The 144,179-nt window shown below is 46.4% G+C and overlaps 2 protein-coding genes across 6 annotated transcripts; one reads left to right on the forward strand and one right to left on the reverse strand.

The window, feature by feature from the left end:
• Positions 1–19,500: 19,500 nt before the first annotated feature.
• C7H3orf18 (chromosome 7 C3orf18 homolog) lies at positions 19,501–40,579 on the reverse strand. 5 transcript variants are annotated; one of them, XR_012159882.1, is made up of 6 exons: positions 40,090–40,579; positions 35,220–35,627; positions 31,854–31,879; positions 29,874–30,003; positions 23,632–23,908; positions 19,501–20,501 (listed from the first exon to the last, which is right to left on the reverse strand). XR_012159882.1 is itself a non-coding variant. In XM_073352476.1 (6 exons), exons 3-6 carry the CDS (start codon positions 35,451–35,453, stop codon positions 23,828–23,830), a joined length of 471 nt encoding a protein of 156 aa, XP_073208577.1. In that variant the 5' UTR covers positions 35,454–35,627; positions 36,651–36,771; positions 40,090–40,579; the 3' UTR covers positions 20,543–23,827. The 5 variants fall into 5 exon arrangements, 3 of the variants coding, with proteins under 3 accessions (XP_073208577.1, XP_073208576.1, XP_073208578.1); XR_012159881.1 differs by having other exon boundaries at positions 23,571–23,908; XM_073352476.1 differs by lacking the exon at positions 19,501–20,501 and adding an exon at positions 36,651–36,771 and having other exon boundaries at positions 20,543–23,908.
• A 2,852-nt stretch (positions 40,580–43,431) lies between these two features.
• On the forward strand, positions 43,432–90,178 carry HEMK1 (HemK methyltransferase 1, mitochondrial release factors N(5)-glutamine). The gene is given in 12 exon segments (XM_073352478.1): positions 43,432–43,506; positions 44,977–45,288; positions 45,291–45,487; positions 46,028–46,119; positions 47,182–47,275; positions 67,084–67,245; positions 74,202–74,266; positions 83,053–83,102; positions 84,598–84,703; positions 86,395–86,490; positions 89,165–89,278; positions 89,619–90,178. Coding segments are annotated over 11 exon segments (1,092 nt in total). The 5' UTR covers positions 43,432–43,506; positions 44,977–45,239; the 3' UTR covers positions 89,686–90,178.
• The last annotated feature ends 54,001 nt before the right edge of the window (positions 90,179–144,179 follow it).

Raw genomic sequence — 144,179 nt, forward strand, 5'->3', positions numbered from 1 at the left:
AAACTATAAGGGCAATCCAGGGAGGTAAAATATAGTTTCCCAAGATGGAATTTGTGGTTTACACCGCTGCTCTTGAAAAAAGTGCCATGGGATGTTTAATGACCACAATTGGCCAGGACCTCAATTTTACATCTTATCCTGCAGCGCAGCTTTCCCTGGTGCCATAGAGGGCCACTGGCTTAGTATTGACAGAAATCCTTACTAAGCCACCACTACTACTTCCTGCATCTCCTGTTTTTTCCTTGGAGGTCATCTTTCCACATACTGACCTGGCCCAACTCTTCCTTAGCTTATGAAAATGGATTAAATTACAGCGCAAGTGGGTAAAGCACAATGCCTTTTGGTGTTTAATGAACACCTGTAAAATGCTAATAGGACTCCAGGAGCTGGGGTCAGCCTGATGTTTGGACCTAAGCCCCTGACACAGTGGTATCTCGGAGCCCTCTTTCCATGAAGCATCCTTAGTAGTTAGAGTACCATGGTGCACAGAAGAACCAGCAAGGGAGGAAACTAGAGCACAGGTGCAAGTCAACCAATTCATAAGAGAATGTTACGGGGTGACTTGATCACTTCATAAGTACCTACATGGGGAACAAATATTTGATAATGGGCTCTATAATCTAGCAGGCAAAGGTAGAACATAATCCAATGGTGGAAACTGAAGCTAGAAATAAGGTGTAAATATTTAAGTGAGGGTAATTGGAACAATGTGCCAAATGTCATGGTGGATTCTCCATCACTGGCAATTTTTAAATCAAGATTGGATGCCTTTAAAAAAAAAGAAAAAGGATATGTTCTAGTTAAAAAAGGGATTATTTGGGGGAAGCTCTGTGGCCTGTGTTGTTCAGAAGGTCAAAGTAGATTGGGATGGGCAAACTACGGGCTGCATCCAACCTGTCAGACCTTTTAATGCAGCTTTCGAGCTCCCGCCAGGGAGCCGGGTCAGGGGCTGGCACCGCTCTGCATGTGCCGTGGCTCCATGCGGCCCCCGGAAGCAGCGGCATGTCCCCACTCTGGCTCCTATGCGTACAGGCAGCCAGGGGGCTCCGCACACTGCCCCCACCACAAGCACAGGCTCTGCAGCTCCCATTGGCCGGGAACCATGGCAATGGGAGCTGCGGGGGCAGTGCCCACAGACCAGGCAGTGTGCAGAGCTGCCTAACTGCGCCTCCACATAGGAGCCAGAGTGGGGACATACCGCTGCTTCCGGTAAGCGCTGCCCGGAGCCTGCACCTCTGACCCCCTCCCGTGCCCCAACCCCAACCCCCTGTCCCAGCCCTGATCCCCCTCTCACCCTCCAAACCCCTCAATCCCAGCCTGGAGCCCCCTCCGGCACCCCAAACCCCTCATCCCCAGCCCCACCACAGAGTCCGCACCCCCAGCCAGAGCCCTCACCCCCCGCCCCAGACCCCAACCCCCTTCCCCCATCCTGGAGCCCCCTCCTGCACTCCGAACCCCTCAGCCCCGGCCCAGAGCCCCCGGGCCCCACCCTGGAACCCACACCCCTGGCCCAGAGCCCATACCCCCTCCCACACCCCAACCCCCTGCCTCATCCTGGAGCCCCCTCCATTATTCTGAGCCCCTCTGCTCCACCCCCAACCCCCTCCTGGACCCCAAAGCCTTCATCCCTGGCCCTATCCCATAGCCTGCACCCCCAGCCAGAGCCCTCACCCCCTCCTGCATCCCAACCCCTAATTTCATGAGCATTCATGGCTCACCATACAATGTCCATACCCAGATGTGGCCCTGAGGCCAAAAAGTTTGCCCACCCCTGGGCAATGGTCCCTTCTGGTCTTGGAATCTATGCATACTGATAGTGAAATCTGATCAGTGGCTTGTGTCCTATTGTGATGCCATCCTTTACTATCCTCAGTGTGATATAAAAGCATCAAGGAGGAATAGACCAATGGGTTTATCTTGATAGTTTCAGGATCTATGGTAAATTGATATGAGTATCAAACTTTCTGTAAATCCAGCACACTGGTGCACATACGGTCCTCTTTATTTTCCATCTGCAAATGGGTTAAATGGGCTAGAAATGAGACGAGAGCAGAGCTGAATGGCTACCCTCTAGTTTCATAGACTGCAATCGATTTCTATTTCTGATATTCCACAGGCAGGCTGTGGGATTTCCTGGTTTGCTGTCTTGTGCGCCTGCATCATAGGTGAGAGTGTTCCCCACTAAACCGACATTGCACAGGCTGCGGGGCTGCCTCCCTCACAAATAGCATAATAACTGAATGCCTTCAACAACCATTTCCACACTCTCAGACATCACATACGCATATACCACAGGAACACATCCTGACACCACACACAATACACATTGAGTGCATGCATACATACAGCCAGCATGGGCACAGGCTGAGAAGATGGGCCTGTCCTCACTCCTGCACAGCTAATTGTTTAAAAGGCACTAATTAAAGATTTTTTTGTTCGGATCTAATTCGTTTGGTTGTATTTTATCTTCTCTGACATGATTTCTGTGTTGTTTGTTGGTGATTTGTTTGTTTTTTCTTTACAGCCTCAGCTACTGATCCAGGAGAAAGAAACTCAGGAAGGATATTCCCAAGAGAGCAGTGACCTGAATTCTAATTCACCGCCTGCCACAGGAGGTTTGGGATTAGATACACAGAATTACACACGGTTAAAATATACAGCCATCCTTGCAGTAAACCATGTATATATCCCAGCATCTATAACACCATATGCTAGGACTCTGCTGGATCTTAGAAACTAAGCAGTGTTGTGTGTGTCAGTACTTGAATGCAAGACCTCCAAGGAACACTGCATCAGTATGTCTTCTGCAGTTTCCACAGTATGCATCCGATGAAGTGAGCTGTAGCTCACGAAAGCTTATGATCAAATAAACTGGTTAGTCTCTAAGGTGCCACAAGTCCTCCTTTTCTTTTTGCATCAGTTTGCAAAGCCAGTATGTGACACTTCCCCCTGTATCAGTACTGAATAGTCCAGCATGCTGTTACAGGCAGAGAGAGGAAGCACTGTACTTCTGGTTTTCCAAGAGGTTATGAGACTGAGGTTCTGGCCACTTTGGATGTATTTAAGATCAACCAGAAATTATGGGCTTGATGCATGAATCACTGGATGAAATTCTCTGGGCTGTGTTATGCAAGAAGTCAGACTAGATGAGGTACCTTCTGGCCTTAAAAATAGGAGTGAAGGCTCTTCTGCTCTTTTCAGGAGAGTGTGGAAGTTGTTATTGTCATGGATAAATTCCATTCTGGATAACTTCATGCTGCCTCCAGTATGCTGTTCCTCTCCCCTTCCAGTTGTAAACTCTCGGTTAGTATTGTGTGCTGTTAAACGGTGGCTGGGATTTTACCAGAGATGCTAACATTTCAGTGGTCGATGAAATGACAGCAGCATATAGTGTCAGGTTTCAGAGTAGCAGCCATGTTAGTCGATATCCGCAAAAAGAAAAGGAGGACTTGTGGCACCTTAGAGACTAACAAATTGATTTGAGTATTAGCTTCATATTCTCTGTGTATATAAAATCTCCCCGCTGTATTTTCCACTGCATGCATCCAATGAAGTAAGCTGTAGCTCACAAAAGCTTATGCTCTGATCAATATGTTAGTCTCTAAGGTGCCAAAAGTACTCCTTTTCTTTTAGCATATAGTGTGTATATCCGATTGTAAAGTGCTTTGAGATTCTCCAGGATGAATGGTGCTGGGTAAAAGTAATACCATTGTCATAAATTTAGAGATGGGCCACAGCTAAAACCTTGGTTCTGAATACACCAGACCCTTGGAAAAGTTTGAATCCAGATTTGACCTTTGCAGCTTGAGCCCATTTCTCTCACAAAGACTTGTGCAGAATGAAGTTTTACCATCAGTGAATTTTGCAGGAAGCTGGTCCTTTAATGCTTTCCCTTGAGTGGGTAGGGAAAGGGAACCAGCAAGAGGTAGAAGTTGTCATTAACACTGACATGCGGTCAGCACAGCTGCACCCTCATCCCTTTACCGTTGGTGGCGTTTAACCTGGCGTGCAAAGCAAGCTAACTGACGTCGGGGAGCCAAACCCAATCTTGATTTCTTAGAAAGTCCCTGGAGATGCCACAGGATGAATGCCAAGTTTGTTAACCTCAGTTGTTTGATTCGGTTTCCTCTTTGACTCCTGCTCCCATATCACTTCCTGCCACTGAGTTGCATGATGACATCAGCACAGCCCCAGGCTTATAAGGGATGACCTCACTTCCTGCCCAATTCTCTGTCTTATTTCTGCTTTTCATAGAGCTCTTAGCATCACCCAAAACCGCACCCTTTCAGTTTGAGCAGGACTGAGGGCACTGGCATGTGGAATACATTTCCCTCCTGTTACACCGACAGGCAAGCACAGATGTGTTAGGATAAGCAGATGCTGCAGTGAGTGTGAGATGGCAGTGTAGCATGTGGTACTGTAACACAGCCAGCTAGTTACTTCAGTACTTTCTGCTACACAGATGGGGATGCTTTCTTCTAGTGTGTGTGGTTCACTTCCTGGAGGTGCAGAGATTTGTAGCACTGGAGACAGGAAAGCTGCTGTGTCCTGGAGTGAAGTGTGGAAGGTAATACAAAAGCATGCATAGTATGAAATCTAATTCTCCTCCTCTCTAGAGTCATTCATAGCAATTTTAATTCAAACAATAGCCTGAAAATGAATCTGGGATGCAGTCTTGTATGCGGAGCCTTTAAGCTGCCTTGCTGGAGACTTTCTAGATTTCAGATTCATTCAGGAATGTGATGCAGCTGTAGCTGCTTCCAAACCACGAGTTTCTGAATGTGAGCCAGGTCCATGCATCTGCAACTAACTTAAAAACTGGGTGCTATGCTGCGGACAGGATTTGCACTCTCCACACAGAGTGTGACATCTCTAGGGCAGCTAATCACTGAGATGTCTATTGTCTTTATTGAGCTTTTGCAGGACAGGACTGAGATGCTGTGATAGGAACAAGGAGTCCTTGTGGCACCTTAGAGACTAACAAATTTATTTGAGCATAAGCTTTCATGGGCTAAAACCCACTTCATCAGATGCATGGAGTGGAAAATACAGGAGCAGGTATAAATACATGAAAAGATGTGAGTTGCCTTACCAAGTGTGAGGTCAGTCTAACAAGACAATTCAATTGACAGCAGGATACCAAAGGAGGAAAAATAACTTTTGAAGTGTTGATGAGAGTGGCCCATTTCAAACAGTTGGCAAGAAGGTGTGAGTAACAGTAGGGGAAAATTAGCATTGGGGAAATTAGGTTTAGGTTTTGTAGTGACCCAACGACTCCCAGTCTTTATTCAGGCCTAATCTGATGGTGTCCAGTTTGCAAATTAATTCCAGTTCTGCAGTTTCACTTTGGAGTCTGTTTTTGAAGGTTTTTTTGTTGAAGAATTGCCACTTTTAGGTCTGTTATTGAGTGACCAGGGAGGTTGAAGTGTTCTCCTACTGGTTTTTGAATGTTATGATTCCTGATTTCTGATTTGTGTCCATTTATTCTTTTGCGAAGAGACTGTCCGGTTTGGCCAATGTACATGGCAGAGGGGCATTGCTGGCACATGATGGCATATATCACGTTGGTAGATGTGCAGGTGAACGAGCCCCTGATGGCATGGCTAATGTGATTAGGTCCTGTGAAGGTGTCACTTGAATAGATATGTGGACAGAATTGGCACCGGGGTACGTTGCAGGGTTTGGTTCCTGGGCTGGTGTTTTTGTTGTGTGGTTGCTGGTGAGTATTTGCTTCAGGTTGGGGGGCTATCTGTAATTGAGAACTGGCCTGTCTCCCAAGGTCTGTGAGAATGAGGGATCGTCCTTCAGGATAGGTTGTAGATCCTTGATGATGTGCTGGAGGGGTTTTAGTTGGGGGCTGAAGGTGACAGCTAGTGGCATTCTGTTATTTTCTTTGTTGGGCCTGTCCTGTAGTAGGTGACTTCTGGGTACTCTTCTGGCTCTGTCAATCTGTTTCTTCACTTCAGCAGGTGGGTATTGTAGTTTTAAGAATCCTTGATAGAGATCCTGTAGGTGTTTGTCTCTGTCTGAGGGATTGGAGCAAATGCGGTTGTGTCTTTAGAGCTTAGCTGTAGCCAGTGGATCGTGTGATGTGGTTTGGATGAAAGCTGGAGGCATGTAGGTAAGTATAGCGGTCAGTAGGTTTCCAGTAAAGGGTGGTGTTTGTGTGACCATCGCTGATTTTAACTGTAGTGTCCAGGAAGTGGATCTCTTGTGGGGACTGGGAGTGGATGGGTTATTACATAATTTTTAGTTTATTTCCCCATACTAATTTTTCCCCCTACTGTTACTCACACCTTCTTGTCAGCTGTTTGAAATGGGCCATCCTGATTACCACTATAAAAGTGATTTTTCCTCCTGCTGATAATAGCCCACTGTAATTGATTTGTCTCGATAGAGTTGGTAAGGCAACCCCCATCTTTTCATGTTCTCTGTATATATATCTTCCTACTGTATTTTTCACTCCATGCATCTGATGAAGTGGGTTTTAGCCCAGGAAAGCTTATGCCCAAATAAATTTGTTAGTCTCTAAGGTGCCACAAGTACTCCTCGTTCTTTTTGCTGATACAGACTAACATCGCTACCACTCTGAAACCTGTGATAGGAACGTGTCAGGAAGCTTGCACCTTCTAGGAACTGCCCTATGCACAGCTCTACTGGGGCTGATGGTCCCTTGTGTCGTGATCACTATATTAATACACAAATAAAAAAAACAAACCTGGAAATATCCAACTGGACATGGTCTGGCCTGACTCCTTGCTGGTCTCTCCTTAATGAGAGCTTGGAGGAGGAAGAGGGAAGTGGAGGGGAAGAATCAGAGAGGAGGGGCTCCTGCAAAAGTGCTGTGGGCGAGGCAATGACAAAGAGTTGAGAGAACTGTTCCAGAAAGAGTGATTTGTTTCCTGGGCCCTGTGCAGCCTGAACCCCTTCTTTCTGAGATATTCCCAGGGTGCTGATTCTAGGGTTTCCTAACAGCTCAGAGATTTTGCTTTGCGTAGATTTCATTACTTTTCAGTTGCCTATATCCTGTGATGACACCAACTGCAGCTCAACCATTGAAGTTTCTCTAGTTGCCCAGGCTGGGTGTTCCTGCCACCCCTCATGACAGAGTGCTGCATGATTAATGAGCCTGACATCACCTACTTCCCCAAAACCACAGAGGAAGCCTTGACTTGTTTTGTTTTATTATTTCAAAAATAAATCATCCTTTCTAGTGAAACATAGGGGAGCAAGAGAAGCCCCCAACTCTGCAATCAGTGCTGCCAGGACCCAGCCAGAAGCAGGAGGGAAATTTGTATTTTGTTTCCTCCCTGCCCTTCTCCCACCCTTCGCCTCCTCCCTTCAGTCGGGTTGGTGGTGTGAGAGTTCAGCCCACTGGCAAACCGCGGAGCCACTCCTTTCCCGGGACCAAGTCTAACAGCCATCCCAGCTTTCCCTGAAACAGAGAGCCAGGTACAGGTCGGGGGAGCTCCCTGATCATCTGCTCTGACCTCCTGCATAACGCCAGCCAGAAAACTTCCCCCAGGGACTCCTGCATCCAGCCCATAACCTCTGACCTTTCTGAGCACACACTCATGTAACCACTGCAAGGTTCAGATATTTATTTGGACTCTGGGCCTGATTAGCTACCCACTGCAGTCGCTGAGTGTGTTGCCATTGACGTCACTGAGTCAGGGATCAAGTCCTTTATGAGTTCCCTTCAACCCACCTCCTCGCAATCCTCCATTTACTTTCTGACTCCTCCTTTCCTTCCTCCCCTGCTCCTCAGCAACCTCAAACAGCTGTGCGACTCCCACTCCATGCTCTCCCTACACCCTCCCAGTCCTTCCAATCTCTCCTGCTGTCGCTCCAGTGAAAATCTGGTACAGGCCACTGAAACCACCCCTGAGCATTGCTGCCCAGGTGCACCTAACTACTGTAGTTCAGGTCTTTGTACCTTGGGGATTTGGAAGGAGCCCCTCAAGGCTGCATGATGCTCAGGGACCACCCCTATTGCACATGGTGCTGGGAATTCTTTAACCCAATGCTGTTGCTGTAACAGGGAGGTGTGTGGGACTCCAGAGCTCTAACCCCATCTTTCTCATGCTATCTCCCTTTAGGCGCTCCTGGAAAAGATTCTCATAGGACGGGCAGGACTACAGGCCTCAGGAGATCTCTGAGCACTGCCCCGGCTGCACCACAGTAGCACCCTGCCTGCTGATGTTGTACTGAAGCCACAAGGATTAGGAAAATCAACCAACCCAACCAACCAACCTTAATTTCACGCTTAAAATACCCTCCACCCCATAACTTTGGCAAAGCCAGAGCCCCTGCTGCCCTCCTGCTCACCCAGACAGCAATCTCAGGCATGACAGCCAGAAAGCTGTATTGAAAAAACGGCAGCCTCCTTGTGAAGGGGATTCCCCCACCTGGTTTGTATTAGACCTTTGCAAGGAATTAGGGTTACATTAATCTCTTAAAAAGACTTTACAACTTGTAACTTGTGCTGTCAGGAATAGCCATAGTCCCACAGGGAAGGGAAGCTGACTTAATATATGCAAACACAGTGCATGTGACCTAGTCACACTGGCACTCTTTGAGCTCACCTAGTAACACCATCAGGGGGAATGGGGCATAAGCTTCTATTTTCAGGAGAGCATTGAGAAAGCCTTTGGGGACCAGCTCCTGGATTGGTTGCTGCTCATTTCCTCGGGCAGTGAAGAATCCTTTCTCCCACTCTCCCCAAATAGAAAAAACAATGGGAATTGCCAAACTGCCATGGGCCAGTGCTTCATCTAGTCAGTTACCCTTGCTTCAGTCTAGAGACCTTGGAGGAAAACGTAAGACTTGAAAAAGCTGGACTGCTGGGCGGGGGGAGGGGTAGGTCTTCCTCCCCTGTTGATAATCTTGCTCCCTGAAACATTTGGGTTGATGAACCTTATTTTTTATCCTAGCTAGTGTCAGTCCAGGGGTTATTTGGGGGGCCATATCCCCACAACCAGTCCACACCCAGGAACAACTCTCAGTGAAGTCAATGAGAATATTTCATGAGTAAGCACTAGATAAACACAGAGTAAAGACCCCTGGATTCTTAACAGGTGTGTCTGCAAAAAAAAAGGGTTGCTTCTTTACTGAGCCTCATGACTGGTATTACCAACTCCAAAACCACCTTGGAAATTCAGTCACCCCCTGGTGTGTCTGCATGTTTAGAAACTAAACATATGGCATCCTCTGATCTTTATACTATCCAATTTCAGGAGTGCCTTGGGATATAGCGATAGCCAATAAGTTTCGGGTTATTGCAAGTGGCTGTTGGCCTCATGCTTCTGTGCCAGATTTGATCTATCCAAATCTTGGGGTCCAGGGTGTTTTTAATATCCAGTCCCACGCAGTGGAAATCCACTGGTATTTTCTATCCCTTGGAATGAATTCCTGCCTCATAAAATCGGCGGAGTAGATATTTCAATTATATGGGACAAGATATAAAAGTGGACAGCTTTTACACTCGTTAAAATATTTAGTAGGACATAATTGGCTATATATGTAGGGAAGCAACAGCAGAAACCTGTGAAATGGCTGGATTTATTGAGCTCAAACGTTGACCTTTTACCAAAGATCTGTTCCTTTAGCAGGTAATTATTTCACATAGAAAAATCCCTGTAGCTTTTTAGGAGGAATGGTTAACTCTGGAGATGGGTAATAGAATGTGGGGCATTTCACCTCTAGGCTCTGAGATCAAATCCAATCCAACATAATAGTAACAAAGGATTTTAGACCCCTAACTTCCATTTATTTTAATGGAAGTTTGGCATCTAAGGCCCAGTTCCAAAGGGATTAAGACCTTGATCCTGTAGTTGACTCCACGCAGGGGGACTTCTTGCACTAATAGTTGTTTCTGTCTAATGGCTGCTCTATGGTAGTCTACTTGAAATGAGTTAGAATGACTCAGCTGAGTTCCTAGTGGAACACCACATCACAATAACCATTTCCGCTCTTCTGACAGTCTTATCAGAGCAGGCAAGGCTGAAGTGGTGCAGATACTGAATGACTTTATCAATGTGGTGGTCACTCCCAAGTCAAGAATGAGGCAGGTGGGTGAGGGTTGGGGGAAGATTGCACTGCTACTTATGCTATCCCTGTTCTATAGATAAGTAGAGGAATTTAGGTCCCAGGGCTGACAATGTAATGGCTTTCCTAAGCAATAAATCTCCTCCCAGATATACAGAGAGAAAATTTTAGCCTTGCAAAATTTCCATGAAAATTTATCAGCACAGGCACAAAAACTGCCCTGGACTATGCTGCTGATGCAAACTGATGAGGAAGGAAGGAATAATATTTCCCTCACCTATAGTTTTCTTGTAAGTATTCTTGCTGAATAGTCCATCTTCCCCAGATGGACAAAATATTATTTGTGGTTTCCACCATCCTTCTCCATGAGTGCAATGATGGTGCTTTGGAAGGGAAAAGGTGAGCATGTTTCCTGCTGCATTTTCCTTAATTTTTTTTAGATACCTCCACTGCTTACCACTTTTAACTATTCCCAAACCTGGCTGCAGCGGCATAATGGGCGAGATTCATATTTTTTGGTACATTCCATTAGAGGATCCATTTTATGCTCTTCTGAGTTCAGCTACTGGAGCTGGGCTTCGTATCAGGTGGATACAATCATCCAGTTGTGGCTCATCTCACAACTCAAAGGCTGTGCTGGATGGACACAGAAATCCATTTCAAGTTCTTGACTCCAGGTGAATTGACAGACTGTAGGAGTTCTCTGTCTGCCAGACTCTAAATGCTGATTTAGCTAATATTTTTCATCTGTGAGTGTGACAGGCAAAAATGCCAGACTGGGATTTTCTCTTCACCTGAAATGGATTTGGAGTAAGCATTTGTACAATATGTGGTCTGGTTAATTACTGTATCGTGACTGACGTTCAGGCATTTCTCAGTATATTATCTAGATCTTTCTCAGTTGGGAAACGACAGGGAAAGGAGACTGGCTTTTGTTTTAACACAAATGACTGAAAAATCTGGTTAGTTTCAGGTAGGGAGGGCAGTTCCCCTTTGGCCACATCAGTGTCCTCTGTCTTGTAAAACGGGTCAGTCTTTGCTACCTCTTGCTGTCTCACTCAGCAACCACAACAGAAAAAGTTGCCATAAAAGCATGGCTATATTGGGAACAACAAGCAGAATTCTATATTGTTGGGAGATAATCTGTGTCTGCTCCTTTTAAGAGTCTGGTGCTGTGAAAAACTTACCTGTACTTTTTGTTTCAATCTTCCTGTAGAGACTGGGGGTGAAAACCTGGCCCAGCTGAAGTTAATGGCAAAATTGCTGTTGCCTTTAATGGGGCCAGGATTTCACCCTATAGCTTTATTAGTTCTTAGGAAAAAAAAATAGAATGCTTTTTATTCCCCATGTTTGACTTTTCAGTCTGTGCAAAACAATGGGCCAGAACCAAAACCCTGCATCTAAACAAATGAATTTGTAACCTTTGCAATGCAATCAGATCAAATATATCAAGTCCTGCAATCAAATCAAAATAATTACAAGACAGACAGATTCAAAATCTCAGTAGCCAGATTCTGATTTTGCAGAATAAAAATTGCGGTGGTTTGGATCTACATCCCATTTTATATGTGCTCTAAAGTTTGGTAGGATCAGCTAAATGGTTCTGGTTTTGGCCCATGGATAATGATAATGTTAATTTGGGATTAGCTTTTAATTTTGTTAATAAAGATGTAAGTCAGACAGCACCTCTGGGTTCAATTTTCTTGTTCTTTGTGCTTTCTCTTTGAGCGATGAACCCAGTGAGAGTGCATGGCATTTGCAAACCACAGGACATCTGAGCTTTTCTTCCTTCACCTTAAACAAAGATTATAAAATAATAATTGGTCTGTATGACACAAACCCTTGTGTCTACACAAAAATGATAGATAATGAACTCCAGGGAATGCAGCAGAAGAATGAACAGATGTTAGAGAGCTTATTCCTTCACTCTCCCACTTCCCTGGTCCTTCTCACATGAACAGAGAGCAACAATACCCGAAGTCCGAAGGAGCAAACAATTCGATGTTTATTGGGGTGAACTTCCAGCAAGCTTAAATACAAGTTCCTTTTCCTTATTTCCGAATCCCAACTTACTTCCTGTTTGCCCCTAATTTATATAGTAATATTCTTAGCTATACCTTAACCAATCATTCTACTAAAATTTAACTAACCAATCCTAACATATTGTAACATGATTATGTAACCAATTATATCCCACCACCTTAATTAGTTTACACCCGCAAAATTAATTATACAGCAGACAGGAACAATCACAGAACCAGACAGAGATTATACAGACAAACAATAGCAAAGTGGGAACTATAATGGCAAGACAATACAGAAGTGAGGATTTCACATCCCAGTATTGATAAGTGAGTTCTTGCCAGACAGGATGCTATCAAACTAAGTTTTCTTTTACATTTTCTAGGCACTTCCCTTTCTCTGGAGCTGATAGGCACTATCAGGACAGGATTGTATTCCTAACAGCCCAATAGCACCTTCTTTCCATGTGACTACTTTGGAATGTGAGGATGTGACCGGTCGCTTCCCAGCTTATGGCTGCCTCTGTCGCTTAGCCAAAGGCCTTAGCCTAAGAACAGGGGCCCAGACTGTCACAGTAAGAGAAGGACCTTACATTGGCAGACAGTGATTTTGATTCTCTTTTATACCTCTAACTAGCCAAGTGATAAGAATATACCTAAATTCTTAAAGTACAGGCCTTTACAGACAGGCCTGAATATCTGTATCCTAACAACAGACAAGTCACATAAGCCAAATTTTCAAACTTGAGTGCCTAAAGTTAGACACCTAAATCCTTATTTACCAGCATCTTCTGATAAAAAGACAGTAAATTTAAAGGTGCATAAACTGGAATTGGTTTAATCAGAGTAACAATTAATTCTGCTTCCCCCTGAACAAACGCATACTTCCCACAATTTATTCCATAATGCACACATCCCACAATAAAATTAATTCTGTAGTTCTTTGTACAACTAATTCTGCTCTCACACACACACAGGCTCACCAGTTAATTCCACAGCCTGCTGATCAGTCCTTCACCCCCACACAACTCCCCAGCACAGCATGTGTCCTCAGTCAGTCCTACCTCTCCATCAATTCTGACCCCATATGCTATCCCTCATCCTAATCAATCCTGTTCCCAAACACACCTCTTTACAGGATCTGTGGTTGAGGGAGTGGCAGCAGCCCTGGAGGGCTTTTCACCATACTCCTGGAAAGAGGTGGTTTTGTGGGGCTGTAACTGAAGCCCTGGGAGAGGAGGGCTACTTCTTCCCCCTCTGCCAGGGCAGGCTGTTTGTTCTCAAGGCTGGATCATTCCAGGAAAGCTCCAGCCCTGTGTTGGCAAGAGCAATGCCTGTTTCTCATGCTAATGGACAAGCTGGTCCCTAAGCATGTGCAGCAGCTCTGATCGGCTGTCATTCCCCAAAAGGCAGGGAAATAGGGCAGAGAACTAACTGTATGGGGATTTCCCCCTTAGATTCAGAGTTTTCCCTGTACACCCTGAAGCCCCACTTGGTTTTATGCCTACTATGAACATCTTCCCTCCCTGCATAGGGCTGCCCTACATTTCTGCACAGGTCAGGGGGATCTAAAGCTAGAGTGGGAGGTAGAGCAGAAAGGGAACCAGTAACTCTGCAGCATGCTCCCCCCAAGCCCTGATTCACAGCTCAGAGAGAGCTACACCTCTGCAGTGTTTGGGCTGCCTGGGTCAGGAAGGGCTGCAAATATGGTGGAAGAATGCAGGGAGCCACTGCAAAATGCAGCCTTCACAGACTGCAAAGTCAGAAGGGACCACTGTGATCATCTAGTCCAAGGGTGGGCAAACTTTTTGGCCTGAGGGCCACATCGGGGACTAGAAATTGTATGGTGGGCCATGAATGCTCACAAAGTTGGGGTGCAGGAGGTGGTGTGGGCTCTGGGGTGGGGCTGGGAATGAGGAGTTTGGGGTGTAGGAGGGTGCTCTGGGCTGGGACCAAGGGGTTTGGAGGGCAAGAGGGGGATCAGGGCTGGGGCAGGGGGTGCAAGTTCTGGCTGGGGGGTGCAGGATCTGGGGTGGGGCTGGGGATGAGAGGTTTGGGGTGCAGGAGAGTGCTCCAGGCTGGGATTGAGTGGTTTGGAGAGCGGGAGGGGGATCAGGGCTGGGTTGGGGCATGGGGAGAGGTTCAGGGCATGCAGGCTCCAAGCAGCACTTACCTCAAGCGGCTCCCAGAAGCAGTGGCATATTCCTTCTCCGGCTCCTACGCAGAGGCACGGCCAAGCGGCTCTCCACGCTGCCCCATCCACAAGCACCTCCCCTGCAGCTCCCATTGGAGTGCATAGGAGCCAGAGCAGGGCCATGCCGCAGCTTCTGGGAGCTGTGTGGTGTGGCCCCAACCCTGCACCCTGGCCAGAGGGGGGTCAAGCCACTGGTCCAGCCCCCGACACTGCACCCCTGCCAGGGCAGGGTCAAGCTGCATGGTCTGACCCCCAACCCAGCCGGAGCAGGGCCGAGCCACGTGGTGCGGCTCGCAGGCTGGCTTAAAAATGGCCCGTGGGCCATAGTTTGCCCACCCCGATCCAGTCTGACCTGCTGTATAACACAGACTGGAGAATTTATTCAAAATAATCCCTAGAGCAGAGCTCTTAAAAAAACAGCCAGTCTTGATTTTAAAATTGCCAGTGATGGCAAATCCACATCAACCCTTGGCAAATTGCTCTAAAGGTTAATTACTCTCAATGTTAAAAAGAAAAGGAGGACTTCTGGCACCTTAGAGACTAACAAATTGATTTGAGCATAAGCTTTCATGAGCTACAGCTCACTTCATCGGATGCATGCTTAAATCAATTTGTTGGTCTCTAAGGTGCCACAAGTCCTCCTTTTATTTTTGCACATACAGACTAACACAGCTGAAACCTGTCATCGGTCAACGTTCAGTCATTGAATCATGTTATGCCTTTCTCTGCTAGACTGACGAGCCCATTATCAAGTAATTGATAGGTAACTAAATTGAGTTCCTTGAGTCTATCATTATAAAGCATATTTTCTAATCCTTTAACAGAGATGCCAAGGGTTGGCTGTCCTTAAGAGTGAGATTTACAGCCCCAAAGAGTGTGATTCAATGACAAAAAGCGAGACTTTCCAGATGGAGTGTTAGGTCATTGCTCAGGAGCGGTGCTAGGAGAGGGTTGTGGGGGGCTATAGCCACCCCAAAATTTGCCTTATCCCCCCTGTAGCAGCTGCCACTCTCCAGCCACCCAGCTCTGAAGGCGGAGTGTAGAGAGTGGCGGCTCTTGGCTGGGCACCTAGCTCCAGCAGCAACACAGAAGTAAGCCTTCTTACAGAGGGCAGAGGGCTGGGGGGCCCAAGAGCAGCCCCATCCCATGTTCCCACCCACTGGAACATGCCGCTCAGGCCAGGTGGAGGGTCCGGGATTCCCAACAGCAGCCTGTACTGACCCGCTTCAGCCCAGGCTCCTGGGCCTCACCCTCCATGGTTGCTGCTCCCTGAGGCCTCTGTCAGCCTTGGAGCTGGGTTCCTGCCTAAGCAGCTCTTACCAGCTATGACCAGCCAGTGCCCCGCTCTGTCCAGCTCAGCTCTGGCTTCCAGCCCCTGGCCTGGCCAGGCCAGGGCCACAGATGAGGACAGTGCCAATGGAGGGATGGGGCCTCATGCCTAGGGAAGGTGCAGCCCTCCCAGTTTTCTGTCTGGTCACCTCAGCCAGTTAATAACCCCTAGTTTAGGCACACAGTCAGTGGACAAAACGAGAAATATTCAAAAATAAACTGTTTTTATATAAACTTAATAAAAAAGAAAAAACTGCTTTATCAATACAACAATATGTTTATTTTGCATATCACTTTGTCCTAGTAATCATCCATTTGAAAAACACTTTATAAGTACAAATACTATTTGGTTTGGGTAACATTGCTCATGTTACATTTACAACAAACTAAAATGATCAGATTCCAAAATAAATAAATGCAAAATAAATTCATTAAAATTAAATAATTAAAATAAACCACAAGCAAACAATACATTTAATAAATATAAAAATACATAAAATAATCAAATTAAATTTAATTAATTTGAAGTTAACAAACCATAGATAAAGGATTCAGATTCCACATTTCTTTTAATATTTAATTTGGTTTCACGTTTTATTTGTGTGCTTTGTTATATCGCCATGAGACCCCCTTTGCTGTTTTTATAACTTCTTTTGGTGGCTTAAACTTGTACCATGGCTGAGGATTTGCCAGCTTCGCTTGGATAATAGAGACCAGTGGCCCTTCTAGTCCAAGGTTTGGTTTGAATGGTGTCTTATTCTTTCGAACAAGACTGAACGCTCTCTCTTCTCCTGCATTTGAGTGGGATAAAACTAAGACAAGCCTGGCAACTGTGAACAGTAATGGGAACTTGAGAAGACCTAATTTAAAAAAAGAAGTCTTGCCTGCTACTGGGACAATGAAGGGCCATGGATTTGTCCAGTATGGTTTAAATTTTGAACTGGATTTTGCAGAACCTGTAATCTTTCAATCAAGTCCTGCTCATTTTTTGGGCAAACTCATTTTTTTGAGCATCAAGTATTCACACACACAACCATACCTCACTGCCGGATAGCCTCGTCTCTTGGGCCTATAGTCTTCATGGTTACCACAGTACACAAGCTTTGAAAGTGGTTGCCAAGCTCCAAGCCCTATGCCTGAGGCCCCAGGTGTATTGTTGTCTCTTTCAGCCCTTGAGTAAAAGTATTTTAAATCTTTGTATATTTACTCAAAATGAGTGAGATAAGTTTAGGAATATGTGTGAGAGTGAGATAGCATGCTAACAAGTGAGTCTCACATCCAGTGAGTGAGACTTGTCATGTCTGCCTTTAATCATTCTTCTGGCTCTTCTCTGAACCCTCTCCAAGTTACCAACATCCTTCTTGAATTGTGGGCACCAGAACTGGACACAGTATTCCAGCAGCGGTTGCACCAGTACCAAATCACCTCTCTACTCCTACTTGAGATTCACCTTGTAAAAGGGTTGAATTAGGCCAGGGGGTCCAATCAACCAATTAAGCAGCAAGCAGGGAAGAGATTTAGGCTAATTGGGAGCAGGCTCAGCTGGACAGGAATAGGAGGGGCCTGTATAAAGCCCAGGAGCTGGGGGCTGCTGGGAAGTAGGTGGCAGTCACTCTTTAGAAGGAGTGTTTAGGTTTGTAGAGGATAGGTCATGGCTACTTTCTGTAGAGGTGTGTTGGGAGGCTTGTGAACCCAGAGCAAGAGAAGCGGCTTAGGGGAAAAGTAGCAAAGAATAGGAGTGTAGATCTTGGCTGCTGCTTAAAGGGCCCCTGAGCTGGAATCTAGAGAAAAGAGTGGGCATAGGTTCTCCTACCAGCCTCCTGGAATGTGGCACCAACCAGGTAGAGAACAGTGGACTACCTGGTTATGACATTCTATACCTTGGGGGAGCATGTTATAACCCCCATATTCCTCATTTTCATATAATTGTGATCATATGTAAAAAGTATGCCTTGTAAGGTATCATGGGGAAGGTTATGATCTGCTGAAAGTAATTTCTCTATCCATATATGTAGTTATGAGAATTGTGTAGTACGGTTGTCACTAAAACATGCTGTAAGTTGGGGGACTCAGCCAGATGTTAGCTACCCAGAGGCAACAGCAAGGAAAGTAACCAATGCCTGGGTGGGGTGTCAAACAATCCATCAACAGCCATTGTCCAGTCTAGGAACTACAATGCAATGACTCACCTGCATGAGGCCACACCAGGGAAATTGTTCAACCTTGCTTGACTTGAGGGGTGGGAAAAGCCAAGAGGGAAGAAAGGACATGGTAAAAGGTAGAGACATTTGCCCTGTGCGCGTGCGCTCTCTCTCACCGACATCTACAGACACCACACCAAGCGACTGAAGCACTGATCAAAGGGGAGAGCCTGGCTGAAGAGCAACCAGCCAGCCTGTGGTGAGAAGCATCTAAGTTTGTATGGGCACTGAAAGTGTTAAGATCAGCTTAGAATGTGTTTTGCTTTTATTTCATTTAACCAAATCTGACTTGTTATGCTTTGACTTATAATCACTTAATCTATCATTATAGTTAATAAATTTGTTTGTTTACTCTACCTGAAGCAGTGTGTTTGGTTTGAAGTGTGTCAGAGGCTCCCCTTGGGATAACAAGCCTGATATATATCAATTTCTTTGTTAAATTGACGAACTTATATAAGCTTGCAGCGCCCAGCGGGCATATCTGGACGCTGCAAGAGGGAGGTTCCTAGGTTCGTGTCTGGGACCGGAGATATTGGCTAGTGTCCCCCCACGCAAGGAGAAACATGTGGTGACCTGGCCACAGGGCCAAGTCATGAAGAGGGAGCCCCCTGGGGGGCAGATAGTGAGAGAACAGTGGGAGAGACACCATGGGAGAAGGGCACAATGCCTGGCCAGAGCTAATCCCCAGGATGGCCAGGAGGAGGTGCCACCAGTGGTGAGTGGACCCTGTGACACACCTGTTTATGCATCCAAGGATTGCATTAGTCCTTTTAGTCACAGCATTGCACTGGGAGTCCATGTTTAGCTGATTCTCCACCACAACCCCCAAATTTTTTTGAGTCACTGCATGCTGGGATAGAGTCCACTATCCTGAAAGGATGGCCATTTATTGTACCTAGAACAGGGGTTCTCAAACTGCATTGCACTGTGACCCCCTTCTGACAACAAAAATTACTACTCATCCCCAGGAGTGGAGGCTGAAGACTGAGCCTGCCCAAGCCCTGCTGCCCTGGCTGTGGGGGACAAAATAAAGTCTGAGCCCTGCTGCCCCAGGCAGGGAGGCTAAGGCCAAAGTCAAAGCCCAAGGGCTTCAGCCCCAGGCAGAGGCCCTGTAACCTGAGCTTAGGCTTAGGCCCTGGGCAGTGGGGCTCAGGCTTCAGCCCCGGCAAGTCTAATGCTAGCCCTGGTGACCCCATTAAAACAAGGTCCCGACCCACAGTTTGAGAACCACTGTCCTAGATGTATACATTTATATTCAGCCATATTAAACCACGTATTTGCTTGCGCTATGCTTACCAAGAGATTCAGCTGGCTCTGTATCAGTGACCTGTCCTCTTCATTATTTAATCACTCCCCCCAACTTTTGTGTTTCTGCAAACATTATCAGTTAATTTATATTTTCTTCCAGGTCATAATGTGTTAAGTAAAAACGTTAAATAGCGTAGTGCCAAGAACCAATCCTTGCAGGACCCTATTTGAAACACACCCACTCAATGATAATTCCAATTTACATTTTGAGACCTCTCAGTTAACCAGCTTCTAATCTATTTAATGTGTACCATTATATTTTATATCATTTTCATTTTATTGAAACGTCATGCTGTACCAAGCCAAATGGCTTACAGAGGTCTATTACATCAATGCTATTACCTTTATGAACCAAACTTGTAATCTTGTCAAAAAATAAAAAGTTTTAAACAGGCTCTACTTTCCGTAAACTCATGTTTATTGGCATTAATTATATTTCCTTCCTTTATTTCTTAGTTAATTGAGTCCTCTAGCAGCCACTCCATTATCTTGCCTGAGATTGATAGGTCTATAATTACCCAGGTCACCCTGTTTACCCTTTTTAAATATTAGCAAAACATTTGCTTTCTTCCAGTCTTCTGGAACTTCCCCAGTGTTTGAAGTCTAATTGAAAATCAACATTAGCAGTCCAACAAGCTCCTCAGTGTTCTTTAAAACTCTTGAATGAAAGTTAGCTGGACTTGCTCATTTCAAAAAAATTTAACTTTAGTAACTGCTGTTTAATATCCCCATGAGATAGAATAGAAAGAATGTCATCATCAGATGACATGACAATGTTTTTTCCCCAAATACAGAACAGAAATATTTATTAAACACTTCTGCCTTGTCTGTTGTTGTTAAGTCTATCATTTCCATCTAGTAACAGACCAATATATTAAGAAACCTCCTTGTTGTCCTTAACTTTGCTGGCTGTAGAGTTTGCTTGTGTCCTTTTGCCTCCCTTATCAATTTTCTACAATTCCTATTGTCTCTGCAATCCTGGTAGATAGTCTAGTGTATAACAGCAAGGGACTCTCAGGGCCTCTTCAAGTAGTATTCATCCCCACTTTTTTTGCAATCTCAGAAGGATTATTATTGGTATGAGTGGGGATGTCCATGAGAATGTGGCTTGTCCAGAAACTGGGCTGCCAGAGCACAAGTTCCAACCACAGAAGCCCTGGCTTCTATACTCCTTGATCATGCATCCTTGTGATCTGCAATGTGGGTTGTCTCACCCCAGTTTGCTCTCCCCAGAGAGGAGCGTTCAGCAGAAACTCTGCAAGCCCGATTTTGTCGATCTCAACCTGTTGATATTTTTTCTCATGGAGGGGGAGTGTTTCTGCTCAAGTATTCAGTGTCTAGTACTGTGTTTGGAACATGCTGATTCAGCATGCATTGGGTATATGTGCTCAGCAATTTTTCCTGAAAAATGAAAAGAAAAAAAGACTAAAAATCATGCCAGATTTCATGTAAATACTTTAATTACATCTGAATGCTTAAAACTTGAGTTAAATTACACCTTAACACATCTACTAAATTATATGTATATGTCCAGTACCCTGTAAGGAGGTGCTATTACACTAAAAGAATGCTAAAGCCCAGCCAATAGTGGAAATATTCTTTTAGTCTTGTTATCTGTATTACATTGATTCAACGGCCCCCAGCACAGGACAGAGCCCCCTTATATAAGAGAACTGTTTGAATCTGAGTGGAATTCTGTCCATTTATTATATAATATAGGTCTTACCCCTAATACATGACAAGGTATGGGTTTCGTTCTGGATACACAGCAAGTGCATCACTCAGCAACTGCCTGAGAAATGCAAGGAAGGGGTTCACAGCGCTTTGCAAAGCATATTGTTGCTTTTAGGAAATACTTCCTGTTACCGTTTTGTGTATTGAATCAAAGAATTACAAAAATTCACGTCAGTGATAAGGAGTCTTGAAAAATGTTCCCCTAAAAAGAAAAAAGCCAATGTTGTTTAGTTTTCAAATAGTTCAGAAGCCCTAAGGCCTGCCAAGCCCCAGTGGGCCTTACAGCAACAGCTGAAATCTACAAGGGAGAAATCTGACAACTCAGTTGCTGGCAGCCATTTCTGAGCCAATAGAAAGAGATGATGGTTCTCCCAAAGCAGAGTAAAGTGTGTGATGTGTTTGGTTCAGATTCTCATCTGGGGTAAAATCAGTGTAGCTGCATTGAAGCCTCCAGGGCTCAGAACCTCAAAGGTATTAGCACCTAACTCCCATTAAATTAGGCACCTAAATACGTTTATGGATCTGGGCCATTGACAATGTCCACCAAACCCAGCGGAGATAGGCTGTATTACACCAGCTGAGGATCAAGCTTATTTCCATACACCTCACCCTGTTGTAAGCAATCCTTTTGGAGTGGGAACACTAATGGCAGCCTGTAGCTAAGGTGCTGGGATGCCTTTTCGTAGATTCCAGTTTTCTTCTGGCTATGAGCTGAGGGCCATTTTCCCAAAGGCAGCTACAGACTCCAGGATCAAACAGGTTCCAAGAATCCTCAAGCTTTTAACAGGGAGGGGAAGTTTAAAAAAAATAAACCTCCCAAAAGGCTCAGTCCTGCAAAGTCTTATGCAGGTGAGTAGTCAGTGAATACTCTGCTGGGTAAGGACAAGTTGCATGAGAAGGGGTTGCAGGATCGGGCCCATAAGCAGGAAAGGTATGTGCACGTATGAAAGGGGGAAATTTGTCAGAAAATGATTTGAGGGCGGGTACGCTGACCAGCAAGTCCTGACTTGTGCAGTTCGATGAATACCCAAACTACTGGACACTCTGACAGCCAGTCACCTGCCTCTTTGCATAATGCCCACTTTCTAAATATAGGTATGCATTCAGATTTTGGCTGCCAATTTAAAGAGAGCTCTTTACTTTGAGAGTCATGGAGTTGGCTCTCTCTGCACTGGAACACCTGGGCAGAAGGCAGTTCTGTTTGACAAATGCATGTGCTGAAGGAAAATCAATAGATAATCAGTGCATCAACTGTGATGGACACATGCATGTGCTGCATACATCAGGTCTCAAACTTATTGGTGGGACAGCTGGATCTCTTGACTATATCTATATAGATCCATAGGTACAGACCCATCACCTGGTCTTACAATTGTCTTATGATCTGGCTCTGCTGGGGGACATGGGTGAAGGGAAACTTACAGACAGCCTGTTTTTACACTTTCCTACTATCATTGCTTAGGTCCTGCTACTTGCTTTTGATGTTCTCCCTGCAGTGCCTGGCCATATTGCGCTTCCTCTTGGTGACTGCCAGAAAGCTCTGCTTATTACAGTGCCAGCTCCCTACTGCAGTGTGCTACGTTGGCCAGATGCAGTGGGGGCCTGGCAGGCACCATTACACCACTCTTGCCCAGGAGCTTCCTCTTCAGCACTCGCCCTATCAGTTAATGGCACAGCTGAGAGAGAAGTGCACCAGTCATAAAGGTGAACCAAAAGGATTTGTTTTTACCTACCAAGACCCAAGTTCAAGATTTTGCATTTCTTCTGCATTGCTGGCTGATGTGACTGAGACATAAAGCAGAGCGTTTTCTTATACGCTGTACACTGCTTTAGATGGGGTCATCTATTTCAGCAAGAGAAGCAAAGAACCCTGAATCCAGGTTCTGGCAGGTAAATAAGTAAGGATCACACTTTTGACTATTATGTACTGAAATTTATTTGTCCTATATTTTCTCACTCTCTCTCTCTCACACACACAGACTTCCTCAAAGTGTTGTTCTTCCCTTAGAAAACTTTGCTCTGTAAGAACCATCTTCCTTGGCCAAAGCACAGGAGTGGATGGGACTACATCCAATCCCATTTATTTATTATTAATATATTAATTCTACCACTGTGGTATCCGGTCACCAATCACTGCCACTCCTAGCTAAGCCAGAGGGAGCTCTACAGAGGGAGATGAGAGGTCCCAGCTTCTATGAGCTGAATGGCTTGTCCTTACATTCTTATTACATCACTGATCTGGGACATTCAACCATTTCCTCTCTTTAGATTTATGTAATCAATTTATTTTTCCAAAGCTCTTTGGTTCACCTTTAAAACTAGTGAAACTCCAGTGCTACCAAAACCCAATGGAAGACCACAAGGAATCTTTGAGTGCTACCCCGTGAGTGTGTTTATGAACAATCCAGGCAGCACAAGAGGCAAGACAGATGAGCTTGCCTTTGGGATAATATCATGTGCACTGCCGAGGAGACAGACACAGCTGCACTGCCTTCCAGCTCAAGGGGGCTTAAGTTGCCTCCAGGCACCCGCTAAAGCTCCGTGGAAACCATTAGATTACACTGCAGGACTCCAACCATGAGATGTTATGGTATAAAACCACTGGGAAAGCCCTTCAAAACAAGTGCTCCCACCCCTGCCACGATCCCATGACTTGGTAGGGTCCTGTGTTCTGACCGATTTAGCTTCAAGACAGTTTATCTTCATCCCTGCACAGCTTGGTAAAACGGCACTAACCAGGATCGCTCCTGAAATCTGAGCATGGCAGCTCAGGGCCCTTTGGTAGCGACGCACGCACCAAAAGTTGCTGCAGCCAGCCACCACCAAGCATTTGCTGCCTGAAGTGTGTAAATGCCCAGAACTGCTCCTCAGTCACAGCACAAACTGATGGGGTGGTCGGTAAGCTCGGTATCCTCATCCATGCTTGTGGTATGTAACTGGTTGGCTCCGTCCTCCCCGATCTCAGCGTGATCCAAAGCAGGGGCAGGTGTCGTTCACGCATTGATAGCGTTAGCGACGTCTGTGAACACAAGGCGGCTGGGTCTCTGGACGGTTCCCTGGCTCATCAGGAGGATCTGCAAAAATGAAGCAATGAGAGATGAGACAAGGCAAGGATCTGCAGAGATATTTGCAAACCCACATGTCTCTTCATAAACTTACACACTGTGTCTTACCTACATTCACAGGCCTGCGCAGCACATTTCATTAGGATGTGCACCCAGGGAATTTTTTTAAAAGGCAAACATTTATTGAATTACTCAGTCATAAAGGACATTATTTTTATTCATCAAACAAACTAAAACTAAAACTTACCTTAATTTTTTTAAATTAACAACTAAACTTTACTTAAAATATGAGGCACAAAATACCAAAGTTTTGCTGTAGTGATAACCAGGCGTATACAAAGATAGTAAATTTTCATGATCTTTATCTTTAACCAGATAATGAGCTAACCCAAACCGACCAAAACAGATTAAGGTTTCTTCATCTTCCTGTCCTAGAGAGTGAGACTTCGCTCACCAGGTGTTATGGACTTAAATTCCTCAATCACATCGTTGTAATTAACTGACAAAACCAATTCTTGTTCAATGTACAAAATCATGAGTGAGTCGAGGCGCTGTTGGGACACTGTACTTCTTAGATTGTTTTTTACATGTGCTAGTTTCGAAAAGGCTCTTTCACATGAACAGCTTGTCTGCTCCTTTTCTTAACTTAACAATGAACCAATCCATATTTTAAAATTAAAAGGGGGTGTCATACGATTGAATTAAAACGTAAAGCCACAGGCTTGTTAGGCTATTTCAGCAGAGTACATGTGACAAAGCTTACAAACACTGTAGACACTGCGCTGGGCATGCCTGACGCAGCCGTTTATATAGGTCAGGGGTCTGCAACCTTTTAGAAGTGGTGTGCCGAGTCTCCATTTATTCACTTTAAGGTTTTGCGTGCCAATAATACATTTTAGCGTTTTTTAGAAGGTCTCTCTCTATAAGTCTATATATTACCTAACTAAACTATTGTTGTATGTAAACAACATTTTCAAAATGTTTAAGAAGCTTAATTTAAAATTAAATTAAAATGCTGATCTTACGCCGCTGGCCCGCTCAGCCCATTGCCGGCCTGGGGTTCCGTTCACCTAGGCCGGCAGCCAGAACCCCAGACTGGCAGTGGGCTGAGCGGGGCTGGTGGCCGGGACCCCAGACTGGCAGTGAGCTGAGCGGCTCAGCCCACTGCCGCTTAGCCCCCTGTCGGTCTGGGGTTCCGTCTGCTGGCTCCTGCCAGCCAGGGTCCCGGCTGCCAGTCCCACTCAGCCCACTGCCGGTCTGGAGTCCCAGCCCCGTCTGCATAGAGTAGGTACCTACCTTCTCCCTGGTTCTAGCCCATTCTCTTCCTCTCTCTGCACTGAGATGAGGGTGGGAGTGTGCTGAGAATAGGGCTGGGGGTGAAGGAGCAGGCTGGGGGTTGGGGTGCAGGGTCTGGCCAGGAGCTAGAATGAGGGATGGGGCTCAGGGTTGTGGCAGGAGGTTTGGGTGTGGAGCGCTTACCTGGGCAGCTCCCACTTGGTACGAGGGGTGCAGGTGGGAATGTGTGTGTGTGTGTGTGCAGGAGCTCCCGTTTAGTGCTCAGGGTGGGAGTGGGGGTGCAAGAGTCAGGGCATGGGGAGGCCTGGGTATGTGTGGGGGGTGCAGGAGTCAGGGCAGGGGGGGCTAGGGGTGTGTGAGGGGGTGCAGGGGTCAGGGCAGAGGGCTGGGGGTGTGGGCGGGGGTCATAGGGGTGCTCCCAGCCCCCTGCCGTGAGCGGTTCACAGCAGCGGGCTGGAGGGGATATCCCCTGACTCCACCCCCTTCCCCAAGGTCCCCGGAGCAGAGAGCGAACTGTGGCTCTGCTTTTCCCTCTCCCCCTCCCTGCCAAGGGCCATCAGCTGATCTGCGGTAGGGAGGGAGAGGGGGAAGGGCAGGAACCCAGCATGCTGGGGGAAGAGGCGGGGGAGGGGGAAGCTTGCCTGCCGTGCAAGGAGAGGGCGGGGGGGCGGAAAAGAGCGGGCCGGGGCGGGCCGGATTTTTGGTGGCACGCTGCTGTCTGCCCGTGTCCGGCAGACGGCAGCCTGCCATTAAAAACTGGCTCGTCTACCATAGGTTGCCGACCCCTGATCGAGATCAAAGAATTTTCTAGACTAGTGGTCGGAGGGGAGGGGAGGGCCAATGGTAGTGCGGCGCCGCAGCCGTGGGGACGCACGCTGGAGCGACTGTGGGCTTTCCATGCCGAGCGCATCATGCGGTTACATTAAAAGGCAAAGCCCCGTCTTCTTCTTTTTTTGTGTGGAGACATTAGGGCAGGAGCGGGCAAACTTTTTGGCCCGAGGGCCACATCGAGGTTCAAAAATTGTATGAAGGGCCAGGTAGGGAAGGCTGTGCCTCCCCAAACAGCCTGGCCCCTATCCACGCCCCCGCCTCCTGACAGACCCCCGGAACTCCCACACTCCAACCCCCCGTTCCCCGTCCCCTGACCGCCGGAGCCTCTGCCCCAGCCAGCCCCTGACTGTCCCCAGGACTCCCGGCCCCCTTACCGTGCCGCTTAGCTCCACCTCTCCCCGGCGCCTCAGCGTGCCGCGTCCGGGAGCGGCCCTGGACAGCGCTGCAGCGGCGGGACCTGCGCTCGCAGCCCCGCCCCTCACCACACGGCTCCGAGCGGCGGGAGCTCAGGCCCCGCTGCAGCCGCGCTGTCCAGGGCCGCTCCCGGACGCGGCGCGCTGAGGTGCCGGGGGAAGATGGGGAGCCTCCCTGGCCGGGAGCTCGGGGTGGGCCGGGCAGGACGAGCTTACCCAGCCCTGCATTAGGGTGTGCCTGGGTACACCCTGTACGCACGCCTATGCCTACATTCATCACCAGGATTAGTCTGATTAGAAAACACTGGGCTTAACAAATATGTGACCCAAATATATATTAGGCCAGATATTGAAGTCAATGGAGACAAGCCAATTTACACCATCAGACAATGGGGATCATTAGATGTAGTTTATCCAGGCTGCATGGATAAACAACATGTAACACTTTCTTTCTCCCTGCATCATTTGGATGGCTTATCTCTTTATCAATATTTGTATGTACAAGGCAGTCACTTCCAAACTGTTGCAGCCCTATGGCTCTTGCACCTTGGAACCTATGAAACCTGCCACATGCTATACAGTGGCTCCATTTTGGATGTTCTCTCTTACTCTTTCGAACCTTTACAATTGCCATTTATCATCAGAGGCAGCTGTGAGGCAGCAGGCCCCAGGCAGATCTGAGGAGTCCAGCAGCACAGTCCTGTCCTAATCAGTTGCCTTTGGCATTGCTACTGTGCCATTGTTTCCCTCCCTCACCCACTTCATTATCTGAATGAGCTCTTCCTTATGCATCCTATATTTCTTCCTAGTCGCATTTTAGTCAGAATCCCTACTTTATATATTATTCCTCTACTTTTCAAAAATCAACATGTTAAACACACAACCCTCTGCCACCAACAATCCCTCCAAAACATACACACAAGCAGTGATACAAGGGGTAAGTGATCCCAGAAGAACCGGTCACCTAAAATGCAGTAACCCAACTCCCTGCTCTATCCTGTCTAGTAGAGTTGGGTTTGAAGAAACAGCCCACATTTTGGGGCAGGCAACTGGAATCTAAATCCAGATTTGGGTCCAAATTTGGCCACTGGCCTTTATTCTGACAATGGAACTATCAAAACCCCTTATCCAAAAGCCCTGTGAATTTCAGGGCAGTCAGCCTGCAGATCAAAGTTTTGTAGTTTGTGCCCATGTCAAGCGCAGCAGTGTGTATTCTCAGGGACGCTTTGTTAGTTCTCAAAAAGAAAAGGAGTACTCGTGGCACCTTAGAGACTAACCAGTTTATTTGAGCATAAGCTTTCGTGAGCTACAGCTCACCTCATCGGATGCATACTGTTAGTTCTGGAAGCAGAATTTTAAGATGGTGACTCTGTGAAGGAGAAGATACAGAAGCAAAAGCTGCCATTGTTTACTTGCTACCTCAGGTGTCTCTACCTGCCCACATGACAGTTTGCTACTACATTTTTACATGTGTGCTTAGGCAATAGGGGAGGTTCCTTTGGGGAAAAAGGCTTTACAGTTACAACTTCTACGTATTTTTCCTCTCCCACACTCACCTCCATTAATCTGCTGCCAATTAGTTAAGTATATAAAGTGAAGTATGTGTGTGAAAACAAGAGCACTTTCCACCCCTAAGGAAAAGCTCCATAGGAAATGGAAAGGAATATGTGGGCTGGTTGGTACAGCTGAAAAGAAATCTAAAGAAGGGGAGCTGTTTACAGAGGGGCTGCACCCTCACATCACTTGCTCCAAGACATACCTGTTCCAGCTATCCCTGATGCCTCTGCATTTCATAAGAACTTTTTCCCCCAACAATGAAAACAAAGAAGATTGTGAAACTGGCTGAGAGTGGTAAGCAGCTCCTTTCCCTGCTCCTCCCACAACCTGGTGCCCTGGGCAAATTGGCACAGAGCTAACATGTTGGCTGAGATACTGCAAAGACTATACCAATAGCAATTGAAAACCACTAGTGGAGACCCTCTTCTCAAATCACTCTAGTGTAGCAAATCGGCAGCATTGTGGGACTTTGCAGTTGTCATTATGGTGCATGCCGTGGCCATTCAGAGGTCTGCAGCAGCTGTCAAACCTAGAGCCTGGGCGCTTCTGCTGCAAAAGCCCGTCCCACTTGAGCTAAAGCAGAAACTCGCCTCCCGGTCTTTCTTCTAAAGCCTTGTATGCAGTAGCACTCAAGTAACCTGCTTAGCCAAGTCTATGCATACTTCACCATCACTCCTCTACTTGGAAATGCAATGTGTGCTAACTGCAATGATTGGAAACTCACAGGAGGCTGCACCCCTACCCTCCACAGCAAGGCCCTTGCTGAGACACACTTCTCCACAGCTGCCTTATGGGCCAGCCAGAGGGTTAGATTCCTTCATGCAGATGAGAAATTGGTTACTCCCTTTGATGGGGCTTAACCCCCACCAGCTGCAAAGCAAGAGACAGAACTGCAACTAGGCATGCTCTGCACCTGGAGGGGAGACTTACTAATTGCCTCCTGACCAGAGGAGGCAGAGCTGGTCTGTGGAGCTCAGTTTGGGAGAGATTGCTGAGGTGGCAGATACTGGTGGAGAGGTGCTCTGGGACAGGGTTTAATAGGCAGGAAACAATGGTGAAAGAACTCTAGGCTAGAGGGGCAGGTTAGGTTCCTACAAGGGAACCTCTGAGGCAGAGGAAAATAAGGGAACTACACTGAAGCCTGAGGGGGCAGAAGCACTATTAGTGTGAAGATTGATTTGGACTTTTATTTAGATGGTTAGTTTGTGCTCCTGCGGAGGGGGTTTAGACTCTATCTAGTTTGGCTAGATGACCAACCTGCAGAACCACAGAGAGGGAGTCAGGGGAAGATGTGGCCTGAGATGCAGCCCCAGGGACAGCCCAGAAGGAGGAATGCTAGAGACCAGGACCCCATGCAATGCTATCACTAGAGAGGAAGGGGTGCTCATGAGGTGAAGATGCCCTTCTCCATGGCCTGTGCAAGGGCTGCACACTTGGCCATGCATGTGCTGGGCTCTGTTTGTCAGCTCCCACTACCAGCACGTACCGGCTCCAACTCCATTTGATGCTCTGCTAGGCCCTTGCAGCATGTTGAGAGATTAGCTATAGGAAACCTATCCCCTAATTGCTGAAACCCTCCCTTCCCCTTCTTCTAGTTTGCCAAATTTTGCATTTTCCCTCCCACCATCTCTCTGTAATGACAACCCTGTGACCTTCCCCTTTCCCTGTTCCCTTCCAAGCTGCTCTGGCCTTCTACCCCAGCCTGTACCACATGGTTAATGAAGACCCCAGAGGCTCTGTGTGGCTTATGCCACACACGGCGTTCATTACAAGACTAACTCCAATGCATTTGCCAGGCTCAGTAATAACAGGCCTGCACATCTCTGAGTGGGTTGGGTAGAAAGAAGCGTGATGTGACTGTGGAAGGCAACTACTACCTTGCTCTGGGTGGCCTGGGAAGATGCAGCATCTCTCCCATGCTCCAGCAGCTCTTGTTCCAGCTCGTCCTGTTCTTCTGTGGGGTCAAAATTGTACATGGGCATGAGCTGGTGCCGCAGCTTCTCTAACCTGCCAAAGGAAAGAAGAGCAAAGTGCAGCATCGAAACCTGTGGCTGAGGAAAGAGGGAGAGTGAAATAGACTGGTTAGTCTTCCCTCCCCACTCTGTTGCTGGGCAGCTGCTGAAACTTGTGTATGGATCTGTGTGTAGGGGTATATTTTATATTTTAGGGTGCTTCTTGCTGTTAAGAGAGGATTTGGCTGTAACTCACTAAGTGTCATGTCCCCGTCCAGGGGCAAGAATAAGATCCAACTGCTGCTACCAGCTAACCAGGTTGTTTTGTTAGACAAAGTGGAAGAGGCCGGTACTGAATGTGCACGGTTCAGTTACTCCCAGTAACCTGTGGCTGCACAGCAGGGGCTCATGTGGGGATTTAAACTGACCTAGAATCTCAGGATAAGCTTTATGTGGCAGGGGGAAGCACGTACCACGCTGGCTCAGTGTGCTGTACACACACGCACCCCCGCCTCCCAACCACAGTGGCTAGTCCACATGTTGGATAAAAACCTCCTACTGCTGGCAGAATTACATCTTCAGCTCAAGTGGTAGAGGCCTGTGTCTGGTTCTGAGTTCAGTCTCTGCCAACAACCTGGGAAGGAGGAAGGCGGGATTGGTACGTAAAATCTAAAAGGAGCTCTTGAGGGAGCTCATGGACACACAAACACTTTGTAGTTCTGTGTGGCTTACCTGCTCTCACACTAACAATGTAGCCTGACCCCACAAAGAGTCTCCCTTCATGCTGGCCTAGACAAAGCAGTGATGAGAGGGACTGCTGACCCCATCACACAGGCATACTTGTGTGTAGCTGTCAAAGCCCCGGCATATGCTGTGGGTGTCACTTTGTGGGGAGGCAGGGATTCCTGAACTGTTCACCACCACAAATATCCCTTTTGGCCCAGGCTCAGATGATGTTCTCCACATGACCCTTGCCTGCTTCTGGCTGGGTTCTGCCCACTAAACCATCAGTATGTTTACAGGCTAAATGTTTCAGCACTGCCATTAGCTGCTTCTGTTTCTCTCAAGTCCCTGCTTTGGGAACCAGCTTGTAAGTTTTCTGGCTAGTAGCAATGTATCCTGCAGGCTGTGTGTAGCCTAGCATTGCCCACTGCAGTCACTAAGTGAGGCACCGTCCATGGCACAGAAATTCACCAGTGTCTGTGTCCATTTGGAAATAGCAGGAGAACCAAGGAGAGATGTCTTTCCCTGCTTGCCATCCTTCTCCTGATTTTCAGCAGCAAGCTTAATGGGTGGGTGAGGGGGAGACCACTAAATCTTGAGCTAGGAAACTTAGTGTCTTGCAAAACTGGATCCAGGGGAAATGTGGAGTCCATCATTCCGCCAAGTAGCACTGCCATAAACAGAGGAAAGCAGGGGGAAAGGTAGGCCCACAGCCCTTGCCAAGCTAAGCCGAAGCTTTGGAGAACTGGGGTCTGGCACATGTAGCCTTGCCAGGCAAACTTCATTACATAAGGCAGCTGGAGCAGAGGAGCCCTGCCTGTAAGCGTAGCATTTGAGATTGGCTGAAATGTGACAGACTCCACCGCTGATAGGACATGCCTGTTATATGGATAACCGCTTCTTTGTACAAACACAGAACCTTCCCCCTCTCTTTATCCCTCCCTATGTGAGATAAGTTAGGTGTTGTGTAGGAAACCTACCACACATTCAGAGGACTTTTGGCTTCCCAAATGGCAAGGAGCTGGCTTTGAAAAGGAAATCTACAACCGGGGGGGGAGAAAGGGAGGGAACTCTGCATTGCCATCTGACTCCCTTCCCCTGGCCTCTCTGTCTGCTAGAGATTACCTGGTCTTTGCCTTAGCTTTGATGCATTAAGATTCCCCAAAAGCAGACTGCACTTACCTCTTCCTCTTCCTGATATAGAGAACCTAGAGGAGAAAGAGAAACATCATTAAAACAGTTCCAGTGAGGAGAGGAGCAGGAGATTGTGCCTATCTTTAAAAAGGGGAACAAGGAGGACCTGGGGAATTACAGACCAGTCCTGGAAAAATACTGGATCAAATTACTAAACAATCAATTTGTAAGCACATAGAGGATAATAGGGTTACAAGGAATAGCCAACATGGATTTGTCAAGAACAAACTACACCAAGCCAAACTAATTTCCTTCTTTTAACAGGGTTACTGGCCAAGCAGATGGGTGAAATAGTAGATGTGGTATATTTCAATTTAGTAAGGCTTTTGACACACTCCCAGGTGATAGTCTCATAAGCAGACTAGGGAATTTGGGTCTAGATGAAATTACTCTCAGGTGGGTTTATAACAGGTTGAAAGACTATACTCAGAGGAGTTATGGTTTGCTATCAAGCTGGGAAGGAGTACCTCGAGGGGCCTGCAGGGGTCTGTCCTGGGGCTGGTACTAAGCAGTATTTTCATTAATGACTTGGATAATGGAGTAGAGAGTGTGCTTATACAATCTGCAGGTGATACCAAGCTGAGAGGGGTTGCAAGCACTTTAGAGGACAGAATTAGAATTCAAAACAACCTTAACAAATTAGAGGATTGGTCTGAATTGAACAAGATGAACTTCCGTAAAGACAAGTGCAAAGTACTTCACTTAGGAAGAAAAAAATCAAATTCACAGCTACAAAATGGAGAATAACTGGCTAGGTGTTAACACTGCTGAAAAGGATCTGGGGGCTATAGTGGATCACAAATGGAATGAGTCAGCAATGAGAAGTAGTTGCAAAAAAGCTATCATCCTGTGGTGTATTAACAGGAGTGTTGTATGTAAAACATGGGAGGTAACTGTCTCACTCTATTAAGCATTGGTGAGGCCTCCGCTGGAGTATTGGGTCCAGTTCTGGGTGCCACACTTTAAGAAAAGATGTGGACAAACTGGAGAGAGTCCAGCCGAGAGCAACAAAAATAATGAAAGGTTTAGAAAACCTGACCAATGAGGAAAAGTTAAAAAAAACTACAAAAAACTGGGCATGTTTAGTCATGAGAAAAGAAAACTGGGGAGGACCTGATAAGTCTTCAAATATGTTAAGGATTGTTATAAAGAGGACGGTGATCAACTATTCTCCATGTTAACTGAAGGTGCGACAAGAAGTAATGGGCTTAATCTGCAGCAAGAGAGATTGGTTAGATATTAGGAAAAACTTTCTAACTATAACAGGTGTTAAGTTCTGGAATAGGTTTCCGAGGGAGGTTGTGGAATCCCCATCACTAGAGGTTTTAAAGAGAAGGTTGGAACAACACCTGACAGGGATGGTCTAGGTCAGGGGTTCTCAACCAGGGGTACATGTACCCATGGGGGAACGCAGAGGTCTTCTGGGGGTACGTCAACTCACCTAGATATCTGCCTAGTTTTACAAAAGCCTACGTAAAAAGCACCAGTGAAATCAGTAGAAGCAAAAAGTTCATACAGTGACTTGTTTATACTGTTCTATATACTATACACTGAAATTAATTGTAATATTTATATTCCAATTGATTTATTTTATAATTATATGGTAAAAATGAGAAAGTAGCAATTTTTCAGCAGTAAGGTGCTGTGACAATTTTGTATTTTTATATCTGATTTTGTAAGCAAGTAGTTTTTGAGGTGAAATTAGGGATACAAAAAACAAATCAGACTCCTGAAAGGGAAGGGGTACAGTAGTCTGGAAAGGTCGAGAGCCACTGGTCTAGGTTGACTTGCTTTTGTCTTTGAAAACTTTATTGAAAGTCTGCAAGAAAATTCTGCAGCAGCAAGTTCCACAAATTAACTTGTTGCAGTTTGTAAGGGAAACTGACCCTAGGAACTGATTTTTGTTGTTAACACCCATCTTCTTCTGAAAGGTAAACTAGCTTATTCTACTAGAGAAGGACCCCAGCCCTTTGCGCTGCCTTCTTTATGAGCAACACGCATTTAGGACTAAGTGAGAAGAAAGGTTTAGAAAGCCACTACCTATAGTGGAGATGGAAGGGCTGGCTCTGTGGAGCAGCTCGGGGAATTTGTTCAATATCCCACGGGAAGAGTGTGACGGACTCCACACCACACATCATTAGACATGCCAGTTGTTATTTGGATAACAGATTCTTTGTACAATCACAGAACCTTCCTTTTTTCTTTAACTCTCCGTATGAGAGATGGGTTAGGTGTTATGTAGGAAACCTACCACACATTCAGAAGTCTTTTTACTTCCAAATTGCCAAGGGATCTACTCAGGAGCTGGCTTTGAAAGGAAACATGACAATGGGGGAAGAAGGGGAGGGGAGATCATTCCCCTCTTAATATTTCACTGCTTAACAGTGCATCACCTCATGTAATCTGAAGTGCTGACCTACTTCTGCTGTGTCCGTATCACAGGAAGCTAGACAGCCCCCGCCCCCGCCCAACTCCACCTCAGTCAAGGGAGACAGAACTTTCTGCAGGGGCAGAGACTGTGGAATGAACTTCCCCAGGAACTAAGAGCCATCACAAACCTCACTATCTGCTCCAAGTGCAAGGCACATTTCTCTGACCTTGTCTCTTCTAACACACTTTTAGTAATAGGTATATTTTTATTAAAAAAAGACACCCTACCAGACCAAGACTTTCCACTGCACATGCATGTTCCTCTGGGGGGAGGATGAGAGCATAAACAACAGATGGATAGTCATATGGCTTAATGCACTACTGGAAGGTGATTAGATGCCACAGTGATAAGCACGGTATAAAAACCTACATAGGACAGAGTAGAGTAGCTCACGAAAGCTCATGCTCAAATAAATTGGTTAGTCTCTAAGGTGCCACAAGTCCTCCTTTTCTTTTCGCGAATACAGACTAACACGGCTGTTACTCTGTAACCCAGATTTACAACTCAGAGCAGAATCTGCCCCATTTTCTTTTAAATAAACTCAAAGTTATTTTAAAAAATGCTCATACCACATATGGGAACTGGTTCCTGGCATCCTCAAAACTACTGGGCACCCTGCCTGGACTGAAGTCCTGGGAGATCCCAGAAGCACTGATCATTGTGCTGCGATTTGGGTTCCTACTGGGAGCCTACACATACCTCCCAGACTTGGCTCTTTCTGAGCACTGGATAAAGACAGTTAAAAGTTGTGGATCTCCAACACTTTCGGTGCCCAAAACTTTTGTATGGTTCTCCGGTGTGGTGGCTCTTTCTTGGTTCAATCAAGTTACTGGGACTAAAACTCATGTTGATAAATCACACCCACCCTCCCTACTTTAGAAAGAAAAGTATTTAGAATGCTGGATGGAGTGGGTCTCTCTTACCATTGCTACAGCCAACCCAATCATAGTAATGATTCCAAATGAGAGAAGCATTGTGCTCAGGCTGGGCCCACTGCTGACCACATCTGGGATTTTGGTGCTGTTAAAGCTGGTGGTTTCAGGGCTTACGGTAGCAGTTTCTGGTAGAGCCCTGTCCATGGTTGACCCTGGGTCTGGCACAGAGGTGGCAGTGGTGCTGCGGTACAAATCGTGTACAGAGGGCATGATATAACTCATCCTGGACAAGAGCCCCACGTCCTCCCTTACTGAACTGTCTCTACCCACTCGGGACGCTTCGATTTCTGCTACAAAGTCATAGGGTCTCTCCTTATGTCAAGGGCGCTCCTGTGAGCACTGTTGTGCAACATCGTCCTTGTTGGCCCTTCTTTGAGGGAATCCTGTTGCTTCTCCCTGTGTTTGAGAGAGACAAGCAGAAGCTTTATGAGTCACAGATGCACAAGGTGACAGTCCTAAAGATACATGATCAACATTTTCTGAAATGGCAACTGATTCTGAGTATGAGATAGATTAGATATAATTGTGGGGGATAGGGGAGGCTTAGAGAGTATTTTTGGGTGCTCAACCTGAGATGGAAAGTGGCTGACTTTTCAGAGATGCTGAGTGCCTCCAACTCCAGTTGAAGTTAGTGGGATCTGTGGGTGATCAGCACCTCTAAAAATTGGTTAGTCTCTAAGGTGCCACAAGTCCTCCTTTTCTTTTTGCGAATACAGACTAACACGGCTGTTACTCTGAAACCTATCTAAAAATCAGACTACTGATTTACATGCCTAATTTCAGACACACCCAGATTTGCATAGGTGCTGACTTTTGTTTTTGCTGGTGGGTACTTTTGAGGAGGTGTATGTGACTGCCAGTTTTGGGGGGGAGGCTATTTTCAGCATATTCATATACTTATTTCATATTCTAGTTATTGAATGCATCTATATTGGTATCTTTACTATTTTAATAACGATTAAATGGCTATGAACTACATAATTACATTTTCATAAATTAAAGTATATTAAAATAATTGCAATCACCTACAAGCTGTCTTCACTAACCTCCAGGAGTGAAAATAGGGCACTACCCTCCAGTACACAGTACCAGCAAGAGATTTTTAGCGGGTACAGGATACCAGAAAGACTTGGAACTAGCTCCCCCCTCTGCTTAAAGGAGCAGAACGTGGCTAGGGAGGGCATTCAATCTTTAAATGGCATTAACAGCACAATACATATGCTAACAAACTTAAGCAAAGGCTTTGTTTAAGTTTGTTGGTTGGTCAGGAGTCCTCAAGAGGGGAGGGGTGGGAGGGACGGAAGGTGTTTAAACAGTGTTTTTTATTTTGTTTTCCCCATTGGTCTGAATTATCCATGACATCCATATTACATCACATAAAGTCCAAATCATTAGAGGAATTCCTCTGCTTGCACTGACCAGAGGATGTGTGGATTCTGATGTCAGCCCAATTCTGCAGCCTTACAGGAATCAGGTGTTGTCCCCAGTGTACACAGAATTCTTCTTTGCAGCCAAACTAGTCTAACATGCATTTTGTTAACTAGAAGTGGAACAGCAAAACAATGAAAACAAATGCCTCATTTTTCAGCTTTGTGGGTGAGAGAACTATAAGTGAAGATTATAATGGCAGACACTGACCGCCTTAAACCAGCTACCTCAGGAATCTGCCAAGAATTTTGCTGAAAATATGTTCCTCATCTTAGCAACAGAGCTAAGACTTATCACACATCTGCCCACCTTTATTTGAATGAAATTCCTTCTGATCTGACAGCTCAGGCATTGTCAGCTTCATCCAGAACAATTTACAAACTTGGAATTTAATCCTGTAACCCTTAATCATTTGATCAATCCCACTGAACACAATGGGACTATTTGCATGACTATTGACCACTTTTGTGGAATGGTAAGAGTTTTAGGAGTCTGCTCCTATAAAGGAAGTTGAATCCCCGATTGAAATGCCATATTTGGGTACAATACCATAAAGCAGTTTAGTATACAGTTCTACTTAAAATTTATCTTTTAATAAGTCATACATATGCTGAAAGAGCTCCTCACCCAACTCCCATATTCCATACAAACAGACTGAAATACTACATATTTGGGGGGAAAGTGAGTAGTTAAGCATGTTGATGATTGTATATACAAAGTGGAGTGTCAGAGGGGATGGGGAGAGCGTGGGGGTCCCGGACTGAGGGCAGGGAGGAGTCACATGGAGGGTCACGTGGGGAGGTCACATGCCCCCCTGTGTCTCTCCCATGAGTGTAGTACCAGCAAGAAATTATTTCTACTTGCACCATTGCTAACCTCCCAGTTTAAAGACATTATGTCTCACTGTAGCTTTCAAGATGAAACTGCCAGCAATCTTATTTGCATCTAGTTCCCTGGTATTGCCTTGATGCACATTAAGGCCAGCTACATTATTCAGTTGACTATCCCATTGATGACTGGAGATGATTTTTAAATCTTCTCAAGCTGGAGAATGAGTTCAGGGTAATCCAGGCATAGTGAAAAAGATTCTTATAAATTTGTAGTACTCTGGAAACATAGTGCTTCTAGAGTACTGCAAATGACTCCAAGCTCTCTTTCTTGATGGGTAACAGCTAATTTAGACACCATCATTTTGTGTGTAGTTGGGATTATATTTTGCCATGTGCATTACTTTGCATTTAACATTGAATTTCATCTGCCATTTTGTTGCCAAATCACCCAGTTTTGAGAGATCCCTTCCTAACTCTTAAGTCCAAAGCAGACTGCAATCTTGAGTAATTTTGTATCACATTCCACACTCAAGATTTGGCTCCTGGGTGCTGAGCACCCACTATTTTTTTCAATGGGTGCTTCAGCCCCAGAGCACCCACAGAGTCAGCGCCTATGCAGGTTTGACAATTTTAGTTTTAATATCTCTATGCTTAGTTCCCCATCTGTATGGCAGGGCACTGATATTTACCGAAAGGCTTTGGATGTCTGGATAAAAAGGACAAGGAATTATTAGGATGTACATTATTACTATGGCTGGACCTATCACCCAAGAGAAGTATATTCAATATCAACCACCATCTCTAACAAGTGGTATTTGGTCATTGCAGCCTCATGGGATGTGGGTTTTCAGAGTGAGACCTTGAGGTTTCCTCCTTTCCTCCAGGTTTCCACCCTGTAGGTGGATGGCCCCTCAGCCTCCTATGTAGTCCTCTGTGGCACAGCCTGACTCCCACAGGCCCCTTGCCGCTCTGGTTATCATCTTTCCGCAGAGAGAGAGAGAGAGAGGCCATCCATTGAGCAGACTTCCATCCTACCCCTCCTCCTACTCCTCTATTCCAGGACTGCCATGTTGTCTGCTCTTTCATCCACTACTCTCAGGAATGTTCATTGCATCTTGTTGAGAAAATTCACCTTGACATCTTTCCCCATTATGTGTGGGGCAGGAGAGGGACTGCCCTGGGGTTACTATTTGCTCACTATCTGTCCTTAGGTACAGTATAACAGGATCTCACTTAGAAGGTGGTGGCTGGCTCCACAGCGTCTCCCAGACCAATCAATTATCCAACTTTTGTGAGCCTTTGCAGAGTGGGGTTTGGGCAGATGCCATCCCTAGTCCATTTCAAGGACTAGAGGAGACAACTGAATTCTGCAGAGTTGCCTGTCACAGCAAGGTGCTGGGGTCTGAGCAGAGAGGGTTTCAGGGATTTAGCTTCATGGACAGTCACTTCCCCCAGCACTGGGAAGTGTCCCTTCAGACTTTTCCAATGAGCCAAGCCTTCCCAGCCTGAACCATTTTGGGGCCTTGAGAGATTCTCTTGAGCAGAGGCTGGGACATGTCTCTCCTGGAGGAGAGACTGTTACTCAACATTGCATTTCTATCAGGATTATCCATGACTGCTGAATTTCAAACCTGTCCCTGAAGACAAGTCTGCCTGCTGTATGAGAGCGTGTCACAAGGGCAATGGGACCAGCCCTGCCTATGTCATAATTAGCTACCTCCCAGCTGAAGAAGAGAGGATTAACTGGGGTCAAATGACAATCTTATGAATACAAGGGCTACTAAGGGCAGATAATGCAGTTTAGAGGAGGAACCATAGGGAAAAGGTTGGGTGCCCATGGAAGGGCCTGAAGTAGGGGCTAGAAGAAGCAAGGGAGCCAGGGCTTCATTGCAGAGAGATTTAAAAAGAGCCCAGAAGGGACTGGGAACTGAGCCCAGAGGACAGACTGGAGAGGAGTCCAAGAGGAGCAGAAGAACTTTTTGTTTGTATAGACTCTTGTTACCCAGGTTAAGTTTTGGCTAGTGACTTGGATGGAGGGCTAAGCCACATCACTAACTCCACCCTATGTGGGGAAGGCTGAGGGGACCTTCAGAGGAGGAAATTGAGGCATGGAACATCTGCAGAGCTCTCCTTTCACTCTTGGTTTCATTCAGTCTTGGGTGGGATATGACATACTAGAATAAGGGGAATGGGTGGGGGAAATTCATTGCCTGCCTGTATTAACCCCAATGTCCTGGCCAAATTCCAGCTCCATCACTTCTATTCTCCCTATATAAAATAGCCTGAACCCCCTGCATTTCCAATTAAAGTTACTCTTCACCCCCTCTTCTAAAAATATCTTTTTACAGTACTGCTGTTACAGGATGCCCCCAAATTCCACCCCAGAAGTAGCTGCATGTCCTTGCTGGGTGATGCATATTCACACAGCAATATGCTTTCATTGTTTAGGGCCAGGCTGATGCTACTGCTTCTCACATCAGCTTTCAGTCCCAGTGGCCTGCTCTGGATTCATCCCCTTCCCACTTACTTTCAGTGTAACAAGCTGGTGCATGCTCCCTCCTCCCTAACCGCCTGAACAAAACCGTGACATCAGCACTTACTTAATTCCTCCCAGATGAGGAATCGAGTCCCCTTCTGGTTCCAGTCGTCCGTCTCAGACTGGAAGAGTAGCCCAGGCCAAGCCTCCCGAGCCGGCAGGCAGGGGGAGTACCCACAGCCCACACAGAAACAGTAGCCGCTGGCCTTGTCCCCGGAGAGCTGCTGTCTGTCTGTCTAACCTCGTCGTCTCATACCACAACTGGGACAAGAGCAGAAGTGCAAAACGTTGGGTGATGTGTGTGTGAGTGCGTGCACGCTAGGGGATAGGAACAAATTGCCCTCTCATACAGAAAGCTGCTTCCAATGGACAGCAGAGAGCGACCTGAGCAGACGGATAATTCTTGGTTTGGTGGAGACAGGGCTGACGAGCCGCCTTGGGCAGTGGAACTCAGATTGCTTGTACCGGAGATAGAGGACCCGCGGCTGCTGTTAGTGCGCTGCTTGCCATTGTATTTTCCAAGATGCCAGGAGCTGCCCACCCCTCCTCCCCTTTCTCTGATCTCCTGCTTTGATCTCCTTTTTGCCGGGGATTGGCAGGGCGAGGACGGGGTTCTGGCTCAGGGTTGGCCAGCCTGTTTGTCACTCATGAGCTTTTGCTGCTGCAGAGAGATTGAGGTTAAACAGTGGGAAACTGGGATTTGTAGCACCATGCACTCTCAGCCTGGAAGGATGCCACATGCCATTGCCCCCACAGAATTGGCGGGGGCTGGGAGATTTTAGCTCCTGTATAACCTTTAGGATTGTGTTTCGCTTTGCAGTGCTGCCATCGGGCTTGGTTATACGGAATTCCAGCCTTGCCCAAGTCTTCCCAGGGGAAATCCACCAAGAGGGCATTTGTCCCCACCCATAACCACTGTGCCTTTTACCCAGTGCAATTGCCTCCGGTCCCTGTCAGTGATGGTCATGACACTTGGTACTTTGCTCTCTTGTCTTGCCAGGGTGCTGGAACAATTTTTATAGTGGGGGTGTTGAAATCAGAAACCACATATTTTGTTATTACTCCATCAAGCGAGGGGGTGCTAGCCCTAGTTCCAGCACCCCTGCGTCTTCCATCTTGTTTCTGAGGATCTCAAAGCGGGCGCTCTCTCTCTCTCTCTATATATATATATATTAACTGAAGTATAACTTTAACTGGCCCCTCCAATCCAATCTTGTAGTTTCAGCCTCTGTCTGTGGGAAAAAGAAAAGGAGTACTTGTGGCACCTTAGAGACTAACAAATTTATTTGAGCATAAAGCTTTCCTGAGCTACAGCTCACTCACGAAAGCTTATGCTCAAATAAATTTGTTAGTCTCTAAGGTGCCACAAGTACTCCTTTTCTTTTCTTTTCTTTCTTTTTTTTTTCTTTCTTTTTGCTAATACAGACTAACACGGCTGCTACTCTGAAACCTTTCTGTGGGAAGGAATTTGGAAGATAGAGGCAGTGGAAATCAAGCTCCTTTACACTGGGGTCAGTCAGGATCAGCTTTATGACATTTCACCAGCAGAAAATCAACCTGCTCTAAGTGGAAGCAGCATCGGCATCAGATGCACACTGCTCACCTGTCTATTTAGAAAACATCCCCGGACATCGGCAATACCAGGAGGGAGAAGCTGGAGTGTCTTTGAAAAGCGAAGTCAGGAAAGTAACTGAAATACTTCTCAGTAAATACAATCCAGTCATACAGTCCCTCAGTAAATACAATCCATCCTAAATTCTCAATTACTGAGGGACAATCTAAACTTATTACTATATTTGCTTTCCACAAGCTAACCTTTAGTATAACCTTTTATGAGTGATGTACCTGAATATCTGGATGCTAATATCTAAACTTTTTTGTTAAATTTATTAACCTGAATTTGGGATGTTGCAGATTGTGTACTATATATATTTTATGACCTTTAAACCTAACTTTGTACTTTTGAAACAATTCAAGCATTACACCCAGATGTATAGTCACTCTTTCCTTAACCTGTGTATTTGATAATTTTAACATTAGCTTTAATAAAACAATTTAAATATTTTATTGGATTAACTTCTGCTGGTGAGAGAGAGAAACTTTCCAAGTTCCTGAGAGGAGACCCTTGTGTTAGTGGCTGAAACCAGTCCCCTGAATTATTGTTTACACTGTGGCTGCCCCTAGAGGTTTCATGGGCGGCTGAGGATTGGAATTGTGCACAGGTGTAACAACCAAAAATCAGTCCTTGCCCCCAAAGGTCTTCCAGTCTAAGTAGAACAGATTCTGGTGCATTAGATCCCATGTCTGGATCATGAGGCATTGGGTCCAGTCTTCAAAGGTGACTGCCTGAGTCTTCCAACGAAGGGCACTGTTGATTGCATAATGAGGTTTAATGAAACTGGGGAATATCTGGTCTGAACTCCTGAAAATTACCCCAGCCGGGACGTGGCAGTCACTACAGTGCAAGTGGCACTGTTCGGGGACGCTCCCTTGTCACCCACCTCTGCACTGGGACCTTTTTTCCAGGGCGCAAGGGTGGGGAAGCAGCCCCCTCCCCGGTTTCCTCCCAGCTGCGTGGCAGGGCTGTTGGAGCGGCTGCTGCTGCCCTGAGCTCTCCCTCTTCTCCCCGGAGTGCTGCTGGCGGGGGAACAGTGCAGCGGAGGGAACCCGTGCACGGAGGCCGCGGTTGCACGCTGGATTGCGCTGCCTGCAGCCCCACCAGGAAGTGCTCCGAGTGCTCGTCGATAGAACGTGCTGCTGCTGCTGCGCGCGCTGCAGGCTCCGGCTTTTCCCGGGGAGTCCCTGACTCAAACCCGCCGGCGGGCTCGGGGCCGGACAGGGGAAAAGGCAGCAGGGGCTGCCAGGAGGTCTGGGTCGCTGGTATGTTGTAAATAACCCGGTGGATTTGCTGTCCCAGCACCTAGGCTCCGAAACAGGAGGGAAACCCCAAATAACTCCCCTCCTCCCTCTGGCTGGTTGTTTCTGGGGTTGGTTTTTATTTTATTTTTTTGCGTTTCCCTCAGCACAGCAGGATAAAATCCGCGGAGTCCGTCTGGCTCTTTTTGCTTCTAGTCAGTTCCCCTCCGGTCTGTTGCCGCGCTGGGAATGCAAATGCTGCAGGGAGGGGGGATGTGGCAGTGTGTGTCGTTAAAAGCCACTGTTCCCACTAGTCTAGTTTAAAAACAAACCAAGGCGCGAACATTTCCCCTAGTAAAATTAGTAAAACTTCCGGCGAACGGGGAGGTTACAAAACCCAATATTTTGGACAGAGGTGGGTTGACTCGGTCCCTTTAATTCTCACCTGATTGGCTCTCTCCCGTGTTCTTCCTCATAGGAAAACCTTTGCCGTTCTGTTCCAGACCATATTGCAGCTGGGAAAGGTTATTTTGCTTTTCACAATGGCTCTCTATGCACTGGGGACAGGCATCTCGCAGGGTTGTTAAGCAGCACCCCATCAGCCTCCCAAAAAGAAAATGTGGGGGTAAGGAGAAGCCATAGCAACTGCAGGGAGCAGGGACTGAAAAGGGAGAGCATCCCCTCACAGAGCAAAACTGGGGAAAGTTTTGGCTTGTGTTTTCCATTAAATCACAGCTCCAAAGTGCGGTGTTGAACAACTGTTTTATAGAGTTCTGGCTCCCTTTCTCTTTTCCCTCCTGGACTTCCTGTTTATTTCTCTTCGTTCCATGTATGGATGCAGCTGTTCTTCTCTCCCCAAGATGCCCAGGGCTTCCCTCTAGCAGATTTTCCTGTCCTGACCTGGGCTTTCTCCACATTAGCGTGTTTCTCTCCCCCTCATTCCTACCCTTCATGAGCCAATCTACCTTCCATCCCCTCTTCCCAACCTGTCTGTCCTCTCTCCTTTCCCATGCCCAACCTCTTTGCATGGAGACTGGAGCCCAGCTCCCGCTCACTATCCAATGCAGCTGATGAGAGTGTTTTGGAGGGTGACTGGCAGTGAATTTGCAAGGCTCTCACTCTTTCACTCCAAGAGTGGGTGAATGTCATGAGCTCACATTAAGATGGAGAATTTGGGACAGACTGGAAATAGAATGAGGGTGGCAGGATACAGAGATGGTGAATTGGGGAGAATAGAACCAAGGCAGCAGGACACACCATCCAATGCAGCCACCTCAGGTGCATTGTGGGACAAAAGGTCCCAGGCCAAGAAGTGGTGGCTGTTTAGCCATAGCTGTGTACTGGCTTCTCCCAGACCAAATGTGGTGACTGGCCCATCCTTAGAGGGACAGGCCTGCAAAGCTGAGCAGCGTTGCTATGATATGGACTCCAGAGGCAGCACTCTCTAGGTGAGAGACTAATACGCCCCCAGTTAGATTTCATGAGTCATTGTGTTTGTGGAATTATTTTACACTTTGCAAGCAGGTTTTGGTACTGAGGAGAGGTGCCGAAGCCTGGAGTCTGTTTATCCACAGCACAAGCAACAGCATGCCATGGTCTCTACAGGCTGCTCCAGCAACGTACTTCAACCCTGCAAGGACCACCTATAGGAGTGACAGGGGAGTCTGGATTCTGCATCTATTCGCTGCCTTTTCTGTAATGCCAGCAAGAGGATGGGGAGCACATCGAGCCAGTTATGGCAGTGGTTTGGTGTGTGGACAGGGCAGGGGGCTGAGACTATGGACTCATTTCACATAGGAGTCACCCTTTGCACTGTAACTCTCAGTTGCTACTGTCCAAGGCGAAACGGAGCTGGTGACAGGCGAAAAGCCCCGTTCCCCATTCCCAGTGTCCTGCCTCTACTAGTTCCCTGCTGTTTAATCTCAACCCTTTAAACATAGATGCGTTTTGTGATAGCATGAATGATTGTTTGTGTTTTCCTGTGGGCAGTGAGTGCCTTTCTGGCTGGGAGTGAGGAAAGCACCCTGCTCTCTGGTGGATGGATTCCCTTTGACTCACTAGCCCATAAGCTACATGTGCTCTCTCTCTCTCTCAGCAGAGGAATGATGCCCTGAGCTGGTGCCTTGATGTGAGGAGATGCCCACAGGATGCCTTTCACAACGCCTGTGGGCATGAGAAGACTCCCGCAGTGGCCGAGTGTCTGGTGGGCGTTTAGCAGCCGTGATGTGGGAGTGTCAGGTGGTGAGGAGACCATGTCCCCGGCCTGCTGAGCCTTGAGATTGACTAGGTCTGGTGAAGGTGGCCTGGGAAGGAAGGACACACGTGGCATCTTGGAAACTAGAAGTGGCGTCTGACGAGATGAGGCTCCTCACCAGCCCATTGCGCCGGATGCTGTTGGGCCTCCTGAATATGAAGGAGAGGGAGGGAGTCCTGCCAAATGCTGTGTCCTAAACCCTCACCGCCTGCTTCGGAAGCAGAATTTCAGTGCTAAAATGACAGCCACTGAGCTGGTCAGCTACTGGCGAGGTGTGTTTGAGGCAAACGGGATCCCTGAAGCACAGGAATCCAGCGAATATATCGTTTCCTACGTCCTGGGAGCAAAGACAGTTAAGTGGTGCAGAAAGGATTATGGTTGTGTAGTCACAGCACTCGTGATTCATCAGCGGACTTGGTGATCTTGACTAGATTGTTGAATTTCTCTGGGCCTCTGTTTCCGTAGCTATGAAATTGGGAGACTGACACTTCCCTGTCTCATACGGGGATTGGGGTGAGGCTGAATTCATTAATGTTTGTAAAGCATTTTGCCCTCCTCTAATGATTTCTATACAGGGGTCTGCCAGAGTTAGCACTGGTTATAGCATGGGAAACAGGCACCCAGATTGTGCCCGGACCTATGGCTATGTGGCCTTGAATTTGGCCCACTCTCCTGAACCCCAGAACTTAGCAGGTAAATGCAGAGGAACTGTTTGAGTAAGTCACTTCTAAGTCTCTGTGTAGATTCTGCTATTGATTTGGGATCTCAAAAAGTCTGGGGTGTTATTTATTGGTGAATGTTCCAATACCCTTTAAAGGTGCTGTTCAGGGACAGGAGAAGGAGGTGAGCAAGCTGCACAGTTGGGCAGGTATTAAAGCTATTTCCTCTTCAGTTTCACAGCTTGGGTGCTGGCAGCCTCTCCACCCCGCTCACATTGGAGCAGCAGCAGCAGATCCAGAAGCTGAGTACGAAGCGGCTACAAAGGTAGGAACGTCCCCTTTTAAAACCATCCCACCATCTTTTCCTTCCAGTGGGAAGGAAGTAGCATGGAGGAAACAAACAGAGCGAGGAGGGTTGTGTTCACATTCAATGGGCTAGAGCAGACGCTAGTGCTGTGTTGTCGCTGAATGACCAGGGAGTGGCGGTAATAGGAGTCTGCCATTGGAGCAAGGAGGCTGCATCGGGTGGAACTTTACAAAAGAGGCCAGGGCCAGCTGGATGTTAGCTCTGAGTCCATTAGAGAAACTATGAGTAGTGCCTCGTGCTTCCACTCCCCTGTCAGTTTCCACTGGCTACGGTCCTCTTCTTGGCTCCCTGACCTCAACTGTTGTGCAGTGTTGCTGTGCAGTGTTAAATAGCTGTCACGTTCCACCCCAGAGATGGCAGATCCAGCCTCTGGGGAATTTTCCTGATGCTGGGGTCTCTCTGGCTGTTGTAGAGTTGGCAAAACCCAGTATTCCCCTCCCTTCCCCCCAGGATCTCTCAGTACAGGGGTGAATTTGGCCAATGTCTGCAAGTCACCTGGAATTGGAGATGGTGTGGCAGTCTGTGAGGAGAGGAAATGCTTAGGGACTTGGATTATTGAGAAAACTGAGACCTCCAGAAGGCATCTGGAGTGAGCCTAGAGGAGATATGGAAAAAAACCTAACTCTTTGGATACTGCAGACATACATCCTCCCAATTATCCATGTGACTGGTGGTTGTGGAACATGCTTGTGTCCTGCAGTGAGGGTTAGCAATGCGATGCATGACAGAGGAGTCTGTTGGGGATTCTAGAAGAGGCATCATGTGTCAGTAGTGGATGCTGGGCTTCATGTATTATCCCCTCACTGCCCATGTGTTCATGGGTCATCTTGTTAGACCCCTTCAGTTCCACATCCAAGGATCTTTAACAGTGCTAGGCATTGCCCTCCATCCCCTGAAGTGAAGTTGCTGGCAATGACAGTGCCCATGGCTTGGAGGTTGATAAGAAGGTGATTGAGGGCTTGTCTGTAACAGGGGAGTCTAGTCCTAATGTGATGTGTAACCCACCCCCTCCTGTTGCAGGATGCCTGTGCAGTACGTCCTTGGTGAGTGGGATTTCTGGGAACTGACCCTCAAGATGAGACCCCCAGTCTTCATTCCTCGGCCTGAGACAGAGGTAAGACCTTGGAAAGGAGGTGTTTAAGCTGCTCTTCCATACACTGCGTTGCTACAGATGTGCCCTGTACTTTATGAGAGTCTATAGGTGATGAGCTGCCCAGACTGACCATCTCACTCTTCCTTCGGGGTCGGGTGCAGGAGGAGGCAAAAAAGGAGATATGAGACTATTGTAGGTGAACTTTGCTTCCTGGCCCATGCTGTTGGGGGAGAGGTTGTGTTTCTCCCAGTTCCACACTAAGGCAGGTTTTGTTAGCGATTCTATTTCACCTAGGCCAGTCACAAGGAAACCCCAAGTGGAAGTAGTTGGAGCGTTTTCCTTTTTTTCTGCTATGTAATGGCTTTCTCCATACCCTAAGGACATTGTTAATGGAGCCTAATGGCTTGGTACTTTGATACCAGAATAAGAAGCCTGCAGCTATTCAGAGTTTATGTTAACAAAATCAGCCTGTGGTTGGAGGTAGCAATCACTCTTCTTGAAATCTCAGGATATTGGTAGTGGGTATTTGTGTCTTTGTTGGTTCAGATTGAGCCTGAGTTAGTAGGGGATGGAAGCTGGTCCCTTTGGGTAGCTTCTGCAGGACAGGCACTGAAGAAGCAGGACTCAGATCACTGACTCATTCCCTAGGCCACCAAACCGGTCATTTCTGGCATGGGCTGGATTTGAACCAGTGTCCTAGACATGGTGGGGTCCATATCTCATCAGCGACCCCTTGAGTCACCATGTTTTCCTCATCTGCCCGGACTGATGAGAAAGTAAGGAGACTGGATGGCTAAGAGGATTGGCCATGGAGCTTTTCACCTCTAGCTCTCTGGCTCAGATCTGCTCCCTGCTGGTTAGTAACTAAGTACTTTTACCATTTGACTACAGCTTGGTGGCCATTATGAACTAAATTGCTGCGTCACTGCTTAGTTCCTCCTAGGCAGGTGCCCACGTCACAAAAATGACCGATACAATTAGCCCCCTTGCTGGCAGTCTTAGAGGTGCCAAAGGCAGTGAGTCATGGAGACTGAAATACCTCACCCATATAGGACTGATCTGCTACCTCAGGGGTGAGCCATGTTGAGGGGGGGAGAGAGACTGTGTGGAAAGCACCTAGATATACTGTACTTGATCTGTAGATAAAGAGAAGACCTCCAGTCCCAGGGTTTTTCATCCTGCTTCTTTCATTAACCAAAAATAAAATATTTGGGAAAAAAACATTTCTGTTATTTGGTTAGGCAAGAGAATTGGGGCCCAATCCAGCTCTTCCTGAAGTCAATGGCAAAGCTCCCATTGATTTTAATGGGAGGACGAGCAGGCCCTCGGTGAAGAATCCCATTACCCTCGCTTGTACAGTGACCGTATGAATGTTCAGCGCTGGAGTCCCATTCAGGACTGTGACATCAGCGCAACCTCATTAGTTTCCTACTAATAGAGCCCTGGAAATCTGTGGCTATCTGCATCCATGAACCATATTTGCAGATTGTGGATTGGATGCAGATACAAATTTTTTATCCATGCAGAGTTCTACCTACTAGGCAAAACTGCACCAAGATTGCTTTCTCTAAATGTAGTGCTCGCATCCAAGAGTGGAGACTGCCCGAGTTGTGTCTGATGCCTTGCTTTTATCTTGCTGGTTATGGTTATTCAGTTTGGAGCAGGGGCCCTGAATTATTGTTTTCTTAGTTAGAAAGCTGCCCCTCAACAGCTACATCCAAAATCAACCGCCAAAAAGGACAGTTTCTAGCAGCTGTGTTGCGTAGGTAGTCCTGTTCTTCTCAACTTCAGAGAGCATTTCCAGCCTCTGACCCTCTTCTAATTCAGCGCTGCAATGTTGGCACAAATGCCAGAGGGAGCTTGTATGTTCTGAAAGTCAAAACATCTGCTGATGAGGCTTCCTTAGGTGCTGTGCTCCAATTCTTTCCATGCAGCACCAGCCCCGCCAGTCCTTAAAGGCCTATTGCATACAGAGCAGGCCATGATTGCCAATGCAAGAGAGTATTGCTGGTTTTGCCCATGTGCTTGCATTGTTTGGTAAATACATCTCCACTGGCCCAAATTACAATACAGTGTGCTGGAACATGCTGCATTTAAAGGTGTTCAGCGCAGGCAGGAACCCAGAGTGAAAAGCTAACTGAAGCCATGTCTACAAGGGAAAGTCTTATCAGTTAGACCACTATAACCCACTGTGTGGACACTCCTATTCCAGTATAAGAGTGGCTTTTTTTTTGTATAGCTTGAATCCCTTCACAAGTGACATAAATTAAACCTAAAGGAGGTCTCTGTAAACTGGAATAAGACTGCCCACATAGGAGTTGATCCTGGTATAACTACAGTGGTTCACACCTTAGGTCGGGATGGGCAAATTTTTTGGCCCGAAGGCCACATCAGGGTTGCAAAACTGTATGGAGGGCCGGGTAGGGAAGGCTGTGCCTCCCCAAACAGCCTGGTCCCCGCCACCTCCCCTGCTCCTTGCCCCCGACCACTTCCCCTCCCCCCGCGGAACCTCCCACCCCTAACCCCCCCCCGGAACCCCACCCCCTATCCAACCCCCCCTGCTCCCTGTCCTCTGACTGCCTCGACCCCTATGCACACCCCCGCCCCCTGACAGGCCTCCTCCCCTCCCCCCCGGGACTCCCACACCTATCCAATCTCCCCGTCCCCTAACCGTCCCACCCCAGAACCTCTGCCCCATCCAACCACCCCCTGACTGCCCCCCCGGGAACCCCTGCCCCTTATCCAGTGCCCTCGCTCCCCACCCCCTTACCATGCCGCTCAGAGTGGCAGGACAGGCAGCCGCACTGCCCGGCCAGAGCCAGCCACACTCCCCGCACAGTGGCGTGGCTGCGGGGAAGGGGCGACAGCAGGGGAGGGGCCAGGGGCTAGCCTCCCTGGTCAGGAGCTCAAGGGCCTGGCAGGACGGTCCCGTGGGCTGGATGTGGTCCACGGGCCATAGTTTGCCCACCTTAGGTTATAACAAAAAATCTTTTCCATACAGACAAGGGCATAGATATCCTAGCCACAGTGCCTTTTTAACCAACAAAATGCAGCCACATTCCTTCATTCCACCCGATGGATCCCAGCTGAAATCTCCTCAGGGTCACCCCTGTTCTGCACATGGGTGCCAAACCCTTTGTTGGCACAATCCTAGAGATTCAAAAGGCTTTAAATTTCCCCTTTGTTGAGGTTCCTGGGAGTGTTTCTTATGTCAGCGAATTCCTTTGCAGAGAGACGTGGCATGTCTTGCCACCCACTAATTTACATCTAATTTGCCAAGCCTAACTGGAAGGAGGAAGCAATCAGGCAGGCACTTGTGAGAGGCCAGAGGCTGGCAGGCAGGTGGTCTGTGCTGCTGCTGAGTTTGGGAGGACAGAGGAGTTGTCCTATGTATCATTTCATCTGGAAATATAAGAGGAAATAGCAAAGGATCTGATGAGTGAGGGTGATAGGGAGGAGTAGTGGGAGGGTGCTGATGAGTAGGGTTTAGAGGGGAACCTACCCTGTGGCAGAGTAAGTATCTGTCATACTCAGAAAGCGCAGCAGCATATACCCCAGGCTGCTGTTGCTTCTCTTTTAGCTGTTGCTGTTTTTTGGCTTTCTGTTGTCTCATCATCATTTCTATAATGTCATATGCTGGTCAGCAGTGGCATGGCAAGAGATGGTGAGGTATGCTGAGCTTCACTCTTGCTGCTGTGTAAGTCTGTGTGTTGCTCAGGTCTGATTCTGTTGATCCTACATTAAATAATGGGAGCACCTGCTGCTGGCTCAGATGAAGCTGCTGTATTTTGAGCCAGCCACTTCTGGTATCTGATGCAGAGAGATACGGCTGAAGATCTGTGTGTTCTTTGTCTGGCCTTAATCCCATCCTACACTGTCACCATTCCCAGCCGTGCCCTCTAGTTTAATGTCAAGCTAACAAAAACATTGGGAACTCAGTTGTTTGTTGTCTCGAGAAGGTGTGTGGGCAAGACCATTTATGTCACAATCACAACAAACATGTGGCCCAATTGACAGGCCATTGACACTACGTGGGAGCACTCCTGGGCCAGCTTTGGGGGAGGATAGTTGGATAGGAAGTGGGTAGGGACAGGTCCAGATATTGAGCACCATCCAGCTGGGTGATGCTTTGTGCATGTACTCTTTCCAAGCACCACATACTGTGTATAATCTGTTGCACAAGCTGAGTGGATGTTCAGCTCCTTTCACTCTGCTGCTTCAGACATTGAACTCTGTGTGGTGTGTTTCAGGGGTGAATGTTGCTTTGCATATGTTGCCAATGTAACTTTTCAGGAATTCCATTTTATTTTAAAAATGCAACAGGAAAATCTCTGATTTATTTTTTGAGCAAATAATGTAGTCAGTACATTTGAGCTGTCTTCCTGCTTGTGATTTGTCTGCAAGCAGCTTGCAATGTTCTCATAGCGATTGGTGGTTAGAAATCATTCACCAGATAACGTCTGAATAATTCTTGGTCTGTAGATCATGCACAGGCAGCTCACTGCCAGTAATTCTTATCCCATATTTGAACTGGTTCATTCTGTTTGCACGCAAGTCATCTGGCATGTTTCTGTTCCCTGATTGGCTGAGTGTAACTCTTACTATTGAGACTCTGATGCAGATATATTTACAAGTACAAAATGTGCTTCCTGTTGCTACTTGGTGAAACTTGGCTGCTTCCACAAATGTTCCTGCCTGTAAACATGGACACAAGCTTGGAGAAGGGGCTGTCTTTATTACACATTTGTAGAGCACTTAGTACAATGGGGTCCTGGTTCTTGATTGGGGCCCCAAGGTGCTACATTAATACAAAAAAGAATAAGGAAACAGACGTGTAAGGGGTGTGAAACCAGCAGAATAATATTTGATTGTATGAGCAAATATATAAATGAAAAATAAACACCTTTTTCTGGTTTTCTTTTTCACCTGTTTGAAATTCATCACTTTCTACTCTATTCAAGTTCTTACGCTGCACCCATCTCCATGGTGTGTAAACTCTCAACCCACATTTTTTTGCATTCATTTCAGCTTATATGGTTTCACACCCTTTCTTGTATTTTACATTAGCATTTGGATTCCTTTGAAACCCATCATGGTAAAGCTGAAATTCCATGTGAAACCGGAGTTCTTTTAAGCTCTAATAATTGGCTTTGAGTCCATGAGTGCTCGTTCAGTTCAGATCCTTGCCAGATTTCTTTAAGAAACTGATACTAAACTCTGTCTCAGAAAATTTCTGCCTATTCAAGGGCTGCCTAAGATTTCTGAGAATCAAAGTGAAAGGCTCAAGACACCAAAAACCTTTTGTAAGCAAGGTGGTTGGCTTTATTTCTGTGTTTACATCCCAGATTTACCTATATCAGCAGTTTGCATGAGTGGAGATTTTCTTGCCAAAGGTTGGCTTTTCTCTACTTTTGATGTACTGTTATATATCTTATTTTTTGGATTGAAGTGGTGCCTAGTAGTCTCCAGCATGGACCAGGACCCCATTGTCCTAGGTGCTGTAGAAACACAAAACGACCGTCCCTAGCCCAAAGAATTTACAGTCTAGATAGAGTATAATTTCACAATGGGTCCTTGGTCTTTTGGGGAAACACCTTCCACAAATTCCCAGGCTAGATTGTGTGCTGTTCTTCTGCATAATGTACAGGTGTTTTAGCCTCTTATGCAATAGAGAAAAACAAAATAATGTGAAGGATGCCTCAAGCCAGAGGCAAACCATATATTATCTTACCTGTGTAAGCACAGGCTAAATTAAGCCTCCTCATAATTTCATGTATATGAGTTTTTAATTTGATCCTATTATTTACCTCCTAGATTATTTTGGTAATACACGTCTCACCTCTAGAGGGCACTCCAGGCTCAGATTCACTCTCTAGGTTCATTTGACGTCCAGGAATTATTTTCCTGTAGCTCATGATTAACAGGGTTTCCCGTGTCTGTTTTCCTCCTTGACTGGTGAGGCTGTATTTTTAGGCAAATTAAGGCTTGCTTTGCTTTGGAGATGGCTTTCCTGCCAGAGAGGGATAGTTGCTTCCATCCAGAACCTTCTGAAACTCCTTCCTGTGGACTTGCTGAATGGAGAGCCACAGGAAGGGACAACTTCCAGTTATCCTTAGGAGGCTTTGCCCCCTAAGCCACAGAATGGTTAATTAGCACTACTTCTGACCCTCCTCTTAGGCCTTGTCAGGGCCCACCGCCCCACTTGAGCCTTAGAGGATTCATCATGACAACCTTTGACACCTCCACAGCCCTGTGGCTGGCTGGGATATCAGCACCATTTCAGAGCTGTAGGAGGCTTTTTAACCCCAGACAAGCCTGTCTTAGATTAGTTGTGGGGGCTAGATCATAGAAATAGATCACTGACCTGTAAAGAGGAAAGGATGGAGTCAGGACTAAGAGGCACATTCAGCATGAGAGATGTGTGCGTGTGTGTGTATGAATCGTAAACCCCATATTCTATGATGCACGTTTCCGATACTCCGTGTGCAAAGACAGGAAGAGGGATGGCTAGCTGGTTATCATTGCTGTGGGGCAGAGTTAAGGTTTTTTTGGGGAACGTGCATCCTTAGTTGTGCATTTCTTAGGTTTCTGACTCCTTTTTTTGTTGGCAAGAGCAGGGGTATTGTGTTTTATTTATAACTCTGATGTTCTTGAATGGGAGTATGCACTAAAACCACTGCTGTCTACTTGCCCCCTTCAGCTAGGGGTGTGATTCCTAGATTGCAGAGAGAGACTCACGTTAGCTCAAAAGAGTAGTGTAGCCACAGAAGCCTGGGGAATGGTATCCTGATCCAGCTGCCCTGATTTACGTACCCACAGGGTTCAGGCGGGTTTGTACTCATGGTAACTAGCCTGTGCCACTGCTCACCGCTGCCCATGTTACTGTGACTACAGCCATCGAGCTAGTGTAAGTATGGCTCTGCAAGCTGGGGATCATACCCCTACCTTCAAGTGTAGGCTTTGCCTGAGTGACATTTTGTTTGTGTTGAAATATGTTCTACAAGCATGTGATCAAAATTGGACTCATTGAGGGCTTTCATGGATTATAACTGAACTTTTAGTTAACCTTAATTATGAACTTTGTAATTTCTTCAGAGCCGTACAAAAGGGAGAAGAACGAGAAAGATCTGGACTCGTTAATCTGTGTATTTTAAATAGACAGATTGCAAAGTGGGGGATTTCTCCACTGTTTTATGTGTAAGCGGCATTATGTTCATCTGCTTGAGAAGCCAGTATTGATGCTGGATGGATCGAAGCCTCTGTTTTTATTCCTCAGACTCCTTGTTAATGCCACAAATTGCATCACTTTTCAGCAAGTGCAGAAGACATGTAGTCTAGTGGTTAGAGCCATGGATTGGGAGTCAGGAGACTTGAATTCTCTTCCCAGTTTTACCAGTGAGCTGCTGTGTGACCCATGGCAAATCACTTCCCGCCTTTGTGCCTCTGACTTCCCTGTGTATGAGGTGGAGATGCCAATGCTTGCCCACCTTTGGAAAGGGCTTTGGGATCCTTTGATAAAAGGAGCTATGCTAGGGCAGCTGGAGAGTGCCAAAAGAGACTCAGAAATGTCAATTTTTAATTAAAAATCCCCAACCTTCCTTTGCAAACACAATTTGCTCCCCTCGGTGCTGGGCAGAGAGGAGGCAGCTTTCCTTTAGGGACACACATGGACCTAGACATGCTTGGAGTGGATTGACTTAATGCATGCTCTGGGTATCGCCCCTCCACCATACTAGTTGTTCCCTGTATCTCTCAGCCCTCATACCACACATGGACTCTTACTTTCCTGCCTTCCAAGCCTCTGCTCCTTTGGAATCCTATTCTGTTTGAGATTGCGATCTCAGGTCCATGTTTTTCAGGTCCTTAGCTAAGAGGCAGTGTGATTTAGCAGTTAAAGTACAGGGTGGGAAGTCAGGACTAGAGCTGTGTGAAACTACCGCAGAAAAGTAATTGGGAAGAGTTATTTGAATAAAGCCTGTAGATTAGCTTGCACAGAATCCACAACCCATTTCCTTTGTCCCTCACCAACATTAGCCTAAATGGGGTTTTAAGAACACAGAATCCTGCCAGACAGGATGAGCTGAGTGGTTCATGTTGTCTGGGATCCTGTCTTTGATAGTGGCACCCGCAGCTTCAGAGGAAGCTGGCATTTTGCAAATGTTCAGGGGCAGCTATGAGGGGATGAAGATTAACGCTGGAGGCATCCATGTAGCTGCCTCCTGGTCCGTATAGGATCAAAGGCCCCCCTCAGTGGCCTTGTGTCCGAAAGCACTAGCGTGGCTGCCTCAGCACCCCATTGGCATGGAGTTGTCTAGGGTCTGTGTGGGAGGCTTGTGAGGTGTGTCCCTTTCCCCACACTGCCAGCCAGGGGATGAACTGGGATTGCTGTGAGCTGTGCTGCCATCTGAATATGGAGCTGGCCTGGAGGCCTTGTGTTTAAAAGGGGTCAGGGGGGAATTTCCATGGCTTCCATATGCTCACGTTTCCTGCTTGGCCTCCGTGTGCCCTGTTGCAGATCGATTGGGAGCCAATGGACAAACAGACAGGAAGGGGGCGATCAGATTAGGCTCTGCAGGGAGTCCTGGATTCTGGAAAGTGCAGTTTCTGGGGGAAAAAAAACACATGTAAAAACATTCCCAGGAAGCGAGAGTGTGTGTCTCTGGGTATTTGGACAGGGGTGTACACCCAACCTTCTGTATCGCTCACTGTCTCTCCCTGCTTCCCAACTCTAACCTGAGAGATTCATAGGCAGAACACCACCCTGAATGTTGACCCTCAAACCTCATTGTCCTTGCTGCCTCAGGACACTTGAGCCAGGAATGGCATGACTCAAAGGGATGCTCCCAGGGAGTGCTGAGAAGCATCAGAGTCAGCCTGTAGGAAGCGTTTGGGGTGCTAAGAGGGTTAACATGCTATCTCCCTGCCCCTGCAGCTGTTAATTTTGTGTTTTGTGAAAGAAAAACATGGGGTTACTCTCCAGTTTTTCTGACAGTACTGATTATTAATATTTATTATCTATGCTATCATAGCCTCTAGGAGCCCCAGTTATAGACCAGGAACCGATTGTGCTAGGCGCTGTACAGACATAGAACAAAAAGGCAGTCCCTGTTCCAATGAGCTTCCAACCTATAATACTCTATCATCCCATTGCTGGGCCCACACACTGCTCTGCCACTGCACCTCAGCCCTGGCCTACAGCCCACCCTGTGGTACCTGTCCTACCCTCCAGTATGCACAGTATTGAACTGCAGCACCCCGTCCTAAGACTGTTAAGCACAGAGGCTGCCAGCAGCACCAAACTGTGTAGGGTTTCTGTGGTACTGTTATACAGCCACTGGAGGATGACTAGATATCAGCAGGTTCTTTTGGCTTGTACCCATAAGAGATTGCATGAGCCCCCCACCAAACTCTAAGCTGAATCGCTTGCTATACCTCTGCTGACAGCTTTCGCACTGCAGTCTCCTAATGCAAATGGGACGTAGGATGACATCAGCAAAGCAGTGCTTGACCAAAGTTCGCACTGTGTTCCATCCTGAGCTGCAGAGAAGTGGTTGGGGTGAAGAGGTTAATTACACAGGGGCTTTTCAGCATTTAACTAGTTTCTTAAGGAAGATGTTTTTCAAATGATTTGTTCTTGTAATGAGCCTGGACACAGTGAATAGTTTGTGATGAATAACTTATTCCATGAAATTGACTTTTTTAAATTTAATTCACAAATTTCCTGTGAATGGCTTGCAAAATTCTATTAATCTGTCAGATAATTTTCCTGAACAATCATGGCCCTCGAAACATTAGCGAACAGTTCATTGTGATCTTCCGTACATGTGAAACATTGGTTCATTTTGATTGGAAACATGCATCACACCCTGCGGTTTTTGTTCCCAGAGTGGATGACCATTAACTCTTAGGGCTTGACTCACTCTGGGTGTTACACTGGCACAGCTACAGCCGTTTAGCATCATAGTGTAGGTGCTTCCTACAGCAACGGAAGGCTTTCTTCCATCAGTGTAAGTAATCTACCTCCCTGAGTGGCTGAAACTAGGTTGACAGATTTCAGAGTAACAGCCGTGTTAGTCTGTATTCGCAAAAAGAAAAGGAGTACTTGTGGCACCTTAGAGACTAACCAATTTATCTGAGCATGAGCTTTCGTGAGCTACAGCTCACTTCATCGGATGCATACCGTGGAAACTGCAGCAGACTTTATATATACACAGAGAATATGAAACAATACCTCCTCCCACCCCACTGTCCTGCTGGTAATAGCTTATCTAAAGTGATCATCAAGTTGGGCCATTTCCAGCACAAATCCAGGTTTTCTCACCCTCCACCCCCACACACAAATTCACTCTCCTGCTGGTGATAGCCCATCCAAAGTGACAACTCTCTACACAATGTGCATGATAATCTAGTTGGGCCATTTCCGGATTTGTGCATGAAATGGCCCAACTTGATTATCATGCACATTGTGTAGAGAGTTGTCACTTTGGATGGGCTATCACCAGCAGGAGAGTGAATTTGTGTGGGGGGTGGAGGGTGAGAAAACCTGGATTTGTGCTGGAAATGGCCCAACTTGATGATCACTTTAGATAAGCTATTACCAGCAGGACAGTGGGGTGGGAGGAGGTATTGTTTCATATTCTCTGTGTATATATAAAGTCTGCTGCAGTTTCCACGGTATGCATCCGATGAAGTGAGCTGTAGCTCACGAAAGCTCATGCTCAAATAAATTGGTTAGTCTCTAAGGTGCCACAAGTACTCCGTTTCTTTTAGGTTGACAGAAGCATTCTTCCATTGACCTACCAGCCTGTACTCTGGTGGTGGTGGTGGGGGGGGGTTAGGTCAGCAGAGCTACAACGCTCGGGTGTGAATTTTTCATGCCCCTGAGCGATGTAGCTAGGTTGCTCAACATTTTAAGTGTAGTTCAGGCCTAGGAATCAAGTTTCCGAGGTGGATGCTTGTACTTTGAATCTTAGATTTGTTGTTTACTTGAATATTTTTGCTGTTGGAAAGTGAATAGAGGAAGGACATTCGGTGAATGGGATGGGGGACTGGGACAATGGAGATCTGGGTTCAGCCACAGATTTCCTGTCCTTTGGTTTCCTCTCTGTAACATGGGGGTAGAGTTTCTTACAGGAGGGTGGTGAGAATAAACCCATTAATGACTGCAAGGAGGTTAGATATCCCGGGGCATATGTAAGCGTCTCTCTAGAAGACAGTGGAAAGGGGTGTGAACCTGGCCAGTTCAGATTCAGCATTTTGATTCTCGCTAATAGTAACAAACAGGGTAAGGTATTTTTATAGGTATTTGCTCGGCTCTAGTCATGAGACTCTCAAGTGTATTTCCACCTCCCCATCTTTGCATTGCAAGCTGCCTGGCCATATACTATCTGCCGGATGGAGCTGCATAGGTGGAGAGCTTGTGGTTTGGGTTCTGGCGAGCGGTGCCCTGACTTTCTCTTTGTGCAGCTGCAGTTCCAAGAAACACAGTGAACGAGAGACCCGGCCACAGGGAGGGAGGAGCTAATACCGAGAACCTGTGAGAATGTGTCTGCTGGAGGGGTGGGGTTAGGGTTCATGGGGAACTGGGAGTGTTTGCAAATGTACACATTTATTTCACAATTAGCTCGGGAAGTGGAAAAAATAAATCATAGCATGAAGTTAGCTGGATTCAGACAGTGAAGTCAAACAAGTCACTTTGGAAAAGCGGCTGAGGACTCGGTGGGTTGCTTTGTTAAGGCAAGCGAAAGTTTGAGAACCTCGGAATGATGGGAATCAAGCAACAGTGGATACACTTTTTTTTTTTTTTTTTTGCTTGGTAAAGGAGATTGTTTGGAAAGCTCTTCCCCCTCTCCCCCCCACCAACTCCAAGGATGCCCTGCTCCATTCCTTTTCCAGTCTCTTCTTAAATTCCCTCCCTGTGTCAAAGATAAACAGGGGCTGGAAATCACTGCCTCCAGAGGCTGCGAACAGCACCCCATTTGTCTGCCAAAGAGGGTCACTAAAGCAATGTACTCATGGAGCTCACGGCCTCTGAAGTTTCATAGATTCATAGATATTTAGGTCAGAAGGGACCATTATGATCATCTAGTCTGACCTCCTGCACAACGCAAGCCACAGAATTTTACTCACCACTCCTCCTACATGAACTGTAAGGCAGTGCTACTCAAAGTGGTGGTCCGCGGACCGGTGCCAGTCCGTGAGCTATCGGCTACCAGTCTGCGCACACATTGGAAAAAAAATTGCTGGTCCCCCACATCAGATAGCTTGAGAAGCACTGCTGTAAAGTAAGGACTTGTCTGCAGCACAGGAAAATTGACCAGCATAGCTATTTCTGCTATAGCTATGCCAGTCAATTTCCCCTTGTAGACAAGACCTAGGTAATGTGGGATGTATAAGCTGAAGAGTGTTATACTTGTGAGCAGTTCTCCCAGCCTGGTTCAATGGGGGTGCCAAACTTGGATCCCCACACATAGCAACCCTTTACCCTCTTCCTACATCCCCAGCCCAACATCCTATAGATGATTACACAGTGTATGGATCACAGGTATTATGTATGGATCACCATGGATGGAGCTATTATATTTGTGGATTTATCCCCACACTGCCCCTGTGAGATGAGGAATTATCATTGTCCCCACTGTACAGGTGGGAGCCTGAGGAACAAAGAAAGAACATGACTTTCTCATTCTGTGGCAGAGCTAGGAATTAACCCGTGGTCTCCTGAGTCTCAGCCTGGAGCCCTGCTGCAGCACCATCCATCCTTCGCGGGCTAACCAAAGGCAATAGAGCAAAGCTGTGCTGGACAATAGACAGCACGAAGGTGGGCCATGCCCCTGCTTGCTGGACTTAGAGTGCAGCAGATGGGCACTCCTTATGTGGGTAAGGATAGGAGCGCTGCAGATGTGGGGCAATAATCTCTGCCCCTGCCCCCCTGGGTGGGACTGGAGGAAACTGGCCGCCTCGTCTGGGGAGGGAAATTCCAAGCTTTCGTCTGGTAGTGAAACTTCCACATTAAATGCATCACTGGTCAAGTCGATCATCTCTACTCTATCCCCTTGTCACTCTTTCCCTCCTGGGGTCAGTATTCTGTCCTTGCTTCACTCCATCTGCTACACTCTAGGGTCACCATCCTCTTCTCTCCCTCCTTTCTGCAGCCTTTCCTTCTGCTGTGGATCACCTTTAGGTATCCAGCCTCTGGGAGAAATGTACAATCTCTCCTTGAAGGCTGTTAATGGCTTTGTGGGTCATGCCAAAGGGTGCCTGGGTCCCATTTCCACTGGCAAAAGGAGAGGAGGATCTCACAGTCCGTCCCCTCTCCCCCTGTTCCCTCTCCCCCTAAAGACTACTGCATGCCAGAGCAAAGGTGCTGGTAGGGGTTATTCTTGGGATTAGATGGGGAATTTTCTTTTAAACATCCTTTCCTCACACACACTCAGTTGCATAGAAAGGAGTATAAATCCAGCAGCTCTGCCACTATCTGTGGCAATGACTCAGGTCAGCAGGATTTTGAGCGTGTGAGCTGCATGCACACTGGCTCTGACATTTATTGTAAGCAATAATTTGCATTTTAATAGCCCCGTAATTGAGCATTTCTCCATCAAGTGGATAACACACCTCTCCAGTGCCCAGTGATAAATATCTAACTGGGTCGAATTTCTAAGGTGAATTGTTAATGTGTGTCTTAGGTTTTTAATATGCAGCAGTAAAAGGAAAACAAAAAAATAGTTTGGCGGTAACCAAGCACTGTGTTGACATGATCTGCACCATCTGATTCTGACCTTTCTGTTCTTCACTTTTCCCAGCTGCCTGAGAGGGAGACACTCAGCACAAGTTTTCAGAGCTATGCCAAAAGGGAAAAAATGAACTTGGGTCTCCCATGCCCCAGGTTAGGCCACTTCTCTGTTTTGCCACAGCCGCCTTCTTGTGTGACCTCAGACAAGTCACTCAGGCCTGGCCTACACTTAAATTTAGATCAGCCAAGCGGTGTTGCTCATTTGCTTAGTTACACTGGCCTAGCCCCCAGAATAGAAACATTCTTCCATTGATCTACCTACTACCGCTTAGGACGGTGGATTACCTACATTGATGGAAAAACCATATCCATCAATATAGGAAGTATCTATGCTATGGCGCTACCGGAGTATAGCTACAACTGTGCTACTCTATCGCCCATAGTGTAGACATGGCCTCAGTCTCTCTCTGCCTCAGTTTGCTATCTTTACAATGGGGATAATAGCACTTCTCTACCTCACGGGGTGTTGTGTGGATAAATACTTTAAATAGGGATAGGTGCTCACCATACTGTAGTTAATGGGGACATACAAACATCTAAGCTAAATAGGATGACTAGATATTCAATTTTTGTAGATTTTTAAGAGCAGTATGATTATTTGGTCTAACGTACTGCATGTAGTTCCTGCAGTAGGGGGAATTACTATTCCTTTTTATGTAATTGGCACTACTGAGCCCAACAAATTGTGTCTGAACTAGAGCATATATTTTAGAAGGGCATCCAATGTAATTAGTTTAAAGACAGCAAGTGATGGAGAATTCACCATATCCTTTGATGATCTGTTCCAAAGGTTAATTACTTTGACTATTAAAATGTTTCCTGTGATTTCCAATTAGAATTTTCATAATTTCATCTTCCAGCCCTTGGATCTTGTTATGCCTTTGTCTGCTAGATTAGTGGATTGAGATGACTGAAAGGACATCTACATTCTATAGCAGTAATTAGCTCAGTAAATACTCTCAATATGAGACTATATACTATATATTGTATAATTAATATGTAAAGCCATTTTAGAAACCTCTATTTCTAATCTATATTTCTTATAGCATGCTCATCACCAAAGTATTTGAGCACTTTCCAGTATTTCCTTAAGCAACCTAAAACCTTTCACATGTTTGTTTTCTCAGCCTCTCCCAAGGGGGAGCAGCATGTGCAGTGGAGAGGGGTTTCTGATAGTGTTTAGGAGGGAAGGGGTTAGTATACATATGGCTGTATATTTATGTTAGGGAATATAAGGTCAAAGAAATGTAGCTTGTACTTGGAGTGCAAGGTGGTGAGGTTTGTGCTCAGTTTCTCTATGTCAAGTGCTGGCGTCTCTAATACTTCCATTTTAATGCTACTTCCCAGCCGGAAGCTCCAGTCTGATGATGTAGAGTAGGATCTGGGGAATGAAATTTCCATCTGAATATAAGCCTATTTGCCAAGGGTTTGTCTGTTTAGGGAAATTGACTGGCACAGCTGTAGAGGAATATCCTGCTATAGCTATCCCGGTATAACTCCCATTTGTGGACACTCTATTCTGGAATTCTAGAATAAAGTCACTTTTATTCTGGAATTGTGTCCTCGGTGGGGTGTTATATTGACACAACTTTAGAGGAACAATTAGGCTACACTGCAATGCAACTGCCATCACTGGCCTCTGTCAGCTGACACGGACTCGCAGGGCTCAGGCTGTGGGGCTTTAAAATTGCAGTGTAGATATTCAGACTCGGACTGGAGTCCAAGCTCTGGACCCTCCCCACTCGTGGGGTCCTAAAGCTCGGGCTTCAGCCCGAGCCAAAACATCTCTGTTGCAATTGTACAGCCCTGTAGCCTGAGCCTAGTGAGCCTGAGTCAGCTGACATGCGTCAGCCACACATGTTTAATTGTCATGTAGGCATACCCTTATTCTGCTATAGCAATGCTGATCAATTTCCCTGTGTAGACAAACCCTTAGTCTCCTGGCTGTGTATTCACATGAGAGCTGATTTCTCCCAGGTGAGCATATTTCCCAAATTAAATACCAGGGCGCTTGCCCTGGGATGGGGTCTGTGAAGGAGAATACTGCGCCTTTGAGGGATGGTCTGGAGCCTACAGCTAGGGCAGCCTGGAGGTAATCCAGGAGGCTTTTCCCCACCTAAGGGCTGGGCTATGTAAACAGGAAGAGGAAGCAGAGCAAGAGAGAGGAGCAGAAGCCATACAGGCTTCAGGAGGGCAGTGGGGTTGTTTCTGCTCAGGCTCTAGGAAATTGACCTAACTAGAGTCTTTGATTGTGAACATTAAGTTTGGGAGCATAAGCAGGGCTCTGAGGTGAGGGCTTTATGACTTGTTTATTGTAATTGTTCCTGCCTTGAAGCCTTATATAAAGATAACTTGCTTTTTTGTTAGTGTGTTGGCCTCTCCTTTTCCCAGCTCCCACCCCATCTTGGGCTGTTCAAGTGAATCTATTGACATCCCAATCAGGAGGAGTCAAGGTGGGGCACATCTGCAGCACCGGGCTGCGCCACAAGGGAGCCTGTAGGGACAGCCCATACTTTTACTTATGGTGCTTGGATATGGACTTGAAAATGCCCTGCCATCAAGGAGGGATGAGAATGCAGAGAGGTGCCTGTGCTCGCCCTGGTTGTGAGACGTCCAACCTCCCAGGCTGGGGGACAGAAAACAGTGATGACCCCAGACCTTCTGGTCCCTGGCATGGTGTGGGGGGAGGTGGTAGGTTCAGCAAGGGTAGCGATTGGACAGGCTGGCCCATCCTAAAAGCTGAAAGGGGAGGAGACATGCGGTCCTGCCAGTCAGGTGCACTGGCTGTTGCCAAGATGGGCATGTAGGTTGGGTCTGCCCCTGTGAAACCAGAGACTATCTAGATTGCTGACCAAGACAGGGCACTGAGGCACCTGGGCCAGTCTGGACTATTAAGGATATTGGGACCCAGACATCTGCAGAAACTGAACAAAGGACTGAGGGGACACAGTGTGGGGTAAGGAAGAGTGATAACCTGGGGGTAACTTGTAAATAAGTGTGGGGGAAAAGGGGCCTGTTAGAAGATGCTGCCCTCTAAGAACTTTGGACCAGGGGGCTCTCACCGAAGAAAAGATACTGAAGTTGTGGGCAAGCCTGGGGGGCAAGCTTCAGGGACAGAGGTCAGCCATGGGTTTCAGATTATTTCCAACTTGCCGAGGATGCTTTGACTTATTTGTCATCCTCACAGCATGAGGGTGGTAGGATCTTGAGTAACCTGATATAGGAGCCTGAAAAAGACACAGTTAGTTACTCCAAAGGACAGCGGGGTTCCCAGACTGGGAGAACCAGGGCAAAGACTTAGAGGCAGTCAAAGGTCCCGGGAAGTGGGTGTCATTAGGGTTCAGATGGTGATATTGAAACAGTCCTAGGTGATATTGCAGTCCTAGATGCTGGGTTCTTATTGAAACTGGCCGAACAAATCTAGCTACTAGAAGACAGGCAAAAAGAGCTGGTTGCAGAGACGGAGAGAAGCCACTTGGTTGTGGCTGTGAATCAACACACTGGAAAACAAGTATGTCATTCTTCAGAGAAAAATCTGGGTTTGCCTCCATGAAGCCCTGCAGTTAAAGAAGCAGTACCAGCATCTGCATGCGCAGATGAATGCTGAGATGATCCAAATGCAGGAGAAACTAGCAGCTCATAAATATGGCAAATGCCAGGCACTGTACAACATAGATGGTCTGATAGTGGGAACTGCTAGTATCTGGGATCAAGGAGCGCTGGACCTAGAGAAGAAGTGGTGCCGATGGAGAAGCAGAGAAACAATGAGATAGTGAACAGCCGGCTCAAGGAAATAAGTCTTCAGGTCAGCCAAGTCCAGACGGATTTGTAGGCCAAGTTGGAAGAGATACATTCCTCCAGGGACAGTGTCTTGGCTCAATCCATAAAACTGGACCAGGAATATGCCCGCCTGAGGGCAAAAGAAGAAAACAGTGAGCAACAGCATTTGTTGTTGGAGAGAGACCTGGAAGAGCTTCATGAGGAAATACTCTGGCAATACGAGATCATTGAGGCATAGGATAAGAAGGAACTACTGCTCTGTACTCACTCCCTGTGATTGTCTCCTCTTTGTCACACTGGAGTGTTCCTGTAAGCATAGCCCTTTCGTAAGTGATCAGAGACGGCCAGCATGCAAGGGCACTCTTGCTGACCAAGCTTTCTGGGTACTAACCCCTTCCGAGGACACGAGGAAGGGTGCTGCTTCACGTCTGCAGCCAGCCTCCCCAAAACCAGCTGATTCTGCTCCAAGAGAGGGGTCTTGTCTGCACAACACATGCTTTGCTGGAATAGGTATATTGGCAGAGTCCGCTAATGAAGGTGCACCTTATGCCGACAGAAGTTTTTCTGGCAGCATATTTACACCACCTCCCTGAATGACGTTAGCTAGGTTGACAGGAGCCAAGATATCAGCCAAGTTGCATCTACACTGGGGGGTTTTCCTGTTGGCTGGGGGGCAGTTTTTTCACACTGCTGACCAATGTAGTTATGCCACTTCGTAGTGTAAACCTGGCCAGAGGCATGCTAGACCCCCATACACTGCGTCCTGAGTACACCTGCATGTGATCTTACCCTGTTGCAGGAGGAATCCACAGACAAGGAGCTCCCTTTAAAAATGGGACAGTCAAACTGCCTTTCCCACAGTCAGGTCCAGGTCAGGGGAACATTGAAACAAGCCAGGCTGCTCATCAGCTACAAGCTCCAGTTCTCGCTTGGGACACAGTGTATGTGGATTTTTTCTTTAATGGGTTGAAGAGCAGCTCATGCATTGTACAAAAATGTTTGTGGAGGTTTCTTAGGAAGGCAACTGACCTCTCCCAGGTATTTCACCTGCTCGTCTTCCTTTATTGCTAGGGATAGCTTGCTGCATGGAAATAGGATCTTTGTTTCTTAAGGGCTCGTCTGCCACAGCTACTTATTTCTTCACCTGTTTGCAACATCTTAGCTGTTTCCACACCAGCTTGCTGTGATGCAACAAACTGGTCTGTGGTGTGGAATAACCAGCAAAGGCAGATGAACCAAGCAGTTTTGCTTGAGGCCTCCTGTGCTCTCTAATCCACTTTAGGCCTGATTTCCAGAGCAGGGTGTGGGAAAATGCTGGGATGTCCATGCAAATAGGGTTCACTCTGCAGGCAGCTCAGTGCTGGCTCCTGAGAAAAATCTAGCATTTTACATAAAGGACTTTGACCTTCCCACCAGTCACTCATTGTTACTTTATGGTGTGACAGGGTCTGGCCAGATGGTCGAGCAACCAATAAGTGCAAGACCCACCAAGGTAGAGGAGGAACTTTGTCACACTGGATTGACATAAAATGCTGCTAGTTAGAATGGGAGGCCTGTAATTTACCCTGGAGCATCTTTCTGCTCATATACCTGTTGGCAAAATCCATACAGTTCTTTGTTGTGGGTTTTTATATGTGATTCACAATAAAGATCCTAGTGCTGACTTGTCAAAATAAAATAAAAATCCATGCTAACAACCAGCCATTCCTGAGTGTGACCCTGCAATAACAAACCAGCATTTGTAGTTGTGCAATGCAAGCCAAAACAGGAAGCCTACTTGATTGGGCCATTTACTGTATTTCTTGTCGATTTGCTGGTTGGCTTAGTGCTTTAGGGGTTGGTCTTAAGGGATTTCAAACCATGAGTAAAGTTTCGGACAAGGCTAGGCTAAGACTGGTGAGTAGTGAGGCTTTCAGAGATAAAAGTTAATGATTGTGGCAAAAGAAATGGGGGACAGGCAATGTGTGTGTGTTCCTGTTGCTTATTCTTTTCAAATGTCCTAAAAGATATCAAAGGATCTGTAGGGCACCTGCAGATTTGGTTACAGTCAAAGCACTATGTGGAGCTGAAGTTGTTTCTGGGATCTCAGTCCTGCTGCTGGCATGTGTTGCTTTTTTTAAAATACAAAGATGCATTTGATTTGTTTGCAAAGGTGAGAAATGGGGCTCTATCACCCTCCTTTTCCCCAGCTCTTGGGTGTTAGTTTGAGTCATCATCAGACTCCCACAGAAACAGCTCACTTTTCCTTTTCTGCTAGGATCTTGTCTCCTTGGTGTTGGAAGAAGAAATCCAGAGGAACGGGAGCCCTGCAGTTAATGTGGGTCACCAGTGCCCCACTGTTGTCTCTCACCCAGTGATCCTGGAAATCGGCTGTGGCTCAGGGGCCATTGCACTGAGTTTACTGAGCAAACTGCCCACGGTGGGTGAGCTTTTCATCCTTTGTATTATGGTAGCACTGAGTCCCATTGCACCAGGTGTTGTACTGACAAGTAGCAAAAAGATGGTCCCTGCCCCCAAAGAGCTGACAGTCTAGGTATAAGACAAGAGACAACAGGTGGATACAGACAGACAAAAGAGCACAAAGAAAGAATAAGGCATTTATGAGCAATGCGATGAGCAGTAGTCACAGTTCACCAGCTACCTGATCACTGCCAAGAGCCCATTTTGGTGCCTGTCCCTTCCCCAGTAACATAATTCCTCACCGGTCAAGGAGAAAACAAAGTCACGGAAAGGACTGGGATCTATAAGTGACTAAAGCCCCCTTCAGTCTCAGGTTATCAATCACTTGGGATATATCCCACCCCAACCCAGACCACAGTGGATAATCCCTGCTCAGTGCTCCAGGAGGGAAAGAATGACCCCACCCACATGCTGTGGAGAGAAAAAGGCCTTCCCTTGCTCCAGATCTGGTCATCAGTTCATCCCTCAGACTCATCCAGGCTGATTATCATCCTTGAAGAAGAATCAGTGGTATGCCGTTTATGTATGCAAGGCACACTTTGCATGCTGACCAACAGTGTGTTGTCCAACTGGTGGCCCGTGGGCCGCATCCGGTCCGCAGAATAACTCCATCCAGCTCTCATGATGGAGGACACCATTTGGTAGAACAAAATCGTGTCCTCCTGTAACGGTGCAAGACTCACCCCTGTGGTGCCTCCTGCTGGTCTCTCAGGGAATTAGCTCTTCCAGCCTTCAGAGTGCCCTCTGCAGGCCGGTGTCCCTCTTGCTGCTGGCCCCTGTGTCCCTCCTGGACCCCGGTGTCCCTTTTACCCAGGGTGCTGCCCGCTGGCAGTACCCCCACAGTCCCTGGGTCTCCCTTCCCCGGGGATCCCTCACTCACTATCCCCACCTCGCCTCAGTCTTTGGCTACTGCCAGTGACCACTGAGCCCCTGCACACTGGGGCGGACTGCAGTGTATAAACCAATCATCACAGGCAAGGGGGTTTTGGACCTGCTGCCTCTGCCTACCTTTGGGCTGCCCCCTGCAATCCCAGTACCTACCCTAGGCCGTCTGCCAAGCCTACAGCCAGGGGCTTTTCTAGTCCGGAGTCTCCCAGCTCCTCTGGCCTTCCCCAGCCCTGCTTCACCTCAGATACCCTGGTACACTCCCCAGCAGCCAGGCCGATCTCCCTCCACAGCTAGAGGAGACTCTGTCTGCTCTTGGCCCACTGCCCTCTTATAAGGGACAGCTGAGCCCTGATTGGGGCATGGCCACAGGTGAGCCTGCTTCCCCAATCAGCCTGGGAACTGCTTGCTCCTAGCCACAGCCCTCTCCTGATTGTTTTAAGCCCTTCAAGGCCGGAGCGGGTGACCACCCCACTACACCTCCAAACAGCATCACCTTGGCCCATATGGTACATGCGAGGTCACGTGGCATGGATGACACTATTTTGGATGCCTAAGGTGTGCCAGTGAGTTGTTGCATGCCTTAATAAAACTGTCCTGGCACGCCACTGAGAAGAAGCATCGAGGGTTAGTTTGTAAGGTCTATGGAAGGTCATTCCTGTAGCTCAAGTCCCTTTGCCCGGTGACCTGTTGGGCTGATGTTTAGTTTTCACTAGGCCAAATTATAAATTGCTCTGGTTTCCCTACTCAAGCACCACGCTGCTCTCCTTGCCTTTCAGACATAAATGACTGTGTCAGTCTGTCCTTGTATGTTACGTCAGCCCTTCCCCAAATGGCCAACATACATGAGCCTTGAGTGAATACACCAGCTTAGATCTGTGCAGGCTTACGCACCACACAACCATACTAATGTCTATGACATGTACATCAAGACAGAATTTGGCCCTAAAGTGCTGCATTAAGATAAAGAACTAGCAACTTGTCATGTATGGTTATATCAAGGATAGAGCTCTCCGCAGAACAGTCTGTGTACCCCAGGTCACCTGTCCCAGCATACAGTGTATCTCCTTTTAAATCTGGAGTGGATTCCTTAGGGCATGGATTCTTTCTGCATCAGACATGAGGAACCTATGAAGCTCTTTCCTCTCTACTCCTCACTCTCTGTTCTGCTGGGCTGCTCTGTCCCAGTTTACCAGTTGATACTGTCAAGCTGTCTGGAGTGGCTCACAAACATGGGTGCCAGCCTCAAGGCAGCCTTACAAATTGGAGCACAAATCCCAAACTGGTTACATGTTGTATAATTAGATTTTGCCAACAGAATATCAACTGTGAACTCCTAAAGCACTAGAACAGCCTTATTCTGGAGTCACAGACTGTCCCCTTGGGCACTTTTGCCTCCCAGACAAGTCTGCCGTTGTGACAGATGGTCTCTTACACCAAAAATCATAATAATATTCAGGTTACTTCTTGTCCCAGACACTTACCCCAGGTTAATTGTACCTTAGAACTCTCCCCAAAGACAGTGCTTGTAGCCAGTCCTGTGATAAACTAACTAAAGATTTATTAACTAGGAAAAATAAATGAGTTATTTACAAGATTAAAGCAGGTAAACACACACTTGAGTTACAGTCTTAGGTTTCGAAAGGCAATAGAAGCTGCTGTAATTTGCAAGCTCTAGATGTCCTTTAGGGCTAACCCAAACTAAACAGCTGGGGATCCCTTGCTTATGCTTAGAAGTCTTGCCTCCTCACTGAAGTTCAAACAGCATAGGGACACAGAGCCTTCTGATCAGAGATTTTTATTCCCTTTCCCAGATTTCAAACTGTTATGGGATGAGGGTTTGTGCATGTCCCCTCTTCCTGGGTGTCGGGGAGAGCAATCAGGAAAGTCTTTTTGTCTGCGGACGTTCCACAGTGGTTCATCTGGTGTCTATAGGCCTTCTTTTGTTGGGTAGGAGATCTCACCTCTTGTGGTAAACTGGTATCTCACACTTGGTAATGCTTCTCTCCTGACAGTGGGGGTTTCCAGTTTCATAGCAAACACTTAACTATTACCATCTCCCAATAATAGCTATTATAAGTGAGATTAATGCAGGCAGCAAGTCATAAGCATTTTATTAAGTCCAAACACTCAATACATTTATAAAAACTTAACATCTGTTTTAACAATGCTAACACACAGGTGAGCCAGATTGGTTTCCAGTTATGCATTTGTCAATATTCAGTGTGGCCTAGGGGCCTTGGCATGAGCTGGCACCTGGCCTGCCAGAATCACAGATATATTTAGGACTAGGTCGTTAGCTGATGCAAATCGGTGTAGCTCCTCTGACTCCATCTGATTCACACCAGCAGAAGGTCTGGCCCTAAGACTTTTTATTAAGGTAAAATGCTGGCAATGGTAATGAAAATATTCAGTCATGCTGAAGGCCTAGCTACAAGCGCAGGGCCGGCCCACAACGTTTTGGCACCTGAGGCGGTGAGCTCAAATGACGCCCCCATGCCCCCTCGCTTGGGCCAAAACTTTGAAAGGTCTCAATTCTGCCTTCTTCCTGTTCTACTCCTCTCATGGTACTGCTCTGCTACCTACCCCAATAAAGGAGCACTAATAACTTTAAATGCCTTGTTCAAAAATGTTAAGGAACACTTAACTTTCAAACCCCTGAACAGCAAATGTAACTTTTCTTGTCTGCATAGTAAACACTGGCATTGAATAATCAAAGTGGTGCTTTCCGTGCCTTCTTGGTTGCAAAGTTTTGAACTGCTTCCTGAAGGTCCACAGTCTGGGCCAGCTCATGCTCTACTGAGATGGTTGCAAGGTTGACCAGCCTCTCCTGTGTCATTGTGGAGCGTAGATGTGTTTTTATTAACTTCAGCTTGGAGAAGTTGCGTTCTCCACTGGCAACTGTTACAGGAAGTGTTAGAAGTATGCGCAGAGCAACAAAAGCATTTGGAAAGAGGGTGGTAATCTTATTTGTGCACATATATTCCAGAACAGCCTTTGGAGTTGATCCTGCTGAAATGTATCTTGAAAGGACTTTCAGTTCATCACTTAAATCACTCGCGTCAATATTGTGCATGTCATCATGTGTCAACACTGTCTCTAGTGCCCTGCATTGCTTGTGTAGGTTTTCTTCAGGTATAGTGAGGAGTTATGGAATAAGCATACAGCATCCCAAATATACTGCTTTGTTCCTTGAGCTGCATGAAACGTTCTTCAACTGACTGTATTGCACAATCTAGCAGCTGGTTAAAGAATTCAACTTTGAATTGTTGTTTGGGGTCTCTTATGGGATTATTTCGTGCCTTGTAATCAAAATGTCGTCTTCTTCGGTGACTCGTGTATTCTTGAATGGATGGGAAAATAGCTTCAGTGTCAAGTTCCTCTGCCAACTTCTGTGCACTCTTCAGAACGTTTTGAAATCCCTTATCTGACTGGTAAGACTGTAGGTATGACTTTGCTTTGTCCAGTTGTTCATCGCTCCAGATATATCAAGGTCAATACCTTGGAGTCTCTTGCTTACAACATTTATTTCAAACAGTAAGTCATGCCACAACACTAAGCCACTCAGGAATTTGACGTTATGTATGTTTCTGGTGATTCCGTTTCCCTCTGCCACTGTTCTCCCACAAACAGTTCCTGTCATAGCATTTTCCTCCATAATGTCAACTATGGCATCAGCTATCTTCCCTATTTGGTGTTTGATAGGCTTTATTGCCTCCACTCGACTTTCCCATCGTGTGGCACTCAGTGGTTACAGTGTCAGAGAGGATGTTCCCAGATGTTGCTTCAAAATTTGCAATTGATGAGTTGATGCAGAGAAAAATACATAGATGTTTTGAATTACATTAAAAAATTCAGCAGCCGCGCTAGAAGCTGATGCTGCATCACTGACCACCAAGTTCAATGAATGAGAACTGCATGGGACAAAAAAAGCTCGAGGGTTTAACTCTCTGATCCGTGTCTGCACTCCTCTGTTCTTTCCTCTCATGTTGGCACCACTATCGTAGCCCTGACCTCTCATGTCAGCTATCGCAATTCCCGTGTCTTCCAGCTTTTTAAGAAGCACATTTGTCATACCAGCCCCTTTAGTATCATCAATGTCAATAAATTCTAGAAAATACTCTCTGACAGTCACCATTGCAGGGACTAGGTTCTGTTGTTGTTACAAAACGCACCATTAAAGTCATTCGTTCCATATGGCTGATGTCAGGTGTGCAGTCCAGAATAACAGCGTATTATCTTGCTGACTTCAGATCTGCTACAATCTTCTGTTCGACTTTTGTTGCCAGTAACTGTATGATCTCATTTTGAATTGTTTTTCCATGGTAATGGTGTGTGTACATTTCTTGGGTGGTGACTCTTCTTAGATGCTCCTGGAATACAGCATCAAACTCAGCCATCAGCTCCACAATTTTAAGGAAGTTTCCCTAGTTTGGCACATACAGCTGATCTGAAGTGCCAGGCCGTGCTAGGTTTTGAGTTGCAAGCATTCTCACAAGGGCAATGAGCCTTTTCAGAACATGTTGCCAGAAAAGAGACTCTGATGCAATCTTCTCTTGATGCTGATCATCTGTGGTGGCCTTTAACCTTAGTCTCATCTCAAGCTCTTTCCACCTATGGAATGCTCTCTGGTGATTTGCTGCCTTCTTGTGGCATGCCAGATTTCTATCCAGATTTTTCCAGTCCTTTGTTCCTGTCAAACCCAATGTGGCTGGAACGTTAGACTGGAAGAGTTTGCAACAAAAACAGTATGCAACATTCTGGGTTTTTGAATACATAAGCCATGGCCTCTCCACTTTGTCACCATTGGGGATTCCACGCCAGTAATGTGTTGGATGGAAACTTCTATTTTCATTGTCTTTGGAGAACATGAAGTTTTTCACTTGCTGTGGCCCATGCAGTACAAGGAAGTCCCTCACGCTACTGCTCAAGTGGGTCCACAGTCCTGGATCATCTAGACTTAAGGAACTAAACTCAGCAGCAGCTGTTGCTTGCACCTCCACCACAGTCTTCTCTGATCTACACTTTTCTTCAGGAATGTGCATGGTTACATCCATTTGAGATGAAGATATGGATGCTGCAGTAAGCTGCCAGGTCACCTGCACTCTGACTAACTGGAAGATCAGGCATCTCCTCACCACTCACATCCTCACTGGGGCCAGAAGGCTCACCGTGAACATTTGTGTCTATGTATCTCAGGAGAGCTCCTTCCTGCTTCGATAGAAAAGCTTCCTTTGCTTTCTTTCTTTTTCTGAATGCTGCCCCAGAGGGGCGTTTTCTTCTTTCACTGATGACTGCTGTTCTGTGCCGGCTATATTGGCTCTCAACACTCAATTGAAGGGGACAAATAAGCAGGCTGGTAGCCAGGCCTGAGTGAGGGAGGATATCAGCGTCTTAAGGGCTCCTACTACTTCAGTTGACTGCCTGTTCTCCTCCAGTGGGTTCAGGGAAGTAGCAGAAACAGGAAGCTCCCTGAGAAGCTGGTGTTAATCAGTCCAGGCTCCTGTGGGTGCTAGAGAGGTACATAAGAGGCTCCTCCTCTTCTCTCTCCCTGCCGCTCCTGCTGCTTTCTGTTATTCCCTCTCACCTTTTCTCCTGCCTGCCTGTTATGTTTCTTGTGCCCTCCTTCCTCCAGCACAGCACTCCACCATCTCTGTGCATCTAGAGCAGAGAGAATACATATGCACCAGCAGCAGACACAATATTCTACACTCTGGGTCCTAGTGGCCCCCACCCCCACCCCCACACAGTCTGCCACCTGAGGCGGCTGCCTCAGTTCGCCTCATGGTAAGGTCAGCCCTGTGTGACTACACAACCCCAAAGTATCCTGCTTCCGTGGAAGTCCTAAGATGGATTCTTCAGGGGCTATATCTGATTTTGGTGTTAGAAAGACAGAGAGACCTTTTCCAAGACATTATATTGGCATCATCTGTCTCATTTGCCCCTTTTGCCACAGTCTGTATGTCCAGTCATCAGCTAACAGCAGTAATGTTGGTGATATAATGTGTATTTTGTTTCCTTCTGTGCCAGAGCCGGGTGATAGCTGTGGATAAAGAGGAAGCTGCTGTGAATCTCACCAGAGAGAATGCTCAGAGGTATGAACATATGCATTGCTCATTTTTTCTCTCTGTGAGTGCCCATTGCTTCCTAGGATCCCTCACACTGATCCCCTGAGACAAGTGAATAGCCACCAAAGTCCTGGCTTATGATTCTCAAATATGCCCAGTGTCTCAGCCACAGGCTGGATATCATGTTCATCACCATCAGGTGCCAGGGTGCGTTAAACGCTTTGAACCTCTGGAAAATCCAGAGAAAATTAGAAATTTTTGGAACAAATTTTCCCTGAATTTTTATTTTGGTTAAAAAAACCCTTTTTCTGACCTGTGAATCCCCTTTGCCAGACCACCAGCTGGGAAGGAAATGGCATAATAGCGATGTTTTGTACTTACGTTGCACCTTTCTTGCAAGGAGACCAAAGTACTTTGGGTCAGTAGACTTGTCCCTGTTTTGTTAATGGGAAAACTGAGACGGTATCAAGTGGAGTGCCCCAAGGGTCGGTCCTGGGGCCGGTTTTATTCAATATCTTCATAAATGATCTGGAGGATGGTGTGGATTGCACTTTCAGCAAATTTGCGGATGATACTAAACTGGGAGGAGTGGTAGATACGCTGGAGGGGAGGGATAGGATACAGAAGGACCTAGACCAATTGGAAGATTGGGCCAAAAGGAATCTGATGAGGTTCAATAAGGATAAGTGCAGGGTCCTGCACTTAGGACGGAAGAACCCAATGCACAGCTACAGACTAGGGACCGAATGGCTAGGCAGCAGTTCTGCGGAAAAGGACCTAGGGGTGACAGTGGACGAGAAGCTGGATATGAGTCAGCAGTGTGCCCTTGTTGCCAAGAAGGCCAATGGCATTTTGGGATGTATAAGTAGGGGCATAGCGAGCAGATCGAGGGACGTGATCGTTCCCCTCTATTCGACATTGGTGAGGCCTCATCTGGAGTACTGTGTCCAGTTTTGGGCCCCACACTTCAAGAAGGATGTGGATAAATTGGAGAGAGTCCAGCGAAGGGCAACCAAAATGATTAGGGGACTGGAACACATGAGTTATGAGGAGAGGCTGAGGGAGCTGGGATTGTTTAGCCTGCAGAAGAGAAGAATGAGGGGGGATTTGATAGCTGCTTTCAACTACCTGAAAGGGGGTTCCAAAGAGGATGGCTCTAGACTGTTCTCAATGGTAGCAGATGACAGAACGAGGAGTAATGGTCTCAAGTTGCAGTGGGGGAGGTTTAGATTGGATATTAGGAAAAACTTTTTCACTAAGAGGGTGGTGAAACACTGGAATGCGTTACCTAGGGAGGTGGTAGAATCTCCTTCCTTAGAGGTTTTTAAGGTCAGGCTTGACAAAGCCCTGGCTGGGATGATTTAACTGGGAATTGGTCCTGCTTTGAGCAGGGGGTTGGACTAGATGACCTTCTGGGGTCCCTTCCAACCCTGATATTCTATGATTCTATGATTATATGACCTAGTGAGACCAGACTCTGGTCCATGCCACAGGCTATTACCAGTGCCTTGAGAGTGACCCTTTTAGTGTTCTGGGCCCCAAGGACCCACACAATTCCACAGGGCAGGGCTGCAGCCTCTGAGACACCGAAACTGGGTCTTCGGGCACCAGAGAACCCTTTCTCCTTCTGTGGCTCCCTGCAGCAAGTCTAGCCAAGCAGGACTCCTGCAGGAGGCGTGTACTGTAACCATTCAGGGCTGTCTGTGAGGATTTGCAGTGACACCAGGCAGCCTTTTCTAAAACAGCACAGGGTTTATTAGTTGACTGGAACACAGCAACGGCTAGTCCTGAGGTGAGTGTAGAGAATCTCGGGTTAAGACATGGTCCATACTGGCCAAGCCAGTCAGCCAGCCAAGCTGCCATGGACTCCATTTCAGGCTCTCTGTCAGTCCTTAGAGAGAGCTGCAGAGTCCCTCCAAGAACCCAAACTTATCCCCTTCCTGCTGACCCATGCTGAGTTCATATGTTCCCGGGACAATGTCAGTCGTTCGGTTCGGTGCAGCTTCCTTTGTCTTTCTGGAGGCTTCATTGATATGGGTCACTTACAGCCAGTCCTCTAACAATCCATTCATTCCACCCCAGACAATGAAGTGACACAGCACCTCATGTCCCCCGCTCTGCCCCAAAAGCCACATTCTAACCCTTTTTGCAACCATTGGGTAGCAATGTAAAGTACATGGGGAAACTGAGGCACACAAAGGCATAATAAAAACATTACAGAAAATTGGCACTTGGTCACATTATGTCAGAAAGTGAGTCATTGACAAAGCCAATAGCAGAATCCAGAATGCCTGGCTCCTTCTGCCTCACTACACCATATTGACTCCTGTCAGGGTTCCTTCCCCACTCTGAACTCTAGGGTACAGATGTGGGGACCCGCATGAAAGATCCCTTAAGCTTATTCTTACCAGCTTAGGTTAAAAACTTCCCCAGGGTACAAACTTTGCCTTGTCCTTGAACAGTATGCTGCCACCACCAAGCGTTTTAAACAAAGAACAGGGAAAGAGACCACTTGGAGACGTCTTTCCCACAAAATATCCCCCCAAGCCCTACACACCCTCTTTCCTGGGGAGGCTTGAGAATAATATCCTAACCAATTTGTTACAAAATCATCAAAGACCCAAACCCCTGGATCTTGGAACAATGGAAAAATCAGTCAGGTTCTTAAAAGAAGGATTTTATTTAAAAAAAAAAAAAAAGAAAGAAAGGTAAAAATAATCTCTGTAAAATCAGGATGGAAAATACTTTACAGGGTATTCAGATTCAAAACACAGAGGATCCCCCTCTGGGCAAAACCTTAAAATTACAGAAAACAGGAATAAACTTCCCTCTTAACACAGAGAAAATTCACATAAAACAAAAGATAAACTAATCCGCCTTGCCTGGCTTACCTATACTGATTGCAATATTGGAGACTTGGACTAGGATGGGTTGGAGAAGATGGATTTCTGTCTGGCCTCTCTAAGTCCCAAGAGAGAACAACCACGTAAACAAAGAGCACAAACAAAAAAGCCTTCCACCCCCTACCCCGTGCCACCTCCCCAAAGATTTGAAAATATCTTGTCCCTTTATTGGTCCTTTGGGTCAGGTGCTAGCCAGGTTAGTTGAGCTTCTTAACCCTTTACAGGTAACAGGATGTTGCCTCTGGCCAGGAGGGATTTTATAGCACTGAATACAGAAAGGTGGTTACCCTTCCCTTTATATTTATGACAACTCCCTTTTCAGGCCTTGCTTCTTTTCTTACGTCTAGATTTTATCTTGCTCCTCAGGCAGTACCTAGACTTCTGGGTGTGCTGGTGTGGTGTCCCACAGGATCTTTCTTCCTTTCTGGGCTGTCGCTATCACTGACTTGTAACCAAATGAACTACAATCCACAGCAGCCACCTGTGCTGTGGCTCAGTTTTAAGGGCTTCAGAATCAGCTCTACTCTGCAGCTGTCTAATGCCACAATGCACTCTGCCATAACTGTCACTTGACAGTGAAATCATGGCCAGGACAGTGCTGGTGTCAGAATTACACCATCTCATTTACCCGTCAGCTCCCTGTGCCAACTCTGCTCTCTGTTACACCAGTGGAAATCCAGCATGGCTCCATGTGAGTTAATACGAGTTGTAACTGACACCAGAATCTGGCTTCCTTCCGTGTCTCTGCATCCTGGGACCTATCTTGTGCTGCTCCTGCAGGAAGAGGAGGACAGGTGGCTTGATCATACTCGTCCATCCCCAGGATTCTGGGCTGCTCTAGGGGCTGAAATGGCCACTGGTGTAGATTAGAGCAGCCTCAAAGGTGCTCTAATTTACAGCAGCTTCCTGAGAATTCCCAGAGGCCTGTTCTACAGTCTGGAGCAGTCCCAAATCTTCGTAGTGGTGTGCACTGTGGCGATTCCCCTTTCTATCCTCTATGTGCTCCCTGTCCCACCCACCCGTCCTGCCCCTACACACTGTTTGCGCAAAGACTTACAAAGCGGGGGGAGGGGTGCAACATAGGGCTGCTTAAGTGGCCCTGTGCAATGGGGAATTCTGCCCCAGCTCCTTGCAATACAGTTTGGCCCTTACATGCTGATAGAGTTAGTATAGAGCACAGGACTGAGTCTGTCCTGCTACATCCATCACACTGTTTCTTCCCCACTGCCAATGTGTGCTGGTCTTACAGCACCCTCTGTGCTTGCTCCCTTAGGGAGCACAAGGTGGGGTCTAGGAATGGAACAGGACTCTTTCTCGCCCCGTGGAGCATGAGGCCCCCTATGTGTCCCAAATACACTAGTGCATTGGATAGAAAAGTTGGTGAGGAAAATCCTGGATGCTGTACTCCCTTGACTGGGTTTTAGTCTGCTACGTGAGTTATTCTGCATGGAGGGAGAGTGTGTACTGGGAGGAGCTGGATGGTTTTTGAAAAGCTGCTTCTAATTCAGTGTATAAATACAGTGTAGGGAAATGGGAAGCGTTTTTGGAATCCTCACAGAATGCTCTCAGTAACATGCTGACCTGGATGTCACCTCTTGCCTGGGTCTCATTCCTCCAGCAAACCCTGAGAAATCCTGTGGCTTTGCAAAGAAGTGATCATCTGGTGTTCAGAAGAGAAAGGTGATTTTGTGATTAAGGCAGACAGCCAGGGGGCATCAGGACTGCTGGGTTCTATTCCTTACTGCCACTGTCTCAGGCCACGTCTACACTATAGGAGCGCTTTTCCAGGGATAGCCGTACCAGTATACTATACCCACAAAGCGCTTCTAGTGTGGACGCAGCTTAACCTGGCAAAGCTGTGCTTTTGCTGGTATAGCTTATTTTCCAGCACCACCATCCAACCCCCCAAACAAAATAAGCTAGACTGGTAAAATCAGTTTTTCTGGTATAACTGCATCTACACTTGCTCTTTTGCTAGCCCAGCTCTGTCAGTCAGGGATCCCATCTCACCCCCCTGACAGACAGAGCTAAGCTGGCAGAAATCTGTAGGGTAGACCTGGCCTCACTGTGCAACCTGGAGCTTGTCACTTCATTGCACTGTGCCTCAGTGGCCCCATTTGTGAAATGGGATTACTGCCAACGTAGCAGGTTAATTTAATCATAGCTTTCCCATGCCTGGACCCACTGTGCTCCACCCCAGCAGCACCAAGGGGATTTACAGTGGTTATGAGGGCTACAGGTAAGAGTTCCCCTAGTTAAGAGGAATCCTCATCTGGCCCCTGCCCCCTAGGATGTGGGACATTATGGAGCAGATTTGGAGTGGGTATGGCAGGACTGTGACAGGGTGGGACTAGAGCATAATGCCCTTCACATCCCCTGGCAGCCCCAAGGCTTGCCCCTCTGACTTGCAGCAGCTAAGGGGGTGGTCTGGCCTCTGGCAGCCTTGAGGATCAGAGGGTTCAGAAATATGTCGGAAAGTCACCTGGGCCTCTCAGGGCCATGTGCTTACTGTCTTGTTCTTCACCAGCAAGAGAGAAGTGCCCACATCTCCTGAGTCCCTAGGGAATCTAAGTAGTGCAGAGAGTTCAGTGAGGTACAGTTCAAGCTGAGAGGCACCGCTACGGCTGTGTGTTCTCTTAGAGATGCCAGGGGTGGAGGGAGAGCCCATGTAAGGATATTGTACCTGAGAAGCCCTAAAGCCTCTTTCTGTAGCATTGCACCGTAATGGACCTAATCCTAAATAAGTCCCACCCTTTTAGTATGTGTTCTGCCTGGTGAATCAGCTGCATTGTGATGCTTTCGTTTTCACTCCCTGCCTCACATGAGCACATGATATTATCATGTCACCATGACACTGCATGTTAGATGCAAACACCTAAATGTCACTGTGGCGTTAGAGCCAAATACATTCACATTTCACAACTCTTGCAAGGGCCAGGTTTTCAAAGCAGGGTAGAAGAGGCATGTAGAAAAACGTGCGCGTGCCCCTCGCACTCACAGAACCCCATTTTTGCATGTCTGAAGCCAGCAATTGAGGGTTGTTGGGGGTTTTTTGTTTGTTTTTTGCAGGTGTGGTGGGTTCGCACGTAGGAGATTTTGCAGGCATAATTAATGTACAGATGAGGTGGGGTGGCGAGTGCACTAGGTGAATATGTATGTGTATGCATTGTGACAGGGTCGGGCCAGATGGCTATAGGAGAGTGATAGAAAGCAGCTGTATTAGCCCCAGATTAAGCAGGTCCCTTTTCCCTGGGTGAGGTAACAGGGGCGGTTCCAGAACAATCAAGAGGCTGCTAGAATCCATTAAGACAGGCAAGCTAATCAGGTCACCTGGTTTAAAAAGGACCTCACTTCAGTCAGTGAGGGGCATGCAAGGAACAGAGAGTGAGAGGGAGTGCTGCTGGAGGACTGAGGAGTACAAACACTATCTGGCATCAGGAGGAAGGTCCTGTGGTGAGGATAAAGAAGGTGTTGGGAGGAGGCCATGGGGAAGTAGCCCAGGGAGTTGTAGCTGTCACACAGGTGTTACACGAAACACTGTAGACAGCTGCAATCCACACAGCCCTGGGCTGGCACCCGGAGTAGAGGGCGGGCCTGGGTTCCCCCTGTCCCCCTAACTCCCTATTGGATACAGGAGGAGTTGATCTGGACTGTGGGTCCCACCAGAGGGGAAGGTCCCTGGCCTGTCCCCTGACCCACTAGGTGGATCAGCAGAGACTACGGGGATTGTTCTCCTTCCTTTTCCCCATGCTGGCCAGTGATGAGGTTAGCTGAGTGAATGACAGGTTTGAGCCACTAGCAAAAGTGGCCAAACTGAGGGCTGCCATGAATCTCTGAAGCAAGCAAATCCGCCAATAAGTGCAGGACCCACCAAGGCAGAGGAGGAACTTTGTCACAGCATGCAAAAGGAGAGGATGAGGGTATAAAGGTGTCACGGATCCACAGGATTGGTGCTACAACCTCAGCTTTGCAACAGTCTCTAGGAGGAACCCCTTCAATGTGCCAGACTCCCAAGGGGTCTCACCCTTTCTCCAGAATAGGCCATGCAGCCTCACCACCTCCTGGACTGAACCTCTGGGGCTTCAATGCTCCTGCTTCACACCATGAGCTCTGTTCGGAGAGGTTTCAGAGTAACAGCCGTGTTAGTCTCTATTCGCAAAAAGAAAAGGAGTACTTGTGGCACCTTAGAGACTAACCAATTTATTTGAGCATAAGCTTTCGTGAGCTACAGCTCACTTCATCGGATGCATACTGTGGAAAATACAGAAGATGTTTTTATACACACAAACCATAAAAAAATGGGTGTTTATTACTACAAAAGGTTTTCTCTCCCCCCACCCCACTGTTCAGAGAGTCCAACTGAAGTAGACTCCTGGTAGAGACATAAATATTTTGGGGATTAACGCACGTCGCCAAGTATTTACAGCACCACTCAGGCAGCGTTATCAGAACAGTAGAGTTTATTAGTCAGCTGGAACACAGCACAGGAAGTCCTTATTTTAGCATAGAGAATTGAAGGTTAACATATAGTCTAGTCTGGTTAGCCAAAGCCCGGCCAAGCTGGAGTGAAAGTGAACCCCATGTTCAGGCTCTGTCTGCCTCAAGCTGTCTGACCTCCTTGGTCAGTTCCCAGGTGAGAGCGCTGACTCCTTCCAGAGCCAACTCTTATCCCCCACCTCACACCTTCCCAGTCCTTTGTTCTCAAGCTGGGGTCCCTCCTTAGCTTCCCTGCTGAGAAGTGGGGAAATGCATCTACCTCTGTGTCATTTTAACTGGAGTCAGCCTTGGCCAGTCCTTTGTAATGACCCATTCAGGCTCAGACAGCTAGGCAGCACACACACTTGTGTCTCCAAACCAACAGTCCTTTCCCCCGCCACTGTGTAAAAGTACAACATATAGGGGAAACTGAGGCATGCATAGGGGTCACACAAATATTACAAAAAAATCCCACTTTATCACAAAAGGATATGCACAGGGGTTTGAAAGGAAATTTTGAGGTGCACAGTGGGCTTGCGCACAGAGGTCTTTCTGGGTGCACAGGTTGTGCCTTGCTTTGAATACTTGCACCTAATTGCTTTGCAAGCAAAGAACAGACCCATGACTTCCCTCAGATTTTGTGCTAGGTAATAGTGCTGCAGATTGTGGCTGGGGTTTGCATGGGTAGGTGTGATATCCTGTGTTTAATTATGTGTAAGGCTATGATTTTTTCATGGAGGTTGCAGAAGTCACAGAATCCGTGACTTCCAGTGACCTCCATGAATTCAACCCTGTCGGTCGGGAGCTTTCGGGTCCCCCCTTTGTAGCAGGGGGACCCCACAGCTCCTCATGGCTACAGGTGCCAGGGGCCCTCCGGAGTTCCCAGCTGCCGTGGGGACACAGCGGGCATTGCGGGGCCCCCCTCCCGCAGCTCCCAGCAAACACGAGCAGTGGGGGCCCCTCAGAGCTCCCGGCTGGCCGGGACGGCAGAGCTGCTGCTCCTGACTGCCTCCGGCAGTGTGGGCCCCTCACAGCTCCCAGCCACTGTGAGCAGCGGGAGCCCCGGCAGCTCTGCGGGCGTACCCCAAAGGTTCCAGCTGCCGCAGATGGTAGAGGTTTCCCGGAGTTCTGAGCCAGGCCCCCAGTGTTCTGAGCTGCTGGGGGTCCTTCAAAGCCCCAGAGTTCAGAGCGGCCCCTGCAACTGCCCAACCTCTGCAGGCAGTGTGGGGAGCCCACAGCTCGGCTCCCTATTTTGTCAGGGATATTTTTAGTAAAAGTCAGGGACAGGTCACGGGCAATAAAGAAAAATTCTCGAAAGCCCATGACCTGTCCCTGACTTTTACTAAAAATTTCTGTGACAAAATCTTAGCCTTAATTGTGTGCCATTGAATGACCTGAGTGTATCTCTTACTTTCTCTGTTCTTGAGCCTGCAGGTTGCAGCTACAGGACAGGATAAGAATTCTCCGCTACAATGTCTCCTCCGGTAATTTCTTTTCATATTTCTACCTCCCCTGATGTTTTCTCCATTTTATTTTACTGAGGGGAGGTGGGCATGAAAACAATAGGCAACTGGGGCAGGAATGACCAAATCCTGGCTGATGGGTAACTCAGGAGACAGCTCTGGCATGTGCATGTTTCTGGTTGTTGCTACGCTTAGATCTCATCTCACATTATGTGCATATGGCCAGAAGTGAAAGTAAGCCGGTATGGTACGGCATACCGACAAGAGCCAGTACACCGTGCCAGACCGGACCAGCTTCCCCAGGCCAGCATTTTAAAGGACCCGGGGCTCCCTACAGTGGCCGGAGTCCCAGGCCCTTTAAATCACCGTCCGAGCCCTGCTGCCAGAGCCCTGGGGTAGCGGTGGCAGGGCTCCAGCAGTGATTTAAGGGGCCCTGGGCTCCGACCGCTGTTGTGAACCCCGGGCCCTTTAAATCACTGCCTGAGCCCCGCTGCCAGAGCCCTGGAATAGCGGCGGGAGGGCTCCAGCGGTGATTTAAAGGGCCAGGGAATGTAAAGGCCCTGCCTCTTCTGGTTGAGGCCCCGCCTCTTCCGGTTGAGGCCACGCCCCCTGCTCAGGACTCCGGCGTACTGGTAAGTCCTTTAAGTTACTTTCACGCCTGCATATGGCTGACTGCAAGCTGGTAACACACTGTGCACCTGAGAGGGGCACAGGTCCCTATGCTGCTGTGGAATGTCAGGTGTCAGTACAGTATTGAAGTAGCAGAGGAAACATATTGTGAGAACTGAGAGTCAGCCTCTTCAGTACAAGCTTGTATCTTCAAAGCTCTCCTGGCCGTACTTTCAGTTTGCAGAGGCACCGGTGTACAGAGGAGAATGTGCGCTTAACATTTGCATCCTATCCAGATGAGTATGGTATTCTTCACTCTGGATCCAGATGGATTCGATATCCTCGACTACATCAAGGCATTGTGTTGCAGCACATTGTTTGTGTGAATGATTGGTTCTTTCCATGTGCTTAGCTCTCTGTTATCGTATTCTGTGGGTATGTCTACACAGCAGCCTATGGTGCATTTACAACTTGGGTGGACAGACCTACTCTAGCATTGCTAAAAATAGCAGGCCAGACATGGTGGCATGGGCTTCAGCATAGGTTGTGCAATCCCACCCAGGACCTTGGGGACATACTCTCATTGCTAGCCTGCATGCCTGAAGCCCATGCCGCCATGTCTACACTTCTATTTTTAGCAATGCTAACATAGATGAAGCAAGCACAGACTTGTCTACCCAAGATGCCATCACCTGGGATTGCAATGTAGACATGCCCTTTAAATTAAGGTGGGAAGGTGGACCAATTCAGGTTAGTCTAACAAAAATGTGAAATTAAATCCTGTCCATAGAGAGAGAGAGAAACCTGTGCCTATAGAGTCACTGTTATCAAGATCTTACTTGAGTGATGAGTTTTGAAGGTACATAGTTATGGCTGAGATTTGGTTTTCATTCTTTTTCTGCTCTAGGTTCCTGGGAGCAGCTCCTCCCCTGGGGTCCTGTGGACACTATAGTCAGTAACCCACCTTATGTCTTCCATGGAGACATGACTCACCTGGCTGAAGAGATCCTCAGGTGGTCAGATAAGACCTTTCTATCTTTCTCTTTCCCATGCATTATTTCATCCTCTTCTGTTCTCTGTAGAGAAGTTTCAGGTATCTAGTACTAACAAGTTAGGAGATATCCGTCGGGGATGGGGAGTGGCGGAATGCAGTCCAAGAAGGGCAACCACCTGCCTATACACTTATTTGGAAGCCCGTCCCTTTAATTCCTGCACAAACTGAGGATCTTGGTATTTTCTCTCCTTCAGACCTAGTTCAGAGATTCCCTCTTGGCCCATTTGTTCCCTGGTGAGCTTGCCTCCTTCTGATACTGTGAGGAATTGGGCAGAAGACATGTGAAAACGCTACATGACTTAGAGAAAGGGTCTGTGAGCTGGAAACACTTTCCCTTGTTTCTGGGAGAGCAGGAGTGGTGTTGAATGCCTGGCAAATTCCCGTGCTAACTCACCGTAGTACACTCCCTAATGTCTCCTGGGTAGTGTTCCCCTCAGGGTTCAGTGGACCAGTTGTAGTAATCAGGCTGCAGCTCAGAGGGGCAAGAGCTTAGAACTGACTTGCTTTCCACTGATAGCTATAACAAGAGCCACCATCTGTTACAAGGCTTTTGTCTAATGAAAAAGCTCTGAGTAAGGCCGTTTGGGGACAGTAGCTGGACCTATGATGTGATGCGATACATCACCTTCCTCTTTGCCTGTTTCCCACAAAATTGATTTAACTGGAGGTTAGAACTGGTTCCTGAGCCCAACGTCTGGCATGATGCCAGGTATTCCCTCCCCCCATAACAAAAACAAATCACCCCCATCCCTGAAAGGTGGAAACTTCCTGTCATAATGATGTGCAAATTCAAACTTTTCTGAACTAAGTAGATCCTTCTGTATTGTACCACAGTGTGTTAGGTTAGATGGCAGCTCAACTTGGCTGTTGGCAGTGCTTGAGCCTGGAGAAAAAGTGATACGTTGCCCTGTTGCCTACTCACCCACCCACTTTTCCCTTCCAACTGGCACCAATGAGAAGTATGGATTGATATAATTGCACCTAGCAGCCCAATTGAAGCACTGAATAATAATAATGCCACTTACTGGCCAAGTGAGTTGCAGTTCTGGTGAGCGCCCTTAAGCTGAGGAGGCAGCGTGGTGGGCACCAGATGGCAAGTGAGGAGACCTAGTTTCTAGTCCACGTTCCGCCCTGAATATGCTGTGGCACCTGAAACAAATCATTTAACCTCTTCCCCCCTCAGTTTACTCAAAGTAAAATGGGAGTAAAACATTTATCCACCTTTGTGAAGCACTCTGAGAGGAAAAGGCCTGTGCCAAAGCTAAGAATTACTGCTACTGTTGTTATTAAACGTGACCGGCAGGAGCAGTGCTATAGCTGTCATCAGGAGATCAAGAATGCCTGATGATGTTTGCCCCAAGACTCTCTCAGCCTAGTCACAGTGGCAATCTCTGAATAACTTCCTCTATTACACATACCACCCATCTGAGTCACCAGAGGGGTCTTACAATCTTCCCTCTTTACAGATTCCAAAGTTACTGTGACTTTTCCACTGGGACGCAGCCCCACAAGCCATCGCTTTCATGTGCCATGTGCCCAGAGACCCCTCTAGTGCTTGTTCCCAGTGGGAGATGCTACTAACAACACATTTTACTGCTGTGTGTAATGATGGATAATGGAGAGATTTCATCCCTTGTCTTCAACCTCCAGCTATGAGGACCTTGGTGCCCTGGATGGGGGAAATGATGGGATGACAGTGATCAAAAAAATTCTGGCTCTGGCTCCTTGTATCCTGAAGGATCATGGGTAAGCGCTGATACATAACTAAAATCCTAATGCCTGTCTACATTTGACTTTTCATATCTTCTGCCTATTCCCACCTCACACTTTTTTATGATCAGAAATATAAGCAAATACGAGGGGGAGTCAAATGCACATAAGAAAAGAGGGGGAAAAAGCCATTCCCTCTTAACATAAGAATGTCACGTGCATTAGTAAAGAATTACTGATATTAATACAATCAGCCAGGGGATTATGCACCATGCTGGTGACCCCAGCTGCTTGGTATTGTTGCTTGGTCATTATTTAAGTGGGTACCTGAAACTTAAAGAAGTGAGGAAAAGCAGAGAGAAGAGAATAGCAGGGGAAGAGATGAAAAGGGAGAGCAGAAAAGAAGAAAACGGTTAAGCGGAGAGATATCTGGAGAGAGAAGCACTATAGACACCCCTGGGTCACTGATATTTATGGACTGTGGTAAGATATCTTATAAAACACCCCAGGAGGGGGAAAAAAACATCCCAGGGGTTAAAAGAAAAGGAGTACTTGTGTTACCGTAGAGACTAACAAATTCATTTGAGCGTAAGCTTTTGTGAGCTGTAGCTCACTTCATCGGATGCAGTGAGCTGTAGCTCACGAAAGCTTATGCTCAGATAAATTTGTTAGTCTCTAAAGTGCCACAAGTACTTCTTTTCTTTTTGCGGATACAGACTAACACGGCTGCTACTCTGATCCCAGGGGTTGTTTCTTGAGGGATTAATCTTCTCCATGATAAATGACAAGGAGATTTCCTGCTTCCATTCACTACCTTGTGATGTCCCTCATGAGATACTAGAGATCAGCACTGTAGCCCTCCACTTAGCCAGGACATTCTAAGTGTCTTCTGTGTCAGTCCTGACTTTTCACCAGCCCAAGAGAATTCATTGAAAATCTCCTGTTGTGCAATGTTGGAACAGGAATATTCAGTGTCATTGTGCTATAGGGGTGCAGGCATGGAGCCATATTCATTCTTAGAGCTTTGATGTGACCACTAAAGCACAAAATCCTCTTCAGAGTTTCACAGGATTAAGCTCTGTAGAGTGCTTATTTTGTATTTTAAGGTAGAGCCAATGTTGATGGGAGGGAGTTTTTAAGGTCAGGAATGAGATCCAAATCCAGGCATGTAATTAATTTGGCTGAGGTAAAGAAAGTGTTCAGTGTGGGAAGGTTTGGGGATTTTCAGAGGAGCATATGGTTGGGGTTTGGCTCTTTTTTTGCAGTTCGGTATAGCCTACGAAACTGCCAAAAGCTGTAATCAGTTCCAGAAGACTAGGGGTGAATTCAGATAGTTCAGTGATAGCAATACCTGTGTACATGGAAAGCTATATATTCCTAGGTCCCTAGTTTGATACTGGAGTGAATTTACAGCTGCTGAAAGCTGCTGGGTTGACAGTTCTGGAAACTGATGTGCCCTAAGTATTCACCAAGCTGGAACAGTATGAGCAGCAGCAGCAGCACAAACCTGCAGTGTCATTCCCTGCTGATGTGAGTCATGTGCAACCTGCAGCACCTACACCAATGGATGCAATGTAGAGTATAGAGTCCAGGCCCAGCTAGTCTTTGGCCTCTCTGCTGAGACATCCGGCAAGGGGGCCATCTGGCGAGGTGGTGGCTTTTTTGAGTTGGGTCCCTGTCCAATAGGAACTGGACTGAGACCAACACCACATCATGCGTAGAGCACCACTTGTCAGGTGACCAGATTCAGACAAGCAGCCTGGAGATATAGGCTCCTGTCACACTGGTGGTGTGACACCATTTCCCTCAGTGTTGCTACCCTGGTGTGAAGGTGCTGTGAGAGGGGACTCAGACACCTGTGTACCTCAGGTCTGGCCAGCCCTCTCCACTCATCCTAGTGCTTCAGGATCACAGTCGTTCATACTGCAGTGGCCTCCATCATCACACGCTCCCTTTTAGCCTCATCTCTGTCTTTAGGTACTTAGATGGTCCTCATTACCATAGTATCTGAGTGCTAGTGAGGCGGGGCAGGACTCCCATCCCCTTTTTAGAGAAGGGGGACTGAGAGACTTGCCCAGAGAGACTTGCCCAATGTCACACAGAGTCCATGGCAAAAAAGGGAATTTTCCGCAGTCTCCCAAGTCCCAGGCTAGCGGCCTAACCCCTAGACCATCCTTCCTCCTATCTAGATCCTTTCCCTGTCCCCCTCTCTCCTTTGTACGCTCCCCTGCTATGTGTTCAACCTGTAGAACTCTTTGCCAGAGGATGTTGTGAAGGCCAAGACTATAACAGGGTTAAAAAAAGAACTAGATTAATTCTTGGAGAATAGATCCATCAGTGGCTATTAGCTAGGGTGGGCACGTATGGTGTCCCTAGCCTCGGTTTGCCAGAAGCTGGGAATGGGCGACAGGGGATGGATCACTTGATGATTACCTCCTCTGTTCATTCCCTCTGAAGCACCTGGCATTGGCCACTGTCGGAAGACAGGATACTGGGCTAGATGGATCTTTGGTCTGACCCAGTATGGCCGTTCGTGTGTTCTTATAATTGGTCGTTTTATGAGGGTGATTCTATCAGGCTGAGTTATGAAGACATCTGGACCATCCTAGGAAAGAGAGTCTGGTGTCTTTATAGAGAGAGTCTATATTTCCAAGCTGGTCAAACAAAATGTGTTTGTTTCCCCTCCACATCCCCACACACATGTTTTCAGGAGTGTGTTTCTAGAAGTTGATCCCAGACACCCAGAGATGGTGGAGAACTGGCTGCAGAGTCACCCTGACCTGTCTCTTTCTGTCTCTGCCATCCACAAGGATTTCTTTGGCAAGTAAGTGTTTTCTCTTTCACCGACTGTTCCCTTCAACTTTATGCAATTGCATCCAGCCCTGGGTACAGTTGCCCTCTGCATCCTCGTGTCTTGAGGTTAAACTCAGAGGGACTCAGTCACCAACTTAGTGCACCCCCTTCCTAAACACCTGCATTCTTCGAACTCCGCAAACTTCTAGTTTACCTTGAAGTGGGGGCACTGCCAAGCATTCCTGACATATCTTAGTGTTGACATTATCTGATGGGATTACCGTTCATGGAAAATTGTGGCTTTATATGGTGGGTGTGGATTCATATTCTCCGACAAAATGCAATGCCATGTTCATTCTTGTCCCCAACAGGCCGAGGTTCCTACACATCCAAAAGCATAAAGCAGGTGACTGCATCAACAAGAACAGCTTTGCTTGATCCAGTGTTCATCTCCCTTGAGTTTTTTGCTGAGTCGTCTATGGGATCCCTGCACAGCAATAGGAACCGGACCCTCCACTGCATTTCCCAGCATTCCGATCTCTGCAGATGGTCACTGGTGCATCCATTGCTGACAGAGGATTTTACTTGAAGGATCACTAGAAAGGAGGTGGGGCAGAGGTCTGAGTCTGCAGAGGTGTTTCAGCTCCCATGGATGGTCCGACACCGATTATTAGCTCAGTCAGCTAAAGCAAGAAATAAGTATGAGAACCTAGCATAGAGGGAATCTCAATTCCAAGCATCTCATTTTTGTTGATGCTGCAAATACATATGATAAAAATACAATTTCTCCATGCATCGGATGGCACTTTTAGTTCATAATGAACAGCTTAGGTCTTGCTCTGGAAAAAGAACTTAAGATTGTTGGTAGGTCTGCTTCTTTTTAATTATTTTTTTTTAAACCTCCACTTTCAAAGCCTATGAATTCTTTTGGCGGGTATGCTCGGAGATTCCAGAACGAATGCTTCAGATTTAGTTCTGTCCCAGCAACCCCTGTTGTTCCTGAGTGATCTTACCATGACAAAGCACCGAGTGCAGCCTGTTGCTTCTGAGCAGCCCTCCAACAACAACAACAAGCCAGCATGCACAGTCTTGCCCTCCGGAGTGACCTTTCAGTAACAAACCAGCACATGTGCAGCCATTATTCCAAAACAGGCAGTATTTTTCATCTCAGACAATGGGATCCATAATGGAATGCTTTGTGAGGAGGATGTGGGATGGGTTTAAACCAGAATTTAGTGGTAATCGACTCCTTCCTTTGGCAAATCTTGTTTTAGACAGGAAGGGGAAAGTATCTGAAGACTTGAGGACTGGACACCCCATCATCTCAGGCATTGGCACTCTTACATCAAGATTATCTGGCTATTTGGATTCTCTCCTCAGACTCTATGCTACCAGCACTCCTAGCTATCTTCGAGACACCACCGACTTTCTGAGGAAACTACAATGCATTGGTAATCTTCCTGAAAACACCATCCTGGCCACCGTGGATGTAGAAGCTCTTTATACCAATATTCCACATGAGGATGGACTACAAGCTGTAAAGAATAGTATCCCTGATGAGGCCATGGCACACCTGGTGGCTGAGCTTTGTGACTTTGTCCTCACCCACAACCATTTCAGATTTGGGGACAACTTATACCTTCAAGTAAGTGGCACTGCTATGGGTACCCGCATGGCCCCATAGTATGCCAACATTTTCATGGCTGACTTAGAACAACGCTTCCTCAGCTCTCATCCCCTACCACCCCTCTTCTACTTGTGCTACATTGATGACATCTTCATCACATGGACCCATGGGAAGGAGGCCCTTGAAGAATTCCACCTGGATTTCAACAGTTTCAACCCCACCATCAACCTCAGCCTGGACCAGTCCACACAAGAGATCCACTTCCTGGACATACAGTGCAAATAAGTGATGGTCACATAAACACCATCCTATACCAGAAACCTACTGACTGCTATACTTACCTGCATGCTTCTTGCTTCCATCCAGGACACATCACACAATCCATTGTCTACAGCCAAGCCCTAAGATACAACTTAATTTGCTCCAGTCCCTCAGACAGAGACAAACACCTACAAGATCTTTATCAAGCATCCTTAAAACTACAGTGCCCACCTGGGGAAGTGGGGAAACAGATTGACAGAGCGAGACGGGTACCCAGAAATCACCTGCTACAGGACAGGCCCCACAAGGAAAATAATAGAACACCACTGGCCATCACGTAAAGCCCCCAGCTAAAACCTCTCCAGCACATTATCAACGATCTACAACCTATCCTGGAAAATGATCCTCACTCTCACAGACCTTGGGAGACAGGCCAGTCCTCGCTTACAGACAAACCCGCAACCTGAAGCAAATACTCACCAGCAACTACACACCACACCACAGAAACACTAACCCAGGAACCAATTGCTGTAGCAAACCTCGTTGCCTGCTGTGTCCCCATATCTACTCCAGCGACACCATCAGAGGACCCAGCCACATCAGCCACACCATCAGAGGCTCATTCACTTGCACATCTATTAATGTGATATATGCCATCGTGTGCCAGCAATGCCCCTCTGCCATGTACATTGGCCAAACCGGACAGTCCCTATGTAAAATAATAAATGGACACACATTGGACATCAGGAATGGTAACATACAAAAGCCAGTGAGAGAACACTTCAATCTTCCTGGACATTCTATAACAGACGTGAAAGTAGCTATACTTGAATAAAAAAACTTCAGAAACAGACTTAAAGAGAAACAGCAGAAATAAAATTAATATGCAAATTTAACACCATTAATTTGGGCTTGAATAGGGACTGGGAGTGGCTGGCTCATTACACCTCCTCATCTATTGTTGGGAGTGGACTACATCCACCCTGATCGAATTGGCCCTGTCAACACTGATTCTCCAGTTGTGAGGTAACTCCCTTCTCTTCGTGTGTCAGTATATTTATGCCTGCATCTGTAATTTTCACTCCATGCATCTGAAGAAGTGGGGTTTTTACCTACGAAAGCTTATGCTCAAATAAATCTGTTTAGTCTTTAAGATGCCACCGGACTCCTTGTTGTTTTTGTGGATACAGACTAACATGGCTACCCCCTGATACTTTAGAAAGAGTAGCTCTTTCTGCCATCCTTGGTTTATTTCCAGAGTCTTGTTACTTTAGGTCCTGTTATTTTAGCTCTAGAGCAGTGGTCTCCAATGTTTTTACTCCAAAGATCACTTTTTGAATCTAAGGGCAACCCAGGATCCACCCCGCCCCTTCCCCGAGGCCCCAAAGACCTGCTCTACTCACTCCCCCACCCTCACTCACTTTCACTGGGGCAAGGGGTTGGGGTTCGGAAGGGGGTGCGGGCTCTGGGCTGGGGTCGAGGGATTCACAGTGTGAGAGGGGGCTCTGGACGGAGTGTGGGGCAGGAGGTTGGGGTGTAGAAGGGGGTGAGGGGTGCAAGCTCTAGGAGGGAGTTTGGGTGCAGGATGGGGCTCCGGGCTTGGGCAGAGTGTTGGGGTGCAGGAGGAGGTACAGGGTGCCGGCTCTGGAAGGGGGGTCAGGGCTGAGGCGGGGGTTGGGGTGCAGGAGGGGGTATGGGGTGCTGGCTGGGGAGGGGGGTCAGGGATGGGGCTTGGGGTACAGGAGGGGGTATGGGGTGCTGGCTCCAGGAGGGGGCTCAGGGATGGGGGTTGGGGTGTGGCTTCCCGCCAGTCAGCACTTACTTCCAGTAGCTCCTGGTTGGTGGCAGGTGCAGCAAGGCTAAGGCAGGCTCCCTGCCTACCCTGGCTCCACACCACTCCTGGAAGGGGCCAACATGCCTCTGTGGCCCCTGGGGTGCGGGAGGCGGAGGGGCACGTGGCTCCACATGCTGCCTCTCTCTGCAAGCACCGTCCCCGCAGGCAGGAGCAGCGCGTGGAGGGAGACCCCAGTGCCGTGGGGCTGCAGTGGCCGCTTCTGGGAGCTTCTGTGGGACCGGGGTAGGCAGGGAATCTGCCTTAGCAGCAGCCACACTGCACTGCTGCCGGAGATTGCGATCGACTGGGAGTTCCTCTAGGATCGACCAGTCGATTGTGATCGACTGGTTGGTGACCACTGCTCTAGGAAAAGCCCCTGGCGGGTTGGATCAGTTTGTTTACCTGCCGTGTCCGCAGGTTCGGCCAATCGCAGCTTCCACTGGCCGCGGTTCGCCGCTCCAGACCAGTGCGGGCTGCGGGTCAAGGGGCGTGCTGGCCTCCCTTTCCTGAACAAGTGGCGGACCAGCTTTGAGAACCACTGCTCTAGAGGACTGGGAGAAAAGCTTCCGATATTCAGTTTGAGCTTTCTGTTTATATAACACCTAGCACATTGTGAATGTTACAGGTAACAAATATAAAAACCTAATGAAACCAGTGCTGCATGTTCTGTAGATGGAAATGAGCTTCAGTTCAAACCATCACACACAAGAATTGCTGGTAAAGAGTAAAATAATTCTTTTACGTATTGCAGTGGGCCCGAATCAAAACCCTCATCCACACTCCCCATCAGATGATAATACCTAGCTCCAATGTAGCATGTTTTACCCATAGATCTCAAAGCACTTTACCAAGGAGGTCACAAGCATTATCCCCATTTTACAGGTGGGGAAACTTAGTCACAGGGAGAAGTGATTTGCCCAAGGTCATGCAACAGGCCAGTGGCTTAGCCTGGAATAGCAGCCAGGTCTCCTGGCTCCTCAAGCAGTGCAGCTGGAATAGCGAAGGTTTATTTTCTTGTTCTATCAGGGGAAGTGACTCAAGCAGTAGAGATGCCTGAAAGAGCAGGGGAAGAATTCACTGGAGTGGAGAGCCAGAGCAGTCTGTTATAAGTAATGGAAGGATTTAAAGCCAAGTTGCTTTCTTGTTTCGCAGTCAGTAGCTCCTTTCCTGGCCAGCAGGAAGGAATAGCCAAGTCAAGGAGTCTGAGCTGGTCTCAGAGGAAAGCTCCTAGAGGTCATCAGAATGGACCGCACACTCATGGGATGGAAATATCCAGCTGGTGACCTCTGCGGTCTCTGAGCACAGGAGGACATGCTGCTGGGATATCCTCCAAGGCTGGGCTGTGAGTGCCTTCCCAGACACTTAGTTGGGACCTGCGTCAGTGCTGCCTACATCAAGCCTCAGCAAATACGTGTGAGGCTGTTTAGAAAGCACCACCAGATTCCAAGGACTTTACTAAACAGCAGCACGCTCTCATCCTCCCTCTCTCTCTCCGCTGCTTTCATAATCACTCTTTCACTCTTGCCTGCTCCTTCATTCTCATTTTCCCTCTGGAGTCTTGCACGCAACTTTGCAAGTCACCTCAATCCTGACTGATGTGCCAATGCCCAAACCCCAGCCTGGATCCCAGCCAGAGCCACCCCACCATCACTCACAACCCAGCCTTTACCTCGGTCCCGCTGTTGCCTATTGCACAATCATGTCCCTGCCCCTTCTTTCCCCCAAAAGTGCATCCGGTATCCAAAAGCCTTCAAAATAGAAAAGGACCCTACTTCATGTGAACATGCTAAGAGAAATTTAACGAAAGAGCAGCAGGGCTGCATCTGCAGTGATGCTCACCCAGGGTTTGTGTGTTGGGGAACCATGTTTTGTCTTAGTTTTACCCCCATTCCAGCTGAGATGATTCTTAGCAGTTTTGCAGGCCAGCGAGGGAGAGACCAAGCTGTTTAAAAAAACAACAAAAAAACCACTTCCACCTAAATGGAGACCTAGAACTGTCTTTTTAAACTGAGTTTCAACGGAGTTCTCAGACTCAGCAATGGGTGCAGCCACTAGATGGTACTTATTTATGGAGCATATAGACAACCTATAACTCACTCCAGCAGGATTTTTAAAAGCATGATTTAATGACTGGGTGATTTAATGACTGGGTAATTTAATGACTAGATGAGGCTTCAATATCATCATACCGCATTCTTCTAGGCGTAAGTGGTCACCTGCAGCAGTCCAGAACAAGCTGCCCCTGTGCAGATAAATGAACGGGTGGCAAGGAGCGTTATTTTCCTCTGAATCATTGATTACTGGCCTCAGCCAAGAACAGGACACTGTACTAGGCAGGGTCATGGTCTAATCCAGCAGGGCAACTACTATCTTCCAACATTTGTCTCTCTTTTTTAGAAAACTGATTACATCACAGCCATTGTATTGTGATTCTGTGGTACAGAAGATCATGTGACACTGCTGATCTTCTCTTAAGGACAGGAGTGGGGAGAAATCCTGTTCTATCCCTGATGTGGCTGGGTTTACTGGCCAGCATGTCCCAGCTCAGGGAACGTGTTTGTCTAGTGTGTTCCACAGTGCTTGATACTCCTTTGGCCAAACTCTTTTTGGTGCAGAAACTTTTCAAAACGGCTGTGACAGCTGTGAAGGAGCCACTGACACTCCCAGAATTCTTGCTTTCCTAGAGGGCTGGGCAGTTATCCACCCAGAGAGGGATGATGCTAACATGTAAACTTTAGGGTTTGAGATTAGCTCTCTGAGAAGTTTGCAATTGATTAATGAAGCTGCAAGAAGACTAACATTTCTGCTTACATTTTACACAATCAAGTAACTTATTGGGGCTCATTCTCAGTTACTTGGCACATGCTTTAATTCCATGGAGTCTTATCAAGGAGGTGGCTTGTTTTTCTGAAACAACATTTGCAGAGGTTTGTTTGGTTTTTTTTCTGTGGGGGTTGGAGGTTCTGTTTTTAGGGGCTGTTGATGTATCTGCTGGGACCATTTCCTGGAATAGGGGCTGCAAACTGCATGGCCCAGTAGGTGGCGCTGTGATCCTGCAATGGTGTTGGTGACTGCTCTTAAGCAGGAAGATACAGATGTAGAGGGAGAACCATTCTGGTTACAGGTATGGTTGCCAATCTTCCAGGATTGTCCTGGAGTCTCCAGGAATTAAAGATTATTTAATTAAAGGATATGCCATGTGATGAAACCTCCAGGAATGCATCCAATCAACATTGGCAACCCTCACTACAGGATTGTTAAAAGAAAAGGAGTACTTGTGGCACCTTAGAGACTAACAAATTTATTTGAGCATAGGCTTTCGTGAACTACAGCTCGCTTCATCGGATGCATTGTTATTTGTTTCAGAGTCACTATGTTTTCTGAAAAGTCTGTTCTGAAATACAGACACTATCTTTGTTTATAGCATTCTAATCTAGATACTACAGTGATGAGGGCTATTTGAGTACCTGATAGTCATTAATCCAGGGCTCTCAGCCACTGTGAGCATCAGGGGAGACTCCGGAGCCCTAGCTGCAGTGGCTACTGGACCCTCCTCCTTCCCTATTTTGTCACAGTTATTTTTAGTAAAAGTCAGGGACAGGTCACAGGTTTCTGTGAATTTTTATTTATTGCCAGTGACCTGTCTGTGACTTTTACTAAAAATAACCATGACAAAATCTTAGCCTTAGGGATGAGCCATTTCGTGAACAGTAAGAGCCAACCCCAAACTGCTTTCTCTTTGAGGTTTGAAAAGTTGGGTTTAATTTTGTTTAAAAGACCATTTCTGTGCCCTGCTTGTGCTCCAGCCTGCGTCCAGAGGCTGGGATACTGAAATACAGTGAGGTAAGCTTTCCTTGGGTGCCCAAACCAGAGAGTGCTGGAAATCTCAAGAAAGTCTGATCTGTCCAGCCCAATGTCTCTTTCAGAGAGGTTCAGATGCTCTTTGGATGGGCATCTGGACTTTCAGATGCTTCTGCAACCTGAGGGGAGGGCCAGAGGTACAGTCCTGCTCCAGTCCCTTACAGTTGAAACTGCCTGCATCTCCCCAGCTTGGAGGAGTCCCCAGAGGGTTTAGGGCCAGCATAGCTGCTCTTACAACACCTGCCTCTTGCAGCCCAAGTGTTGGGAACATGGCCAGAACATGCTGTGTACAAGCTGTCCCCAACTGAGAGGCTGTCCTTCTGAGGCTTGCCAGGGGCTGCGGTGACCTCCAGGGCACTCTAGCATGTGCTGTGGCTGGGATGAAGCCAGGTAGGGACCCAAGGAACAATAACCAGCTGCCCCATCCCTGAATCCCTAACTATACCAAGCAGATTTTGGCTATAGCAGAGAATCTGGGTCTTCAAACCTCTTTGAGGTTTGCCCTTTGTCAGAGGCTTGTCTCTTTCATCTGCACCTGCTGGTGGCGAGAGAGTGGTTTACAGGTGTAACGATGCTGGTTCTGGTGGGACCCAACTGAGAGTTCCAATTCAGGACAAATTGCTTAAAGCAGGGCAGTTACAGCCCAAGGCTGGGGTTTTTCCACCTCTAGGGCAAACCAAACCAGCCAGACAGAGAGGACTTTGGTTTTACCTCACTGGCTAACCACAAGTCACACAAGCAATTGCCTTAGACACTCCAGTTTCCCAGTATCACCACCAGTGCCACTCATTATGGGGACAAATGGTTATGAAAACTAATACTCCAGTAAAAGAAAAAAAAGATTCTCTCAATCCCAGAGGACCAAGCCCCAGACCCAGGTCAATATACAAATCAGATCTTACCCACAAATCACGCTGTTGCCAATTCTTTGGAATCTAAAATCTAAAGGTTTATTCATAAAAGGAAAAAGATATAGATGAGAGCTAGAATTGGTTACATGGAATCAATTACATATAGTAATGGCAAAGTTCTTGGTTCAGGCTTGTAGCAGTGATGGAATAAACTGCAGGTTCAAATTAAGTCTCTGGAGTACATCCACAGCTTGGATGGGTCTTTCAGTCCTTGGTTCAAAGCTTCAGTGTAGCAAAGTCCCTCCAGAGGTATGAAGCAGGATTGAAGACAAGATGGAGAAGCTGCAGCAGCTTTTTAAATTCTCTTGCCATCTGGTCTGTCTTTCTTTGTTCCAAAGACAAGCTGCCCATCACATGACATGGAAAAACCTCAGAGTTCTGTCCATAGGCATGTCCCTGCATACCTTGCTGAGTCACAAGGTGTGTGTGCCTTCTCTCAGTGGGTCAGTTGCATAGCTGGTGGTCCTTAGTGGGCCATCAAACAGGCTAGGCAGAGCTGACACCAACTTGTCGGGGGTGTCACCCAGAAGCATAGCATAAGTTTGAAATACAGACAGCATAGAGACAATATTCATAACTTCAACTACAAAATGATACACATACACAGATAGCATAATTATAACCAGCCAATCATAACTTTCCCATAGACACCTCACACAACAACCTTTGTACAATATTTGGTGCCACTATGGGACCTTGGTTGCAACAATGATCTATACGGTCCCAGTTCAAGTCAATAACGTCACAGGTCACTGCTCTTGATGTGCTGGCTGCTGCTGTGCCCTGAGAACACACAGATTCCTAGATTCCAAGGCCCGAAGACACCATTGTGATCATCTAGTCTGACCTCCTGCATAGCACTGGCCAGAGAACTTCTCCAAAATAATCCCTAGAGTAGAGCCTTTAGAAGAACATCCAGTCTTGTTTTAAACATTGTCAGTGACAGAGAATCCACCACGACTCTTGGTAAGTTGTTCCAATGTTTGTCACTCTCACCATTAAAAATTTACACTTTGTTTCCAGTCTGAATTTGTCTAGCTTCAGCTTCTAGCCATTAATCATGTTATACATTTCTCTGCTAGACTGAAGAGCCTATTATTAAATATTTGTTCCCCATGTAGGTACTTAAAGACTACAATCAAGTCATCCCTTAACCTTCTCTTTGTTAAGCAATGCAGATTGAGCGCCTTGAGTCTATCACTATAAGGCAGGTTTTCTAATCCTTTAACTGGTCTCGTGGTTCTTCTCTGAACCCTCTCCAATTTATCAACATCCTTCTTGAATTGTGAGCACCAGAATCAGACACAGTATTCTGGCAGCGATCGCAGTAGTGTCAAAGACACACATAAAATAACCTCTCTACACCTACTTGAGATTCCCCTGTTTATGTCTCCCAGGATTGCCACAGTGTCACACTGGGAGCTCCTGTTCAGCTGATTATTTGCCCCCATATCTTTTTCAGAGTCACTGCTTCCCAGGATCGGGTCCCCCATCTTCTAAGTATGGCCTGCATTCTTTGTTCCTAGATATATACATTTACATTTAGCCATATTAAAACACACATTGTTTGCTTATGCCCAGTTTACCAAGCAATCTAGATGGCTCAGAATCAGTAACTTGACCTCTTCATTATTTACCACTTCCCCAATTTTTGTGTCGTCTGCAAACTTTATCGTTGATGATTTTATGTTTTCTTCCAGATCATTAATAAAAATGTTAAGTAGCATAGGGCCAAGAACCGATCCTTCCAGGACCCCACTGGAAATACACCTATTTGATGGATGATTGTCCATTTACAGTTATGTTTTGAGATCTATCAGTTAGCCACTTTTTAATCCATTTAATGTGTGGCATGTTTACTTTTATATCATTCTAGTTTTTTAATCAAAATGTTGTGTGGTACTAAGTCAAAGTATGTTGTGTCAATACTATTATCTTTATCAGCCAAGCTTGTAATCTCATCAAACAAAGATATCAAGTTAGTTTGACAGGATGTATTTTCCATAAATCCATGTTGATTTGCATTAATTACTTTACCCTCCATTAGTTCTTCTTAGTTCTATTAATCGAGTGCTCTGTCAGCACCTCCATTATCTTGCCTGGGATCAATGTCAGGCTGACAGGCCTATAATTACCCGAGTCACCCAGCTTACTCTTTTCAAAAATTGGCACAACTTTAGCTTTCTTATTGAAAATCAACATTAATGGTCCAGCGAACTCCTCACCCAGGTCTTTTAAAACTCTTGGATGCAAGCTATCTGGACCCGCTGATTTAAAAATGTTTACATCACCCACCTTGTCTATTTAAAAATGTCTATGTTGAGTAGCTTCTATGTGTGACTGACAAATTGTGATCACCCGAGTTGCATTCAGAAGGGGCTAGAATAGCATAAGCCAGTTGCTGAATTTTTAATTGGTGGTTTATTAATTTATTTCATGCCATTCTATTAGCTCTTGACTTGTTCTTCTACATAAATGACAACATATCAACAATATTGGCTTACAAAAATAATGTGTACCTGAAAGATGTGGACCAAAACACATGCTATCCCAATCAGGTAAGTGTCAGAGAAGAGAAGGTCTGGTTAAAGAATGTTAAGTGTCAGTGTTTGTAATGAGGCAGGTAACCTGTCCCATTTAAATGCCTAGCTTAAAGTTTTATCCTGGTGACTGCTAGTTCTGAGCCTTTTTTAAAAAGGCCAGTCTTTTTCTAAGTGGCAGTTTGTTTTACAGTTCAGCACGTATTGCTGTGTTTCAGTGCTCAGACAAGTAATATGCTGGAGAAAAGACTGTGGCTTTAAGCCATTACCCACTGGCAGCAGCTCCCTGACATGAGCAACTTGTGCCTGAGTGGGCCTTGCTCCAACCAGTAACAGAGTGTAGCTTGCACTCCCCGACACCGCCAGATGGTGCAGAAGGGAGGCATGACCACTGGCCCTTCTTTGTTTCTTTTGTGAAGTTTAACTCTGCTATCTGCCCTAGACTTGACAGACCTCAGGAGGTGAGATCAAAGTGAGAGGGATGATGGTTAGTGCGCTAGCCTGGCACTCAGCAAACCTGGGCTCAGTTGCTTGCTTCTCCAGAGACTTCCTGTGTGACCTTGGACAAGTCACTTAGCCTTTCTTTGCCTCAGTTTCCCCATCTGTACTGTGGGAATAATAGCTCTGCCCTTCCATACAGGGATGTTGTGATGTTGTTTTAGTACATTAAAGATTGGAAAGCGGTCAGCTGCTATGATAACGAGGGGCACGTAAGTACCTTATATAGACAGACCAAAAGGGCCTTGACTGTACCTATTAACTATCCTCCCTTAGTGCATGTCCATACAGGCCTGGGCATAATCTAACCCTCATTAAATAAATAAGTCTCTTGTGCTGACCAGTGTCCTATGCATGCCCAGCTGCAGAGATGGGGTCATGAATGGTACATCATTGCTGTGCTAACTCCAAGAAATGTTTTGTATGCCAATGCAAAACCAAAGGATGTGGGAGCAAGTTGTCTTGTCACCGCTTGCTTTTCTAAAGCAATTATCTTTCTGTAAGTGCATGAGAACACAACATGCAGACATAAACCAGCCTACTGCCTAGTGCTGAGAAAGTTGAGCCTACATCCTGTTCACAAAAACAGTGGTGTTTTTACAGTACATAAACCCGTTTGTCTAATATCTCATTGGTATAAATAACAGTTAAGAAAAGTACTGGTACACAGTGTGGTCTGTCTAGCACTCGTGTGTGGTTATAGTCAGAAAAGTAACAATGTTAAAGTGGTACCTTCTGACTCTGAGTGTCTCCCTGTTTACCTACAAAACGGTGCCTTACAGCCCTGTAATGGGACAATGAGCTAGAGTCTATTCTGCCTCACACATTGTAATCAACAAAAGCATCAGCTGAATTCCAGTTCCACAAACTGCATTATTTGTGAGGATATAAGAGACTGACAGAACCAGGGGGATCGTTAGATCCCAGGTTTGGATCTGCCTCACTGTCAATTAGAATATCTGTCACCTGACTTGTATGCAGGAAATTAGATCTGGCGTAAGCAAATCAATATACAGCCACATACAGGCGTTCATGTGCGCTTTATAGTGTGTAAATACTGTCATGAAGGTTTGATGCCTCATTATTGTGTGGTCTAGAATAGTGCCTGAAGGTTCCAAGCCCAGCTGCTCTAGGCACTGTACAAACATGTAATTAGAGGTGATCCCTGACCTAAAGAGTTGTACAATCTAAATAGATAAGACAAACAAAGAGTGGGATGACACTACAAAGGAAGTGACCCAAAGTCACCCAAGAGGTTCATGGCTCGGAACAGAGCACTACCAGTTTAGTGCCCTACCTACTGGATCGTCTTCTATGCTATTTTCAAGTCCTTTGTTAAAGTAGTGCATTTGAGTATTCCTTGCCATTTGTCACCCGGAACCTACTATTTTGGGAGGATGATAGTGCTGTGGAAGCAGGAGAATCTCATTCTTACTCCTCTTTATTTAAGGAAAATGGGAGAATTTATCACTCAAAGACATGTCGAGTATCATCGCATCCCTTGCTCTCAGTATTTGTTATAAGAATGCCTTTTGCAGCATGGATTGCTATGAGAGCCACTGCCAAATGCCCCCGGATCTAAACAGACAAAAATGGGAAGAGCAGGTTTCCTCATTTTGTCACATGATAGAAGGGGAAAGGAACTGGTGGTAAGAACAAGGCACATGATCACTACGGAGAAGGCCAAGCCACTTTAGGAAATGCTGGCATTTGTGATGTATTAGGGGTTTGGAAGAGGTTTCCCACTCTAATGTATTTAGGGTTGCCAACCCTCCAGGACTGTCATGTGATGAAACCCCCAGGAATACGTCCAACCAAAATTGGCAACCTTAGAATGTATTCCTTCTCTGCTTCCCAGAGATGATGCAGGGAGGGCTTTGGGTCCCACAAACTGAAGACCACATACTGGAGATGAGTGCCCCACCCCATTAACCCCTTATGGGGAACGGTGTGCAAAGGACGGAACCAGTCCCCTCATCCTGTTAGACTGGCAACTTGGCCTAGGTTTTAAACAGGAAGAGAGCCCCATGGCAGACACAGCACAACATCATGGGGGTTGGTGTCTGCTATTCCCCTGGGATCAGCGAAGGCATGGGAGCACTGTGTTTCATTTCTGTAAGCAGCTATTGCATTGTTGGCATTGGTTCTTGGCAGGCTGTATGAGATTCAGCAGATAACCTTTCCTCAGCAGGGACCACCTTGTACTTAATGATGTGGTGTCTTAAGCAATCTTCTCCTGGCAGACTGCTATGCTTACTAAATCTTATGCAAACACACCTGTCCTTAGGTTACTTTGTTTCCTCCCTCTACACTCCCTTTGTCAGTTTCTGCACCACTTATGACTGTCTAAAAGCTATATTGTGAGCTCTCTGGGGCACAGCCTCTCTGTGTGGTGGTTTGTTTGCATCGTGCCTAGTACAATGGGGCCTCGTTCCTGTGCTGGGATCCTCAGGCTCAGCCATCATAGAAATAGTAAATAATGATAACCAACAGAAGACCGGCTTCCCCACTGTAGCTTCTCAGTGTCTGTTACTGAGGTTTGTCTGAGTGCCATCAACAAGGCTGTTGGTGTTGTTGCCTAACTCTGGTGTATAGAGATGTTGGCAGAAATTGCAACTTTCCCAGCTATCATTTGAGTTATGGTTAATTAGCGATGTTTGCATGATGCCTTTGATGTTCCAGGACCAAATTCAGAGCGGGTATAAGTGGGTGCAACTCCATTGCCTTCAGTGGAGCTGCATCTTCCTGCTCCACATTTGAATTTGGCACACAGCAGGATGAAGTAACCACCCTGCTCTTGTTTTAGAATACGTCTGCGGACTTGCCCCAGCTGACCTCACAGACATTATCTCTCCCTTTTGACAGCCTGTTTCCTGCTGCTGTTGTAAGACCCTTCTCTGCGGCTCCTGACATCTGGAATTGCCTTCCTAGCTCTCTCCTCTTTGTTCGCCTTCCATCTTTCTTCAAGTTTCCAGAGAAGACTTGTCATTTCTCCCTTGCCAGTATCTCCTCTCATATCTCCCTTGCTCTCACTGTTTATGATTGGACTGGATAAGTGTATCTCTTAACCCTAGATAATTTGAGGATATGTTTTGTACAAAATGCTCCACCAAAGAAAGCGTTGCATTGCCCTTGATGTGGTTATGCTAGGGATGGGGCTTGCTGGGATTGGAGCTGTGCTGCCAACAGCTTACCAGCACTCATGCTCTTCATGCTCATACATAGCAGATTAAGATCATATCTTGCTTGAATGAGATCTCTTCCGTCCATCCACGTGGGCAGGGGTCCTCAGGCTGCGAACAGGTCTTGTGCTTCAACTGCTAGGTCAGTGATTTTGTGTTTGTGTGTTTGTTTATTTGTACCAGCAAAGTCCACAGTTTTAATTCGGGTGGTGCCTTAAGCTGTTATTTTGTAACTTGTGTAATTTCAGACACTGTTTGAGCATGTCGTACTTGTTGGTCAGTAATGGCAATGCCAGGAGAACAGAACTGACTGTCCCAGGGCATGTCCCTCTATTTGGACTGACTGTGATAGGAGATAGAAGCCAATGTGGGAGAAAGGGGGAGAATAGACTCCCTCTCTTCGGAAAGGTTTCCTTCTTCCCAGCCAGGGCCTGTGGCAGTAGTATGTTCTTCCCTCTCTTACAAGGGGAGAGACAGGGATAAGGAGTGGATTAAAAGGGCACAACATCCTCTAGTTCCTGATCCAAGACTGGAACTCAAGGCCTTCTCTGATCCTACAGTGTGAGCTTCCGGTCTCCAGGCTTTGCATGGGTAAATTCTGGATTTTGCCTGGGTATTTACCATTGCTAATAGCCTATACCTAAAGTTCCAGACAGGAGCAAGGCAGGTGGAAATCATCAGGGAGAAAGGCACTGTCTGTGTGTTGAGGAGGAGGAGGGATTCCTGTCCACCCCTGAAGAGGATAGGTCTGTTCTGCAGAGGCGTGTGTGGGATTTAACATTTTAGTTTCAGGCACATGAGACAGATGAAATGCTCAGTCTCCCACGCAAAGGGTGTGACCTTTCCTGTATAAAGGGAGCTTAGAGTTGCTGCTGCTTTGGTGGTAGCTGCGAGAACAGAGAAGGCTGCTGGTTTGCCTGCAGGGGAGAAAGGCAGAATAAAACTGTGATGAGGTAGTCTGCCCCTTAAGGGTGGTGGAGCCTAATGGCCAGCCCACCCCATCATGTGGCATGGCCCTTTAAGAGGCTCGATGGTCCGACTACATATATAAAGACCTGGGAAATATTGGGAGAGAAGAAGTGGTCCTGGGAGTAAAAAGTGTTCAGAAGGAAAATTCTGTTCCTGCTTCTTTAAGGGGCTGGGGCCAGTAGCCTTGCAGAGAGCATGGGGCAAGGTTCTCCTCTCCCCCAGCCAATTGGGGATGAGCTGGGAGACAGGGACCAGCATAAATGCTGCCTTCTTCTTAGCAAGGCAGACACCAGCAGGAGAAGATGGGCCTGCTTTGCACCCTTGAGGACTAATGGGGGAAGAAAAGGCCAGCTAGGGAGAAGCTGGCTAAAGCCCTACAGTGGGCGAAATTACAGTCCAACTCCAGAAGGAGAGCTGGAGATTTGTAGTTTAAGGAGAGAGATAATAATTGCCGAGCTCCAGGAGGGCTGGGACTCCTGCTCTAAGGAGAGACAGAGGGCTGGGAACAGAGCTCGGAAGGCAGGCTTCAGAGGAGCCCTGAAAGCCACAAGGATCATTTGCTTATTTGGGACTTTTCAGGACTGTTTATGTGGGGTTTTGTAATATACCAGCCCCAAGGAGGGTATTATTGACTCAAAAGGGCCCAAAGTAGAGTTATTGGCTTCCTGTGAGGAGAAATGTTGGCAGGGCTTACCTGCAGTGCCATGCCTGACTGAAAGGGGGTGCACCGGGTGACCTCCCCACTGTCACAAAAACCTACCCTCATCAATAGCTACAAATTACTCCAGTTGCTGCTAATGTGGGGGTAACTTTAGTGCTTGTGAAAGTGTGACACTCTCAGTGCTGGTTTGACATGGACATAGTGCCACACACTTTTGCCATTGCAGCTCCATCTAGACTAGCATCTCCACCTGCTGTTCTAGTCCTGGAATCTTCCTCCCACCCCTACCACAAGGCTCTTCTAATGCACTTCAGTCCTGACCTGTAGTTCCCTGCTAGTCCAGTACTTGACCTCTCCCCCTTCCTCCATCCACTCTGCTGATTCACTTCTACCTGCGCTGTAACAACTCTTGGTATTCAAGTCTTGGATCCCTACATAAATACCTCAGTCCCGATCCTCAGCATCACTTATTAATTCCTGCCGTGTGTCCTTAGAAATGTTCGGCCAGTGCTCCTCACTGCTAACCAGTGTCATTCTAGCTCCTGGGCCCCTCCAGCAAAGGGACTGACAATGGTGCCACAGAGGGTTTGTGATATGAACATACCGGACCTAGACAACCAGTCTGATTTTCATTTCTGGTCTACGTCAGGATTTAAGCCTGGGTTCTAGTGAAGGGCTAGTGCACGACTAGTGCACTCATCCACTGCATTGGTCATCTCTTTCCTCTGCCCTCCACAATGTATTTTAGCGCTGCTTGTAATGTCTCATATCTTCCCTGGCATTGGTTACTGTGAGATAAACTCTTGTTATCTTGTGGCAGGAGCATGGTCTTCAGATTCTTTGTGCCCCTAACTTGGAGAGGGGACTGCGTGCTCTCACCCCCAGGTTTCATAATCATGGTATCTCAGAACTCAGGAAGGTAGAGAACTTAGAAGATTCTGTCCCTCTCTTTCCAGGCCACTGACAGGTACTGCCCAAACAAGCAAGACAAATGCATTCCAGAAAATAAAATACAAGGGTGGCCGGAAAGCTGGGGATGCCACACATGGTTTGGAGGTTGCAGTAATTGATAGACCAAAGAGTTTCCTTTCCCATCATGCCTTGGGGTGAATGTGTTGTAATTTGATACTTCGCTATTGTGTCACTTGTTTGCTGCTGATATGGTGGGAGCTCTTTATGAAGTTACCTTTCAGTGACTATCACTTTTATTCAAGAAAGGCCCAGGACTGGAATAGCTGGTGGAACAGCAGGTCTAGCGTGAGGTGCATTGGCACCACGACTAAAATATTGAAGGAGCTGCGGGTGCTTTGACAGTGCTATGGTGCAGCTCAGGACTGGGATGGCAGCAGGGTTGGGCAGACTAGGATTCTGTAGTGAAAAACCATTCCATTTCTCATCTCCTTTTGCACAATAAGCACACCAGTGCTTTAAAGCTATAAAGAATCTTGGGGAAGCTTGTATTGTGTCTGCTTGTGCTGGCCTGGCCTTATCCAGCCAGGGTTGCCAGTTTCTCAATGCTATAAATACGTGAAAAGCTTTTTCAATGGTACCAGCATAGGGGACTCTATTGTGCTAGAGAGAGGGCTGATCCATCAGGCAAAGACTTGCAACAAGGAGGAATGGAAATGCCAACAGCTAGACAGGAATGAGCTCCAGTTAAAGACCTGGTAACAGCAGGACCTGGCACGTAGGAGGAGGAAAAAGATGGCAGCGTTTGAGTCAAGGCTAGTATATACTTATAACATAAAAACCTGGTTCCACTGCCTGGACCAGGGAGAAGTGCATGGGGGGGAGCCAGCCTATAGGAGCAGCTGCTGAACCTATGCTAATAAAATAGCCCAAGACCTATTCCCAGGAGTGTGCTCAACCAGATTCACTTTCCACAAAACAGCATGTGTTCTTTGTTGCCTTTTTCATGAGAGCAAATTGGGGTATGAATAATATAAGAATTTTTTTTCTCCCCAGACCTTTGTTCAGAGTTTAACCACATCCAAACAGGAAAATGTTTTCACTTGTCTTTAAACTACAGTGGATTGTACTTAGTAGCAACATTTTCAGTTCCCAGCAGAAAGTTGCTATTATCGAAGAGTTGCCAATAAGGGAAAGTTATGTTTGTGAGGCTGCAGCCAGGGAAGAAAGCCCAGGGGCCTGTTCGGTCTGCACGTCCCAGCATTTTTTGTCCTGGCGGCAGCCCCACAAACCTGCCTCCCGCTGGGACCTTTCTTCCAAAAAATCATTGTGGATCCCATTAACATTAGATTCAGTGGGACGGGATCAGTTCCTGATAAAAGGTGTTAATATTGGGACTGCTGTTAAGCAGCATCCACTGTATGTATGTATTTAATTATTGCGCCATTTTTCTTTGGGTTTTGGCTAAAAGCAGAAGTTTCAAACACCAGTAGAAAACCAATTCTCAGAGGAGGTGAAGTGCAGAGGACATAGGACTGAAATTCAGGAGACCTGGGGTAAAACTCTGGCTCCAGTGTAGTCCGTGGGAGTTTTGTCACTGTGATAGATTGAAATCCTCCACCCCCATTCATGCTCTTACATCACTGACTTCAGTGGGGCCAGGATTCCACCCCTAGTTTCTGTTCTGTTCTTGTGAGGATCTGCAGTGCGACATTGGGAATGTCAGAAGCCTGACCAGTGTAAGTTCATTACCCAGTCTGCCCCTCCTTTGGTGTGGAGTGGACACACATTAGCCTTTGCACTTCAGCTAAAATGCACTGATTTAGGTAAACTATAAAACAGATTTACTAAGTACAGAAAGATTTTAAGTGATTAAAGGTAGTAAGCATAGAAATGCAAGTTGGTTACCTAAGATATAAAAGTAAATTTCCAGTCTGAGTTCTATAAATGAAACAGGATTTGAATAAAGCAGTGTGTCACCCTGATAGATGGTATAAATAGGTCGCTGATCTTCAATACACAGGCTGGAACTGCCTTCCAGCCCGGGACCACCCACTCCAGTTCAGTCTTTGTCCTCCAGATGTTTTTCCAGGTGTTGAGTTATGGGAGGAATGAGGCCAAGTCATGATGTCGCTTCCCCTCTTTATAATTTCTTCCAGTTTGTTGGAAAGATGTTTTGCTATGAGGTTGGTCAAGCAGTCTCCATTGTCTACGTGCTCTCCCTGAGAAGTTTCCATTGTATATAGTTCCTGGGATAGTGGATTCTCTTTAATGGGCCATCAGTACATCTGGCTACTCCACTGTTGTACCTGAAAGGCTGGATGTGGGTGTTCCCAAACTCACAACGTATTTCAGTAACTTATACAGCAATATTTCATAACCTCACATACAATGATAGCACATTCAATCCAACAGGATATTAATGTTCAACAGATCAGGACTTTTAAAATGATACCTCACAAGGCATACTGTGTACAAAATATATCATAATTATATGATAGTGGTGAATATGGGGGTTCCTGGGTGTTGCTTTGAGTGCCACAAACATTCTCCTGTAGGATAATCTGAACCTTTGGATGACAGAAAATGGAAGGGAAATGTGAACAGCCAAGCCAGAAGAACTAGCTCCCAGTACAAAAAGGTAAAGAGGTGTTACTGAGAATGCCGACAAATTTGTTAGGAGACAGAATTAGCACAGAAATAGAAGGGTTGCAAAAAGGAAGCACTGCCCCCCGTATGTGACTGGGAGAAGAACATGGGCAGTGGAGGAAGGACCAGTATATGGAGCAGGTGGCTGCCTCAGTTCCCAGTGACAAATTTTAGTGTCCAGGGCAAATACTTTGCTTCCCATTTCCCCCAAGTACCGAGTACAAATTACTGCAGAGTGCTCAGTTTCTCTCATCTCCCACTGAAGTCAACTGGAGTTGAGGATGCTCAGCACCTCACAGGAGTAGCCTCTTTCTCGGTGGGTGGATGGGTGGGGGGGATTCTGGCCCCGAGGACTGTAAAGGGATGTGCAACTAAGAGTTGACCCAGAGGGCATCACGAGCATGTCAAGGGAGGCTGGAGAAAAAGTTGCTCATCTGGCAACAATCTGCTTTTCTCTTGGATCCTGCTAAAATGTCCATCATGCAGCTCTGCTTAATTTTCACTTCCTTGCGTGCTTTCTCTATGACTCATGAGCAGACACAAGCTGTTCGGTCTCATGCCTGATACTGGCTTGGCAGTAAGACAAATTGCATAAGCAAAGCAGCTTAAAAGTTGCCATTAATGGCTGATACAAGCCAGAAGGAGAGATGCTAAGGGAGAAAGTGACTGGGAAATATTCCACACCTCCCAGGAGGCTTGGGTGGAACTCAAGAATTCTGGTAATAATGTATCAGAGGGAAAGGTAATCTGGCCTTGTCAGTCTTGCTTTTCGCCACCTCCCTGAGTCATACTGTCTCCATGTTTTCAAAAGCTCTTTCTGTTAGAATCAGAGTTTCAGTGCGGGGGAATCCTGCGGGCTGAGCCCAGCATGATCTGATAGAGGCTCCACTAGTTAACAAACTGCTGTCCTCTTCAACGCAACCAATGGTCCATCTCCCTTACCTCCACTCCCAGGAAGCACACACCTTAGGGCCCAGAGACCTTGGAGCACTTCTCTCTGTTGGAGTAAAGTTCACTCTCAAGGCAGGTATTGATTTGATCCTTTGGTTTCAGTGCAATTCTTTTCCCTCCATCGTATTACTGTGGTTGTACATGAGTGACCTGGGGAAGCTAGACGTTGGTGAGGAGCTCCAGTACCTTCCAGAGCATTGCTTGCCCCTGCTGGCTGGCTCTTTGCAGTACCCTCTCCAGCTGCCAGGCTTTTAGAAACATTCTCCCATGTTTCTCTGTGATCTCCCCAGTGCCCTCTTCCACATACTGTAAAGGCAAAGAGACAGAACTGAAGCCTAAGTCTCATTTTACACACACACAAAGATGAGCAAGGAGCCAATGAGCACAGCCTATTGAGAGCAGCCTTCACAGCTCTGCATTTCACAGCCCTGTCACCAGCACTTGAAGGCCAGCAGTATTAACAGTTACTGAAAGACAAGGAGTGTTCCTCACCAGTTGGAGACTGTCAGCTCTAGCAGCTCTGAATTTGTCAAGAGAGAATAATTATCTCACCTTTGTAGTTTGGGGTTCTAAGCATTCTAGATACCAAGATGCCAAGGTGTGGAGTCTGGGTGCATTTCTGTCTGCTTGCAAGACGTTCACAGCTGAGATTCATGTGTGGAGGGCCTGGATCTGTAATCCTTGGGTAGCAGAGATTTCATTTTAGCTTCATTTGGAAGGTGCGAACAGTTTGGTCTCTCTGAGAATGATTTAATTTTGTTTGCCTCTGTATCAGAAGATGCTGCCCCCTCATCCACTTGGCCAAATGCTGCCTAGTAGCCCTGTTCCAGTGTAGTTTAGAAAACCTGCCTGAGCAGCAATGAGTTTACATGCCATACGAAAGATCAAGATCCTCTCTTTAAGTGAATGGGAGCAGAGGATCTACTCAGTACTTTGAATAGAGAACATTTTCCTCATAGGTAAGAAAAGTAACCTGGAGAAATTCTCTCTCTTCTAAGAGCTTCTACAAACTTTCACAGTGTAGGCTGTACAGCATGTACCAAGGAGTAGTGAAATCACACTTCTATAGCTCTCTACCCCCTTAACCTTTCTATTTCTCTCTCTTCCTTTGCTACTCCACTCTCTCTGACAGCTTAAGTTAAATCAGTTTGAGTGCCTTATATTGATTCAACCAAATTGGTTTGTAAACTCTGTTAGTTAAATTGTTGAACTTCTGTATGTAGACAAACCCTTACGTATCCTCCTGGCATCTCGTTCAGTAACCCAGCAAATAGCAATGGTGAAGACAGAAGGCCCAATTCTCAGTTGTCCTACACTTTGTGTAGCTATTTACACCCAATCAGAATGGTCATTTTTCACATCCCCTTTGCTCTGCCTCTTGGGCAGTTCTTTACATCTGTGCAATGGAGAAGCAGGTACGGAGTAACTAGCATGGCGCATGATCCACTTGTCTGTCGTGTTAGTGTCGGTTGTCTTTGGCTATGTGTATGGCACTCTTTGCCCTTCCAGTGTATTGAATGTTGTTTTTTAGTTTGCACTTAGCTGATGTTTCCACTTCTGTCCTCACGCACTCCTTATAAAGGTTTAGAAACTGCTTCAGAGTAATCCACAACGGGCAGAATGTTTGGGGCTCTGAAAACCTGACCCTGCTTCCATTTAAGTAATCAGCAACACTGTCAATTTCAGAGGTGCACAGGATCCGACCCATAGGCAATATTTTGAGAGGAAACTTTAAGTGAGCTTTAGGGAAAGGTATCATTCCCTTTTTATTTTTCCTAAGCCCTGTGCCCACTTTTGCAGCATGAGTTCCTGCAAAGTGTCTGAGCACCATGCAGCTGTTTTTCACGCGTGCTGAGTTTCCACAGTTACAAGTCTGCTACTACTTGAAGCCAGTGGAATTTGCAGGTGCTCAGCAATCCTATAACTCATGATCAGTAGAGCTCAGATTGGGCACCAAACACAACAATTCTCCCAAATCATTAGCTACTTGGAAAAAGTCTCAAGTGTCATGTCCAAAGTCAGTGTCAGAGCCAGGAATAAAACTCGCATCTTCTGGCTACTGGTCGTATGCTTTAGCCGCAGGACCAGACTTCATCTGAGACACAGCAATGGGCTCAGCTAGGTCTCCTATTAACATATTCTTGTGTGGCTTTGTTTTCCCACTTTAGGTTGATGAAATAGTCACAAAAATGGGTAACCTCTCCTTTGTGGTGCCCAGGGTTCCTCAGATGCTCAGTGCAGAGTAGGCTAATGCAGGCAAGTGGCAACACAATCAATCACACAACCATGTTCACAGGAGCTGTCCCAGTGACATGATGGCATGGGGCCAGCCCTCACCACCAAGCTGTTGGAAGAATAAATGTTCCCGGAGCTACCCGATCAGTTTTCTCCAATAAAAGGAAACTGGAAGCTAGTTGGGTAGCTAACCAAGATGATCATGTTGAAAGAAATAAGGAGGTTTTTTAAATCAACAGATGAGTTTTCCCACACACAAGTGCAGTCCTACCCCCTCAAGAACAGTCAAGGGGAATCCCTGTGTTGAGTAATCCCGAAGAGTGAATTCCTCTCTTCACCCAGGAGAGGCTGTGTCCCCCAGGTGGTGCTGGGCAACCCCTGATAGACAGGACAGGAGAAGCCAGGTTTGAATGGACATTGATTTAAGAGAACCCCTCTTTCTCTCTTTCTATCATTCTAAAACCCTTCGCATTTGCTGAATGTCACCTCTGTCAGCCCTAGCAACTGAGGCCACTTTCAGAGGGAGATCACTATAGGAGCTTTGTGCCTCTCCTCTTCCTCTCCTCCCTTGCAGACTGGATCTCTACTCAAAGGACTAGCAGACTGGATCTTGCAGCTTTCCCTGAAAGATGAGCCAGCCACAACAGGTTATAAATACCCCTTTTATTGCTCCTGCAGGGGAGGGAACGCAGCAACACCCAAACCCAATCCCTTTAGCTTGGCTCAGCATCAAGTGACGTAATGCTATCCTTTAGTCATTTCACCTTTTGCTCTCACCAGACGGCCAGATTCCACCATGGCTAGGAGCAGAGTCTGGCCTGGAGGGGCAGATTCTGCCCATAGCTTGCTGGATGTGGAAGGACTGTTGGTAGCAGAATCAGTTCAATCAGGACCCCCGGAGTGCTCACAGTGTAGGGTGTCCGACTGGACTCAAGAGGCGAACAGAATAGACAAAGGGGGTGGGAGGGTGAGCTGACAAAATGAACTGAGTAAAGGGTGCTAGGCCCACTAAGGTTACCCTGCTCTTCTCCCACATGGATTGGAGGAAACCTTCTGACAACCACCATCCCCAGCAGAGAGTCCCAGTGCCCAGACAAGATACTTGCACTGGATTTGACCCCGAGTGGCCTCTTACCCCTGTGTCTGGCTCTTCAAAGGATTGACTGGAGAAGCTGTCTTACCGCAGAGGTGCACTGCTGATTGGTGTCAGGAGACCAGTGACGAGGATGGATGCCCCTGCTGGCAACAGGAATGTCCCCAAAATGACCAGATTTCCTTTTAATGTCTCAGGACAAGTAAAGCTAGGACACAGGCTTCTCACTGCACTGAAATTATACTGACAAATAGATGCACAGTGGAAGGAGGGGACGTGGCAGTGGAAACCAGGAAGGGTCTGGGTTTGGAGCACAGGGTGGTGCCTGGCAGGAGATCAGGCCCAGCAGAAGTCAACTAAAACAATGTAAGATTCTGAGATAAACCCCACAAGTCAGGGATGCCACTCTGTCTTTAACCCTTCCTATGCTGCCCATGTACATGGAGTGAAATCCTAGCCACCATTGAAATCAGTGGGAGTTTTTCCATTTATTTCATAGAATCATAGACTATCAGGGACTTCAGGAGATCATCTAGTCCAACCCCCTGCTCAAAGCAGGGCCAATCTCCAATTTTTGCCCCAGATCCCTAAATGGCCCCCTCAAGGATTGAACTCACAACCCTGGGTTTAGCAGGCCAATGCTCAAACCACTGAGCTATCCCTCCCCCAAGGGGTCAGAATTTCATCGACGGCAGGTATCATCTGACACTCAGATCTTTGCTGTGTAGACAACACAGTACAGCCTTTTGTGGCTCACTGCCAGACTAGGGCCTCACTGGACACATTTCTTCACAGCCAAATGCAATCAAGTTTCCATTTCTCCATTCTGCACTGGAAGGAACGTGCCTAAGCAACTGGAGGCTGAGGAGGGCTGAGACACTGGTTCCAGGATCTTGGCATCTGGGCTGTGGGGTTCCACTGTCCAAGAAGGGTCTCAGACACTGGGCTATGTATCTGGTGTTTGCCTGAGAGACCCAGAGCTAGGGATAGTGACCAGTCACCTAACAGCACTTGAGATTCAGCAGTTGCCATCACAGATTGGTGTCCACCCAAACAGAGATGGACTGAGCCAGGTGGTAATAGGGGCTATATTAAGTTTGTTGAATTGTATTCCTAATTCTTCCTATGGTATTCCCATCATGTATAAAGAGCAAGGGAGAGAAAAGTGTAGAAAAGTGCATAATTTTCTTTCTTTTTTTCAGTTGTGGTTAATTGCACGACATTCTGAAACACTACAAGTGTAGAAATAACTTCCCCCCGCATCCAACTTTTCTTGCTGCTTTATTATGTCAATATGTATGAATATACTATGATCTTGATAGGATGGCTGTGTCAGCATGGGAGACTTTTTGCTTTGTCTGTCTTCAGATCATGTGTTCAATAAAAATAGTCTTGCTGGCTGATGTATGCTAAAAATGGGATTTTGAATGCACTTAGCATTGGCTTAACTCTAATCCCAATTAAATCAGTGATAAAACTGCCCTTCATTTCCATGGGAGCAAAGTTAGACCAACACTGACTGCTTTTGAAAAGTCTGACCCCAAAGTAATATAAAAATATTCATTTTGATAGATATAAGAAGGTAAGGTCCTTATTAGACAAAGTTAAAAATGCCATTTTTTCCCTTGCAAAAAACCTGAAAACAAATCAACCAAAAAAAAAAAAAAACCCCTGAAAATTTGAAAATTTTCATTTTGGTCATTTCTATTTTTCATTTCATAGCTCTGCTCCTCATTATTAATTGTGTGTCACTCTAACAGCATATTAGGCACTATGAGTACCTAATACATGTGAGTTAGTTATTGTAGAATAAATCAGCAGTTCTCAAATTGTGGGTCGGGACCCCAAAGTGGGTCATGACCCTGTTTTAATGGGGTCACCAGGGCTGTTTTAAATTTGCTGGGGTGGCAGGGCTCAGGTTACAGGCCCCCTGCCTAGGGATGGAGCTCTTGGGCGTGGACTTTGGCCCCCCACACCAGGGGTGGCGGGGCTTGGACAGGCTTGGCTTCCATCTCCCCTCCTGGGGTTGTGTAGTAATTTTTGTTGTCAGAAGGGGGCCGCAATGCAATGAAGTTTGGGAACCCCTGGAATAGATCCTTCAGAGAGGAGCTAAAAGTGATATAGTCTCTGTGCTCCACTACCCATTTCAGAGTGGCAATGGTTAGTTAAGATAAGATCTCCACTCTATTTTTTTATCTAATAAGAGGTACAAGAGAGAGTGGAAAATATTAGTCTTTTGTTCTTTAAATAACAAAAATTGAGCCAGTCACATGACAGGCACGAGCTGGATCAAATTACAGCAGAGATGTAAAAACTCAGCAGTTCTGAGAGTATCGGGAAAAACAAAATCTCTGTAAAAGTAAATATGGGTTAGGGTTTCAAGGCAATGTGCCAAATTCACCCTAGCGTATTCAGTGTGTACTATGGAGTCCAAATAAAAACTGATATTTTTTCTCTTGAATGATAGTCCTGGATTTGCAAGTTAAGCATATTCTGGTCAGAAGGAGGATCCCACACAGATTGCAAATAATACCACATATATCTGTGCTAGAGTGTGGATTTCTGAGCCCTTTTTTTTCCTTTTTCTTCTTGCAGATGAAGTGAAAGGTGCCAGATGAACAGCTCTTGCGACTGCAGCCCTTTGTCTATCCCCGCAAACTAAGTATAGCATGAGCAACAACAGTCCAGGCTTGTCTGCACCACGTTGCTGAGGTGTCCTGAACCTTCAGGAATCTTCTCTAGGGCAGTGGTTCTCAATCTTTCCAGACTACTATACCCCTTTCAGGAGTCTGATTTGTCTTGCATACTCCAAGTTTCACCTTCCTTAAAAATTACTTGCTTACAAAATCAGACATAAAAATACAAGAGTATCATAGCACACTACTACTGAAAACTTGCCGACTTTCTCATTTTTACCATATAATTATAAAATAAATCAATTGGAATATAAATATTGTACTTACAGTTCAGGGTATAGTATATAGAGCAGTATAAACAAGTCATTGTGTGTATGAAATTTTAGTTTATACTGACTTCGGTAGTGCTTTTTATGTCACCTGTTGTAAAACTAGGCAAATATCTAGATGAGTTGATGTATTCCCTGGAAGACCTCTGCATACCCCCACGGGTACGTGTACCCCTGGTTGAGAACCACTGCTTTAGGAGACAGAGTGTTATTCACTTTTCCAAGTCCATTTGGTCCTCTGCCTTCCTACTGAGTTTGCCAACAATTATTTGACTGGTGCACTTTTGTAATGCTGCTTCTGTCCACAAGAAAATGGATACCCTAGTGGAAATTCCAGAAGGTTCTTTTTGAATTGTTCATTTGGCTTCCATTGAACAATTCAGTGGAAGACAAACAGGCCCATTTAGCTTGTTCAAAATCTGTTTGGCCACCTGGAAAAAGGGAGCTTTTTTAACTGGACTTCCCTCTAGGGCTGAGACCAGCTCCTTTCAGATAGGTCGTCACCATAAACTCAGGCCAGATTTGTTCTGGTGCCCTTCATAGAATCATAGAATCATAGAATATCAGGGTTGGAAGGGACCCCAGAAGGTCATCTAGTCCAACCCCCTGCTCAAAGCAGGACCAATTCCCAGTTAAATCATCCCAGCCAGGGCTTTGTCAAGCCTGACCTTAAAAACCTCTAAGGAAGGAGATTCTACCACCTCCCTAGGTAACGCATTCCAGTGTTTCACCACCCTCTTAGTGAAAAAGTTTTTCCTAATATCCAATCTAAACCTCCCCCACTGCAACTTGAGACCATTACTCCTCGTTCTGTCATCTGCTACCATTGAGAACGGTCTAGAGCCATCCTCTTTGGAACCCCCTTTCAGGTAGTTGAAAGCAGCTATCAAATCCCCCCTCATTCTTCTCTTCTGCAGACTAAACAATCCCAGCTCCCTCAGCCTCTCCTCATAACTCATGTGTTCCAGTCCCCTAATCATTCTTCAAGTGAGTGGTGCTCTGTGATTCATTACCTATCAACCAGACTCATCCAGCCTCCCTCATAGGCAGCAGACTGTAAAGCTGATGAGTGAAGTAAGAAGGATTGGGCATTTCATCCTAATTTTCCAGGACATTCATAATGGTCAGTTGACCACTCTCTGCCAGCACATGCCATCCAGAGAATCCTACGTTCTCCAGCTATTGTTCATGCCAGGGAGCTGTACAAGTACAAATACAGTGAGACCACCACCAACATACACACACCAATCGTATTTTTACAGGTTTCTAAAATTATCCTTTTCCTCTAACTCCAAGCCTTCTACAGTTGCCCATGGGGTATTAAAGCCCCTTAGCTTTACATACAGAGGGAGTTAAAAAACAGTCTTAACAAAAATACCTCTCTCAAATATTTCTAAACTAGCTCATTTGTAAAATGTGGTATATGCACACAATGTAGTAGAGTGGGATAAAGGTTGTCTCAGCATTCGTTTGGGATGATTTGCATAACTCATTCTCTTGTGGCTTTGATGTTTGTGAATAATGCAGCCATCCTAAATTTGTGCTAATAAGTCTTTGACTGCACGCTACAGCACCATGTACTGTATAAATCTCCAAGGGTTTACATTTAAATTGAAGCTGGTTAAGGAAGACAGAGCTAAATTTATCACTAAGGCTTTTAAGTTTTTCTCTCTATTTCTCTTCTGCTTAATAGTTTTTTTTCCAAATGTGTTTGCATTAAGTGATTTATCCTGAAATGACCCATCCTGTTTGGAGAAGAACAGGAACTGAATGGGTTCTGGGTGCAGCTTCTGGGAGGAAAAGTACCTGGTCAGGGTGCTCCTGGAAACATGCTGAGTGTAGCTCCTGAGAGGAGAGAAGCAAGGGCTTATAGCTCCAGACCAATGGGTTAAGCATGTGCTGAACTCTTGCTTTTTGCATGGAGCCCTCTGAAGCACAAGCACTGTGTTTACACGGAATGATCTTGTGCTAAATGTGGTCTGTAAGCACAGTCCTCCCCCTCCCTGCTCTGTTACATGAAAGTCTCGTTGTGTTTCATCCTAAATTAAAGAGGCGGGAAAGATGTAAAATATCTAATCATATATGCACAGACTGAGGCTTTTTGTGACTGCTGCATAAAGCAAACAGTGAAGCACGCACAGAGCTTGGCAGCAGCTGAGACAGACACCTCTCCTGGTGCTCGTTCTTGCTGAGTGTCTTTTATGGTGATCTGAGTCAACTGGATTCATACCTGCATAGGTGGGAGGTTTAAAAAAGAGCCTTGGCACCTTGATCGTGAGCAGTGCTAAGAATGGGTCACGTTCCCAATGGAGGAGAGAATTCGAGGGCTGCCTGTGTTACGGGGTAGAACAGAGAATCCAGTGCAAAGCAAAGAGAGAGGTGGCTGGCACAGTCTCCCAGCTGATACCAATCGGTATATCTAGGTTTTTATATGTTCTCATCACCATAGTATCAGTGTAGGAGAAACTTTCATCTCATTCTAAAGAGGCTGAGTAACAAGTTGAGGGAGAGAAGGCTGCAGAGAATCATGTGGGGTAGTTGGCCATGATTTTCAAAAAGAGAGGCTTAAAGTTAGGCTCCTAGAGTAAAATTCACGAAGAGCCCAACTGACTTAGGAGCCTTTCAGTGGGATATAGGCTCCTGAGTCAGTTCGGTGCTTTGGAAATTTTTACCCCCAACTAAGTTTTCAGAAGTGCTGAGTACCCACTGGGTATGTCTACACAGCCAGTGGCCATGAGCCTCCACGTCTAGATCGACAGACTGAGGCTTGCGCTAAAAATAGCTGTGTAGACAATGCTTTTAAATTGTGGCTCAGGCGGAGCTTGGGTTCTGAAGCCTGTGGTGAGGGATGCCACCCCCCACCCTGGGCTTCAGAGCCTGAGCTCCAGTCTGACCCACAGTGTCCATACAGCTATAGTTAATGCCATAGCATGATCTCAAGTCTCAGGAGAGAACTTTGCTCTGTACATGTTCACAAACATCACTTTATCCAACACTGAACACAGTCACCATTGGGCTAGAAAAAACATTACAATAACGTTACTGTCAAGCTAACTAGAGTGGCTTATGACCATGAGTGCCAAGCTTAGCACAGACTGTTAAGGAACAGGGCACAAATCCCAAACTGGTTGTGTGTTCTATATTTAGATTTCATCAACCAAGTATCAAGTATGAACTCCTCAAGCACTACAACAGCCATTAACATGGAGTCACAGACAGTCCCTTTGGGCACTCGGGTCTATCTAGACACCTACGCAAGCTTGCCTTTGTGATAGATGGTCTCTTATACCAAAAATCACAACAATATTCAGGTTACTCCCAGTCACTTACCCCAGGTCAGTTGTACCTTAGATCTCTCCCCAAAGACAGCACCTGTAGCTAATCCTCTAATAAACCAACTAAAGATTTGTTAACTAGGAAAAAAAATTGAGAGTTAATTACAAGGTTAAAGCAGGTAAACATATATACCCATACAAATGAGTTACAGTCTTAGGTTTCAAAAGACAATAGAAGCTGCTGTAATATGCAAACTCTATATGTTCCTTGTGGCTAACCCAAGCTGAGCAGCTTTGGGATCCCTTGCGTATGCTTAGAAATATTGCCTTCTCCAAATTCCACAGTGGTACAGTTCCGACTGGTCAGGGACTTTTATTCCCTTCCCCCAGAGCTCACATGGCTGCACCAAGTATTGGTGCCTGCCTCCTCTTCATGGGTGTGCGGGGCGTGGGAGGGCGATCTTCACTGCCAGTGTCCTTTGATGTTTCGCTATGGCTTATTGGGTTTCAGTTGGCCTTCTTGTGTGCAGGACCAATGCTTTACATTAATTAACACTTCTTTCCTGTTTGGTGAGTTACACGATTACAGAGGTTTACAAAGCAAACACTCCATATAACTTCATACCATGGTCCAACCATAACCATACCAAGTGAGATCAATACATGCTGCATCCTACAAGCATTTCATCAAGACTAAACACTCAACACATTCTTAGCAAATTAACATCTATGTTAACAATGCTAGCACACAGATGAGCCAGACTGGTTTCTCACTATGCTTTTATCAGTGTTCAGTGAGGCCTGGGGGCCTTGGCATGAGCTGGTGGCTCATAGTTACCTAGAGGTTTAGGAAAGAAAATGAAGATCCATGCATCGAAACTGCATCATTATCTAGAGGGCCTGGGATTTCAGGAGACCCACTCAGATGGGAAAACCTGAGTGTTAGCTATAAATACACAAAAATATGGATGACTACCATGACATAACATTCAAAGGACATGCTGTGCCTGCCAGTTTACAGTACAATCCGTCCATGGAGTGTTCCAGTAAACCTGGAAGGAGTTATGGGACAAAGTGACCACAGCCTCTGAGCCTGGGGGGATCAGTGTTCTTCAAACTGATTGAAAGTTTGCCAAGTACAGTTAGTCCTCTTGGAATTAGACCACACTCAGTAATTCCTTGTGCATTAACTGCAGCCTCCTGAGTTTACTGTTCTGATAGCTCACAAGTGTTTCATGCAATTCTAGATCTTTGGGCCCTGGTGCAGCTACATCTGGCTCAAACTGAAATATGTTTAGCTGACCAGAATGGGTGTTTGCAGTTTAAACTGATGTGAGGTTCCTTCTCTTTCCATCAGGCTGATTACCATGAATTCCGTTGCCTTAATTTCAGCTCTCCGTGATTCTAGGAATAGGTCCTTGATTAAATGCTCGGAAACTAATCTATTTTTAGTGTTTCAGTTACAGTACAGTATACTAAATATAGACATGAGCCCAAATCAAAACCCTAGATCCCGGGTTATGGGGGTGCTTGAGATCCTTGCCCAAATTTAAATTTTGTTGCTTGGGCCCATCTCTAATTAAAGCTAATGGGCCAGATCCTCACCTGATATACCTCAGCATTTACACCAGGTGCGTATTTGGTCCAATGGCGATCCGAGTGGCTGCAAAAAGCCTAGCTTCTTCGGTTCCTGATTCCAGTGTTAAGATGGCAATACTTAATAATGCCTCAGGTCAATGGGGAATAGAACTCTCTAAGGAGCAGCAGGGCAATTAAACCTTTTGGGTGGCGTTTGGTGTCTGAGAACTCTGAAATCATAACTTGGGTGAGTTGAAAATGCTTATTTACATGCAAACCAGCCCAGTGGTTTGCTGACAACTTTGCATTGCTCACTCTGCTGGAGATGTTGCTATCTCTGGTCCTGTCCTCCTTTTTGCAACAGAGCAATGCTGAAGCCAGCTAAAGGTAATAAAAATATATTCCCCTCAAGCTGTGAAACCTGAGAGACAGATCTGGCAGTGCAGAGAACTTTGCAGAAGCCTCATGACCAGACTCATTTACATCCTGCTCCGTTGGAGCTAAGGAAATATTTTATGTGGCTAGCACTTGTGATGGACCAATAGCCCTGGAACCTGAAGTCTTCTAACTTGCCAACTGACCAGTTACTCTGCATCATAGGGAACAGCAATGGAAGCTGCTTGTACATCTTTCTCAGTAGAAAGTTGTCTTGGCCCTCACCAGGTGGTCACCTGTAGGACTGATGTGCTCTACAGACCATTCAATCATTGGCCTCTCTGCTGAAACTCCCAAGAAGGACACTGGTCTACTAGGAACCCCGTTGAGACCCTCCCACTCAGTTCACCTTGGCTAATAACTTTCAGACAATAATGACTTGCAGTCACTGCTAGCCAAGGTTGGGGTTGAACCAGGGCTTTAAGGTGAAAGGCTGTGTAATGCCTCATCCTGGCAAGCTGCCCAGACACTAGCCTCTCCAACAGAGCTCCCTTTTGTCTTGGCTCATTACCACCCCTCCTGAGTTTCATAGCTAGCTCCCGGAAGAGTAAAATAGACTCAATCTGATTTTTATTTTCCCTTTGTGTCTCTCCCATTCGTATGCTGAGCGCTGCTATTTGTCTCTGCTCTGAGTGGCACCGTGGGCAGTCACTTGCTCCTTGTCACTCTCAGCATACTTCACCTATGAACCAGATTATTGCCTTTAAAAATGGAGACGTCCCTTTCTATAGAAGTTTTCACTGGAGACTACCGGGTAAGGGTTATTGTAAACTCCCTCCATGAACAGCTCTGCTGGGAATGAGCTCAATTTCCAGTCAGCTTTTGGAATTTGTATTGCATGTTGATAAAATAGCCCAAAATAGCTTCCATAAGCTGGGTGATGTTGGAGGGTTCTGTATTTATTTCTGGGAAAAGTTTAAAAAATACAGTAGGTCACACCGTAACTGAACAGGCCATGCGGTGGTGGTGGTGGAAACGGAGGGAATGATCACTCACCCAGTGATCTGATCTTTGGTGGTTTGATGAATTCAGCCTCTTTCTGCTTGTGAGCTGCTTACAATGTCCAGGAAGTTATTTGATAAAAGGAACGAGCCCAGCTTTAGAGCAAGGAGTTGCAGAACTGGCAAGGAAGGAGTGCTCATACAGCCCTGCCAACGCCTTATTTTCCTCTGCCTTCCAAGAACAACACAGTGTTCCATTGCCTGCCGCCTCCTCAGCTGGTGCTGGGAAGAGCAGCTGAGTTTAGCTCATTGTTCCTGGAAGTAACTGAGATCTGAGCATTCTCTGCTGTCAGGAACTGCTTGCACAGAAAAAACGAGCAACTCTGAATCCTTCTCCCTCACTAGTGCACGTATAAAACTCTGCATCAAAAGAGACCACATAGTTGTTCAGGGACCACAGGGCTCTCTCCCATAAGCCTGGAATTTGGGAGCAATTAGCATATTCAGACTATAATGTAACATCATGTACCCAATTCATCTCTGGTGTAATTCCAGCGAGTTCAGTAGAGTTCCACCAGGGCCAATTTTTTTCTTTGTTTAGTAAATTGAAGTAACGTCAGCTGTTCAGCCAGTCCACATGATCTATCAGCCAACTATTCCACAGAGTCTGTGTTTGAAGAGATACCTGGCCTTGCAACACAGAACAGGTGGAGCAAGGGGCCATTCGAATGTGACTACCCCAGGAGGTGGACTCGTCTTGTAACAGACAGTTCCATTGTGACTATGCCCTGGGGATACTGGAGAGGAGGGTATTCAAATGTTAATGCTACTTGAGGACACAAAAGATATTAATGCTACTTCACACCAGGCTATTAGGGCCATATCCAGACCTAGTGTGAGTGACTGACTGCAAACTCCATTGAATCAAATGAAGTTATAATCACTTCTATCAGGTTTGAATTTGGCCCATAGATAGGTGGATGGTTTGGGGAGTCATGTGGCCTGGGTTTTTTTCCTGACTGTGCCACAGACTTGTTGTGTGACCTTGGGCAAATCATAGCATCACCTGTTGCTTCAGTTTCCCCATTTGTAAAATGGGCATAATGATACAGAACTACCTTGCAGGGGGGACAGTGAGGATTTATTAATGTCTGGAAGGTCCTCAGAGGGAAAGAACTATAGAAATACAAATTATTACTATGCCACTTGGGAGGTGCTCCCTGCGAGGCTGCTCAGTTCAGAGTCAGGGATAGAAGAGCTCTCTCTTCAGGCTAGCCCAGTGCTCTAATTGAGCAGCCATGTGAGGGATCTGCAGTCCAGTCTCACACTCTGTCCCTGATGTGCTGTGCTCTTTTTAACTTCAATACAGAGTGGTGGCAGAGAAAGCTTTAAAATGAGTGATCAGTGAGGAAGTTAAAGCTAGAGCAATAGATTCCTTAGTTCCTGGAATAGAGTCTGGCAGGAACAGGTCTAGTAGTTGGGGTATGAGGACATTTTTCCTAAGGTAGCGAGTCTGCAACAAGTCCTGATGGACAGGAGAATCTGGTTTCAGATATTGTTTCATGATTTCTGTGTGTATATAAAGTCTGCTGCAGTTTCCACGGTAAACATCTGATGAAGTGAGCTGTAGCTCACGAAAGCTCATGCTCAAATAAATTGGTTAGTCTCTAAGGTGCCACAAGTACTCCTTTTCTTTTAGGAGAATCTGGCACTCAGATACTGCGGTGATGGATGGGCAGTACAAAACCCCGAGACAGACTAAAGACAAAAAATTGTCTTCTCTTGGGAAGGCTAGTCTTCGATGGAAGGTTAAGGAGAGCCAAGAACAGGAAAGACAGAGAGAGCCCTGCTGAAGTGTGTGGCTTTCCAGACATCTAAGCTGGGGCATTCAGGCCAGCTGGGGGACTGATGGGCTGGAAATTGCTCTGGGGCAAACTATGGCAGATACCCTGACTTGGTTAGCTGTGGTGTGGAATGAGGGACCATCTGTGAATACTCTCATTGCTGCCTTACTTGGTGTAAATGGTCTGCAGAAGAAGAGCCTAGGAGGTATTGCCATATCATCCACTCCGGGATTAGTTGATGGGAAAGTCCGTGTTCAAGAGGGAGAAAACCCACTCTGGTTTAATTTTATATGCTTAATATCTCGTCGCCCCTCCCCCCACACACACACTGTCAACATGGGAACTTGCAGACATTCAGGCTAAGGCTTTACTTTCAGCAGTTCCCAAACCTGATGGTGTAAAGCTGCACCAAACAAACAATTTCCGTGCTCTGGAAGCCCTTCCCCAGAACACAGAGAACCAGTTGCATGGATACCCCTTTCTCCTTCTGCCCTCTGTATGGCCCATTACCAGAGAGCAGGCTCTGCGGGCTGGGGCAATAGCAAACTTTTTGCCCTTCCCTGTGCTCTGGGGATGTGTGTATGGCCCAGCCAGTGGCATTTGCATTACGATGCTGACAGCCTCAAACGTCTGCTGTTGCTGCCATACTTGGGTTCCACTGAGCAGCGGAGAAGGTGCCATGTCAGACCGGGCTTGGTCTCAGGCTCTGGTTGTTCTTTGACTGTATGGCTCAGCCCTCCTGTTACGTGCAGCTTCCTCTGGGTCTGTGTGAATTCTTGCTCTTGATGCGCTTCGTTGGGACCCTGACACAGCACTGACTGTGGTGTTGAGGAGCCTTTCAAGTTTCTCTCTTCGGCTGCCTCGATTCCTGGAATCGGCTCAGGCCAGGCAGCAGCTTGAAAAAACACTAACCAGAAAAATAAACACGCTTCCACTTGATGCGTTCCTATAAACGTTGCTGCAAAGGGAAAACCAGAGCAGTGCAAGATGAGCTGAGACATCCTGTGTGGTGAAGAGGTGCTGGCAGCTGAGTCAAACTCATAGAAAACAGCTAACTCAGAAAAATCCACCCATCCCTACACTCCGCTCCAGAGGCAGCTTCATCCAGATGCCATCACCATGGGAAGGGGAGGGGAAGGTAGGGGGCAGCATGACAGTGCCTGTCCAAAGTAGCATACTAACTAGGATTTCCCTGCAGGTCTGTGATCTCACATGTTGCTGCTCCTTATTGCTGAGTAACAGTCTCTGACCTCTGCTTGCCCTTCTACCAGTTAGCGAGAGCTTAACATGCACACACACACTCACCACACCGCTAAACCAGTGACACTGTTCACAAAGCCGAGCAAAGAATTCCAACCAATTGAAGTGCCTAGAGAATTTTGAATGAGTTGTCATTTCTCATTTTTCAGGGGTGGTTGGGTATGTGGATTAAAACCAACTTTTTTTGTTTTTTTGTTAATAGAAACTCTGGAATCAGTTGCTCCCTGCTGAGACTAAAACACTGCTACAGTATTCTCTTTCATAGAAGGCATGGCCCCATAACGCTAGTCCAGAAGAGCCTCTTTCATACTGCCATGAAATGAATCTTAGAAATATCAAGCAGAGAGCTTTTATTATGACTGATATTAGAGGAGCATCTAGAGTACCCTACAGAGACTGGGGCACATAGACACATACTGTGCCCAAAGCTCTTACATTCCAAATAGGCAAGACAGAGAAATGATGGGAGGGGAAACAAGGCAGTTGGGGTATGTCTACTCTGCAGCTGGGAGCCAAGCAGACAGACAAGAGCTAAAAACAGCAATGTGGCCATCACAGCACTGACTAGCCACCTGACCTCAGACCTAGGGGGACAGGTGGGTCTGAGCACCAGTGGTTAGCCTGAGCCGTCACTCCAGTTAACTATCCACTGCTGCTATTTGTAGCATAATACCTTGAGCCTGTCTCCTCAGGCTTGGAGATTTGCTCCCCACAGCCCTAAGACATGCCCAAAGCAGAGAAGCTATTTGCCTGAGGTGATACAGCAGCCTAGTGGCAGAAACAGGACTGGAACCCAGGGCTCCAGAGAGCCAGCCAGTTTAGTATCAACACCACCTCACAATGTAGAGTTAGAGTGGGTTTCTAAAGAGCACAGAAACTGAAGATTCATCTCCTCCCACCTCAAAGCATAAATATTGTAGCAAATCTGCAGGCATCGGTCTTTGCTACAGCTGCTCAGCGGCATATCACAAGCACTCAGAACTCCAGGGCAAGTGGGACTAGAACTCAGCCCTCCAGTTCCAAAAATCACAAGCCTTCTACAGCTTGAGCTAAAGACCACTTGTGCACACCCCTCTTTGAAAATCTATAGCAAAGCCATGCTCTCTGGGAAGACCTCTCTAGAAAATATACCTATTAAAAGCTAACTTTCCATGCAGCAGGGCCTGGATTTTCCCACCTCCCACTGTATCATGGGTTTTCCTGTGGGTTTTAAGACAGATAAACTGGGAAAGAGAGAATAAAAGGTGCCTTTATAAAAGTGCTCGTGACAGGTTTGGGGGACCTGCTGAGAAACAGCAGAAACATACTTACATTCTCACCAGCACAGGAATATTACTGTGTTCAGGGGCAGTGAGCACTTGACAAGTGGCGCAAGTGCTAGAGGAGCCAACTAGGGGGGGCGCTTTTCTTGACCTGCTGCTCACAAACCGGGTAGAATTAGTGGGGGAAGCAAAAGTGGATGGGAATCTGGGAGGCAGTGACCATTAGTTGGTTGAGTTCAGGATCCTGACACAGGGAAGAAAGATAAGCAGCAGGATACGGACCCTGGACTTCAGGAAAGCAGACTTCGACTCCCTCAGGGAACGGATGGCCAGGATCCCCTGGGGGACTAACTTGAAGGGGAAAGGAGTCCAGGAGAGCTGGCTGTATTTCAAGGAATCCCTGTTGAGGTTACAGGGACAAACCATCCCGATGAGTCGAAAGAATAGTAAATATGGCAGGCGACCAGCTAGGCTTAATGGTGAAATCCTAGCGGATCTTAAACATAAAAAAGAAGCTTACAAGAAGTGGAAGGTTGGACATATGACCAGGGAAGAGTATAAAAATATTGCTCGGGCATGTAGGAATAATATCAGGAGGGCCAAATCGCACCTGGAGCTGCAGCTAGCCAGAGATGTCAAGAGTAACAAGAAGGGTTTCTTCAGGTATGTTGGCAACAAGAAGAAAGCCAAGGAAAGTGTGGGCCCCTTACTGAATGAGGGAGGCAACCTAGTGACAGAGGATGTGGAAAAAGCTAATGTACTCAATGCTTTTTTTGCCTCTGTTTTCACTAACAAGGTCAGCTCCCAGACTGCTGCGCTGGGCATCACAAAATGCAGAAGAGATGGCCAGCCCTCTGTGGAGATAGAGGTGGTTAGGGACTATTTAGAAAAGCTGGACGTGCACAAGTCCATGGGGCCGGACGAGTTGCATCCGAGAGTGCTGAAGGAATTGGCGGCTGTGATTCCAGAGCCATTGGCCATTATCTTTGAAAACTCGTGGCGAACCGGGGAAGTCCCGGATGACTGGAAAAAGGCTAATGTAGTGCCCATCTTTAAAAAAGGGAAGAAGGAGGATCCTGGGAACTACAGGCCAGTCAGCCTCACCTCAGTCCCTGGAAAAATCATGGAGCAGGTCCTCAAAGAATCAATCCTGAAGCACTTGCATGAGAGGAAAGTGATCAGGAACAGCCAGCATGGATTCACCAAGGGAAGGTCATGCCTGACTAATCTAATCGCCTTTTATGATGAGATTACTGGTTCTGTGGATGAAGGGAAAGCAGTGGATGTATTGTTTCTTGACTTTAGCAAAGCTTTTGACACGGTCTCCCACAGTATTCTTGTCAGCAAGTTAAGGAAGTATGGGCTGGATGAATGCACTATAAGGTGGGTAGAAAGCTGGCTAGATTGTCGGGCTCAACGGGTAGTGATCAATGGCTCCATGTCTAGTTGGCAGCCGGTATCAAGTGGAGTGCCCCAAGGGTCGGTCCTGGGGCCGGTTTTGTTCAATATCTTCATAAATGATCTGGAGGATGGTGTGGATTGCACTCTCAACAAATTTGCGGATGATACTAAACTGGGAGGAGTGGTAGATACGCTGGAGGGGAGGGATAGGATACAGAAGGACCTAGACAAATTGGAGGATTGGGCCAAAAGAAATCTGTTGAGGTTCAATAAGGATAAGTGCAGGGTCCTCCACTTAGGACGGAAGAACCCAATGCACAGCTACAGACTAGGGACTGAATGGCTAGGCAGCAGTTCTGTGGAAAAGGACCTAGGGGTGACAGTGGACGAGAAGCTGGATATGAGTCAGCAGTGTGCCCTTGTTGCCAAGAAGGCCAATGGCATTTTGGGATGTATAAGTAGGGGCATCGCGAGCAGATCGAGGGACGTGATCGTTCCCCTCTATTCGACATTGGTGAGGCCTCATCTGGAGTACTGTGTCCAGTTTTGGGCCCCACACTTCAAGAAGGATGTGGATAAATTGGAGAGAGTCCAGTGAAGGGCAACAAAAATGATTAGGGGTCTGGAACACATGAGTTATGAGGAGAGGCTGAGGGAGCTGGGATTGTTTAGCCTGCAGAAGAGAAGAATGAGGGGGGATTTTATAGCTGCTTTCAACTACCTGAAAGGGGGTTCCAAAGAGGATGGCTCTAAACTGTTCTCAATGGTAGCAGATGACAGAACGAGGAGTAATGGTCTCAAGTTGCAGTGGGGGAGGTTTAGATTGGATATTAGGAAAAACTTTTTCACTAAGAGGGTGGTGAAACACTGGAATGCGTTACCTAGGGAGGTGGTAGAATCTCCTTCCTTAGAGGTTTTTAAGGTCAGGCTTGTCAAAGCCCTGGCTGGGATGGTTTAACTGGGAATTGGTCCTGCTTCGAGCAGGGGGTTGGACTAGATGACCTTCTGGGGTCCCTTCCAACCCTGATATTCTATGATTCTATGACAATTTTCACAACCAATCTCTCTTTTCAATCGCTCAGACATTGCACAGATTCCTTTGGGGCAGGAATTTTCCAGGCCTGGTCTTGGCCCAGAGGAGAATAGTTTGTGGGGGGAGATGGTTAGTTGGTTGTTGTTTTGGTTTTAATGATGGAAACGTGGTTGGCCAGTTTTGAGCTTGTGAAGATGTCTGAAAGCTTCCTGCACCAGTTAGTAGTAGTAAGATTAGTAATACTGTAGCACCCAGGAGCCCCAGTCATGGGCCAGGACCCTGCTGTGGTAGGTGCTACACAAATGCAGCACAAGCCCAGAGAACTGGCTCTGGACAAGGTGGGGAATCTTGCTGGTGCTAATAATACCACGTGAGATTCCCCCAGTGCCCAACTTTGTGGTGAACAGGCATGAAACAGTAAATACCTAGAAACCCAACACCTAGAAATCCCTGGCTTTAGGGCTGTGCTGAGAATGAAGAGGGGTCCTCCCTCAGGCAGCTGCCTGCTCCCTTCCTGCTCTTTCTCTGCCTGTCCTCAGCAGACAATTTCTTCTTCTATTTTCCCTCCACCCTCCAAAACCCTCAGTTTTGCTCATTCCCCTCCTGCTCTTTTGGGCTCTCCTCATCCCCTCCCTGCTTCCCTCCAAAGTTTCTCTTGCTCCCTCTAATGTTTTCTTCTTCCACCAACCCCTTCAGTGCTTCCCATCTCTCTCCCCCCGACCCAGTTCCCCTCGTCTCCCTGCTCTCCCATCTCTCCCAACCACTCTGGATGTCCCTTACTCCCTGTCTTTCCTTCTCATCCCTTTCATGCCTCACCCCCTTGAAGAGTCTCTTGTTCCCTCTCTTTTCCCTTTCTCTCCCACCCTTCAGCAGTCTCTCTGCTCTCTCCCCTTAACCCCCCTTCTGACTGCTTTTCACTATGGCCTTTGCACTTGTGTCCCCTGTGCAACCGAGAAGGAGCAAGTAGACTAAACAAGAGGCTTCTGCCAAATAGTTGCAGAGCTCTTGATAAATTCAGTGCTTCTGCTGCTCCTTGTTCGTCTGGCAGCATGGCAGGCAGCCCAGCATCCTGACTCCCACTTGATGAGCTCACCAGGAGCTGTGGTCGTTTATTCTAAGAAATCAGCTAACATACAGTACTCAGTAGAGGCACCCCTCCCCTGGGAGAATCAGCAGAATTAAGATGTTCAGTGAGCTGTCTTGGGGATTACACAATCTTATCGCCTCCCGCAAGGCCTTGGAGAACAAGACTAGCACTACATGCACTGAGTCACACTTCCCCCTGAAACAGTGCAGGTTCCTTGACTCACATCCTCTCACAGGAGTGCTGCTTTCTTACATCTCTGTAGCCAGATACCCCAGTGCAAGCACAACAGAGACAGAGATGTAAAGGCAGCTGGGGCTTTAAACCAGAATGGAAATTCCAACAGGCTCCACTAAAATCCTCCTATTTGTCCCCATTGATTTTAAGTGGAGAACCAGTCCCCCGGGAGCCAGTACACAACAGACCCGTTCATTGATCGCACGTTGTGGAAGGCAATAAAGATTGTTGGTCGGCCTATGGGAACTAACAGGAGCTAGCTGAAAATTTTCTCCTATTCTTTTTACTCGGAAATAGCCCTGTACACACCCCAAAATTATAATGCACACAAAGGCACACACTTTAGGACAGGAAGTTTATTAACAGAGTCATCATCCTGCATAATCTGGATATAGCATGATGAGTGGAACTGGAGAAAGAAGGTCAGGTTCCTCAAGGGACTGCATTTGGTGTGATATCAGGGGCTCAGGCATGCAAACTGAGCCAGGCTCTTGCCAGACACACGCACACCTCTCAGCAGGTAATAATGGCTTGTATGGATGGTCAGTAAAGAGTGCCTTCCTACACCGCTACCTCAGTTGACACAGCATCTGCAAGTACCTAGCATTGATACAGAGCATCACTCTGTAGCAGTGAGTGGTGCAGTGTCTGTTGGAGTTGCTGTCGCTCTTTGGTATTTTTCTTAAAGCCCCAGCTCCTGGACTCACGTGATTAGGTGAGAATCTCAGCTTTCATTTTTATTTTATATATATATATATATATATATATATATATATATATATATATATATATATAAAAAGATATTTCAAGCCCTTATGATTGCAGAGAAAAGAATTTATTTGAGCATAAGCTTTCGTGAGCTACAGCTCACTTCATCGGATGAAGTGAAAAGAAACCAGAGAAAAGAATGTAGGCATGGCTGTGTGATGGCTTTGTGTTGCAGGAAGAACCTGGGTGGGGCCTACACACATTGTTTACACTGGCAGTTTTATGGAATCTCCAACCAGTGGGAACACTAGTACAGGCAGGCCCCTGGTGTTTTTGCCATCATGTTATCCAGACTTGCTTTGAGAAGCCTGGCAAATTCAGGCTGGAAATAAGGCACATGTTTTTAGCAATTAGAGCAATTAACCATTGGAATAATTTACCAAGGTTCATGGTGGATTCTTCATCACTGTCAATTTTTAAAACAAGACTGGATAGTTTTCTAAAAAGTCTGCTCTAGGAGTTATTGTGGGGAAGTTCTACGGCCTGTGCGATACAGAACGTCAGACTAGATGAGCACAATCATCCCTCCTTGCCTTGGAATATATGAAACATGATAAAATCTCCTAAGTCCTGTCTGCATAGCACTCCCACTATTGCTATCATAGCATAGGCTGTAGCGGGAGATTTCCCAACCATTGTCACTATAGACACAGCCCAGGTATTCTTGTAAATTTTGCATCATGAAGCCAGGGCTCAGGGTAGTTCAGTTCTTCCTGTCTCAGAATTCATTATAAGAGAGTTGGCAAAATGGAACATCCTTTCTGATGTGTTAAAGTCTAACTTAACAGAGCAGGAGGGAGTACATTCAGTACTTATCTGAGAACACTGGAAGGATCTTAAGGAAAGAGCTGGAGAATGAACAACATGCCCAGCTGCTTCTTTTGTGAGTTTGCTTGTATTTTGGCTGAAGAACATGAGCAGGCAGTAGCATTATATTCAGAGTCTTCATTGAGTACTTTTTTTTTTTCCCCAGCCTCAGAAGAGTAAGTTCTTGAGTAAAGATTTCCTCACACTACCCAGGTAATAAGTAGTGACCTGGTTTAGTTTTCCAGGAAGTTCAGCTTTCTCTATTTAAGTGTGGTGACCAAGCTGTGAGTTTAAGTACTGGCAGTCCTATTCTGACTTTCAGATTACATGTTACTGGGAATCGGAGTAGACTTTGGCCTAGGGTGAGGTTATAGTGTTCTGCCACTCTGGCAGCAGAGATGATAGAGGAAAGGGCTATTTGCCATCCAGCAGGAGTGTGTTCTCCTCTGACTTGGTAGCTGCTAATAGTTCAAAAACTCCACTAGCCAGCGGTGATGACCCCATGTCTCAGTATGGAGATAATTGTCCTGCATTCCATCCAGTTATGGTTTTACAAAGTAAGCAGGGCTGTCACAGAAGTGTTCAAACAAAAGTAGCCCTGCCCTTGGGAGTCATTCTCTATGAAGCCATATATTAATTTCAGATTCCTAAGAAGGATAAAGACACCCCCAACTTCTGTCTTATATACTCCTATATTTGGAGAATGGAACCCAGAGCCTTGTATCCCACTTCAAGAACAGAAGAATCATTGTGGTACACCTGAGAGTGGAGCATCAGCAAGGGAGGGAATTCCCTATAGCATGTGCCCAGGGCATTGCTGTAAAAGCCAGGAATTCAAAATGTAGGCAGATTCTAATTCCAACAGCCAGCGACTGTAGGCGTCTCAAACTGGGAGAGCTCTCAACAGCTAGTTATCCTGTCAATCCCTACATGCATATGTGACTCTGTCATTGCACTTTATTCTGATTCCTTTTTGAGCCTTGGGCATTTAAAGGCAAAAGTTAGAAGTTGCAATGGATGGTTTGATTCCAGCTTGTAATGTCTGTCTACAGCAAGGGTCAGCAATCTTTCAGAAGAGGTGTGCCGAGTCTTCATTTATTTACTCTAATTTTTAAAGGTTTCATGCACCAGTAATACATTTTAACATTTTTAGAAGGTCTCTTTCTATAAGTCTATAATATATAACTAAACTATTGTTGTATATAAAGTAAATAAGGCTTTTAAAATGTTTAAGAAGCTTCCTTTAAAATTAAATTAAAATGCAGAGCTCCCCGGACCAGTGGCCAGGACCCAGGCAGTGTGAGTGCCACTGGACATCAGCTCACGTGCCACCTTTGGCACATGTGCCATAGCTTGCCTACCCCTGGTCTACAGCCTTATTCTGCCTGCACTAACCTAAACTTAAAGGGCCAGATACTGGGCCCCCTCCCAAGTGCCCTAGTTAAAGCAGAAACTGAGGCTATCCCGAGTTGACATAGCCAGCCCAGCCCATACCCCTGTTTCCCCTAAAATAAGAAACATTCCAGGGGTGGTGAGTATGGGAACAGCAAAAGGGGAAAGAGTGAAGCACAATGTGCCCAGCTGTGATCCTGTGTGGCACAGCAGTCCTGCTGAGTTTAGTCTCTTACACCAGTTTGGCCCCTGGCTGCACCAGGTTGAAGGAGTTGGAAAGGTGTCATAGAACCACCTAATCTCCTCCCTCCCCCACTTCTCCAGCATCACTGAGAGTTACACTGGCACATGTGGAGATCCATCCCCAAATGCAACATTGTCTCTGCAGGCAGGCAGGGTTTTTTCTCTCCTAGTATCCCTGACATAGCAATAGGTTTATCCTGTATGTCACACGCCAGGAAAGAGAGGCCGTTCCTGACCTTGATCTTGCCATCTAAATAATTCAAGACAAATGAACACTAGATAAGATACAGGGCAAGAATTCAGAAAGGGGTCATAAGGAGATGATTAATGATGCAAGGAGTGGTGGAAGAGCATTTATTCAGGTGGAGAGACACTTTGAATTTTCATTTGGAAATCTTGAAATTCTTGGGATGGGAAGGAGACTTTTCTCCCAAGCACTGGGGTGTGTTTGGAAATACAATCCAAATTAGAGTTTGCTACACAGCTATCTCTGTGCCTCAGCCCGACAAGTCAGCAGAAGGGAAAGACTGTTCAAGCGAACAAAAGGCAGTTTTGACGTCAACGCCGGGGAGTGTTGCCCTGACAATGGAAGGTGGAGCAGGGGAAGGAATCTGCAGTTAATAGGTTCTGGACTGGAGTGTACCTTGGCAGAAGGATGGCAGCTGCCCCTAGTTTCTAGGAATAATAGATCATTTCTGTGTTACTCTCCCTGGCCCAAGTTATGTGAGTCAGTTTTCAATTCACCTTCCCCCACAATAAAGTCAGTAGTCCTGGCAAGCTCTAATGTCGGGTTTCTTAACCTGTAGGTCGGGACCCAAAATTGGGTTGCTGGAATGTTTCAAAGGGTGGCGTGGCAGCTCCTGTGACTCCTGTCCCACAGGGCTGGCTGGGCTCACCTCCCAGCTCCAGGCCCTGCAACCTATGGGGTCCCAGTGCCACTGAGGTTTAGCCCAGCTGTCATGATGACAGGAGTCCGTGTAGGCCAAATTTGAGTGAATCGCACTGCAACCCCGTGAGCCAGGTCAAAACTCCACTCAGACAAATCTGATCCAGTCTGAGAGTGGGGCCAATCCTGAGCAGTGCTGCAACCCTGGAGGTTGCAATGCTTGGAGTGGAGAGCCAAGCCCAGCCGGCCCCACGGCACAGGAGCTGCCACTGTGGCGTGAGTGCCCAACCCACTTGGGCGACAGGACCTGACTGAAACCACCCCAGGGCCTCCACCCCCAGACTATTTACTGAGTCGTGACAGGCCATAAACATTGACAAATGGGTTCTAAGCCCAAAAAGGTTGAGAACCACTGCTTTGTATTTCCAAACATCCAGTGGTTCTCAAACAGGGGTATGCATACCCCCGGGGGTATGCAGAGGTCTTCCAGCGGCTACATCAACTCATCTAGATATTTGTCTAGTTTTACAACAGACTACATAAAAAGCACTAGTGAAGTCAATACAAACTAAAATTTCATACAGACAATGACTTGTTTATACTGCTCTATATACTGTACACTGAAATGTAAGTACAATATTTATATTCCAATTGATTTATTTTATTATTATATGGTAAAAATGGAAAATCAGCAATTTTTCAGTAATAGCATGCTGTGACACTTGTATTTTTATGCCTGATTATGTAAGCAAGTAGTTTTAAAGGGAGATGAAACTTGGGGAATACACCAGGCAAATCAGACTCCAGAAAGGGGTACAGTAATCTGGAAAGATTGAGAACCACTGCTCTAACCCACACCACCCATCCCGCACACTCCTTTCCACTAAGAAACTGTGCATGTCATTGTTCCTTTCCTTGCTTTGATCAGTTTGTTTCACGTATCATTCTTTCAATAGAGCTTTTGTTAGAAGAATGTGTTGTAATGTACTGCAGTGCACGTGTATGTACCACAGCTCTCTGCTGGATAGAATCAGAATTGTTCAGTTGCTTGTATGTAGTCCCTGTACTGCTAACAGCTAAAGGAGATTCTTTCTTAACTCAAATGACAGGGCCCTGTGGACAAGAGTTCTGTCCTTCCGAAGTTCCGAATGGCCACAGTGTAACAGTGGCGACCCTGAAGTTCTGGGAAGCTGGAATTTGTTACAGTACATGTACTGCTTTACAGTAAAATGCAGTTGAAGGGTCCAGGCCACTCTCAGGCAAACTTTAAAATTACTAAGGCTGAACCAAACCCCCATTAAGCTGGAGTGTAGTTTGTTTCGTACTTTCCTTTCCCATCTCTGCATAGATTCCTGTGTATCAGTGAATACTGGTTCCCTGTCCAGTCCCCCTGGATGAGGAGCCCTGAATCCGAACACTTTGGAAAATCTGAATCTGAACTCCATGGTTCAGGCCCACTGCACTTTGAAATCTGCCACTGTTTGGCAAAGGCCCCTTAAGATACAATTTTGCATGGCTGCATTCAAGCCAGGATATTTAAGGTTAAAGCTCAGAGTCTGTTGTTCACTCACTGCTACCCTGTCCTCAATTCACTTTGTTGATTCTAAGTACAGAATAAAGGTAGTATGCAGACCCTTCTCACATGTTTACCCAGTCTAGTGCTGTATATAGGTAAAGGGGAGCAAGCTAAGGTTGTTCTTCCCTGGGAATTTCCTGCCTTTTGATTTTGGGCCAGGAGGAAAAACAAGTGCATTTTTCATGTACTTAACGTTTGCCCTTAATTAAATAGCTGATATGACATGGACAAAAACATCCATAAGATTGCCGTTGGCTTTATTGAAAGGAAGTGTCCCCTAACCATAGGTGAGCTTGCCTGTCTATTTGAATAGTTAGAAAACTCCTAGTGGTGGCTCTTATTGGCCAATGTCATGGACTCAGCAATATTTGTTGGGGTAAAAAAAAAATTATTTTTTTTTTTGCATTCTAAGGATAGATTTTCAAAGTACCGAGTGGGGATGCACTGCTAGCTGTACTGTGAGGATGTAAAATGTTCTTAACCTTATAACCCTATGTTCTAGCACAGAGCAAAACCAAGCAGTTACATTGGACAAATGGCTGCATCATTTTTAATGAAACATACATACTGGATTGATGCTGGTGATATATAAGAGTAACAAGAAGGGTTTCTTCAGGTATGTTGGCAACAAGAAGAAAGCCAAGGAAAGTGTGGGCCCCTTACTGAATGAGGGAGGCAACCTAGTGACAGAAGATGTGCAAAAAGCTAATGTACTCAATGCTTTTTTTGCCTCTTGTCTTCACAAACAAGGTCAGCTCCCAGACTGCTGCGCTGGGCAACACAGCATGGGGAGTAGGTGGCCAGCCCTCTGTGGAGAAAGAGGTGGTTCGGGACTATTTAGAAAAGCTGGACGTGCACAAGTCCATGGGGCTGGATGCATTGCCTCCGAGAGTGCTAAGGGAGTTGGCGGCTGTGGTTGCAGAACCATTGGCCATTATGTTTGAAAACTCATGGCGATTGGGGGAAGTCCCGGACAACTGGAAAAAGGCTAATGTAGTGCCCATCTTTAAAAAAGGGAAGAAGGAGGATCCTGGGAACTACAGGCCAGTCAGCCTCACCTCAGGAGCAGGTCCTCAAGGAGCAGGTCCTCAAGGAATCAATCCTGAAGCACTTGCACGAGAGGAAAGTGATCAGGAACAGTCAGCATGGATTCACCAAGGGAAGGTCATGCCTGACTAATCTAATCGCCTTCTATGATGAGATTACTGGTTCTGTGGATGAAGGGAAAACAGTGGATGTATTGTTTCTAGACTTTAGCAAAGCTTTTGACACGGTCTCCCACAGTATTCTTGTCAGCAAGTTAAGGAAGTATGGGCTGGATGAATGCACTATAAGGTGGGTAGAAAGTTGGCTAGATTGTCGGGCTCAACGGGTAGTGATCAATGGCTCCATGACTAGTGGAAGCCGGTATCAAGTGGAGTGCCCCAAGGGTCGGTCCTGGGGCCGGTTTTGTTCAATATCTTCATAAATGATCTGGAGGATGGTTGGACTGCACTCTCAGCAAATTTGCGGATGATAGTAAACTAGGAGGAGTGGTAGATACGGTGGCGGGTAGGGATAGGATAGAGAGGGACCTAGACAAATTGGAGGATTGGGCCAAAAGAAATCTGATGAGGTTCAACAAGGAGAAGTGCAGAGTCCTGCACTTAGGACGGAAGAATCCAATGCACTGCTACAGACTAGGGACCGAATGGCTAGGCAGCAGTTCTGCGGAAAAGGACCTAGGGGTGACAGTGGATGAGAAGCTGGATATGAGTCAACAGTGTGCCCTTGTTGCCAAGAAGGCCAATGGCATTTTGGGATGTATAAGTAGGGGCATAGCCAGCAGATTGAGGGAAGTGATCGTTCCCCTCTATTCGACGTTGGTGAGGCCTCATCTGGAGTACTGTGTCCAGTTTTGGGCCCCACACTACAAGAAGGATGTGGAGAAATTAGAGAGAGTCCAGCGAAGGGCAACAAAAATGATTGGGGTCTGGAACACATGACTTATGAGGAAAGGCTGAGGGAACTGGGATTGTTTAATCTGCAGAAGAGAAGAATGAGGGGGGATTTGATAGCTGCTTTCAACTACCTGAGAGGTGGTTCCAAAGAGGATGGTCCTAGACTATTCTCAGTGGTAGAAGATGACAGGACAAGGAGTAATGGTCTCAAGTTGCAGTGGGGGAGGTTTAGGTTGGATATTAGGAAAAACTTTTTCACTAGGAGGGTGGTGAAACACTGGAATGCGTTACCTAGGGAGGTGGTAGAATCTACTTCCTTAGAAGTTTTTAAGGTCAAGCTTGACAAAGCCCTGGCTAGGATGATTTAATTGGGGATTGGTCCTGCTTTGACCAGGGGGTTGGACTAGATGACCTCCTGAGGTCCCTTCCAACCCTGATATTCTATGATTCTATGATTCTGTTTGACAATGTAAATGTTCTGGGCCGAGCATTGCCATTGGCTGAATTTATGTATTGAAATTAGTAGAAGTAGGTATTAGTTTTGCCCACTCTCCATAGTATTCTTGGAATGGTGATGAATATACTGTCCTGTCATGTATTCTATTTTGTAGTCTGAGCTTGAGTTTCCCTTGCCATGAGGACTCACCAGTTCCATCCTGTTTGACTGTTACTGTTTTATAGATTAGTAATGTGAAATTACTATTTTAGTCCATATAGGACCAAAGAGGCGGGGGATCCCCCATCTGTGAGAACATTGCGACTGACTCTGGAAAGGTTTATTCTGTGAATTAAGGGTAGGTCTCCCAGCCATTCTTAACTGCTATAATACAAAAACTGGGGGACTGGTAAATAAGAAAGAGGACAGGTCACTGATGCAGAGCGATCTGGATCACGTGATTAACTGGGTGCAAACAAACAATATGCAGTTTAATACAGCTAAATGTGAAGTCATACATCTAGGAACAAAGAATGCAGGCCATACTTACAGGATGGGATGCGAGGGGGAATTATTCTGGGAAGTGGTGACTCTGAAAAAGATTTGGGAATCATGGGGGATAATCAGTTAAACATGAGCTCCCAGTGCAATGCTGGGGTCAAAAGGGCTAATACAATCCTAGATGCGTAAATGGGGGAATCTTGAGTGGGAGTAGTAGAGAGGTTCTTTTACCTCTGTTTTTGGCACTGGTTGGAATGCTGTTGGAATACTGTGTCCAGTTCTGGTGTCCACAATTCAAAAAAGACGTTGACAAATTGGAGAGGGTTCAGAGAAGAGCCATGGGAAATGATTAAAGGGTTGGAAAAGATGTCTTAAAACTAGTGATAGACTCAAGGAGCGCAATCTGTTTAGTTTAACAAACAGAAGCATATAAGCAAAAAGAACAGGAGTACTTGTGGCACCTTAGAGACTAACAAATTTATTACAGCATAAGCTTTCGTGGGCTACAGCCCAAGGGGTGACTGGATCACAATCTACAAGTGCCTACTTGGGGAACAAATATTTGCTATTGGGCCCTTTTAATTAGTTGACAAAGATATAACGAGATCCAATGACTGGAAGTTGAAGCTAGATAAATTTGGACCAGAAATAAAGTGCACATTTTTACAGATTACCATTTACCAAGGGTTGTGATGGATTATCTGTCACTGGCAATTTTTAAATCAGAAATGGACAGGCTTCTAAAAGATCTGCTCTAGTTCAAACAGGAGATCGTTCAGGGAATTTTTATGGCCCATCTTATGCAAGGGGGCAGACTAGAATAGATGATCACACTGGTTACTTCTGGCCTTAAAATCTATAAATACATTCCAAGAGTCATAATCCCCAAGCCCTTGCTCTCAGCAGCAGACAACACCATCTCTAGATCGAGATCTACGCACACAGCACTGTGCATTGTAGCAGCACTGCTCATGCTGCTATAATTAAGCATTTCCTCACTAGCTTTTATCTAACTTCCCTGATCTTAAAGGATCATAGTAGTTCTCTATTGCTGCCTTCACACGCACATGTATACCACCAATGAGAAATGCTGAAAATAGGTTCTGTCTTGTAATAATTTTAGTGGAGCATGAGCCACAGTGCTGCCTAAACCCATACGGACCATAAGGAACAGGTGGCATATTTGGGGACCTATAGCCCCTTTAGAGCCAAATGCTTCCCTTAAAAACACTGGGCTTGTTTCTGCTCTCACTTGCATTGGATTTACACCATTTTCCTCAGGCCTTCTTTGTTTAGTGGCACCTTCTCCTCTTGCCCAAAGGAAAAGTGTTCTGATGCCGGTGTCAGGGCTGAATTTAAGGTAAGTTCATGAAGTGTATGTATTTTAAAAGCATGGGCCAATCAGGCTTATGACTGGGAGTTCTACAACTCTTCAAGTAGACAAGTCTAGGAGTATAATGGAATGCTAAACTGTATAGTACTGTTCGGCCACTGGATAGTGCTGTGTGTAAAATACCTTATTTAAACTAACCTCAGCCACACCTAGCAGAGCACTAAAGAATCTTATGATGAACACATCTGATGCATATCTCCCTCAGAAGTAAGCTCTGTAGTCAGTCTGTATCTGATACAAGAGCATGGCATTGTGTCAAAAGTAAACTAAGAAGAGAAAGAGAAGGAAAACAGCAACAAAGGTTGCAAACAGGAGGAACAAAACAACAAAGGTTGCAGGATCTCATCAGCATGCCATTCTTCAATGACCCAGAGAATTTCAGCTTTGACAAACCTTCTCAACGGACATACTGGAAGCAATATTTTGTGAAAAAGCATGTTTTCACCAGAAAATTCAAGAACTGGGGGAAATATTGAATGTTTACAAGAGCTCTGCATCCATTGGCTGAAAACTGAATTTTTTGGAAATGCAAATTATGAAAAGATAAGAGACAGGCTAGTTATTGGGTTAACATAAAAATCTTTCACAGCAGTTACAACTGAAGTCAGACCTAATCCTAGCCACAGATGTACAGAAAGCAAAGCAGTCTGAATTAGTCAAACAACAGAACAAAAGGCAGCAGCAACTTGAAAAACCTGAAATTAGCTTAGACACTATAAACAGATACTTGAGTGTTAAAAGACATCATCATAAAACCCCTGAGGCAAGAAGAGAGAATGCCCAGACTAAGAGGGACAAACTTCAGCCTACGTGCACAGGTATGGAAGAAGTCATGTCCCCAGAGATGATGCATGTTCATCCAGAGACACATGGTGTAATAAATGAATGAAATATGGACATTTTCCAGCTGTTTGCTGCACCAAAGCAGTCAGGAAGTTGACTCATATTACAGACAATCAGGAGCCATTGTTTCTGGAATCTGTCACTTGCAGTGACACAGAGCCTGCTGGAGAGTGAAACTGAATATTCATGGCAAGATTATTGACTTTAAAATTGGCTCAGGAGCAAATTTCACAGCCATCTCGGACGGGATTTACAATAATCATCAACCCCTCCTAGAGCTGAAGTCACCTAAGACAGCTCTGACTAGCCCTGGAGGTATTCTGAACTGTGTGGGCCAGTTCATCATAGGAACAACTTGCAAAAGCTATGCATTCAGAGTGTACATGATCAAAGGATCACACACCAACAGCCTTCTCAGCCACAGTTTGACAAACACACCAACAGCCTTCTCAGCTTAGTGAGAAAGGTGGAAGAACTTAATGAAATATTCAGTGATATTGAACTTTTGAAAGGAGATCCAGTACAAATAACCTAAAGAGGCAATGCTGAACCATATAGTGTACATACACCTCACAGGATTTCAATCCCAGTACTTCATAAAGCAGAAACTGAGTTAAAAAGAGAATGGAATGGATTGGCATAATCGAGAAAATCTCTGCCAACAGCATGGAGTGCCACAATGGTACCAGTTATAAAGACAAATGGGAAAATACAAATCTGTGTGGATCTTAAAAGACTTAATGAAACAGTTGTGAGAGAAAGCTATATCCTCCCAAGACTGGACGACTTCCTCCCCAAAGTGAAAGGAGCTACAGTATTCTCCAAGCTGGATGCCTCGAGCAGATTCTGAGAAATTCCTTTAGCCAAAGAAAGCACTAAACTGACTGCATTTATCACATCCTTTGGGGGAGTTTGCTTTCAAAGATCACCATTTGGGATTACCAGTGCACCTGACATTTTCCAAAGAATGTCAAAGAATATCGGACACACATGGAGTTGCAGTTTTCATGGATGATATTTTGATATATGGATCTTAGATGGAAAAACATAACAAAACCCTCAACAAAGTCCTAAGTCTAATCAGTCATTGTGGACTGAAGCTAAACAAGGAAAAATGCATTTTTCGCCTACCCCAAAGCGAGTTTTGGGGACAGACAATAAACAAAGATGAAATCAGTCCTAGCCCTGAAAAAGTAAATGCAATTTGAGAATTGAATGCACCAACTAATGTTCCAGAACTGAGACACATCCTGGGGATGGTAAATTACCTTTGTCAATGCCCGCAAGACCTTTCTACAGTGACAAAACCATTGAATGAATGGTTAAAGTCTAACACATCTTGGGTGTGGAGGCCAAATCAAGACATTGCCTTCAAAAAGGTAAACAAAATTATCTCAGTAACTCCAGTTCTCAAGTACTATGTTGTGAACAAACCCACCATGGTCAGTGTGAGTGCAAGCAGCTATGGCCTAGGGCAGTGGTTCTCAAACTTTTGTACTGGTGACCCCTTTCGCATAGCAAGCCCATGAGTGCGACCCCCCCTTTATAAATTAAAAACACTTTTTTATATATTTAACACCATTATAAATGCTGGAGGCAAAGCAGGGACTGGGGTGAAGGCTGACCGCTTGCGACCCCCCGGTAATAACCTTGTGACCCCCTGAGGGATCCCAACCCCCAGTTTGAGAACCCCTGGCCTAGAGGGTGTATTGTTTCAACAAAGTGGGTCTGAGTGGAAGCCAATTGCATTTTGCTCTCACATACTCACAGAAGCAGAAAAACGATATGCACAGAGTGAAAAGGAGTGCCTGGCAAGCGTATGGGCATTCATTACAGATATCTGTGTGGATTGGATTCATTTATACTGATGATAGACCACTAACCGCTTGTAACCCTCAACAATGGAAAAGACTTGAATCAAGCACTACTGAGATGATAACATTATTTTTCGGGTTAATGTGATTTAACCCTGTTTATAAATATGATCCTGGGAAAAATCTGGTAGTAGCAGATACTCTGTCATGGAGCCCTGTGTCAGAAAAGAGACTACACCAGTTATGGAAAGCAACCTTGAAAGACACACTACTTCAGGAAGTTCTAAGTTACATTCGAGCCAGCTGGTCCAAATATCTAAAGGACAACAAGGAAGTGACAAGAGACTGCTTTGCAATGCGTGGACAATTAAGTGAATCAAAATGGACTTACAATTAAAGACAATTGCATCTTAATTCCAAACAAAATGAGAGGAGAAATCCTAAACCTTATCCATGAAGGACATCAAGGATTATCAGAGAGTATTTGGCACTGGTGCAACCACTACTGGAATAGTGTATCCACAATTGGGGGGGCGGGGTAGCTCAGTGATTTGAGCATTGGCCTACTAAACCCAGGGTTGTGAGTTCAATCCTTGAGGGGGCCATTTAGGGATGTGGGGCAAAAATTGGGGATTGGTCCTGCTTTGAGCTGGGGGTTGAACTAGATGACCTCCTGAGGTCCCTTCCAACCCTGATAGTCTATGATTAACTAAATGCTGCTAATGGACCAACTAGTCAGTGTAGTAGCTAGGAACCAGCAAAAACAAAGAAGAAAGTATCTGCATGTGAACACTACAGAACTAACAGACAAATACAACACAAAGAAACTTTAATAAC

Source organism: Lepidochelys kempii, chromosome 7 (assembly GCF_965140265.1).
Source record: "Lepidochelys kempii isolate rLepKem1 chromosome 7, rLepKem1.hap2, whole genome shotgun sequence".
NCBI lineage: Eukaryota > Metazoa > Chordata > Testudines > Cheloniidae > Lepidochelys > Lepidochelys kempii.

What these genes read in the sequence shown, in the direction of transcription:
- C7H3orf18 (XM_073352475.1), bottom strand. Translation starts at nt 35,453, where the DNA reads ATGAGTTATATCATGCCCTCTGTACACGATTTGTACCGCAGCACCACT. An exon ending in TTGGGTTGGCTGTAGCAATG is followed by an intron (nt 31,880 to 35,219) that starts GTAAGAGAGACC and finishes TTTCTCCTCTAG; the next exon opens with GTTCTCTATATCAGGAAGAG. An exon ending in TATATCAGGAAGAGGAAGAG is followed by an intron (nt 30,004 to 31,853) that starts GTAAGTGCAGTC and finishes TTCCTTTGGCAG; the next exon opens with GTTAGAGAAGCTGCGGCACC.